Source organism: Hoplias malabaricus, chromosome 5, assembly GCF_029633855.1.
Source record: "Hoplias malabaricus isolate fHopMal1 chromosome 5, fHopMal1.hap1, whole genome shotgun sequence".
Lineage (NCBI taxonomy): Eukaryota > Metazoa > Chordata > Actinopteri > Characiformes > Erythrinidae > Hoplias > Hoplias malabaricus.
The window spans coordinates 13,185,744-13,307,639 of NC_089804.1; the positions used below are offsets into that span (position 1 = coordinate 13,185,744).

Consider the following 121,896-nt stretch of genomic DNA (forward strand, 5'->3'; position numbering starts at 1 on the left):
TCTGGTCATATTTTGATGGGGTCACATTTATCTTTAACTGATGTTCCATAGATACCTCTTATGTTGTCTCTTATGTTATCTTGTCAAAGCCAACTTGTTATATTGTTTCTTGTTATTATCTTTAACCATTTCTACACTGTTCCTATTAACTTTTTCATGGATAAATATTGAAGACCGTTTCTGCCATAAAAAACACTTTTTTTCATTAATATGTAAGTTGCTATCTCAGTATTTTGAGATACAACATTATTTTTATATACAAAGTTAATATATTGAAATATTTTAAGATACTGGATAAATACACTGCTCAAAAAAATAAACGGAACACTTAAACAACACAATGTAACTCTAAGTCAATCACACTTTGTGAAATCAACTTGCCCCGTTAGGAAGCAACACTGTGAATCATTTTCTTCTGCTATCGTGCAAATGGAACAGACAAGTACAGGACAAGAAGTACAAGAATAGGTAGAAATGAGAGGAAATTACCGAGACAACCCCTATAAAGGAGTGGTTCTTCAAGTGGTGACCACAGACCTCTTCTCTGTTCTCATCCTTTTTGGATGATGTTTTGGTCACTTTTGCATTTTGTCAGTGCTCCCACCCCTAGAGGTAGCATGAGGCGATGTCTACAACCCAACCCACAGAAGTTGCTCAGGTAGTGCAGCTCATCCTGTATGACACATCAATGCAAGCTGTGGCAAAAAGGTTTGCTATGTCTATCATCTCAGTGTCCAGAGCATGGAGGAGATACCAAGAGACAGACCAGTACACCAGGAGACTTTTGGTCAGAATCAGGCTCCATGAGGGTGGTATGAGGGCCTGACATCCACAAGTGGGTCTTGTGCTCACAGCCCAACATCGTGCAGGGCACCTGACATTTGCCAGATAACACGAAGATTGACAGATTTGCCATTGGTGCCCTGTGCTCTTCACAGATAAGAGCAGGTTCACACTGACCCCTATGTAGGTTCTCACCCCCCTACCTGAAGGGAGCATGACAGATGTTTCCGAGAAATAATCATGGCCTCAGATTTGGAGGTGCTGATTTGCATACTGACTGCTACACACTCAGTGCCAAACTGCTCGAGTGAACGTTAGAGACATCTGTGTGAAGAAGCCCGAAGAACAACATTATCCACAAATAGCCGAGATGCCACCTCCTGAGCCCCTTGAAGAAAGCCTTCAGTCCCAGGCTACGCCTCACCACCCTGTCCATGAAAATCAGGAACAGGATTGGAGACAAGGCACTGCCCTGACAGAATCTAATGCCCACATTGAACAAGCCTGACTTACTGCAGACGATCCGAACACAGCTCAAACTTTGAGAGTACATGGACCGTACAGCTTGCAGAAGCGGCCCTGGGACCCCATACTCCTGGAGCACCTCTGTTGTGAAAAATAATTTTATTACTTTGTATTAGTGGACAAATATCATTGAATGATGATTAGTTAAAATTAGAAAGTATAATTACATATTCATTGTATGAAACCTTGTATTCATATGAATGATTAACCAGTATTTTAACCATGCATTTAAACAGTTTAGAATCTGCACACTAACTGACATGCTGACTCAGTGTTTACACCTTTCTAATTTCTTAGATCTTTAACAGATCTGCACTTAGGCTTGTAGTATAAATTCCAAGTGTTAGTTAGGACAGTTGAACTTTAGGGCATCTCAGTGACCTTAAAGTCCATTAGTGACCCCTCTGGATCTTGGTGACAGAAAAGGAGTGTGGGTAATAAAACCTACAGAGTCAGAAGGGCAGGATGAGTGTTTTGGGGTCATAGGTGCATGGGAAACATGCACGCAGAAACCTGAGTACTAACATGTCTAATTATGCATATTAATATATGTTAATCAGCCAGAAACGCCTTGCCGGCAGGGTATTCGTCATTTGGGGTATAAAACTGTGGAGTCAGATGGGAAGGTCAGAACTTTGCGTGGAAGGGCACTAGGTTGCGTTTCTTATGTATTAGTTCTCCTGGTACCAGTATTAAAATAAATACTTTGGTTTGCTTTGAACTTCACTCGACTGGTCTTTGTAACGCTTCCGGAACGAGCACGCCTCCCTCAGGAGAGAGGGTGTATTTTGGATCTTTTGGAGATCTTCTAAATTTTAATTACTTTGGGAACGGTCCAAAAAGAACATTTAATTCTTCAATTGGTGACCCCGGACGTGCGGAAGTGTGAGAACAAGACCGACTTCGGACTCCTTTCCACTCGCGGCCGCAATTTATTGAGGTGGGTGAGCAGACCCTGTTTTATTCAAATTCTGCATATTGGAATTTCTAAATCAGAGTGGTGCGGAGGTCTGAAGGCGGTCTGGAGTGAGGTAATGAGCAAATCTATTTATTTTAAATATGTTTTTATAATTTGTTATTGGTTTATATATTTGGGGTTGCTTGGTTATGGAATTTAAAATGGTATAGATGGATGTTGGGTTCCCATCATGGAATTTAAAATGGTATAGATGGATGTTTTGCCCATCATGGAATTTTTAATGGTTTAGATGGAAGTTGTGCCCATCTGAGACAGAGTGGTGGCGTCCTCAGCTCGGAGCCTGACGAGGTTTCGTGTTAATTGCCTGGTCTAGGGGTAGGCCGTGAGAGTTCGTCTCCTCAGAAGTATATTCACAGCGGAAGTTGTTCCCGCGTATTTATTAATTTAAAAAGAGCGGAAGTTGTTCCCGCCACGGTTTGAAGTGTATTTTAATGCAACCTGATTGTGTATTAGTGTGTTCTATGTTCTAAGAGGCTGTGTTATTTTTTGGGGCTATTTGCATGACTGTTGTGTATGTCTCTGCTCGCTAGAGGGCGATAGAGGAGTGTCTTGCTGTGTATGTGTATGTGTGTGTGTGTGTGTCAGCTGAAAGAATTTTTTTTTGGGAGAGAATGGAGAAAGTGGGGGACTGATCAACCCCCTTTTCTTCTGCGGTTGTTTTTGACTGTGTGTGTGTGGAAAACCCTCCATGTGCTGTAAAGAGCCATAAATTTTATGTGAGTGTGTTTAGAGAAAAGGGGGGAAAGGACATCTCTGTTTTTAGAGTGTCAGTGAGAGAGTGTTTAAAAAGAACGGAAAGTGTCAGAAAGAGAGATTTAGAAATTAATAGGGAAAGAAATTTGTAATGGTATAAATTATGTGCTTCGTTCAAGGACAGTTATTTAAAGAATATGAACCTCAATAAAATGAGGGGTTTGTTTATCTATGACAATGAGCCTGAACGGAAGACGTTTTAAAGTAAAATATATAAAGTAAATTAAATGAGCTTTCTTGGAGACTATACATTAAGAAAATATAGACAATGAGCTCCAGAAAGACGTTTTTAGAGGTTGAGAATAGGTGAAAGGAGAGCAAGGTGTAAAGCTGAGTAATTAATATGATAAATTGGGGAAATTGTAAGGTTTAAACATGGGAATTAAAGGGAAAGTTGTTAATTGAACACTTGCTCTAATTTTGAATATGGTTTCTTTAATATTGTTAATTTAGGCTGGTGGTGGATAAAATATATTTTGTTTACTGCTTATTGTCCTAAGAATCTTATTTTTCCGGTTTAGTTAGTATTTTTTAACTATGGTAATTAGTCTAAAAAAAAAAAATAAAAATTTTTATTTTCTGCCACGGTTTGAATTTTTCGTTAATCATAACATATTTTGTAACCTGCTTGCTATTTCTCTAGTTCATTAAATTTTGCTTTCACTTGTTATAATATATCTTGTGATTTCACTGTGGCCTGTGGCCTGTTGAGTGTGGCTGGAACCTTGTTTTCGTTTTTAAAATATAGTCGTTGGTTTAATTTTGTGTTGTGTGATACTAGTCCTGCTTTTCTTGCTTTTTCTATTTACTATAAATTGTATTTCGTATATTGGCGTGGTATTTGCTTCTGCCTAACAAGCTTTTTCGGTCCGTGGGTCGGTTTCATAATTCATGTAAATTAGGCTTGACTTGCTTTTATATTCAATACTGTGTTTGAAGACAAACTTATGTTTTCTATCCACCTGTGAAATTATTCACAAGGTTGAGGTGGTTCTGCTTTTCTTGGCTGAGTTTGTAAACTTGACTGTAAAACTTTGGACTTTTTATTTTATATAAACTAAGGCGGACTGTGCTGAGAGCAGCGGCGGCTGCGTGGGCGCTCTGCGGGGGAGACCCTGGGAAAACTGTTTTAATTCACTCTGAATTGCAATGAAACCTTGCGGTGATAATTGATTTGCAATTAAAGGGTGAACTAGAACGAAGACCATTTCAGGTAAGGTCCAATTTTTTAATCAGCTTCTTACAGACACTATGGCTACTCCTAGAGACTTGCATAATGAATTAAACGCCATTTACGGCGTGGGGAATTGGGAATGGAAACCGTTTGTACAACAAATTGAAATTATTACTGAGGGATTAAAACTGGGAGAAATACATTTTTAAAAGCGGGTTAATGTGCACAAAAGTGTGCTACAGAGATTTGAAACATGGGCTAAATTACATACAGGGGAGAAAACTTGTTTAAATACCGGTATTAATCAGTTGAAAAGAGAGCTGGAGGAAAGATTATGTCAGGCTGAAGCAGAGGTTAGTAAGGCTAGCCTTTTCCAAAGATCTAAGGCAAATAAAAGTTTAAAAATAGCCAAAACGGACATTGCGGAGCTTCAAAATTTTAAAATGGCGTTCCTCAGTCTCATTCCGCAGCTCGTGCTATTGAAGACACCAGGTCAGTCACCTTCGGACGCTCTATCACTCACTGCCGAGATGCCGGAAGTGAATATCGCCTATACGAACCACAAGGGGGAGGAGCCTACAGCTCCTACAGCTCCGCCTCCCCCATATAACATAGGTCACGTCACACCAGTTGATAATGTCCCACCAGTTGATAATATCCTCCCTGTTTTCAGTGTTGATTCCGGCAAAGTGAGCGTACAGACAGACACAAGAGGTCGGGATTTTGCTTGTGAGCAGCCAGCTCAAAGTGACAAACAAACAAATTTACACACATACGACCCATTCCAATTGCGAAAGCCACATGAGTCAATTTTAAATACACATACGGATATTAATACCGACCGTTATGACATTATAGATGACACGGGAAAGCACGTAGAACAGGATAATCTGCGCCTTGTCGATAAACAAACACTAACAACATCATTTAAGAACTCGATGCCACGTAAAAATAAACAAAACATCAGGATTAAAGCAGATTTAGACGGCCATGTCACAACGGCTGACTATGATCAGGATGACGGACATATAGCAGATGATGAGGACAGTGCGAATGAACGTCGTGGTGGTAGACGGATTACTAATTTGAACAAAACATTGCGTGCCATGGAAAAACTTATACTAGCAGAACAGAGACAATTGGACTTAAAACAACAGTCTTTAGAATGCGACATGCACACTTCAGACAAAACGGACATTTTGAGACGTAGCACCGGACCTCGACACCCGCCTGACAGATATACGTCTGACACTAACGTTGACAATATGTTTCCATTAGTGGCCACTAGCACAGGAACATATAAATATGTACCATTATCATTAACTGATGCACAGACTTTGGTCGATCAGCTTCCGCCTTTATGTAGTGGAGCGGCTGCCTGGATTAGAAAGCTGGACAGTCTGACAGGTGGCATGACTGTAGCACTTGGGGATTTTAGAAATATTATTAAAAGATCAACTTCCATGGAAGCAGCTGAAATAGAGAGACAGGCTCACACATCTACTAAACCTAACTATGATCTTTTCTATATGAACAATTATAAGGAAAAATTTGATAATAAAGACAAGGAGATACTTAAGTTACAAAGAGACCTACTAACTGTTCAACTAGCAGAAGCCAGGAAATCTATAAATAATAATAAAAAGCAAACAAAGTCTGACACCATGATGCCTATGACTGCACTGCCACATATGCAATCACAAGAAATATTTATGAACAAAAATACATACATGCCTACTCAATCTGGGCCACCACAAAACCCACCGTATAATTATGGACCAAGTCCATATTTCTCATATCGGCCCTACTCAGGGGGCAGGGGGCGTGGTAATGGTGGGTGGAGGGGCAGGGCCCGCCGTCGGACAGGGGCGTGTCTAAGATGTGGAGCTTTGGACCACTGGGTAGCACAATGTGAGGCACCACACCCACAGGCGGCACCAAAACCGGAGCCATCACATCTTCCTGCTGGCCAATACAGCATGGAGCCGTGGGGTGGACATTGACGGGGCCAAGAGGAGCACCAGGACAGCAGGGCCAGGGCAGAACCATGCTGTCATTAACTGTGGGGGCCTCCGAAATTGTTTTTCTGGTGGACACGGGAGCCACATGGTCAGCCATCAACATTGTATTACCTGCACATCTGATGAGCGAACACACTGTGCAAGTAAGGGGCTTTTCGGGGAAATCTACATCACTGCCAAAAACAAGACATTTGCCAGTCAGTACTGGTACACAGACTGTGTCACATTCATTTTTAATTCCACCACAAGCACCCTTGGACATTTGTGGTAGAGACTTGTTGACTATTTTATGCCAACCAGATGGGATCACATTTACGTGGTTGGACGAACTCAAAACTGTGGCAGTGGTGGGGTACACTGACGGTATGTACCTGATGAGACCTCAACAGGATGAGTCGATAGACATTTCCTGGGCTTTAGTGACTGGACAGATGGACCGGTCACCACGACTCATTGCCTTGTTCCACCACTGGTCGACTTGGATTACAGCCATGGCACCCTACGTTCCTCCGCCCGACCCATTCCATGTCACCCTGTTTTATGATGTAGGGGGAGATTTAACTTATTATGAATATTTTCAAACAGAATTAGAGGGTACACAGTGGTCGGTTAATACCACAGGGATTTGTGTGGGTCTTGAAAGGGTGGCATGTCCTGTTTCACTAACACCACAACAACATTGTTGGTACAAACTGTCAGACACGGCGGCACCACACATTTCACTAACTGTCGATCAGAGACATGAGGCCAAGCAGTTGGGCCCTATGGTAAGAAGAGCAAATGAGGCCACAGATTGGGTCAGGACACAGCTGCTTGGTGTCATGTTTTCGCAGTCCACACAGACATATCACATCACTGATAACTCACCAATCTTATTCACATTGCACCATCAATTGCTGCCTAGACACCATGGTTGTGAGGACTCTGATTATCTACAGATGGAGGTATTATTAGCATCACTACCTGACACATTGTGGTCCACAGGACCAGATGGTGTATGATAGACTAATCAAACACTTGTCTATTTTTGTATGAATATTACACAACCAATTTGGATTGCACAATATAAACTAAAAACTAGAGACTGTGTAAGACATGTTAGCATTTTTAGAACTGACTGGTTACAGCAGACAATACATTACTGACTTTGTTGGACGAACATAACCTTTTAGACATGGTGAAATCTCTAGGGATGAGAAATTTGTCTGGTAAGCTTAATTGGACGGTGGAGTCTGAACAGGCGTTTATAGACGTTAAACAAGCCTTATCCGTTGCAGTTGACTTGGCCAGACCTGACTATTAATTACCTTTTTACATGGATGTTTCTGAAACAGACACTGTGATTAATGGTGTACTGTTTCAGAAAAAGGGGGATGGTAGAGCAGTACTAATGTATTCAAGTGTCCCATTGGACCTTATAGAGAGGAGACAATCACAGTGCACAAGACATGTAGCAGGACTGACTAAATTAGTTCAGAAAACAGCACATTTGGTAGCAGGATATCCATTGCGCATTCTAACCACACATGGAGTAGTAGCGTACATAAACTCACAGATGTTCACACTCACTCCATTGAGACAGAGACGCATTCACAAAGCATTGACTGCACCCAACATCACCTACACACGAAGGAGTTAATATGGCGGATGGGATGATGGAAGGTCCACCACATGAGTGCGAGGAACAGGTAGAAAGGCAAGGAAAAGTAAGACCAGACTTACAAGCCACACCCATTCCAGGGTCATGGAATTTATGGACGGATGGGTGTGGGTACAGGGCAGATACAGGTGAAGTCAGAGCAGGATACGCAGTAGTTTAGGAAGCGAAGGGGGAAACACATGAGTTTCAGACAGTTATTGCAGACGAAGTGAAACAAAACCCATCGGCGCAGAAGGTAGAACTGCACATATAGGAAAACAACAAAACACTGGAAAATTAAAAAACAATGGTGGCACCCATACATGTCAGCATTAGTGGTTGATTACATCACTAAATGTCAGATTTGTAACACGCAGAACGCAGCAAAAGCATTTAAATTAGCTCCAGGAAGGTTTCAATTCCCAGATTCTCATGGACATGAGATTAAAATAGATTACAAAGATATGATTGACCCCATTAGGAGATATAGATATCTCCTGGTCGTTGTAGATAGATTATCGGGGTGGGTAGAGGCAATCCCCACTCTCAGGGAAGATGTAAAATCAGTCTGTAAGTTTCTGATTAATTGTTGGAATACGAACCATGAGTTTCCTGGAAAATTTTTTATTTTTTTATATTTTTTCAGATAACGGGAGTCATTTCACGAGTAAAACACTGCAGTGGGTGGAGCAGTCGTTGGGGCTGCGCCATAGCTATGGTTGTGTGTATCATCCTGCCTCACAAGGTCAGGTGGAGAGGATGAATCAAAATTTGAAATCTAAATTAGCAAAGATCAAACTGGCCACGGGCATGAATTGGCTTGATGCCCTTCCAATTGCTTTAATTAGTGTCCGTAGTTCAGTGAACAGAAATACAGGGTTAAATCCTTTTGAATTAGGGAGGGGCATCCCTTTTTAAGGCCCCTCCACCGCGCTTGCGTCCCCCCAGAAACTACCTCAAGCAGAGTACCGACAGCTATATGAAGAACTAAAAGCTGTTTGTAAAGATTTCTCTATACAGGTGCAGGAAAGGAGAGAAAGAGAAGAAACGGAGGAGAAGGATCCAGAAGTGACAGTCTCACCCTGGGTCCTCCTGAAGGTTATCAAGCGGAAGTGGTACGAACCTCGCTGGACAGGACCCTACCAGGTGACAGAGAGAACCAGTTGTGCAGTCCGGCTGAAGGGTAAAGGCTTATAGTGGTACCACCTCACACAGTGCAGAGCCGCACCGACACCTAACATCAAACATTCACTGAAGGAAAACAACACCTCAGAAGAGGCTGATCAAGCAGCCTCAACCAACATAGGGGCAGAATAATCCCCTGAGGCAGGGGCACGACAAGGAAAGTCTATCCTTGCCCCCAGCGCAGATCCCTACCAACGGATGAAGAATACACTTTAACACATACACATATAGGGCTCATTGTAATCTCTTAGTCCAGAGAGTGAGTGGTAGGACAGAGGTGTCCACTCCTAACAGGAGTGGTGTAATTGCCCGCTACCACCACAATCTGCCATCACGCTCTACCTAAGTAACTCGCCAAACCGGGGGTGACCTAGGCAGACCAATTTAACATTAATTGCTTATCATTTATTTAAATGTATTGACCTGTCAGTTGGACAGGTCAAAAGGGGGAATTGTTGTGAAAAATAATTTTATTACTTTGTATTAGTGGACAAATATCATTGAATGATGATTAGTTAAAATTAGAAAGTATTATTACATATTCATTGTATGAAACCTTGTATTCATATGAATGATTAACCAGTATTTTAACCATGCATTTAAACAGTTTAGAATCTGCACACTAACTGACATGCTGACTCAGTGTTTACACCTTTCTAATTTCTTAGATCTTTAACAGATCTGCACTTAGGCTTGTAGTATAAATTCCAAGTGTTAGTTAGGACAGTTGAACTTTAGGGCATCTCAGTGACCTTAAAGTCCATTAGTGACCCCTCTGGATCTTGGTGACAGAAAAGGAGTGTGGGTAATAAAACCTACAGAGTCAGAAGGGCAGGATGAGTGTTTTGGGGTCATAGGTGCATGGGAAACATGCACGCAGAAACCTGAGTACTAACATGTCTAATTATGCATATTAATATATGTTAATCAGCCAGAAACGCCTTGCCGGCAGGGTATTCGTCATTTGGGGTATAAAACTGTGGAGTCAGATGGGAAGGTCAGAACTTTGCGTGGAAGGGCACTAGGTTGCGTTTCTTATGTATTAGTTCTCCTGGTACCAGTATTAAAATAAATACTTTGGTTTGCTTTGAACTTCACTCGACTGGTCTTTGTAACGCTTCCAGAACGAGCACGCCTCCCTCAGGAGAGAGGGTGTATTTTGGATCTTTTGGAGATCTTCTAAATTTTAATTACTTTGGGAACGGTCCAAAAAGAACATTTAATTCTTCACCTCCCATAGAATCTCTTGGGGAACACAGTCATACACCTTCTCCAAATCCACAAAGTATGTGTAGAGTGGAGTAGTAAACTCCTGTGCCCCCTCAAACACCTGTGAAAAAAGTAAAGAGTCCATAGTTTCGACTATCGGGCGGATTCTCCGTTCCAGCACTTCGGCATAGATATTCCCAGGGAGGCTGAGAAGTGTGATGCCCCAATAATTGGCACACATTCTCTGGCCCCCTTTTTTAAAAATGGGAACCACAACCCCGGTTTGCCAATCCAAATGTACTGTTCCCGAGGCAAAATTGTAGAGACATTTCTCCAAGACAGTCCCTGGGCGAATCTCATCCACTCCTGTGGCTTTGCCACTGCGTAGCTTTTTAACCACTTCTGGCCCGACCCCCTGTCCAGGAGACATGTCTCTAAGGTTAAGAAGTTCTTCAAAGTGCTCTTTCCCATGCCCAACAGTATGCTCAGTCGACTTCAGTGTTTCACCATCCTTACTGAGCACAACTTGGACAGTGTCCCCCCTCCCCATCCTGAGGTGAATGTTTTCCATAACCTCTTTGAGGCTGCCCAGAAGTCATTCTCCATGGCCTCCCCAAACTACTCCCTATATCTGGATTTTGCTTCAGCAACTGCCACAGCTGCAGTCTTTTTCACCTCCCGGTACCCATCTGCAGAATTGGAAGTTCTCTGAGCCAGCCAAGCCTGAAAAGCCTCCTTCTTCCGCTTGACAGCTTCCCTCACCCCCGGTGTCCACCAATGGGTTCTTGGGTTGCCACCATAACAGGCACAGACAAGCTTTTGAACACAGATATATGCAACCGCTTCTCCAATGGAAGTCCAGAACAGTGTCCGTTCAGACTCCATGTCCTTCCTCCTCTGGAACATGTGAGAAGTTCTCTCTGTGGAGAGAGTTGAAATCTTTCTGGACAAACCAACTGTGGACTAACCATGACTAGCACAGAAGTCCAATTACATCACACCCCTTGGGTTTAGATCAGGCAGGCTGTTCCTCCCAATCACTCCTCTTCAGGTTTCCCAGTCCCCCAGCAAAACAATACAGTCATTTCATGGAATCCTTTCAAGAACTCCACTCAATACCTCTAGTAAGGCCGAATACTCTGAGTTGTTGTTCAGTGCATTTGTACACGCAGCAGTCAACGTTTGCCTCTCTGTGAGCTGAAGCCCCATTTAGGCAACCCTCTCATTTACTGGGACAAACTCCAACTGTACTGTCACCAGTCAGGGACTTGTGAGTATCCCCATAACCGCTCGGCACCTCTCTCACTGAGTAGGTGAGAGACTAACCCCTATCGAGGAGTCTGGCTCCAGAGGCCACAATGTGTGTAGTAATTATATATATTATATTATTATATTATGTTATATTATATTATATTATATTATATATAATAAGTAATTATATATGTCATTATATCTAGGTGGTATCTCTCAACCTCACGCACCAGCTCTGGCTTATTCCCTTCCAGTGAGGTTAGGTTCCATGTACCAAGAACCAGTTTCTGCTGCCAAGCTCCATGATGCCAGGGGCCCCTTAGTCCCCGCTCTGAGCTTGATGGGCATTGCACTGCACCCCTACTCTTGATCTTGCAGGTGTTGAGCCCACATGATCCCCCCACACTGCCTTTTCCGGCTGAGCCCGGCCAGGTTACGTGGGCTGCCCGGCCACAAGGTACTCACCGTCGGACACTGTCCTCAGAACTCTCCTGTAACTACCCTCAGACATTAAATTCAGACCTCCCCCTCTCCAGTAACCTTCTCCTGGGCAGGGTACACTTTATTCCTTTTAGGCTGTTCATAGGGGTGCTTTTTGGATCGTGGATCCTCATTCCAGACCTGTTCACCATGGGAGACCCTACTGGCAGCTAACAGCTCCCAACAACATAGCCCTGGAAGTCATTAGACCACACAAGCCTTTCTGCCAAAACAGGCCCCAATCCAAGAAGGGAAATATTCCAGCTGAAATTTTTTATTCATTAAAATAGTGGAATGTGTTGAGAACAAAATCACAAAAATGTCAATCAAAATGATTATCCCATGGGGGTCTGGATTTGGAAACAAACTCAAAATAAAAGTGGAAATTGAATTTACAGGCTGATCCAACATTCCTTAAGACAAGTTAAAATGAGGCTCAGTAGTGTGTGGCCTCCGCTTGCCGTATGACCTCCCTACAACACCTGAGCATGCTCCTGATGGGGAGGTGGATGTTCTACTACCCTCAAAGAGTCTATTTCTGACAGTTTGCACAGAAACATGGATATTAGTGGCCTTCAGGAGGTAATTTTGCATGGCTCTGGCACTGCTCCTCCTGTTCCTTCTCCTGCTGCTGGGTTTATGCAGTTCTATGGCCCCCTCCAGGTCTCCTGGTGTACTGTCCTGTCCCCTGGTATCTCCTTCATGCTCTGGATACCATCCATCCATTATCTGTAACCCCTTATCCAATTTAGGGTCGCGGGGGGTCCACCTGGAATCATTGAGCGCAAGGCGGGAATACACCCTGGAGGGGACGCCAGTCCTTCACAGGGCAACACAGACACACACACATTCACTCACACACTCACACCTACGGACACTTTCGAGTCGCCAATCCACCTGCAACGTGCGTTTTTGGACTGTGGGAGGAAACCGGAGCACCCGGAGGAAACCCACGCGGACACGGGGAGAACACACCAACTCCTCACAGACAGTCATGCGGAGCGGGAATCGAACCCACAACCTCCAGGCCCCTGGAGCTGTGTGACTGCGACACTACCTGCTGCGCCACCGTGCCGCCCGCTCTGGATACTGTGCTGATAAATTCACATTGTAGCATAGTACCTATCTGCCCCAGTAAATAAATGTTAAAACACAGTGTCAGCCAGAGCTGTTTCAATTACATTTTAGACTACATAGACATTATAATATTATGACCACAATATTTCTGTCCATTCTCTCAGCTTCACTGACCATACAGCAGCACATTGTTCTACAATTACAAACTGCAGTCCATATGTTGCTCTGCTTCCTATTTTTGCTTTCATCCTGTTCTTCAATGGGCAGGTCCCTACTAGGTGTTGCTGCACAACAAAATAAATAATAATTGTGCAACATAATAAATAAATGACATAATAAATCAATAATCAGTACAGAGCCTGTAGTAGTAATGTAGCATCACAAAGATTTTAAAGGTGAAATTTTAAGGAAAATACCTAGTGTTGCTTTAATTTAATTCATGGTTTAAATATAATTAATGTTATTTATGGTATTTTTCTTGAAACTATATGATTAAAACAGTCAAACAGACAACCCGAGGGTCTACATAGGCCTCTGGATCATTCAAAAAAGGCAATGTTTCTGGATAATAATCTTTAAATTCCTGCTCAAGCCGTATCAATACTTCACACAGAACAAACATTTCAGAAACTACTTTTACAATGTTAAGCCTTTTACTGGAATTAATATAGCAGTAAATATATATATTTAAACTGTAAAATCCTTTTATTTTTTAAAATACCCCAATACTGCTCTGCACAGTTTCATTTCCCCACCTGAGCTAAAGGTATATTGTTAGTTAATAATCTCCTATTTTGTCATAAATTATGAACAGGGCAATTAAAACATGAGGATACATTGCAGAAAGTCAGCTGCATGGTACAAACAACAAAACAATATTGTTTTATTTGGACTTTAAAACAGAAATAAAATCATGGAAGAGCTGAATGAAAACCTTCAATCACATAAATGCCAATCATTCTGTAAAAATCATTGTAATGCAGTAATAGAAAGTGCAGGTGATACAGGGTGATACACATTGTTACGGAAAATTTTAATTAATCTATGTGTAACCAGGAAGGAAGACCGAAAGATCAATTGCTCAAAGAATTCTTTGGGGAGAACAGAGGAATAAGACACACAGTCAAAGATTTTCTCTTATCTCATGAGTTTATTGAACAAAATCAAGTCATACATATAGAGCCCCAGTCACGTACACCATCAACGTTTAACCCAAACATTCCCTTATTGGTTGAGAAATGGTGAGAATGTCCTTCAGTTCCTTCTAATCTGTTCAGGCCTGTATTTTTCCACAGGTCAATGTAACCACAAAATGCAATAAATTCCTTCAACTTCAAGCACAAAGGCCTACTATATGACTAAGACTTAACCAAGATTAATCAAACCCCATATCTTTTGTCCTTAGTTATTATGAATCATTACTCATTTGTGTTAATCTGCATTTTTCCATTACACACATAAACCATTCTGTGTTAATTATATAGATATAGAGCACCATCCCACACCTTTGAGATGAATAAGAGTGAAGTTATTTATCAATGCTCTTCTAATCATTCAAAATCTGAACCTGAACTCACTAATGCTCTTGTGGATGAATGCAGTCTCACAGCAATGCTCCAAGACTCCCAGCAGATGTTCCGAAGCCTCTGGATGTAATTATCTGTGTGTGTGAATTTTTATGGTCTGCAATATCAGTTTTACTGTGTATATATACCCACAAAAATATACACAATATTTTACAGCTACACAATAAACATATTCCTTATAATTATTACTTTATTTTGAAGTATTACAGATATATTTATTTTCACAAGTTTCAATTTTGACCATTTTCTGATAATCAATTATTCGTGCACAAAACCCAGCCAACATTTATCACAGTTTCATAACAAACAGAAGAAGGAAGAAGAAATGGAAGGAATGTAATAGACTTGGTGTAATTGTATGAACCTTTGCTTTCAACATTTTTCAAAACAATGTGTAAAAATAATATACTAATTATATATTTATTTAGGCACTCACTCTGTGAACATACTGTATCTTAACAGGGTCTGACAGTTATGTAATTACCTCCATAGTTGTTTCATGGTCAATAAAACAAGCCCTGAGAATCTTGGTGGGGTTCTTGAAGCTTTTCTTTATGAAAAAAAAAAATCTGTAGAAATGTCTTGACATGATTTCTGAAATTCTTCCCAGCAAAGGCATAAAACACTGGGTTAAGACAGCAGTGGGAGAAAGCGAGAAATTTGAAGACATAAAGTGAGTAATCAAGATTATCACTGACATTACAATCTGTAAAATTCTCTATCCCATAATAAGCTAATGACTGTAGAAATATGACAATGTTATAAGGAGCCCAGCCGAAAAAGAACACAGCCACAATGCAGAAGATGAGCTTTATAGTTCTGTGTTTCTTTTTTGTTTGGGACTTGAGGACAGTCTGAACTATTCGTATGTAGCAAAAAGCCATGACCAAAACTGCAATCACAAAAAAACAGTTTTGCTCAAATGTAACAGCAATGATGGTTGTTGTGCTGTTAAACAAACAGTAGAGACTGTTTGGGTCTTCTGGGTCAGACACGACAGAGCTTTGCACTGAGGCTGGTATTGCTGCTGCGGCACTCACCACCCAAGCCAAGATGAGAACAACTGCAACCTTTTGTTCTTTCTTTGTCAAATTTCTGTAGAACACGGGATGGACCACTGCCACATAGCGATGAATAGTCAACAACATCAGAAACAATATGCCACTGTAAAATCCAACAGAGAAGATAAAGTCAACACCTTTGCACATTGCGTCTCCAAATATCCAGCCCCAGATGAAGTAACAGGCCCAAAATGGAAGTCCAAGAGTGAACATCAAGTCAGACACAGCCAAGTTGAGGATGAAGATGTTAGTCAATGATTTCAGGGACTCATAGAGGGCAAGGATCACCAGAACCATTACATTACCAATGAGACTGAGAATGATCACGATGGTAAAGAATATGGGAATTGCAATAGATCCAACCCTTACTACAGTTTCCTTGCGACAAATAATGTCCGTTTCATCATCATAAGTATCATACAAAGGTAACCTTGGATTTCCTACATCTGCACTGTTTTCTGGAAAGCAAAAGACAAACACAGATCAGCCTCCTTCCAGTACAAATCTTAACTTGACAAGACATAAGGTAAGGAAGTTATGTTTCTGCAAAAGGTATAAGGTACAGTTATTTTAATCAATACTAGATTTAAATCCAAGAACAAACAACAGGTTTTACTCAGAGTCAAAAAGGCTGAACTTACCCATTTTTGGAGCCCAGTTATTGTTACTCTTTGTTTGTGGAACTGTTTACCTTTCTCCAACGTGAGAACCAGAAATTGCTGTTTAGACTTAAACAAAATTGCTGAACAAAACTGAACAATATTGCTGTTTAGACTTGAAAAGTAACTTCTATTCTGAAAAATATATAGAGTCAATATATTAGAACAATTCAGGAGAGGTTAGTTCTTAAAGAACAAAAGCGTCTCCCCCCTCCACTTTTCCTAACATCTTCATATATTGTTCACACAAAGGAACTGAAAGAGCTTTTTTGTATAATGTGCAGTATTTATATTGCTTGCAAAGCACCTTTAGTTCTTCTGCTACTTCTTTTTTTTTTATTATTATTTTCCAGGATCAATAACTCAAGAACTGCTTAACCTCAAAACTATTTCTTTGAAGATATTAAAAACAAGTATTATTCTGCCACATAAAATGTAACCTAGTCATGAAGACATTTGTGTCCATGTCAAGCTAAAGTTCTATAGAGACTAAGATTTACAGTTCAGTGTACCCATTATTCACTTTCTGTTTTGAAAAAAAATGAAAAATAAATTTTCAAAAATTAAAAACAGGAAAAAACTTTCTGTTTCTGAAGCTGTGGTCAGAGTGACTCGAGGTTCATTCAGTATGGTTTGAACCAGCTGTAAATAAATAAACCATGACACTTTCCAGGCTCTGTCATTTTTTTATGCTTCTGGTTCTGTCCTGGTTAAAACAAATATCAAACAGTGGCTCTGTGAAGTGATACAGCCTTTGTTCCCATCAAAACTGGTGCAAAATCAGGCCAGTTCTCTGGATGGCACCAAGGTTTATGAATACTCAAAGGAACCAGTTAAAGAACCAGAGTTCATGGTCAAAAAGGAAATATTTTATTTTGTGTTTATATGAAAATATTTTATTTTGTGGAATGTTGATAAACGAAAATCATATTTTCCTGTCCACTATCATAAAACCTAACAATAAACAATGATATTGAACCTGGTATGATCTCAATAAAACGTGAGGTTTGTCCTATAATGTGATATATTGGCACTGCAATTCTGATCTTTGTGTCTCTGCCAGTGGCCTTGTGTTTACAACAACAGTTCACCAGTGACATTATCTCACACTATAACAGGAACTGTGAGTGTTGTAATGGAAATTTTACATATGTTTCTTTTGAAAGATCTTGTCTGCTTGTTTCGTCTCCATATTCATTTCTAATCGTCAACAGATCCCACAAACTAAGTGTATATCAGTTCAGTCTGAGGTCAGTGCTGTATCAGAACAAATATTCTGTCCCTCATCTTGTATGTCAAACTGAGATATCTCTAAGGAAACTAAGCTTGTAGAAACATACAGTGATTATTTTATGGTTAAGACGTATAACTTATATAAACTCTCTGTGAAAACATCTTCTTTGTCCACATTCACATAGTACTCTGTGCTATTGTATGGTGACCATCTTAAGGTTAAATAAAGTACTTTCTGATTGCAAATGATCTGTTAGATTTCAATTCTTAATACTTTTATTTATTTTCTCCACCACAAGTATATTACTGCTTAAGTAAAAATTTCACCATAAACAAACAATGATCTTTTTATCTCATGGTTCACACAAGCAGCAGAGTTATTATTATTATTATTATTATTGTTGTGGTTGTTGTTTTAATTTTGAGCATTTCAATGCATTTGTGGATTTTAATTTTACATGTATCTAACACAGTAACAAATTTCATTTCATCTGTGAAGGGTCCAAACCTATTTGACAATTTTTTGACAAATTTCACCCATTAGCGCTATCTATCATAACCATCGACAGCTAATATAAAGAATGTGTTCAGAATGTATACAGTATCTTGTGGTGTGTGTTAATACACACAATGCACATTAAACATGGGTCATTTCTGCGCTAAACATGTAAAATGGCATATATTACTGAAAACATTTAAACTTCTATCTCATGCTCTGGGAGCAGGCATTCTAATTATGACCCCAATATTTGAACAGTCAGAAAACTGTATAACTGCTCCTATAGATGTCTCAGTATTATAACACTAAGCATTGAGTCTAAACTGTTGTAATTTGTTGCTGGTCGTGGTCTGTGTCACATTGCCTTTGGAAAATGTTCAGTGAAATCATCTTCAAATTGTTTCTGAATTTTACACCAACAAAAGCATAAAACACTGGGTTAAGACAGCAGTGGGAAAATGCGAGAAGTTTGAAGACATAAAGTGCATAATGAAGATGCTTAGTGACGTTACACTCTAAAAGAGCCTCAATCCCATGATGACTTAATTACTGCAGAAATATGACAATGTTATAAGGAGCCCAGCTAACAAAGAACACAACCACAATGCATAAGATCAGCTTTATAGTCCTGTGTCTCCTTTGGGCTCGAGTCCTGAAGACAACAAATATGCCAGATTCACTGATTTGTTTGCAGTAAAGAGTGTTGGAGTCCATTGGGTCAGATATGACAGAGCTTAGCACTGAGGCTGGTATTGCTGCTGCGGCACTCACCACCCAAGCCAGGATAGGAACAACTGCAAACTTCTGACATGTCTCCCAGTCTGACAGTGGTTACACCACCGCTACATAGCGCTGAATAGTCATCAACATCAAGAACAATATGTTACTGTAAAATCCAGTAAAGAAGGCAAAGTTGACACCTTTGCATATTGCATCTCCAAATATCCAGCCCCAGGTGTAGTCACAGGCCCAAAATGGAAGTCCAAGAGTGAACATCAGGTCAGACACAGCCAAGTTGAAGATGAAGATGTTGGTCAATGATTTCAGGGACTCGTAGAGGGCAAGGATCACCAGAACCATTACATTGCCAATGAGACTGAGAATGATCACGATGGTAAAGAATATGGGAATTGCAATAAATCCAACTCTTGCTACAGTTTCCTTGTGACATATTTCATCAGTTTCCTCATCATACATATCATACAATAACGAACTTGTATTTTCTGGAAAGCAAAGAAAAAACAAATCAGTCTCCTTCCAGTACAATGCTTCACTTGACAACACATAAGGTAAGGAACTTATGTTTCTGCAGGAAGGTCATACATACAACATCTGCCCCTGTCCTAACTCTAACGAGAACAGGGATGAGAATTGGCACCAGTGTGAAAGCTCACATGATGCGAATGAGTCAGAAGTATCTGGAATTAGCATAGAAATTCCAGTAACTGCTGAACAGGTGTTTTCACACCTGTGTAAAGAGGAGCGTCAGACAGCTGACCTCTTCTCAGACACCTCAGGTGAAACTGAGCATGTCCCAAGGACCCCACAATTCAGACTTGCACGCCTGACCAATTTAAATCAGGGGGGTGAAAATCAGACTCCTCTTAATGTCACGGTTGTTCAAGGTGATCCACCTGCATCACAGTTCCTGGGCAATTTAACAGAAAATGTGGGTGCTCGTAGATTAAACCTGACCACAGTCCTAGAAAGGAAGCTTAGACAAGAAGCTCTCTTGGACACTGCATCAGACATCACTCTGATGTCATCCACAATTTTTGATGAAGCGTGGACTACGGCAGACCACGCCCCATGGAGATTGCAGTTACAAAACTTTTCCCTCCAAATTGTGCCTTATTCATACACTGGTATATAAATAAAGTCTGTGACAAGAGTGCTCGTAACAATAGGACCCATAAGTCTGGTTCACCCGGTATATGTATCCCCTATTGAAAACATTCCTTTCCTTATTGGCAAGGACCTGCTCAACAGGCTTGAGCCACTGGTTGACATCAAGGGTTTGAAAATCTGGGCCCAGGTTCACAAACCCTTGCCCATCTCACACTCACATCACCTTGAAGCTCAGTCCTGTCACCTAAACACCAGGTCCACAGAGACTATTAACACCTTTCACACTCCAACAATGACAAAGGATGCCATGAGCCAGAGAATCTCAGCTCATGATGAACAAATGACTGTCCACACAATAACAGTCCCTTTTGCTAACAAACATTTGGATCCCAAATGGCCTCCAGAAAGAGATAAATTAAAAGACCTGACAAACCAGGGTAACCACAAAAATATCCCATGTGATTTTGATTCCATTCAAATCCCAAGCGCATGACAAAAAGGGATTAAAGTAAAACATCACATAGTCCAGCAAAATACATACAACACACAACAGGATAGGGACAGTTTGCAAAACTCCTCAGAGCCACATTTGCAGTCAACCAGCAGAAACTGGAAAAGAGCAAAAAGGGGATGCAAAAATGGTTACGACCAACATGTGTTCCGTGAAAGGCTGAAAAGGGGGGACAAGTTGCAAAAGTACAACTCAATTAAACTGGCCCAAAAGCATATTGAAAAGTGAGAAACACACATGAGTCAGTCCCACACAGGGTCCTAAATCTACCATTCCCCTACCATTCATCCTCTATTCAGGAATGTGAATAAAGATCAGCAAAGCACTGACTTGGGTTCTTAACAACCAGATAGAACCTCACCAAATCACCATGAGACTTGTAGGGAACAACAACACACTTGTTAAGTCATAAAAGAGCAGCAGCCACCCAGAATACCTTTAATGGTATTAATTGTCAGCTTCCACAACCGAATGTATATATAAAAAAAACTTTCATCTGTACTTACGTTGCATCCGCCTGATAAAGTAATCTGTGGTATATCTATCTAGAAATAAAAATTCTAATTTCTACTTCAAGCATTGTATTCCATTCTAACTCATGTATCGTCATCCGTCGCTATGCACAGCTAATTCATTAAGCCATGACAAACTATTCAAAAAGGGGTTGATGCAATCAGCACACAGTACTGTTTAAAAAAAAATAAATTCCTCTGGAAAGCTTATTTTTCTTTGTTTCTTCAGCAATCTAAGGTGACAACGCTCACATTCAATGCCATATTAAATGATCCCAAAAAGGCATCAACCCTGAGTGTATGAATGAATGATTCCACTGACCTTGCTGTTCACATTCATCTCTGCATTATCAGCTCAATGCTTCTAGAAAGAAATCATGATCTGAAAGGGGGAATTTGTAGTGTGATATGATGAATGTGTATTAATTTCTAATAAGAAATTGTGACTTTCTGAGATGTTCTCTTAGTTCAGAGACACCTCTAGAGAAGCCAGATGGGAATTTCAGATAACAGAGTGGAGGCTCGTAAACCCCTCTCCAAGGACCCTTTTATATGACTCAAGAACCCACAGGGTCAAGAAAAGAATATTTGGGGAGACACTCCTGAGGATCAGTTTATGCTCTGTATGAACTGCTTAATGAAGAACTTTTCAAACTATAATAAGTTTATATATAATAATAACTTTTTAAACCTTAATTCCCATTGGTTTAAAACAATTTGAAGGCACATATGTGCACAACTGTTTGAAATTATTTCCATTTGGACAATAAAAATGGGTGGGATTAATTTACACATGTTTAAAGTCATTTTTGTTTATAAGAATTCATGTAGAACCAAGGTAGACACATACTGTGTGTTATTTGGTTAAGAATTATGTAAAACATGGTTTGTCTGAATGATATTACTTTGTGTTAACATATAATTTTTATATTGCAAAAGTATGATTCAGAATTCTGGGATGGTCAGGAATTGTCTTCAAGTCTTTGGCTTGTCAAAGGTCATAAATTGTATGTGATGTCACAACCAAGGTACAGGAAGCAGCCAATCAGGAGCAAGAGAGGCTCCAATCTTATCCAATTGGTATTAAAGGCGGGTCTTCTAAACTCTGGTTAAAACCAGTGGTGCCAAACTCTCTGCTCTCTCTGCCTTCTCCCTTTCTCTGCCCCTTCTGCTTCTCAACTCTTCAATTCAAGGCTTCAGACACTTGAGGCGTTTTCTTTTTTAACCTTTTTCATGGCTAAAGAGGAAAATGACTCGGTTTTTGAAATGACTCTGCAGGCTATTCTGCAGGCGTCAGACTCATGGCTTACTTAAACAGTCTTGGGCCTTTTAAACGTGGTCCAAATAGACAGAAGTTCTATATTAATTTTGTCCCTAATAGAGAACTATAGTAAACAGGGCTGTAGTTATTCCAGCAAGAATTTGACGCCACACCCAGAGCATGAAGGAAACCTCTGACAAAGCTTCTGGACCAGCAATGATGAAGAAGACGGCCACACACACCCTCAGAATGACCTTCTGAGATGAGGAGAGACCTGCCCAGGAGAGACCGGCAGGGACTGTGTCTCACAAGGCAGCGCATCAGCGATGACGGAGAATCCCCACAGAGAACTTCAGAATGCCACCAGCTCCGACTGAAATGTCGCTGTGTCTGAAAGTCTCAGGAGAAAAGAAACCTCCGTGGCTGCAAACTGCACGGCCTGCATCTACAACTCTCCAGGAAGTCGCGCCGGCAAGCACCGCGCGTCAACAATATAATCCCAACTATCTCCAGCCCTCTCCACGGATACGTAAGGTCACATGGTCTCATTTTTTTCATTGCTCAGGAGGTTGGTGCTTGCTGGGATAAACATAGCCTTTTTTAGAATTTAGGGTAATTATCATAGAGAAGTTCCCTCATAAACTAATCTCCTTGTTCCCTCATTTATCACTGTAATCCATTTCAATATATGAATTTATAATCAATATTCATTATTTGATATTACTTTTAATAAACCAGTGTGTGATAAAACGAATCCTTGGTTATTTGTTTGTGTGTGCACCTTTCTTGTATAGAATTATGACTTCTAGTTCAGATTCAATTTCAGAGTCAAGAACCCACGGGTCAATGAGCATAATTCATTAATAATAGTTCATTCTAGTTAATTCTGCTGTATAAAATGTGAAAATGGCGTACTTGTCTAAGCTAAAATTAGACAGGTAAAGACACTACATATTATTTAATGGCTCCCAAACATGGAGCTTAGCAAAATGAATTAAATAATTAATTATCATTGACACCGCTATGTAGTGCTTATGCCACCGCAACGTGTGCATAACTATTTCCACTACAGCATGTACACATCACCACATGACCCATGCCTCTGGCATTTATTTTTTTTTTAATGGAATTGTCACTTGCAAAATGTAGTCATGTTGATTACCAACCAAACAGTGTATTACTCACAAGCAGTTGTAACTGAACTAGAGAAAGTGGTTACAGGCAATGAATAAATTAATTTACCATAACAATCAACCATAACATTATGACCACTTCCTTGTTTCTACACTCACAATCTTTTCTCTGAGTTCCACTGACCACACAGGAGTACTTAGTAGTTTTATAATTACAGACTAAAATCTGTTTAAAAATTTTGTTTTTAAACACTGTCCAATTATTGCCAACTCTGTTAGATGAACACCTACTCTCTTGGTCCATCTTATAGATGCAAGGTCAGTAGCTCATCTGTTGCTGCACAGTTTGTGTTGGACTTTCTCTAGCCCTTCATCAGTGGACTCAACGACACTCTCGGCTGGATATTTTTAGTTGGTGGACTATTCTCAGTCCAGCAGTGACACTGATGGGTTCAAAAACTCCAGCAGCACTGCTGTGTATGATCCACTTATACCAGTACAACACACACTAACACACCACCACCACATCAGTGTCACTGCAGCGCAGAGTATGATCCACCATCAAAATCATACCATTTCTGTGGTGGTTTTCTGGGGCTTCTGGTGAAAAGGGGCAAACAATGGACTCCAGTCTGTAACTGTAGAATTACAGAGCTGAAAGAATGGACAGTGAGGGTGGTAACAAGGAAGTGATCATAATGTTCTGAGTATATTTACTTAGTTTTTTCTAGACACTCTAAGGTATTAACATCCTTTGGAACATTAGGTCTCCCCAACCACCACCAATCTGCAGCATCTACTTGGATGATGTGATAGCAGTCAGCCTGCAACTGACCACATCAGGTGTGTGTTAGAGAGGTGATAGCACAAGACTAGGAAAACAAACTGGATATGGCACCAATGCATCTTTGGGCATCACACACATTCCACACAACAAACTTTATTTACAACGCATTAAAAACCCTTTCAAAACTTTATGTAGACTGCTGTTTGGTACCCAGCATGGATTGTGTGTAATCAGGGATGATGTAAATTTAATCATAAGGCCTCATAAGGCACAGTATTAAGGAATGTTCACTGTTTTTTATGTTCAGCCATATACTCTGTTTCTGTGTTCCACAGAGAGAAATGTTTAGGATAAGCTGTCAGTGAGGGTAGGAAACTATAAATTTTACCCCCTCCCTTAGTCCCTTAAGAACATGCAAATATTAACCAACCTCTATGTTTACCATATTTGGTAAGGTTAGAGAACCATATAGATCGGGGTCCTAGCCAGGAGGGGAGAGAGAGATTTTGAGCGCTGAATTGAACACTGACACCAAAACAGTGTCTCACGGGTTCTTAAGGATCCCGTGAGACACTGTTTTGGTAAATAAAGATGTATTTACACCTTTAACCGTGTCTGCGGAGATTCTTTTCCATCACCTGTCTTCACAACACAGCAAAGTTAACAACAAAGATGGCGACGAGGATGGGATGCTGAGTTGTGGCCTTCCTGCTTTAGACGGCTCCTGCATTTGAACTCCCGCTTAAAGCCGGCAAATAGAAGGTGAGATTTTCACAAATTTGAGCGCTGGTTGGGTGTTTGGGTTGTCTGATGCAGAAAGAGTTGCACTGAGATAGACTCATTAGTGTATCCAGTGTTGTGTTGATGATGGTGTTGGATAAAGTTTCTCCATTCTAACTTTTTAACTATAGTCACAGTGAAATAGAAATAGGAAATAAAAGGGACTAGAAGAAAACAGTAAAAAGGAATAGAAGAAAATGGAAAAAGAAAAGGAAAGGAAAAGTTGAAGCATAAGTGTAGAATAGCTTAATTAGTAACGATGAGGTGAGCTGATGATGACATGCAAGTTGGGTAAACAGGGCCCTATTTTTGCTTAAAACTGTAAGACATGAATCACAGTCATTGCGTGAAAGTAAGTTTTGTGTTATTGTGGAATTGGATTATACTGAAATAGTGAGAAGCCCTATAATAGTGAGTGGCATTTGGTTAAAATTTATTTAAGGTTAAAAGGAAAAGGAATATAAGGAATATAAGAGGAATAATATAAGAGGATAAAGGAAAAGAGGAAAAGAGACAATAATAGAGTTAAATAAAAAGAGGACGCCCTGATTCGGATATAAGCCCTCCCGTGGAGGCGGGAATAGCCCGGCCGCAAATCCTGAAAAATTCACTAGGTGATTTTTTGGGTCAGTTTGATGAGAAACTGGAGGTGTGATGCAGAGATTTAATTAGGGGTGCCCACTCGAAACACTGTTGACGAACACTGTATTGATGCTGCCTCTTTTTGAATTATTAAACCTCATAAGGTAGCATAAATTAAAAATAAGGAAATAAAGGAATAAAGGAATAAGGAAATAAGGAAATAAAGGAAAGGGCGGCACAAAGCATGCTGTTAATGTGTGAATGAGTCGACTATGAGAATTGTGTTGAAAATGATGGGTGTGTGTAAGCGCTGTTTGGGGGATGTTGGATGCTGTGTATGTGTGTGTGTGCTTAGTGAGTTAAGAAAAAAGGAGTGTCTTGCTGTGTATGTGTCAGTGTGAGTGTGTCTCTCACCCCTCCCTTTTCCCATCCTATAACTTTGTCCCTTAGTCTGTAACTATGTGTGTGTGTCAGCTGAAAGAATTTTTTTGGGAGAAAAAGTGGGGGAATGATCAACCCCCTCCCTTCTTTGGTCGCTCATGAGTGTGTGTGGAGAGAACTGGTCTCTCCCTTGCACTGTAAAGAGCCATACATTTTCTGTGGGTGTGTTTAGAGAAAGGGGGGAAAGGACACCTCTGCCCAGAGAGTGTCAGAGAGAGCGAGTGTTTACAGAAAGTGGGGAAATGTGATGAAGAATGAGAGATTTAGAAATTAATAGGGAAAGAAATTTGTAATGGTAAAAATTATGAGCTTCGTTCAAGGACAGTTATTTAAATGATTATGAACCTCAATAAAATGAGGGGTTTGTTTATTTATGACAATGAGCCTGAATGGAAGACGTTTTTAAATTAAAAAATAAAAAGTAAAAATAAATGAGCTTTCTGGGAGACAGTAGAAAATGAGCTCCAGAAAGACGATTTTATGAGCTTTCTTGGAGACTATACATTAAGAAAACTATAGACAATGAGCTCCAGAAAGACGTTTTTAGGTGCTGAGAATAGGAAAAGGAGAGTGAGGTGTTAAAGCTGAGTAATTAATATGGTACATTGGGGAAACTGTAAGGTTTAATCATGGGAATTAAAGGTAAAATTGTTATTGGGGAAAAGGAGAAAATTTGAAATCTCCATATGTTGGCTTTTATTGGGAGAAAAAGACATCATGGGTTTAAGCTCCTCTCAATTTCACTGAAGCTTTGAAATCTTACACTTTGATTGTTTCACTCTTGAAAAAGAGAGAGTTGGCAGGACTTTAATTCGTGACGTACTGATAAAAGCCACGTTGATTTGGTTTAAATAGAAGCTAATAGTTATTTGGGCAAATTAAAAAATATAAATGTATGAAAATATTGATGTATAGTGCTGTGCAGGGGTTTGGAGCTCCTGAGAATGGGTGTGTTTGAACTGAGTTTTTCTATGGGTGTGGTGCATGTGTTGTGCTTATGATCTAAAATATAAGGGAAATAGAGGATAAATTTAACATAGTGGGTGAGAGTGAATTGGTGGAGCAGTAATTTGTTTGGGTTCTCTTTGAATGCAATAGTTTGATGAAATTGAGACACATTGAATGGGGTAATTGTTTTAGGCCAGTGGAACTGAGGAATGGCCTTATATGTTTAGTTGGATGGTGAGCTTTAATGTTGCTCATTTGGGTATAATGAATTAACAATTGTTGCTCAGAAAAAGGGGTTGAATCTTATAGTCTCTGGTGTTTAGATCTCTGTGAAGTACTGTTACTTTATATAAAAATTAATTAGCTGCCAACTGATAAATGTGAAAATACTGTGTGAATATGTGTGAATATTGGAAAACTCTGAGTGTTTGACAGTGGTGCTTTCTGGGGTTTAAACATACCACTGCAATGTTTATATGTGAAAATTACAACATAGTACATTAATCTTATCTTAGTATATACATTTTAAGAACCAAGATGCAGGGTTGAAAATTTACTATCAGGAGGTCATAAAATAGTATGTGACATGTTTATGTTTAACTGGTTAAGCAAAACCTGATGTTAAAAGAAGCTGTATTGAGGATGGACTTAGTTTTGCCTTTCTAGGGGGGTTGAGAAAAAGGTCATTCAGGCTTTAAGCCAATGAAGAGATTTGTTGGAGGTGTTTACAATATTGAATGAAGGGTAAAAATGTTATGAATGAACTAAATGTTGGTAAATAAAATACAAATAAGCATATTGAATGTTTAACTACCAAAAAGTAAGCTGAATGTATTACATTTATCATTAAATACATGAACTTAACAAGAAACAGCTGAAACGGATAACAAGGGAAACGATGAGGAGGCGGAACAAAGGCGGGGCATGAACATAAAGAAAACAAAGCCATGTGCGGAGATAGGAAAACAACAAACAGACAGAGCCACATGGAAGAGGAAAACAAACCAGAAAGTGTCAAGATGTGACAGACACCCCCCCAAGATGCGCAACTCCCGGAGCGTGAAAAACTAGACTCTCCAGGAGCTGGCGCAGGAGGGGGCCAGAAGAACAAGACAAAAAACGAAACTAGAGACTCATGACAAGATAGGAAATGGAACTAGACTTAAACGGACACTTGACTGAACTAGAGAGAAGAGACGGAGAACGAGAGAAGACAGGAGAAAACACACGTGACATGACCTTTGGCTGAACACTGAACGGGGACTGAGACAAAACAGGAGCAGATACACGTGATGGGACTGGGAACTGGACATGGGTCTGGACAGATGGTTTAACAGGGTACTGGACTGGGCTTACAGGATACTGGACAGGACTAGGCAGGGGAACAGGAACTATGACCTTAACAGGGACTGACACGAATACAGTGACAGGAACTGGGATAGAAACAAAAACAGACACAGGTACAGGGACAAGAAGAGAGACAGGAACCAAGACAGGAACAGACACTGGAACAAAGACAACTGGTGTGTGCCCAGGATTGGCCAATGTCCGTGGAAATGTCTGAGGGACCAGCCTGGGCACAGTTCTGGGGATCGGCCCCGAAGTCCTTGGAGCCGTCCTACGGGTTAGACCGGGAGCGGCCGTAGCCACTGTCTCAGGAGCAGAAACGGCCGTAGCCACAGTCTCTGGTTCAAAGGTGGCCGAAGCCAAAGTCACAGGAGTAGAAACGGGCGAAGCCACCTTCACAGGCGCAGAAACGGCCGAAGCCACAGTCACGGGTTCAAAAGTGGCCGAAGCCAAAGTCACGGAGATAGGAGTGGCTGATGGAGCCGTACTCACGGAGACTGGAGGCCCTGCGGTGACGTCCACGGAGACAGGAGAACCTGCAGCGACGTCCACGGAGACAGGAGAACCTGCAGCGACGTCCACGGAGACAGGACAACCTGCAGCGACGTCCACGGAGACAGGAGAACCTGCAGCAACGTCCACGGAGACAGGAGAACCTGCAGCGACGTCCACGGAGACAGGAGAACCTGCAGCGACGTCCACGGAGACAGGGGAACCTGCAGCGATGTCCACGGAGGCAGGCGGAACTGCGACGACGTCCACGGAGGCAGGCGGAACTGCGACGATGTTCACGGAGGCAGAAGGATGTGCGACGACGTTCACGGAGGCAGAAGAAGCTGTGACGTCGTCCACGGAAACAGAAGAGGTGGGCGTCGCTCTTTTGAAGACAGGAGAGGCGGACGCCGCCTTCAAGGAGAGCTCCAGGCGTGCCATGAGGCCTGTAAGCTTCTCCTGGAAGTCAGGAGTGAGCGCAGAGCGGTGCTTAGGAACCTAGCGACGACGTCCATGGAAACAGAGAAATCTGCGACGTCGTCCATGGAGACAGGTGCGGCCGGATGCGCCACACTGAGGAAGACAGGCGCGGCCGTAGGCACCGCGCTCAGGGAGACAGGCGCGGCCGTAGGCGCTGCGCTCAAGGAGACAGGCGCGGCCGTAAGCGTTGCGCTCAGGGAGACAGGCGCGGCTGGAGGTGCCGCGCGCACGAAGACAGGTGCGGCTGTAGGTGCCGCGGGCACGAAGAGAGGCGCGGCCGGAGGTGCCGCTCTTCCAGGAACAGGAGCGGCCGGAGGTGCCGCTCTTACGGGAGCAGGAGTTGAAACGTCCAGCGAGGCAGGTTAATGTGTCTTTTTCACATGTGGACTCAGTTAAGACACCACCACCTTATGAGAAGGAAGTGAAAACTGAGAAAGTCTACCCTCAGCTTCCAATGATCAGTCAAAGCGGAAATTATCACATTGAAGACGAAGATGAATGCATCATTGAAACAAGACAAGCAGAGACAATGATAAAACTGTATCCGAGTTCCAAAAGCAAGAAGAAAACTCGAAGTCTGCAGACTAGAGGTGAACTGAGAATGAGATGAGGATCTGAGTGACCAGGAGGAGGCCATGGGTGGATATGACCCAGCCATCAGATGAATGCTGGCTAAAGCAGAAAAAAGAGGAGATGTGAGTAGAAGGAAAGAGGACTCAAGAGATGGAAGTTCTGATGAAACAGAGAATGAAGACAGCGATGATGGATGGAAGAGTAAGGGACCTCCCCAGGTCTGGTCAGATGATTCGGACAATTGGGTTTGAGGGAGTAAAACAGCTGATTCCTCTCACAGAACCAATTGAGCTCTGCTATAAACATCTGAAGACTACAATACCCATACTGGTATCAGAACATACACATATTGCACTTTTGGGAAGAGATGCTTTGTGCAGACTGAACTGTACAATAAAATGCACACCAGATGGCTGCCTGGTGGAAGTGCCGAGTGAAATGATTGATCAATTGATGATGAAAACAGAGACTGAAGCTTCTTCAGTATTTTGGATTGGAAATCTTAGTGAAGAATTCTTGGAACCAGCCAAGATGTGGGAGAAGTTTATTGTAGCAAACATGCCTGATGCAAAGACTCCAGAGTATCCATTTCATTGTACACTGAAATACTTTAAGGATGCTGAACAATCAGATGCAGAACAATGGCTAAGTCATCAACCAAAGCAAGTTGAATTACATTCATGTTGCATAATTTTGGGACCACAAGGAGCTGCTATGAAGATAGACAAAAATAATTACTTACATAAAGAGTTTGAGATGGGAAAAAGTGTACCACATGTGATTTTGCTAGTGTCTGAAGATTGTGAGCAGAAACAAATAAGTGAAATGATGGCAGAAGCAGGAGAAGTTGTCTTTAAACCACTAAAAGAGAATCTTTCCATCTGGAGGAGTGAAGATCAGCGATTTATTAAGATTATGATTACTGCTCAAGGACAAGGACAGCCACAAGTCGTCAGGATGACACATGAATCACTTTACAATGAGAAAATGGATTCAAACTCTTTGAAAGAGGAAATGCTGCGATATGTTCCAAAATGTTTATGGTCACAACATAGCACTGACATTGGATTTGTGAAGTCAGCTCAACCAGTGAAAGTTGAACTCCGACCAGGAACAAAACCTCCATGGAAGCCTCAGTATCCTTTGAATGAAGAAGCAATTAAAGGGATCGAACCACAAATTGAAGGTCTTGTGAAAGCAGATGTTCTGAAGATAACACAGAATCCGCAGAGTAATACACCTTTGTTGCCTGTGAAGAAGCCAGATAACTCTTATCGTTTAGTACATGATTTGAGAGCAGTAAATGAAGTAGTAGCAGACTTTCCAGCAGAAGTGCCAGATCCACATGTTTTGTTAGCCCAAATTCCTCCGGAAGTATTTCACAGTATTACATTTATGTGGAGCATTTTTTAGTGTTCCACTAAGTATAGAACGTCAGGGTTTATTTGGATTTACATACTAGGGACAATTCTATGAGTATAAGAGATTACCACAGGGATATAAACATAGTCCTCACATTTTCAATAAAGTATTGAAAGATGATTTAGTTGGGGTAGATCGGAAGTTAAAAAGTACTGTCATTCAATACATGGATGAAATTCTTCTTAGTGCACCAGAAGAGGAAACACGTCATAAACTAAGTGTAAAGATGCTCAAACTGTTGTCAAGTTTTTGTGTAGAGAAGTCATAAGCAGGTGGGGACTTCCAGATCAAATATCCTCAGATAATGGGAAAGAGTTTGTGGATAAAACGGTAAAATTAATGTTGCAAAAATTGGGAATTAAACAGCATCTGGGAGCTGTGTACCATCCGCAATGTCAAGGGATTTGTGAAAAAATGAATGGTGTCTTGAAAAATCGGATTGTTAAAATCTGTCAGCACACGGGGTTAAATTGGATAGCAGCACTTCCATTAGCATTAATGGTGTGTCCCTCAAGTGAGCTGCGTGATTTACACATGCCTCCTCATGAGTTGATGACAGGCAGACGAATGCCAATGCCATGTTTGCGTACAAGTGGGAAAGGTCCAAGTTTAGCCCTTTTAGAAGATGACATAAGAGCATATGTTTCATACTTAGCTAATTTACATAAAAGAATATCCACATACGTTTCAGAAAAGCAAAGAAAAAAGGAGGAGCAGGAGAGGCTGGATGAGCAAAGGAAGAATACAGTGCAGCCTGGAGACAAGGTGTTTGTAAAGGTATTTAGAAGAAAATGGTATAACGAACGCAGAGAAGGACCTTTTGAAGTTGTTCGCAGTACTGGAACGGCAGTTCAAGTTAAGGGGTCTCCAACGTGGTATCATTTATCTCACTGTGTTAAAGCACCAAGTGAAGAGAAGCCTTTCTCAAAGGGAGGAGAGGTTGCAGGTTCAGGAGAACCAAAAGAACATGAGGGAGAACAGGTTGAAAATAACATGCAGGAAACAAACCAGAGTAGATCTCCTGAAGAGGAGATTGTCCCTGGTTTGGAGGATGCTGATGACTCCGTGTATATTTCTGACGATGCCAGACATGACACAGCAGATTGTAAACAAGACAAAAAGTTTGGAGAAATTGAATTTCAATATGTCCCAGAAACAGCAGGTCCCATTCCAGAAAGCAGTAATTCCGTTTCAAAACAGTTCAGAGACTTGGATCAAGAAAAGAGTCCAAGGCCAGTTCGGAAAAAGGTTAGACCTAAACGGTATGAGAACTAAAGAGAATGAAACTTTAGAGAATTTTACTTTTCCAGTGTCGAAAGTTAGTGAGGGGGTAAATGGATCACATCTAACTACACTAATGCCTTTGATAATTTCAACAACGTCATCACTTTTCAAGACGGTGGTTAAAGTTAAATTAGGTAAATCAGTTCATCTTCCCTGTAAATGTGGAAGATTTAATACAGGGAGTAATAGTCCTCCTGAGTGGAAAAATAGTCGTGGTGAAAAAGTGGTGTTAACAGGACCTGAAGTTGATCATTTGCCTCGTGACCAGAGAAAGTATCTTTTGTTTAATGCCTTTAGGTGGTTCAGTTAGAGATGATTGTTCAATTCTTTTACGTAATGTTACATGGGAAGATCAAGGGGAATACACTTGTACTTATTTGGAGCCAGAGCTTAAGTTTGTGCCATTTCAAAATGTGTGGAGAGAAGGGTACATAACTCGTACAGTGATACTGATGATAAAGGACCCGAGTCCTATTGAAGTTTTTACATCTACTAAAAAAGTTCAGGACCAAACCACTATAGTAATGACTCTGAAGGTTACTAAAGAACAAATTAAGTCAATTACTTTAGCTCCAGAAATAAGTAAAGGAAATAATGTAACAAATCAGATTACTACTTTAGATACGCCATTAAAGGAGATGAATAGTACTACACTGCCAATGATAACTTCTGCTTCGGGTACATCTGAATCTATCGCAACTGTTGAAAATGGAAAAATAACAAGATCACATAATGTTGTAAAAGTAACCCAGACTCCAGAAGTAATGTCCTTTCAATTGCAGAAGGAAATAAACATAACACATGGTCCAGAGATAAATATGGAGCATGAAGTGAATATTAGTCTAGTGGCTTTTGAAGCTAGAAACCCAATGGAAGACATGGATTCGAATGGTTTAGTAACCACTCAGAAAATCACTTTAGAAGGGAAAGAGTTTTTTGATTTTGACTGCACCTCTGAAGAAATGACTGACCATTACCATGCATTACAGAAAAGAGAATGTCACGCCTTCGTCTTGTCACCTCTGTTTTTCCGGCCATGTGCTGAGAGAGAGCACATGGCTATGTTTGTTTATGCTCGTGTCTCCGCCTTTGTTCTGCCTCCTCGTCCGTGTCATGTGTTAACCCGTCCTCCTTGTTATCTGTCCAGGTGTGTCTCGTTTGTGTCAGTATTTAAGCCCTCTTGTTTCACGTCCTGTTTGTCGTTCATTTCACTTCATTATGTATTGTTCCCTAGTCATGTCTTGTCGTGTTGTTTATCTCCCGTTTTCTAGTCAGGTCATGTTTGTTTCATAGTTTTGTCGTTCTGTGTTTTTCGTGTCTTTAGTTTATATTCCTCGTCTTGTTGTTTTCTTTATAGTTTGTCTGTGTTTTGTTCTATCTTTTGTTATTAAAAACCCTCCGTGTTTTAGCAAGTGCGTCCGCTTCCGTCAGTCCGCCAAGTGATCCGTGACAGAATGAACGACCAAAAGGACGCATCTAACTCAGACCACTTTGTGAGGAGGGGTGCTATTCGCCGGACTCCATTTCAAACAAGCCCTAAAAACCTGTGGAGGAGGCTTTAAGAACAGCCTCAGAATGGAGTCCACGGCTCCAGCCCATGTCCGGCGTGGTTCCTTTCCCTCCAACGGAGGACTCGATTCGAGACTCAATGGATTATTCCATTATATTTAGCGAGAAGCTAAAAGAAGTCCAGGCGAATATAATCCAGTCTCTAATCGAGTCAAGGACTTCAATAGAGTCGACTCCGGAATCGAGTGATTGCGCCAGCGCGAGTAGAAGGAATCCCCCTGTTTCCATGGACGTCGTCGCAAGGGCCCCAGTTTCCAAGCACCTCTATGCACTCCCTCCTGACCTCCAAGAGAAGCTTGAAATTTTGGCAAGTCTGGAGGCCTCCACGAAAGCGGCGCAGTCAGCCGCTCCTGTCTTCGTGAGCGCGGCGTGCGCCTCTCCTGTCTTCGTGAGCGCGGCGCGCGCCTCTCCTGTCTTCGTGAGCGCGGCGCGCGCCTCTCCTGTCTTCGTGAGCGCGGCGCCCGCCTCTCCTGTCTCTGTGGATTACGTCGCAGATTCCTCTGCCTCCGTGGACGTCGTCGTTGTTTCTTCTGTCTCCGTGGACGACGTCGCAGATTCCTCTGCCTCCGTGGACGTCGACGCACTTTCTCCAGTCTCCATGGAAGACGTCGCAGATTCCTCTGCCTCCGTGGACGTCGTCGCTGTTTCTCCTGTCTCCGTGGACGACGTCGCAGATTCCTCTGCCTCCGTGGACGTCGTCGCTGTTTCTCCTGTCTCCGTGGACAACGTCGCTGTTTCTCCAGTCTCCGTGGACGACGTCGCAGATTCCTCTGCCTCCGTGGACGTCGTCGCAGTTTCTCCTGTCTCTGTGGACGACGTCGCAGATTCCTCTGCCTCCTTGGACGTCGTCGTTGTTTCTCCTGTCTCCGTGGATGACGTCGCAGATTCCTCTGCCTCCGTGGACGTCATCGTTGTTTCTCCAGTCTCCATGGACGACGTCACAGATTCCTCTGCCTCTGTGGACGTCGTCGCAGTTTCTCCTGTCTCCGTGGACGATGTCGCAGATTCCTCTGCCTCCGTGGACATCGTCGCTGTTTCTCCTGTCTCCGTGGACGACGTCGCAGATTCCTCTGCCTCCATGGACGTCGTCGCAGATTCCTCTGCCTCCGTGGACGACGTCGCAGGTTCCTCTGCCTCCGTGGACGACGTCGCAGGTTCCTCTGCCTCCGTGGACGACGTCGCAGGTTCCTCTGCCTCCGTGGATGACGTCGCAGGTTCCCCTGCCTCCGTGGACGACGTCGCAGGTTCCCCTGCCTCCGTGGACGACGTCGCAGATTCCCCTGCTTCCTTGGACGACATCGCAGGGCCTCCTGTCTTTGGAATGGCGGCTCCCTCAGCCGCTCCTGTCCCCGTGACTGTGGCTTCGGCCGCTCCTGTCCCCGTGACTGTGGCTTCGGCCGCTCCTGTCCCCGTGACTGTGGCTTCGGCCGCTCCTGTCCCCGTGACTGTGGCTTCGGCCGCTCCTGTTCCCGTGACTGTGGCTTCAGCCGCTCCTGTCCCCGTCACTGTGGCTACGGCCGCTCCTGTCCCCGTGACTGTGGCTACGGCCGCTCCTGTCCCCGTGGCTACGGCCGTTTCTGCCCCCGTGACTGTGGCTACGGCCGCTCCTGTCCCCGTGGCTACGGCCGTTTCTGCCCCCGTGACTGTGGCCTCGGCCGTTTCTGCCCCCGTGACTGTGGCCTCGGCCGTTTCTGCCCCCGTGACTGTGGCCTCGTCCGTTTCTGCCCCTGTGACTGTGGCTCCGGCCGCTCCTGGTCATGTCTGTAGGTCGGCCCGAAGGACTTCGGGGCCGAACCCTAGAGTTGTGCCCAGGCTGGCTTCTCAGACTGCCCCACAAACATTTGCCAGTCCTGGGCACCCCCAAGTTATATTGGTTCCCTTGTCTGTCCCTGTCCTGGTTCCCTTGTCTGTCCCTGTCCTGGTTCCTGTCTCTGTCCTTGTCCCTGTTCCCTTGTCTGCCTTTGTCTCTGTTCCAGTCCCTGTTACTGTGTTCGTGTCTGTCCCCCTGAACGTCCTGGTCCCTGTTCCCCTACCAAGTCCTGTCCAGTCCCCTGTTAATCCTGTCCAGTCCCCGTATCCGCTCAATGATCAGTCACCAGTTTTGTCTCCATTCCAGTCCCCTGTCCTGTCACCTGCCCATGTCCAGTCTTCTGTCCCCAAACATGTCCAGTCCCCTGTTAGTCCTGTCCAGGCCCCATTTCAACCCTATGTCTCGTCTCATGTTCAGTCCCTGTTTCAACCCTCTGTCCCGTCTCAGGTCCAGTCCCCTGTTAATCATGTCCAGTCTTCTGTCCCCAAACATGTTCAGTCCCCGTATTCATCCAGCGTTCAGTCACCTGTCTTGTCTCCAGTCCAGTCTCTGTTTCAACCCCCTGTCCATTCTCAAGTTCCGTCTCCGGTCAAGTCCCTGTTTCAACCCTCTATTCCGTCTCAAGTCCAGTCTCCTGTCCAGTCCCAGTACCCAGCCTCATTCCAATCCCAAGTCCTGTCTCCTTTTCCCTTTTTTCGGTCTCCTGTCATGTCCCCAGCTCCTATGTCTGTTCCCGTCCTGTCCTGAGTCCTGTCTCCCATGGTGTCTTGTCTTAGTCTGTCATGTTTTCCGTGCCCTCTCCTGTGCCAGCTCCTGGGGGGTTTAGGTGTACGCGCCCCGGGAGTTGCGCGTTCAGGGGGTCACGCCTTCGTCTTGTCACCTCTGTTTTTCCGGACATGTGCTGAGAGAGAGCACATGGCTATGTTTGTTTATGTTCGTGTCTCTGCCTTTGTTCCGCCTCCTCGTCCGTGTCATGTGTTAACCCGTCCTCCTTGTTATCTGTCCAGGTGTGTCTCGTTTGTGTCAGTATTTAAGCCCTCTTGTTTCACGTCCTGTTTGTCGTTCATTTCACTTCATTATGTATTGTTCCCTAGTCATGTCTTGTCGTGTTGTTTATCTCCCGTTTTCTAGTCAGGTCATGTTTGTTTCATAGTTTTGTCGTTCTGTGTTTTTCGTGTCTTTAGTTTATATTCCTCGTCTTGTTGTTTTCTTTATAGTTTGTCTGTGTTTTGTTCTATCTTTTGTTATTAAAAACCCTCCGTGTTTTAGCAAGTGCGTCCGCTTCCGTCAGTCCGCCAAGTGATCCGTGACAGAATGAACGACCAAAAGGACGCATCTAACTCAGACCACTTTGTGAGGAGGGGTGCTATTCGCCGGACTCCATTTCAAACAAGCCCTAAAAACCTGTGGAGGAGGCTTTAAGAACAGCCTCAGAATGGAGTCCACGGCTCCAGCCCATGTCCGGCGTGGTTCCTTTCCCTCCAACGGAGGACTCGATTCGAGACTCAATGGATTATTCCATTATATTTAGCGAGAAGCTAAAAGAAGTCCAGGCGAATATAATCCAGTCTCTAATCGAGTCAAGGACTTCAATAGAGTCGACTCCGGAATCGAGTGATTGCGCCAGCACGAGTAGAAGGAATCCCCCTGTTTCCATGGACGTCGTCGCAAGGGCCCCAGTTTCCAAGCACCTCTATGCACTCCCTCCTGACCTCCAAGAGAAGCTTGAAATTTTGGCAAGTCTGGAGGCCTCCACGAAAGCGGCGCAGTCAGCCTCTCCTGTCTTCGTGAGCGCGGCGTGCACCTCTCCTGTCTTCGTGAGCGCGGCGCGCGCCTATCCTGTCTTCGTGAGCGCGGCGCGCGCCTCTCCTGTCTTCGTGAGCGCGGCGCGCGCCTCTCCTGTCTTCGTGAGCGCGGCGCCCGCCTCTCCTGTCTCTGTGGATTACGTGGGGACTGTTTTTGTTCCAATGATACTCACAATGAACAGGGGATGTTTATGGGAATATCTGATTGTGCTCGTTATAAGATGAATTTTAAAGAGCCTAAACCTAAGGATGCTTTGTTTAAAGTGAATTTTCATACACCAGATAGCAAGCAGAGTAGAACATTAATGGTGCAGTATGACATATATGACATGTGACTATAGGAAATTTTAAAGATATTTGGTGGGTTTGTGGAGATAAAGCATACATATTTCTACCATATGGGTGGACAGGCTGTTGTTATATGGCAAAATTAAAGCTTCCTTATGAGGTTTATACTCTCCAAAAAATACTCTCAAAAAAGAAGCAACTGATGAAGGGAATTCTGAAGGTAATTCTGTGAGAAGAAAGAAAAGGGAAATGGCTCAGTTTCATAATTTGGAAGCCTATCATTGGAGAATCAGTAAAATGGGGTATAGGATTATTCCCATGATATGGTGTGACATTTTTAGCTAATGCTAATTGCTAATGAAACAATAAGAGGGTTTCAGTATTTGTCAAATACACAAAAAAGTCACAGATTAACATTGTTAAACCATGACATGGCTCTGGATTACATTTTAGCTAAGCAAGGGGGTTTATGTGTGGCTTTGAATCTAACAGGGGATGCCTGTTATACTTTGATTCCGGATAATTCTGATAATATGACTAGTGTTAGGCGGTACGGTGGCGCAGCAGGTAGTGTCGCAGTCACACAGCTCCAGGGAGGTTGTGGGTTCGATTCCTGCTCTGGGTGACTGTCTGTGAGGAGTTGGTGTGTTCTCCCTGTGGGTTTCCTCTGGGTGCTCCGGTTTCCTCCCACAGTCCAAAAGCACACGTTTGTAGGTGGATTGGTGACTCAAAGTGTGAATGTGTGTGTTTGTCTGTGTTGCCCTGTGAAGGACTGGCGCCCCCTCCAGGGTGTATTCCCGCCTTGTGCCCAATGATTCCAGGTAGGCTCTGGACCCACTGTGACCCTGAACTGGATAAGCGGTTACAGATAATGAATGAATGACTAGTGTTATTGAAGCATATAAGGGAGGTGTTTGGTCCATCAAAAGGAGCTGGATGGTCTGTGAATGCTTGGTTATTGGAGAAATTAGGACCACTAGGAGCAATGTTGGCTCAAGTTTTTGGAGCAGCTCTTTTAGCAGTGTGTATAATGTTTTATTTTTGTACACTCTTGTTAACTTGTGCAAAAGCTATGATGAAAGATCAAGTACAGATGCCATTATTAAGTAGAACCGACTCAGACAAATATGAAGAGGAAATTTTGGAAAACAACCTGGTGGAAAGATATCCATTTTGAATATCCACTATTATATATTTTTACTATTCAATTATGACATTATTCTTTTATTTTGTTAGGTTTATTATTTAGTAATCGATTATAAAGATTGTAGGATGAAGTATACTCTGTAGCTTATATAACGTATTAATCCATTAGTATTACTATTATTAAAGTTTATTTGATGTTTATTTGCATCTGTCATTTTTGCAAAGGATACTGGCTGTTGTTTCTTTCTTCCAGAAAGAAAAAGGGGGGAAGATCACTGTAAGGGTGGATGGTTGTTCGAGATTCCTGAAATGCTACAGGGATCCACAATCTCATAGAGGACAATAAAACAGAAGGACTTTGATACAGAATGGTGAAGACTTGCTGAAGCTCAATATGTCATCAACATCACATCAGAAGACAAAATTGCTGAAAAGACCATGTTATGTTATATGTCCCTATTGAATTGTTTATTATTAGTAATCTTTGAAAGTGATAAATCATTATATGAGTGATATTAAAAATTGTAACAACTGTGTATTATGAATACTTATAAACTGATGAAATGTAATCTGTGTAAGTGTATTGAATTGTGAAGTGTATTGTATCTCAGATGTTTTTTGTTTTTATCGATGTTAGGGCCAAGGGGTGTGTCAGGTAGGGACAGGTCCATTGTAAGGTCCCATGGGTCGACCAGCCTGAATTTGGACATTGGTTTGATTTTATTTTCTGAGATTTTCATACACATTTACTTAAGTCAACTCCCTACACATATAGAATAAATTTAATTGGACTGGAGTACAGTTTTGTGATCGCCTAGGCAGAGGGATCGTGGGGGAATTTTTCCTGTCTAAAATGTTTGAAGGATTTTCAAGAAAGATGGCTGCCTGGCAGGTTATTTTGCCCTCACACTCCATGATATTTTGTTACATCATAAGGCAAGTGATGTTAAAATTGTGTGTAGGAAGGTATCACTTATTTGTTATGACATTAACATGTATGGGTTGCTTAAAATTTACGAGACTTTAACAGTCTCGAAGGGAGGAAATTATGAGGTATATTTAATCATAAGGCCTCATAAGGCACAGTATTAAGGAATGTTCACTGTTTTTTATGTTCAGCCATATGCTCTGTGTCTGTGTTCCACAGAGAGAAATGTTTAGGATACGCTATCAGTGAGGGTAGGAAACTATAAATTTTACCCCCTCCCTTAGTCCCTTAAGAACATGCAAATATTAACCAACCTCTATGTTTACCATATTTGGTAAGGTTAGAGAACCATATAGATCGGGGTCCTAGCCTGGAGGGGAGAGAGAGATTTTGAGCGCTGAATTGAACACTCCTCTCACGGGATCCTTAAGAACCCGTAAGACACTGTTTTGGTAAATAAAGATGTATTTACACCTTTAACCATGTCTGCTGAGATTCTTTTCCATCACCTGTCTTCACAACACAGCAAAGTTAACAACAGGGAACTGGAGTGTTGCCCCAGATATAGGTTTGTCTGTTGTGGAGTAAGTGAGGAACATTAGGATGTACATTTGGGAATGTGGAACAGTAATCTCTTTGGGTGTCTCAGGGCATGCAGCCACAGAAAACACGGTGAAATCTATTAAACAGCTTTTGGAAATATGCAAAAAATATACAGATCTTATGCCAACATTAGTTTAAAGGCTGGTCAAACACACAGACAACCAAGTGATTTTAAATTACAAATGTAGACATTATCAAACCATCCCAAGCTCCTGCTGGAATGAAGAGCTGGTGTTGCCATTTAGGTCTGAGTTTAGAAACTTCCTATTACTCTAAAAGTCATCAGTACATGTTTATTTTTTTCCAGGGATATATCACTCCAAACAAAGCAAATAGATATCATTTAGAAACTGCTGATACATCTCTGCTCATTAATGTTCATAGTTTGCTCTGTGAGTCTCTTTCAGGATGAAAGAGGAAGCAGTGTTCACATTCGCATTGAGAGACACTGGCTAGGTTCATTCATGATTTCATTCAGCACAATTTATATGCAGTCACGGGCTGCATATATGACTCATATTGTAGCATGAGTCATATTATGTAAAATAAAAACTGAGGAGTAAAGAGAATTCAGCTCCATTGCTCACCACTAGATTTTCAAATGTAGTCCAAAGTTCAAGAGTGTGCAGAATAAACCCAGTGTTAGACAAAACTGAAGCCCAGTACATGAAACAACTGTTCTGTGATTTAAGAATGTTGCTCCTTTAATAGTCTCTAATATTAGTGTAGTTTTTATCTCATATTTATTTACCAGGGGTCTACAGGTAGTGTCACTGATGCACGGTTCCTGTGTCCTTGGGTTGTGGGTTCCATCCCTGCCCTGATTCACTGTCTGTGAGCAATTTGATGAGCTCTCCCTTTGTCTGCATGGGGGTTTCCTCTGGACACTTTGGTTTCCTCCCACAGTGCAAAATTGCAGGCTGGTAGGGAGATCGGTTGGTAAATGCCCATCGGTGAGAGTGTGTTCGTGACCATTTGAGTGTGTGATGACCCGGCAGGCTGAGATGGGAAAAAATATTTTGACACTTATTTGTCACTTATCTAATCTTCTTCTTGCATTCGTTCTCCATTCAAATATGCATTCATTCTCCATTCATCTGACAGCGCAGCTCCTACATTGCAGTAGATTAGATGGGTTCTACCATCTGAGGGAATTCTCCCCTCCCAAATGTTTAAGTTGGTTGAGCCCACAAGTTGTCTTTTCTGGAGCAGTGAAATTAAATATAGCAGCAGAATAGCACAAAGCATCAGTCTGTGGTGATGGAAGGAAGGTGGAGCCAATAAGTCAGAATGAAAAATGGAAATACGTTGGAAGAAGATGCTGCCAAATGTGCAAAATTAACAAATATGTTTTCCAGAGGACAGACCCCAGATGCAGCCGATAAAGAGAGATAAGGAAGGCACGGTAGTGCCTTAGATAGTGTCGCAGTCACACAGCTCCAGGGACCTCTCTTGACTGTCTGTGAGGAGTTTGGTGTGTTCTCTCTGTGTCTGCGTGGGTTTCCTCCGGGTTCTCCGGTTTCCTCCCACAGTCCAAAGACACACGTTGGTAGGTGAATTGGCACCTCAAAAGTGTCCGTAGGTGTGAGTGTGTGAGTGAATGAGTGTGTGTTGCCCTGTGAAGGACTGGCGACCCCTCCAGGGTGTATTTCTGCCTTGTGCTCAATTATTCCAGGTAGGCTCTGGACCCACAGCGACCCTGAACTGGAAAAGCTTGGTGGGTTTTGGACACATAGTGACCCTGAAGTGGCTACAGGAAATGAATTAAAGTTTTTAGCTATGTTAATGAGTTATGTAAAGAGGTTTATTTACATTGTGGATTGACAGATTTAAATCTAGTATTTTAGTGCAAAAAAATGGCACGGCATGAAAAAAATATAAAAAAAACTTTTAAAAAAATGACAATTTTGTTACTTTACATAGATAATACCATTACTTAGTAAAACAAATTTATTTTTTTCAGCTTAAATATTTATATTGTCAATAGTTTTTTAAAATATATACTTATTTAAATGCAATTTTTAAAGAATATGTGAGTAAATTATTTCAAGTTGCACAGTAAATCAATATGAACAGTGTAAAAAATGCTTCATTTTGTATCTTCAGTTGTTTTCATGATGAACTTGAAAACATGAATCTTTGGTTTAACTTAAACATGACATTTTGCCTGGTTATTTGGGTCATGTGTGTTTTTGTGCATGTTTCCACACTGTATGCTTTATTCCCACATCAAACAAAACACTGCACTGTTTTCCATGTACATTGTGTTTTTACAGTAACTGTATGACATATGAAACCTCTCAAAAACAGTTAATATTTTCCTTGTTATGGAAACATCCACTATATTTTATTGTTAGTTTTGTTGTAGGACAAAATGTTAGCCACAGTTTAACACACCAGAAGTGTACATAGATGTGATTTTTAGGGTGGTTTTCTTCTGAAAATAACAGATAATATAGAAAGTTTGATCATAAGTGAGCTGCATAATGGAGTTTCCACAAAAACAATTCCTTTTTTTTCCAGGAAACTGAAAGGTTAATTGCTATTGATAACAATTAAATAGAAATTAAGGGTGATTACATGGAAATATATATATATATCTTATTGAACATCCCTCAGAGAGCACCATCTTTGTAATAACTTTTTTAATACCACATAATAATTACAGCAATGTGCCAAGAGTTTCAAAAGCTGGTCCAAGGCCTTGGAATGTCTTTAATGCTCTGTGTGTTCTGATTGCTTATAGTCGGCATTGTCAGTCTTACTGAGTAAAGATACCTCCAGAGTTGTTTCATGGTCCATACATTGAGCCCTGAGAACCCAGAAGTTGTGGCCATTTCGTGTGGTCCTTGAAACTTTTTTTGCAAAAAAAAATCTGTAGAAATGTCTTCACATGATTTCTGAATTTTACACCAACAAAAACATAAAACACTGGGTTAAGACAGCAGTGGGAGAAAGCGAGAAGTTTGAAGACATACAGTGCATAATCTAGATGATCACTGACATTACAATCTGTAAAAGTCCCTATCCCATAATAAACTAATGACTGTAGAAATAAGACAATGTTATAAGGAGCCCAGCCAAAAAAGAACACAGCCACAATGCAGAAGATGAGCTTTATAGTCCTGTGTTTCTTCTTTGTTCGGGACTTGAGGACAGTCTGAACTATTCGTATGTAGCAAAAAGCCATGACCAAAACTGCAACCACAAAAAAACAGTTTTGTTCAAATGTAACAGCAATGACGGTCATTGTGCTGTTAAACTCACAGTGAAGATTGTTGGGGTGATCTGGGTCAGACATGACAGAGCTTTGCACTGAGGCTGGTATTGCTGCTGCAGCACTCACCACCCAAGCCAAGATGGGAACAACTGCAAACGTCTGACCTGTCTCCCAGTCTGACAGAGGGTAGACCACCGCTACATAGCGCTGAATAGTCAACAACATCAGGAAAACACTGCTACTGTAAAATCCGGTAAAGAAAAAAAAGTTGACAGCTTTGCACACTGCATCTCCAAATATCCAGCCCCAGATGTAGTCACAGGCCCAAAATGGAAGTCCAAGAGTGAACATCAGGTCAGACACAGCCAAGTTGAGGATGAAGAGGTTGGTCAATGATTTCAGGGACTCGTAGAGGGCAAGGATCACCAGAACCATTACGTTACCAATGAGACTGAGAATGATCATGATGGTAAAGAATATGGGAATTGCAATAAATCCAACCCTTGCTAAATATTCCTTGCAACATATTTCATCAGTTTCATTATCATAATAATAATCATACATCTGTAAAGTTGTATTTTCTACATCTGTACTGTTTTCTGAAAAGCAAAAGACAAAAACATATCAGTACTTAGTGAACATGAACAAAGGAATGTATTTTTTTGTGTGAGAAGGTCATAAATACAGTGAATTTACATAGTCAGTGAATTTAAAGTCCAGTCATTTGAATCATTACTGGCTTTCAACTCAGAGTTTGACTCAAGTTAGAAAAGTAGAACTTACCCATTTCTTTTGTGCCCAGTTATTTCTCCAAATTTACTTTCTCTGAAATGAAGACCTGAAAAAATACATGTGGTTTCCTTAGACTTGAAATGAAACTTTTATTATTTTAAAATTTAAATTAAAGGTATTTATGCAGTAATAGCTTTTATGTGAACTGAGATGTACAATTCAGGAGCGAGAAGTTCTTAAACGTATGTAAGTTACCCTCCTCCCCAAACTGTCTCTCTTCCTCATTCTAAAACAGTATTATTATTATTATTATTATTTTTTTTTTTTTTACACTTTTAGAAGTACATGACTTATTTATTTATTTTTATTTTTTTTGTCTCTCAGTGACTGCAAGCTGATGCATAGTTTGAACTCCTGCCCGTTTACCCTTGGTCAGCAAGTGTAATTGCTCTATTTAATATGCAGTATTTTATAAGCTCTGTTCCATTCAGACAGTACAGCTCATGGACATGCTTTATTTAATACCATTATCTAATGAGATTTCACCTCAGACATGTCTTGCATGTACACATCACCACACGGCCCATGCATTAAAGCTCTGCCATTTTTTTTTTTTTGTTGAAGTTAAAGTGTCTTTAAAGTGTCCCTTGCAAAATGTAGTAATGTTGATTACCGACCAAACAGTGTATTACACACAAGCAGTTGTAACTGAACAGGAGGAGTGGTTACAGGCAATAAAATCAACCATAACATTATGACCACTTCCTTATTTCTACACTCACAATCTATTCTCTGATTTCCACTGACTACACAGGAGCACTTAGTAGTTTGATATTTACAGACTAAAGTCTGTTTAAAAATTGTGTTTTTAAACACTGACCAATTGTTGTCAACTCTGTTAGACAAACACCTACTCTGTTGGTCCATCTTGTAGATGCAAAATCAGTAGCTCATCTGTTGTTTCACAGTTTGTGTTGGACTTTCTCTAGCCCTTCATCAGGGGACACAACGACACTGTCTGCTGGATATTTTTAGTTGGTGGACTATTCTTAGTCCAGCAGTGACACTGATGGGTTCAAAAACTCCAGCAGCACTGCTGTGTCTGATCCACTTATACCAGTACAACACACACTAACACACCGCCACAACATCAGTGTCAGTGCAGTGCCGAGTATGATCCACCACCAAAATCATACCATTTCTGTGGTGGTTTTCTGGGGGTTCTGGTGAAAAGGGGCAAACAATGGACTCCAGTCTGTAACTGTAGAATTACAGAGCTGAAAGAATGGACAGTGAGGGTGGTAACAAGGAGGTGATCATAATGTTCTGCTTATGTATACAAAGTTTTTTTCTAGACACTCTAAGGTATTAACATCCTTTGGAACATTAGAGGGTCTCCCCACCGACCACCAATCTGCAGCATCTACTTGGATGATGTGATAGCAGTCAGCCTGCAACTGACCACATCAGGTGTGTGTTAGAGAGGTGATAGCAAAAGACTAGGAAAACAAACTGGACATGGTACTAATGCATCTTTGGGCATCACACACATTACAAACAACAAACTTTATTTACAAAGCATTAAAAACCTTCTCAAAACTTTTTATGTAGACTGCCGTTTGGTACCCAGCATGGATAGTGTGTAATCAGGGAACTGTAGTGTTGCCCCAGATATAGGTTTGTCTGTTGTGGAGTAAGTGAGGAACTTTAGGATGTACTTTTGGGAATGTGGAACAGTAATCTCTTTGGGTGTCTGAGGGCAAGCAGCCACAGAAAACACGGTGAAATCTATTTAACAGCTTATGGAAATATGCAAAAAAATATACAGCTCTTATGCCAACATTAGTTTAAAGGCTGGTCAAACACACACAGACAACCAAGTGATACAGTTAGGTTTAATAACACTTCTAAGTCAAAATGCGGTCAGTGCTGGGTTTTATGGTGACTCATTGCTAAATTTTAAAGTGACAAATGTAGACATTATCAAACCATCCCAAGTCCCTGCTGGAATGAAGAGCTGGTGTTGCCGTTCAGAGTTTAGAAACTTCCTATTACTCTAAAAGCTTTTATAAGTCATCAGTACATGTTTATTTTTTTCCAGGGATATATTACTCCAAACAAAGCAAATAGATATCATTTAGAAACTGCTGATACATCTCTGCTCATTAATGTTCATAGTTTGTTCTGTGACTCTCTTTCAGGATGAAAGAGGAAGCAGTGTTCACACTTGCATTGAGAGACACTGGCTGGGTTCATTCAAGATTCCATTCAGCACAATTTATATGCAGTCACGTGTATATTGTAGCATGAGTCATAATATGTAAAATAAAAACTGAGGAGTAAAGAGAATTCAGCTCCATTGCTCACCACTAGATTTTCAAATGTAGTCCAAAGTTCAAACGTGTGCAGAGTAAACCCAGTGTTAGACAAAACTGAAGCCCAGTACATGAAACAACTGTTCTGTGATTTAAGAATGTTGATCCTTTAATAGTCTCTTAAATTAGTGTAGTTTTTATCTCGTATTTATTTACCAGGGGTCTACAGGTAGTGTCGCACGGTTCCTGTGTTCTGGGGTTGTGGGTTCCATCCCTGCCCTGATTCACTGTCTGTGAGGAATTTGATGAGCTCTCACCTTTTTCTGCATGGGTTTCCTCTGGACACTTTGGTTTCCTCCCACAGTGCAAAATTGCAGGCTGGTAGGGAGATCAGTTGGAAAATGCCCATCGGTGAGAGTGTGTTAGTGACTATGTGAGTGTGTGATGACCCGGCAGGATGAGATGGGAAAAATAATTTTGTCACTTATCTATTCTTATCTATTATTGAATTATTTGTCACTTATCTATTCTTCTTGCATTCGTTCTCCATTCAAATATGCATTCATTCTCCATTCATCTGACAGCGTAGCTCCTACATTGCAGTAGATTAGATGGGTTCTACCATCTGAGGGAATTCTCCCCTCCCAAATGTTTAAGTTGGTTGAGCCCACAAGTTGTCTTTTCTGGAGCAGTGAAATTAAATATAGCAGCAGAATAGCACAAAGCATCAGTCTGTGGTGATGGAGGGCAGGTGGAGCCGAAAAGCCAGGATAAAAAAAGGAAATACGTTGAAAGAAGATACTGCCAAATGTGCAAAATTAACAAATATGTTTTCCAGAGGACAGACCCCAGATGCAGCCGATAAAGAGAGATAAGGAAATAAATTATTATTATTATTATTATTATTATTATTATTATTATTATTATTAATAGGGACCTCTCTGGGTGACTGTCTGTGAGGAGTTTGGTGTGTTCTCCCCGTGTCCGGGTGGGTTTCCTCCCACAATCCAAAGACACACGTTGGTAGGTGAATTGGCGCCTTAAAAGTGTCCGTAGGTGTGAGTGCGTGAGTGAATGTGTGTGTGTTGCCCTGTGAAGGACTGGCGCCCCCTCCAGGGTGTATTCCTGCATTGCGCCCAATGATTCCAGGTAGGTTCCGGACCCACCCTGAACTGGATAAGCGGTTACAGATAATGAATGAATAAATCTCATATTCTCTCCCAAAAAACACCCACTCCCTAAATAGTGCATTATAAACATTTATACAACTATTATTACTACACTACCACATTTGTACCATGATTCAAGGTAGGCTCTGGACCCAGCGTGACTCTGAACTGGATAAACTTGGTGGGTTTCGGACCCACAGTGACCCTGAAGCGGCTACAGGAAATGAATTAATGTTTTTAGCTACGTTAATGAGTTATGTAAAGAGGTTTATTTACATTGTGGATTGACAGATTTAAATCTAGTATTTTAGTCCAAAAAAATATCACGGCATGAAAAAAATGTAAAACAAAACTCTTTAAAAAAATGACAATTTTGTTACTTTACAGAGATAATACAATTACTTAGTAAAACAAATTTATTATTTTCAGATTAAATATTTATATTGTCAATAGTTTTTTAAAATATATAATTATTTAAATGCAATTTTTGAAGAATATGTGACAAACAAGTGTAAAAGATGCTTCATTTTGTATCTTCAGTTGGTTTCATGATGAACTTGAAACCATGAATCTTTGGTTTTAACTTAAACATGACATTTTGCTGGGTTATTTGGGTCACGTGTGTTTTTGTGCATGTTTCCACACTGTATGGTTTATTCCCACATCAAACAAAACACTGCACTGTTTTCCGTCTACATTGTGTTTTTACAGTAACTGTATGACATATGAAACCTCTCATAAACAGTTAATATTTTCCTTGTTATGGAAACATCCACTATATTTTATTGTTAGTTTTGTTGTAAGACAAAATGTTAGCCACAGTTTAACACACCAGATGTCTACATAGATGTGATTTTTTTAAAGGGTGGTTTTCTTCTGAAAATAACAGATAGTATAGAAAATTTCATCATAAGTTTTAATAATTCCGTTTTTATTTTCAGTAAACTGAAAGATTATTTGCTATTGATAGCAAATATATATATATATATATATGTATATATATATATATATATATATATATATATATATATATATATATATATATATATATATCTTATTGAACATACATCAAAGAGCACTATCTTCCATCTTTGTAATACCTTTTTTAATAACACACAATAATTACAGCAATGTACCAACAGTTTCAACAGCTGGTCCAAAGCCTTGGAATTTCTTTAATGCTCTGTGTGTTCTGATTGCTTATAGTTGGCATTGTCAGTCTTACTGAGTAAAAATACCTCCATAGTTGTTTCATGGTCCCTATATTGAGCCCTGAGAACCCAGAATTTGTGGCCATTTGGTGGGGTCCTTGAAACTTTTTTTGCAAAAAAAAATCTGTAGAAATATCTTCACATGATTTCTGAATTTTACACCAACAAAAACATAAAACACTGGGTTAAGACAGTAGTGGGAGAAAGCGAGAAGTTTGAAGACATAAAGTGCATAATCAAGATGATCACTGACTTTCAATCTGTAAAAGTCTCTATCCCATAATAAACTAATGACTGTAGAAATAAGACAATGTTATAAGGAGCCCAGCCAACAAAGAACACAGCCACAATGCAGAAGATGAGCTTTATAGTCCTGTGTTTCTTCTTTGTTCGGGATTTGAGGACAGTCTGAACTATTCGTATGTAGCAAAAAGCCATGACCAAAACTGCAACCACAAAAAAACAGTTTTGTTCTAATGTAACAGCAATGACGGTCGTAGTGCTGTTAAACTCACAGTGAAGACTGTTGGGGTCGTCTGGTTCAGACATGACAGAGCTTTGCACTGAGGCTGGTATTGCTGCTGCAGCACTCACCACCCAAGCCAAGATGGGAACAACTGCAAACTTCTGACCTGTCTCCCAGAGACAGAGGGTAGACCACTGCTACATAGCGCTGAATAGTCAACAACATCAGGAAAACACTGCTACTGTAAAATCCAGTAAAGAAGATAAAGTTGACAACTTTGCACACTGCGTCTCCAAATATCCAGCCCCAGATGTAGTAACAGGCCCAAAATGGAAGTCCAAGAGTGAACATCAGGTCAGACACAGCCAAGTTGAGGATGAAGAGGTTTTTCAATGATTTCAGGGACTCGTAGAGGGCAAGGATCACCAGAACCATTACGTTACCAATGAGACTGAGAATGATCACAGTGGTAAAGAATATGGGAATTGCAATAGACCCAACTCTTTCTACATATTCCTTGTGACATATTTCATCAGTTTCATCCTCATCATAAGTATCATACATTGGTACACGTTTATTTTCTGCATCTGTACTGTGTTCTGGAAAGCAAAGAAAAAACAGATTAGTACTGTATCTCATCTCAGTACAGTTCTTCAATTAACAACACATGAAGTAAGGAAGTTATTTCTCTGTGAGAAGGTCTTCATTACAGCAATTCAGTGAATTTATAAAGTCCAGTCATTTGAATCATTACTGGCTTTAAATCTAAGATAAATCAAAACCTATGATTCAGAGTTAAAAAGGCAGAACTTACCCATATCTTTTGTGCCCAAATAATTCTATAAAATGATTTTCTCCAAAGTGAAAACCTGAAAAAATTTAAGTGGTTTCTTTAGGTTTAAACCAAACTTTTATCTTTTTAAAATGTCAAGATATTAGAACAGTTTGAGCTCTCGTTTGAACTGAGAGGAACAATTCAGGAGAGGGTGCTTTTAACATAGTTAAACTCACACCCCACCACCATCTCCGTTCCTCATTCAGTGAGAACCAGCTTTTTAAAATTTTGTTCAGTGTTCAGAAGTTGTTATATATTTTTAGAATTACATGAACTCATTAATTTTGTTCAGGACTGGATGCATGGTTTGAGCACCTGCCCCTTTACCTTATTTACCCTCCGTGTATTTAGGTGTTGTCTTGGTTAGTGAGTGTAATTGCTGTATTTTATGTGACAGTTCTATCCTGGCAGTACAGGTGGATAGGTTTTATTCAATATCACTGTCACAAACCAAACATTAAAGCTCTGACATTCTCTTTAAGGAAGTGTGACCTGCATAAAGTGGACATGTTGATTGCAGCCAAACGATGTAGTACTCACAGACAGTTTTAATAGAACAGGAGAAAGTGATTACTGGCAACGAATGAATGAATTTACACTGAGCAAACGTAACATTATGACCACTTCCTTGTTTGTACACTCACTGACCAATCTCTGAATTCCACTGACCTCACAGGATGCCGTTATATTTTTATAATTAAAGACTACAGTCCATTGGATGCTATGTATTTTATTTCCTCCATTTCACCCTATTCTTCCATGGTCAGGACAGAACCACTGCAGAGAAGGTATGATTAATTGGTGGATTATTCTCAGTGCTGTAGATAATAATGTGGTGGTGTGTTAATGTTTGTTGTGCTGGTACAAGTGGATCAGACACAGCAATGCTGCTTACATTACCATGTACTCTCACTGTCCACTCTGTTACAAACATCTGTTGCCATACAGTTTGTGTTGGTCTTTCTCTAGCCCTTTTTGAATTGACACAGAATGCTGTTGGCTGGATTTTTTTGGTAAATGTCTATAGCCTGGTGGGCACAGTTCAGTGAGTTGCGAGTTCTATCCTGGTTGAAACTATATAAATAAAGTCCAAGCCACTTGAAGAAATAAAACTTGTTCTGTATTATGTCTTGTTTGAGAGCAATTGAGCATTAATCAGAGTCAGTTTCACCACATGGCAATAGTCCTTCTCCAGCAGAGATACACAGGTTGGTAAAGTTAGATTGATAGCGGATATTCGGGTTTTGCCCCTCTTCTTTCTCCATTATTTCCATTTCACTGAGTACATGATGTATATTATACAAATGATATAATATAATGTCCACTCATGTATAAGTTCCATCCATCCATCCATCCATTATATGTAACCGCTTATCCAATTTAGGGTCACGGGGGTCCAGAGCCTACCTGGAATCATCGGGTGCAAGGCGGGAATACACCCTGGAGGGGACGCCAGTCCTTCACAGGGCAACATAGACACATTCACACCTACGGACACTTTTTTTTGAGTCGCCAATCCACCTGCAACGTGTGTTTTTGGACTGTGGGAGGAAACCGGAGCACCCGGAGGAAACCCACGCGGACACGGGGAGAACACACCAACTCCTCACAGACAGTCACCCGGAGCGGGAATTGAACCCACAACCTCCAGGCCCCTGGAGCTGTGTGATTGCGACACTACCTGCTGCGCCACCGTGCCGCCCCATGTATAAGTTATTAAGTATAATTTATTGTACATAGAGATTTGCCACATGTGAAAATGTGTCTAAAATACCGCATGATTTCTTTAATGGATTGTAATAATTAGATCAGTGGTCCTTAGTCTAAAGGTCCAGGACTCACTAGAGATAGGTCTCTCAGTCCAAGACAAATAAGTTTAAGTGAATAAAATGCTTACCTTAGAAAATATAGTTACCTTAGTTTCACAAAAACAACCAACCTATATAAACAGAGGAGCTTTGGACTGAAGTGAGAAGATATTGGCTAACTTCTCAGCAAACTGTCCATTGGGGCTTGTTAAGATGCTGTTCTTTTCATTGTAATAAACCTAATTATTTTGCAACGAAAGGATGGTGTCAGCGTAGCGGTCTTTTTCAGTGTCTTCTTCACAATACTGAAATTAACTACAAGAATTTGGCGACGAGGATGGGATTAGAGTTGTGGCCTTCATCATCTGGCAGCTCCTTCATACAGACTACCGCTTAAATCCGGCAAATAAAGGTGAGCTTTTCACAAATTTGAGCGCTGGTTGTATGCTTGATCTTTTTGATAGTTGGGCTGCACCATATTATCAAATCAAATCAAATCAAATTTATTTGTATAGCGCCTTTTACAACTGACGTTGTCACAAAGCAGCTTCACAGTTTCAAAACAGAACATTTAAATCAAAGCCCAATGCAAGCAAGCCGAAGGCGACAGTGGCAAGGAAAAACTCCCTCGAGGCTGGAGGAAGAAACCTTGGGAGGAACCAAGACTCACAAAGGGGACCCATCCTCCTCTGATCAAACTATAGATTGAATGTTAAATGATCATCAATGAAGTGTCATTATGCTACATAATAATAATAATAATAATAATAATAATAATAATAATAAAAATAATAATAATAAGGTGAGCAGCTGGTCTGGTCTGGTCTGCAGGAGAATCCAGCAAACAATCTTCCATCAGTGGGCCACCATTCTCTCAGAAAACAGTAAAACAGTAAAAGGGAAGCAGTTAGTTTAGTTGAGTGCAGCAGAGAATAAGAGCATGTGAATATTTTCTTTAGTGTAGTGACGGATCAGACTGTAACAGACTGGGAGTAGGGAAACCAGAAGGAGCTTAGGCAAAGACATCCTTTCGTTCCAAGCAAGAGAAATTGTGAGCACATCATCCACGTTTACCCTGATTCTCCATGTCCATGAGTTCCTGAAATGACAACCTTAAACTACACAGAGGTTAGTTGCCAAAGGCTAAACTGAACAAGTGTGTTTTGAGCCTAGACTTAAACATAGTGACTGTGTCTGCGTCCCGAACACTAGCTGGAAGATTGTTCCAGAGCTGAGGGGCTTTGTAGGAGAAGGATTTCCCCCCCGCTGAAGTCTTATGAATTCTGGGTACTAGTAAGAGGCCGGCGCCCTGAGAGCTAAGTAATCTTGGTGGTTCATAGTGTGTGATGAGGTCTTGCAAGTATTCAGGGGCGAGACCATGTAAGGATTTATACGTGAGTAAAAGAATTTTGTAATCAATACGGAATTTAACTGGAAGCCAGTGAAGGGCCGATAAGACTGGGCTGATATGATCAAATTTTCTAGTTTTAGTGAGGACCCTGGCTGCAGCATTTTGAATTAACTGGAGTTTACTCAAGTTTCTGCTGGAGCATCCTGATAAAAGTGCATTGCAATAATCTAATCTTGATGTAATAAAAGCATGAACTAATTTTTTCGCATCTGGGAGGGATAAGGAATTTCTTAACTTAGCGAGGTTCCGAAGATGTAGGAAAGCTGTTCTTGTAATGTTACCTATATGCTGATCAAATGATAGATCTGAATCAATTATAACACCCAGATTTTTAGCTGATGAGCTCGGGAGAACAGGGAAGTCAAAATTATGTATTAAGTCTGATACTTTATTTATAGCAGGTTTTGGACTTAGAAGGAGAACCTCGGTTTTGTCGCTGTTTAGCAGAAGGAAATTGTATGACATCCAATGCTTCACTTCTTTAACACAGTCCTCCATTTTCTTTAGTGTAGGTTTGTCATCTGGTTTGGCTGATATGTATAACTGTGTGTCATCTGCATAACTGTGGAAGGTAATGCCATGCCTGCTAATAACTTTGCCCAGTGGCAGCATGTATAATATGAATAGTAAAGGTCCTAAAATGGAGCCTTGGGGAACTCCAAATCTCATTTTTGTATGAGTAGAAGAAACATTATTTACGTTTACAAACTGATAGCGATCCGTGAGGTAAGACTTAAACCATGATAGGGCTGTTCCTGTTATTCCAACCATGTTTTTTAATCTTTCTAGCAGAATAGTATGATCAATTGTATCGAAAGCTGCACTGAGGTCTAGTAGAACTAGCATGGATACGCAGCCTCGATCAGAGGCGAGAAGAAGGTCGTTTGTTATCTTAACTAAAGCTGTTTCGGTGCTATGGTGTGGCCTAAAACCAGATTGAAATTTTTCATATATGTTATTCTTATGCAAGTATGACCTAAGTTGTTGGGCCACAACTTTTTCTAATATCTTAGATATGAAAGGAAGGTTAGAGATGGGTCTGTAATTGGATAGTACACTAGGATCAAGATTCGGTTTTTTGATCAGGGGTTTAATAACTGCTAGTTTAAATGCTTTGGGTATGTGACCTAGTCTAAGGGACGAATTTATGATTGTTAAGATGGGATTGATTATGACTGGTAATACTTCTTTAAATAGTTTTGTTGGTATTCAAGTGTGCAGGTCGTACAATTTGACGAGTAGATGATTTTCTCCAGTTCTAGCTGTGGTAGTGGGTCAAAGTCCTCTAGTCTTTCTTCTATGTTTTGTTCTATATCATCCACACCAGATGACAGACAGGCTGGATTTAGTAATATGGTATTTATTGTTTGTCTAATATTTTCAATCTTATTGTTAAAAAAGTCCATAAAAGCATTGCTGGTGTGAATGGCTGGGATCTGTGGATCAGTAGCTGCCCGATTGTTTGTAAGTTTAGAGATTACATTAAAGAGTGCTCTAGGATTGTCTTTATTATTTTCAATCAGTGAGGACAGATGTGCTGAACGTGCATTGACGAGTGCCCTTCTATATTGGATAAGGCTGTCTTTCCAGGCACAGTGAAATACTTCCAGTTTAGTCGACTGCCATTTCCGCTCTAATTTCCTTACGGTTTGACTCATTAGACTTTTTGACGGTTTGACTATTAGACTCATTAGTGTATGAAGTATTGTGTTGATGGTGCTGGGAGAGTTTTCTTTGTTTTAAATTAAAATAATGTAAAGATAGAATAAAGGTAATAGTAAAAGAATTTTTAGTCACAACGTGAAAGTAAGCTTTGAGTTATTGTGGAATTGGAATATATTAAAAATAGTTAGAATCCCTGGGGCCCAGTGGCATTTGGTTAAAATTTATGTAAGGTTAAAGTTAAGGAATATAAGGCAAATAGAAGAGAAATGAGAAAATTAAAAGTGAAGAAATAGAAGAATAAAGGAAAAAAGAAAATAATGATTTAAAAGGAAAAAGAATAAAGGAAAATGGAAAATAGTGTAGGTAGCCGCTGTTGGATGAAGCCCTCTTTTATAGAGGCGGGATTATCCAGGCCTAAATCCTGAAAAATCATTAGATGATTTTTGAGGTCATTTCACAGGAACTGGAGGAGTAAACTAAGGTTTAATTTGGGGTGCCCACTCAAAATACTGTTGATAAACACTGTTTGATGCTGCCTCTCTTTGAATTATTACCCCTCATCAGATAGAATAAATTACAATAGGAAATAAGGAGCGGCAGTGAAATGAAAAGCATGCTATAGTGGTGTTATTAAGTCGACTTTGGGTCAACTGTTGTGTGTATGTTGTTTTGTTGTATTGTTAGATATTCAAGCTTGGTTTGTGATTTGGAATGTTAGGAGGTTCTGTGAGCATCCTTGTGTGTGTGTGAGAGTGTGTAAGTGGAGCTGGTCTCACTTGCCCCTCTCTGGTGTTTGTTTGTTTTTGTCCATAAGAAGTGAGAGCTGAAATGTGAGGGGAATGGCCACCCTCCTCCTTCTGTTTGACCTGTTCAGATTGAGAGTGTGTGGGACAAAGTCTCAATAAAAAAGAATGAATGCAGGAGGTTATTATGAATAAGAGATTAGAAATTAATAGGGATAGATATTGATGAAGATAACCATTATAAGCCCTTTTCAAGACTTGGTACAAACTGGATTCCAAAAAACTTGGGACACTAAACAAATTGTGAATAAAAACTGAATGCAATGATGTGGAGATGGCAAATGTCAATATTTTATACGTAATAGAACATAGATGACAGATCAAAAGTTAAATCTGAGTAAATGTAATATTTTAAAGGAAAAAATATGTTGATTCAAAATTTCACAGTATCAACAAATCCCAAAAAAGTTGGGACAAGTAGCAATAAGTGGCTGGAAAAAGGAAATTGAGCATATAACGAACAGCTGGAAGACCAATTAACACTAATTAGGTTAATTGACAACATGATTGGGTATAAAAAGAGCTTCTCAGAGTGTCAGTGTCTCTCTGAAGTCAAGATGGTAAGAGGATCACCAATTCCACCATTGTTGCGCAGAAAGATAGTGCAGCAAAACCAGAATGGTGTTACCCAGCGTAAAATAGCAAAGACTCATAAGTTATCATCATCAACCGTGCATAACATCATCAAAAGATTCAGAGAATCTGGAACAATTGCTGTGCGTATGGATCAAGGCCATAAAACTCTACTGGATGCTCGTGATCTCCGGGCCTTTAAACGTCACTGCACCTCAAACAGGAATGCCACTGTCAAGGAAATAACAGAATAGGCTCAGGAATACTTCCAGAAAGCATTGTCAGTGAACACAATCCACCGTGCCATCCGCCGTTGCCAGCTGAAACTCTACAGTGCAAAGAAAAAGCCATTTCTAAGCAAGCTCCACAAGCTCAGACGTTTGCACTGGGCCAGGGGTCTTTTAAAATGGGGTGTGGCAAAATGGAAGACTGTTCTGTGGTCAGATGAGTCACGATTTGAAGTTCTTTATGGAACACTGGGACGCCATGTCATCCGGACCAGAGAGGACAAGGATAACCCAAGTTGTTATCAACACTCCGTTTAGAAGCCTGCACCACTGCTGGTATTGGGTTGCATGAGTGCTTGTGGCATGGGCAGCTTGCATGTCTGGAAAAGGCACCATTAATGCAGAGAACTATGTTCAGGTTCTAGAACAACATATGCTCCCCTCTAGATGTCATCTCTTTCAGGGAAGACCCTGCATTTTTCAACAAGATAATGCCAGACCACATTCTGCAGCAATCACAACATCATGGCTACGTAGGAGAAGGATCCGGGTACTGAAATGGCCAGCCTGCAGTCCAGATCTTTCACCTATAGAGAACATTTGGCGCATCATAAAGAGGAAGGTGCGACAAAGAAGGCCCAAGACGATTGAACAGTTAGAGGCCTGTATTAGACACGAATGGGAGAGCATTCCTATTTCTAAACTTGAGAAACTGGTCTCCTCTGTCCCCAGACATCTGTTGAGTGACGTAAGAAGAAGGGGGGATGCCACACAGTGGTAAAAAATTTTTCATTTTATTAAGGGTTATAAATGTGAGTTGTATTCAACTATGAGTCTAAGCTGGTCTGAGGTTTATTGTTGAGATTCTTTGCTACTTTGAGGTGTGTTCAATTGGAAAATAAATAGGTGATTGTTGTGTTGCAATCAAATGCAATGACAGTTCAGAAAGCACAGGACCAAGATACCCTCAGAAAACTGAATCAAGTACGACTGGTGGACGAGAAAAGAAAGAAAAGAAAAGAAAAAAGAAAAGAAACAGACTGTAGTTATACAAAGTCAGCCTTCAACTCAGCCGGTACCACAATCTCAGCTGAATCAGACACAACCTCAAGTAAACCAGTCCACATCAGAGGTGCCAGTTACATTCTGGCCACAGCCAGTTTTTGGTCAGATGCAGACTTGTAGAGCAAGAGGTCGAGGAAATTTAGGTAGAGGAAGACCTGGAAGATTTAACCTGAACTTTCAGCAGTCCCCTGAAGTGTGCTATAATTGTGGACAGTTTGGTCACTTTGCACATGAGTGCTTCAGACCTGTTGGGTCCTTTGAATCTGGATGACCAAGGATTAGTTCACATAGCAAGGGGGATATTAAGAAAATTACAAAGAACTTCAAGGATTTAAGCATCATATTCACATTAAAAAATTGAGTATGTCATTAGCAAGTGCACAATTTGCCTAGAAATTAATATTCAGAGGGGACCTATGCATGAAGAATTTTTGGAATTTGATGAAATAATAAAAACAGGTAGAAGGTAAATACTAGATTTTGTGGAAAATATTTTATTATTCAAGCCTGAGTTTATCTAACTAAGTAGGAGCTCAATCTGTTGCCAAGTTTTTGTGTAGAGCAGTCATAAGCAAGTGGGGATTTCCAGATCAAATATCTTCAGATAATGGGAAAGAGTTTGTGGATAAAACAGTGAAATTAATTTTGCAAAATTAGGAATTAAACAGCATCTGGGTACAGTATACCATCCACAAAGCCAAGGGATTTGTGAAAAAATGAATGGTGTTTTAAAAAATCAGATTGTTAAAATCTGCCAGCACACAGGTATAAATTGGATAGCAGCACTTCCATTAGTATTAATGGTGTATCGCTCAAGTGAGCTACGTGATTTGCACATTACTCCTCATGAGTTGGTGACAGGCAGACAAATGCCAACTCCATGTTTGTTCGTGAAGGTGTTTAGAAGAAAATGGTATAACGAACGCCGGGAACATCCTTTTGAAGTTGTTCGCAGTACTGGAACTGCGGTCCAGGTTAGAGGGTCTCCAACGTGGTATCATTTATCTCATTGTATTAAAGTGCCAAGAGATGAAACGCCTCTCTCAGAAGGAGGAGATGCTTGCTGCAGGTTCAGAAGAGCCAAGAGAAAGTGTGGAAGAACATACAGAAAATAACAGGCATGAGACAAACAAGAGTCAAACTCCTGTAGAGGAGATTGTCCCTGGTTTGGATGATGTTGATGACATTTCTGACAATGCCAAAAATGAGGCAGCTAGTAAACAAGACAAAAGATTTGGAGACATTGACAGTCTATGTCCCAGAAACAGCACAACCATCAAAAATTACAGAGAGCAGAAATCACACTTCATTACAATTCAGAGACTTGGCTCAACAACAGAGTCCAAGACCAGTTCGGAAAAAGTTTAGACCTAAACGCTCTAGAGTAGAAGAAATTTTGAGGAATTCCACTTTTCCAGTCCTGAATATTACTGAAAGAGTAAACATATCACAATTAACTACATTGGCACAACGGATAATTACAACAATATCATCACCATTGAAAACTGAAATTAATGTCGAACTAGGTGTTACGTCTAGTGACTTATGTGTTGTGTTTCTCTACTCTGAGTAAATGCCACAGGTGCTGCTGCTGATTTGCTGCTGGAACCGTGCACTGGTTGGCTGACAGATTTAAGGCGGAACAGATATAAAGCCCTGCTGGATGATGGAATGAAGCTCCTCCTCTTCCTCCTTGCCATTGCTTCTTCCTGCCAGATGAAGGCTAGTGTATGTTCATCTGTGAACATGCTATTGTTTGTGATTCAGCTCATGCTATTGTGTGTGAGTCAGCTGTCTAATGTGGTGTTAACCTAATAGTTATCCTACTCAGTTGGAAGCTGTAGGGGGTGTAGCCTTATATCTTTTCATTAAAGGAGTTGAATTGCATTCTGTTTATGTTAGGGAGTTAGGTCATGTTTTTGTATTTTCTTTCTTTATTGTTTTGGGTAGGTAAGTTATATATATGTTGGGTGGAATGGGATTTGTTTATTTTAGGCTTAGACCACTCCTGAAGTTTTGCTTCCATTATCATCTTGGAGTAAATAAAACATTTGGAGACTGAAGTCTGGTGAACCTGTGTCATTTCCTTGGTCTGGTGGGATTGAAGTGTGAGGAGTTGGGGGAGACAGATATACTTTTTTTTTTCCTTTTTACTTTATGTTGCGGCTTACCTAGACAGGCTGTAACATAAATTGGGGGCTCGTCCTCTTTGGGTTTTTTTTGGTGGGGGGGCTTTCTGCTTTTCTTGTTGTGGTCTGTCGGACTATGTCTGTCTGGCTGTTTTGTTTTTTTTTTGGTGGGGGTGAGCTTCTATGGTTTAAGGCTTCAGTATGGATGTGGCTGATTTTGTTAGGTCTCCTTCTCGTGGGAAATTGGATACTTACCGTAGAAAGGATCTAGTCTCGATTGCTGAGGCTTATCAGGTGTCTGTTCCTCGTCATGGTAAGAGGAAGGAGATTAAAACTGCTTTACTTGAGAAATTGGTTGCTTTAAAGGTGTTGCCAGATGGAGAGGTGGCAGTCAGTGCGCAAGTTGCAGGTGAGGGTGCAGGTGCTTTCTCACTGGTTGTGGAGGAGTCCACTATCAGTGCGGTATCGCCTAGTACGGGATCAAAACCATCTGATCCTCTGATAGCAGTGTGCCTTAAGGAGTTGGAGTTGGAGACACGACGGCAGGAGCGTGAGATACAATTACTGAAGGTGAGGGCTCTGGAGATTGAAGCTGAGAAGGCTTTGAGGTTATACGACCCTTTATATGACCCTTTGCTACTACCGCTGGGTGCTTCTTCAGAGACTACCGACAGGAGAGCTTCTGGCCCTGTTTCCATTCTTCCTGGTCCTACTTCTACTCCTTCTGGCCCTGCTTCCACACCTTCTACCCTGTTTATTCCTTTACCGGCTGCTGCTCATTCTTCTGTGTCATCCCCGGAACCGGCATTTGATGTAGGTAAGCATATTAAGTTGGTACCTCATTTTAGAGAATCAGATGTGGATTCTTATTTCCCTGCTTTTGAACGAATTGCCTCTGTTTTGCATTGGCCTAAGGAAGTCTGACCTCTGTTGTTGCAATGCAAGCTGGAGGGAAAAGCTCAAGAGGTATGCACAGCGTTATCTTTAAGTCAGAGTTTGGATTATGAGGTAGTGAAAAGCAGTATTTTACATGCATATGAGCTTGTGCCTGAAGCTTACCGCCAAAACTTTAGAATGAAGGTGAAAACCGCCAGCCAGACATATGTGGAGTTTGCACGTGAGAAACGGACTTTATTTGAAAATGGTGTAGTGCCTCTAATGTTACCAGTTTTGAACAGTTACAGGAACTCATTTTATTGGAGGATTTTAAAAATGGTGTTCATGAAAATATTGTGGTTCATCTAAATGAGAAGAAAGTTCTTTCTCTGGCAGATGCAGCGGTGTATGCAGATGAGTTTGTGTTGACTCATAAAACTGTTTTTACATCGCCAGTACGGTCTGACCGTGTGGTAAGAGAGGATTGCACATTACCACATGCTGCGTTTGTTGCTCCAGTAAAATGTGAGGTACCACCTAAAGTGTTTCAAAAGGGTCATAATGATGGTGAGACACGTGTTTGTTTCTTTTCTTTTGCCAGGCTTTACACTCAGCGATCAAATGTCCGGGTTTACAACAAAAGAAACATTTGATCGCTGAGTGTAAAGCCTGGCAAGAGAAAAGAAACAAACAGCATCTCAAAAGTGTGGGTCTGGCACAATCCGATGCCTTGTCGTCTTTGCAAAGTTCCAAACCTTGCCTGGATGACGGGTATAAGCCTTTTTTATTGAATGGGTGGGTTTCAATTGTAGAGCAGGATCATGAGCAGGATGATTACATCACGTTAAAATATTACGAGATACAGGGGCTGCTCAGTCGTTTATTTTAGAAAGTGTGTTGCCCTTCTCCGAAAAGACGTTTTGTGGGTCCTCTGTTTTGGTACGGGGTATTGAGATGGGTCATCTGCAAGTTCCCTTGCACACGATTTATTTGAAATCTGGGTTAGTTAAAGGTCTTGTAAAGGTTGCTGTGCGAGATAGGTTGCAGGTGTCTCCCTCATTCTTGGGAACGATTTGGCTGGAGGAAAAGTGTTTCCTTTGCCAGAAGTGAGTGTGATGCCTGAAACTAGTGACATCGATCCAAAAATTATCTTTGTTCCCTGGTTGTGTGGTAACAAGGGCTCAAGCTCGTAAAATTCCAGAGGTACCCCTTTTAGGGACATTTATGGCACCTCAAGGTCCACCAGTTGTGAAGGAGACAAAAGCAAGTGGTGACAAAAAAATTTTTGGGGAAGTGATTATGACAGGGTTAAAAATTGGGAGAAAGCAGCTGATTGAAGCTCAGCAAGGTGATGCATCTTTAGCCTTGTGTTTTGCTAAAACTGTTCCGGAGGGGGATATAAATAAATCAGCGGTTGCTTATTATGTGAGTGAGGGAATTTTGAAACGAAAGTGGACACCTACAGGAACCTCTGATTTGGGTTGGAACACTATCCATCAGATTGTCATTCCAGAGGCTTATAGAGGTCCTGTTTTGAGCCTAGCACATGAGAATGCATTTTCTGGTCATTTAGGAGTTACTAAGACTTATGACCGTATTTTGAGACATTTCTTTTGGCCGGGACTCGAGTGATGTTTCAAATTTCTGTCGTTCTTGTCATGTATGCCAACTAGTAGGTAAACCTAATCAGTCAATTCTGTCAGCTCCCCTTCATCCAATACCAGTGATGGGGGAGCCTTTCGAGAAAATCATTTTGGATTGTGTGGGTCCATTGCCAAGGACAAAGGCAGGACATGAATATTTGTTAACAATAATGTGTTCTGCTACTCGTTTTCCTGAGGCCATTCCCTTACGCACCATCAGCTCTAAGGCAGTGGTCAAGGCTTTGGTGAAATTCTGCTCTACATTTGGGTTGCCCAAGGTTATTCAAACAGATCAGGGTTCCAATTTCATCTCTAAGATTTTTTCTCAAGTGAATGAGATGTCAATTAAACATCAAGTAGCTAGTGCCTATCACCCAGAATCACAAGGGGCATTGGAGCGATTTCACCAAACATTAAAATCTATGCTGCGCAAATACTGCTTTGAATCAGGACGTGATTGGGATGAGGGAGTCCCTTTTCTTTTGTTTGCTTTACGGGAGGTAGTTCAGGAATCTCTTGGATTTAGTCCTGCACAGTTGGTGTTCGCACATACAGTTCGGGGACCACTTAGAATGCTCCATGAGCAATTGAGTGCTGAGCAGTTGTCAGAAAAACACAATGTGTTGGAGTATGTGAGTGCGTTTCGTGAACGTCTGCATAACGCTTGTAAAATAGCTATGGCTTCATTAACTGCTGCTCAAGTTAAAATGAAACGTCGTTTTGACAAAAGAGCAAGGTGTTGTGAATTTCTTCCTGGAGATAAAGTTTTAGTATTTCTCCCTATCTCTGGTTCAGCCTTACAGGCTAAATTTTCTGGTCCTTACGTAATTGAATCCAAACTTAGTGAAACAGATTATGTGGTTAAAACCCCTGACCGGAAAAGGAAAAGTCGCGTCTGCCATATCAATATGTTAAAGGCCTATGTGTGTCGTGGTCCTGTGGGAAGTTGTGAAGTGTTACCCACTACTGTTGCTGCTATTCCGTTTGTATATAACCCTGAAGAAGATGGGTTAACGTTGCGTAGTGTACCTTTTGTGCCAGCACGTTTATCCAATTCAGAGATTTTAGCTAATTTATCATCACATTTAATGCATTTGTCTAAAAGTGAGCGTGAAGAGGTGATAAGTTTTATTCAGGGTCACTTATCTTTGTTTTCTGATATTCCATCTCAGACGTCCATTGTGTATCATGACATAGATGTTAATAATCACAGACCCATTAAACAAAATGCGTATCGGGTTAATCCAGCTAAAAGGAATTTGATGCAAAAGGAAGTAGGATATTTGATGGACACAGGGTTTGCTGTTCCCAGCACAAGTTCTTGGAGTTCTCCATGTATAGTGGTGCCGAAACCTGACGGGTCAGTGAGTTTTTGTACAGATTACCGGAGAGTTAATTCTATTACTACACCCGATTCGTTTCCACTTCCTAGAATGGAGGACTGTATTGATAGAGTTGGATCTGCAAAATTTGTTACAAAACTAGATTTACTGAAAGGTTACTGGCAAGTGCCATTAACCCAGCGTGCTTCTGACATTTCTGCTTTTGTAACTCCTGATAGTTTTCTACAATATACAGTTCTTCCTTTTGGACTTAGAAATGCTCCTGCTACTTTTCAACATTTGATGAATCACGTATTAGTTGGTATAACTAATTGTGATGCGTATTTGGATGATATTGTCATTTATTCATCTAAATGGGTTGACCATTTGCAAACTCTTTCAGAAGTATTCAGTCGGTTGCAGAATGCTTCCCTTACATTAAATTTAGCAAAATGTGAATTTGCTAAAGCTGTAGTGACTTACTTGGGTCGTGAGGTTGGCCAAGGTCAAGTCCGGCCTGTACATGCCAAAATTTCTGCCATTTTGGACTTTCCTGCCCCCACTAACCGGCGTGAGTTAAGGAGATTTTTAGGAATGGCTGGGTTTTATCGTGCGTTTTGTAGAAACTTTTCTAGTCTAGTGTCTCCTCTTACTGCCCTACTTCAAAAGGGACAGCTACTCATGTGGTCTCCCGAGTGTAAGTTAGCTTTTGACGCCGTCAAAGCTGTTTTGTGTAACTCTCCAGTCCTTACTGCACCAAATTGAGATGCCTTTTAAGCTTGAAGTAGATGCAAGTGGGATAGGTGCAGGGGCTGTATTGCTACAGGAAGATCACCAAGGCATTGACCATCCTGTTTGTTATTTTTCAAAGAAATTCAACAAACATCAGTTACACTATAGTACTATCGAAAAGGAAACGTTAGCTCTTTTGTTGGCTTTGCAACATTTCGAAGTTTATGTTGGATCAAGTTCAGTGCTGATAGTGGTTTACACTGACCACAACCCACTGGTCTTTCTTAACCGAATGAGCAATCATACTCAACGTCTTTTGAGATGGTCATTGTTGGTACAATCTTTCCCTCTAGAGATACATCATAAAAAGGGAAGTGAAAATATAGTTCCTGATGCTTTGTCACGTGTTTAATTTTATACAGTTTCAAACATGTTGTTTGATTCTGTAGGGTGGGGGTGTTGCGTCTAGTGACTTGTGTTGTGTTTCTCTACTCTGAGTAAATGCCACAGGTGCTGCTGCTGATTTGCTGCTGGAACCGTGCTCTGGTTGGCTGACAGATTTAAGGCGGAACAGATATATAAAGCCCTGCTGGATGACGGAATGAAGCTCCTCCTCTTCCTCCTTGCCATTGCTTCTTCCTGCCAGATGAAGGCTAGTGTATGTTCATCTGTGAACATGCTATTGTTTGTGATTCAGCTCATGCTATTGTGTGTGAGTCAGCTGTCTAATGTAGTGTTAACCTAATAGTTATCCTACTCAGTTGGAAGCTGTAGGGGGTGTAGCCTTATTTGTTTTCATTAGAGGTTGAATTGCATTCTATTTGTTAGGGAGTTAGGTCATGTTTTTGTATTTTCTTTCTTTATTTTGGGTTGGTAAGTTATATATATGTTGGGTGGAATGGGATTTGTTTATTTTAGGCTTAGACCACTTCTGAAGTTTTGCTTCCATTATCATCTTGGAGTAAATAAAACATTTGGAGATTTTTTTTTTTTTACTTTATGTTGCGGCTTACCTAGACAGGCTGTAACACTAGGTAAAACAGTTCACCTTCCCTGTAAATGTGGAAGACTTAATAGGGCGAATAATTGGAAAAATAGTCTTGACCAGAGAATCTTTTGTTTAATGCCTTTAGATGGTTCAAAATTAGAGATGATTGTTCAATTCTTTTGCATACTGTTACATGGGAGGACCAAGGGGAATACACTTGTACTTATTTAGAGCCAGAGCTTAAATTTATACCAATTCAAAATATGTGGAGAGAAGGTTACATAACTCATACAGTGACAATTATGATAAAGAACTCAAGTCCTATTAAATAAAGTTTACACAGTTACTAAAGGAGTTCTGGATCAAAGTACTGTAACAACCACTCTGGAAATTAATAAAACACATAAAAACCTAATCACTTTAGCTTCAGAAATAATTAAGGGAAATAATACAATGAATCAAATTACTGCTTTAGCTATGTCATCAAAGGAGTTGAATGCTTGGTTAATACAAAGATTTGGTCCAATGGGAACAATGTTAGCTCAAGTTTTTGGAGCAGCTCTTTTGTTGTTGTTTTGTCTCACTGTTGTTAACCTGTGCTAAGGCTATGATACTAAAATGGGTTGGAGTTGTGATGCCTGGAGGTCAAGTGCAGATGCCGTTATTAAGTGGAACTGACTCAGACGAACATGACAATGAAATATTGGAAAGTAACCTGGTGGAGAAATATCCGTTTTGAAATTCTTTTATTATTCTTTTACTATTTAACTACCGGTATATCATTATTTTATTAATGTATTACATTTTTCATTAATAATTTATTATAATGATGTTATGGGCATGGATGTTTCTCTTGTATCTCTGTCCTGTCCTGTCCATATGTTCTAGGATCCAGTCCTGGGTTCCTGACTGACTGGATGCCGGAATCTGTGTCCATGGTTTGGCTTCAACCATCAGCTATAAATGAGAGTTACGTCATACCCGGCAGGAATGGTTCCTCACTTAATTGTTTACCTTTTGCGCTGTTGTACTCGGTTCGTGTTTTGAATTGTTAATTGTTGAATGTTTTTGAGAGTGTTGCCTGTCTGTTGTACCTGTTTGTAAACGTGTACCAGTTGTAGGGAGTGGCTGCCGTTTTGTTTTGGGAACTGGGGTTTGTCTCTGTTTATACACAGCAAGGGAGTAAGGTTAGCACATTGTCTTTGTTTTTGTCGTCTTTCACAGGTTAGTTAGTGTACCTAAAGGTAGTTAGTGTGGGGTTTGTTTGTTGTTTTGGCCTGGGTCACTCCTGAAGTCATTTTTCTGGTCACTAACTGTATCGATCACATCAATACATTTCACAAAAACTGTCCTAAGTTGTAGTTTTTTTTTCACTCCTCACACTCCGTTATTTCATTTTTGTGTTGCGGTCTGACCTAGACCAGGTCGTAACAATGAATTGAAGAGTAAAATAATAATAATAATAATAATAATAATTTGTATTAATTTGTGTTGTTGTTACTATTTGCATCTGTTATTTTTGCAAAAGATACTGGTTGTTGTTTCTTTCTTCCAGGTGGATGGTTGTTTGAGGTTCCGATGTTCTACAGGGATCCTGAATTTGGACATTAGTTTGATTTTATTTTCTGAGGTTTCTATATACATTTACCTAAGTCCCTACATATATAGTAATAATTTAAATTGGACAGGAGTACTTTTAATTGATCGCTTGTCAGCAGGATTTTGAGAGAATTTTTTTAGAATGTTTGAAGGATAGTTCAAGAAAGATGGCTGCCTGGCAGGGTTTTCGCTCTCACACTCCACAAAAATGTATAATATTGTGTATGGTTTAACATTAAATTGCTACAACTATGTACATTATTCTTGACAACATATGTTATACTTAAATTTCCGAGAAAGTGTATGTGTGTATATATATATATATATATATATATATATATATATATATATATAGTCTCGAAGGGGGGAATGATGTATATTTTACAAATAATATAATTTAATGTCCGCTCATGTATAAGTTTAAGTATATTTAAGTATTATGTATAATTAAGTATATTGTACAAAGAGATTTGCCACATGTGAAAATGTGTCTAAAATACCGCATGATTTCTTTAATTGATTGTTATAATTATATCAGGGGTCCCTAGTCTAAAGGTCCAGGACTCACTAAAGATAGGTCTCTCAGTCCAAGACAGATAAGATTAAGTGAATAAAATGCTTACCTTAGAAAATATATTTACCTTAGTTTCACAAAAACAACCAACCTATATAAACAGATGAGCTTTGGACTAAAGTGAGAAGATATTGGCTAACTTCTCAGCAAGCTGTCCATTGGGGCTTGTTAAAGACGAATTTCAGAAGACTGAGAAAATGTCCTTAGACCCCAAAGGGTTAAGCTGGAAAATATTAAGTGGGAATGAACGCAGCTCCGTGTACAAATCCAGTCAGAAGAGAAGATTTTATTCATTTCTTGTAGCTCACAAAAATAAGTAAATGAATAAATAAATAAATGACAAAAACATTTTTAAAGTCTCTGTTGTCGTTTGGAGATGCTCCCAGTGGCTGGTTTGTGCTAGAGTTCTGCATTTTGCCATGTTGACAAACCTCTCTGGCTCTCTCAGCCCTCTGCAATGTTCACATGTCACGTTTGGAGCTTGCAGATATACAGAAGGTTGAGGGCCTGAATCAATCCCACCCACAGCATACATGCTTTGGTTTGCTTTCCACACACATTCAGCAGTTGCTTGACCTCTGTCACAATGGACACGTCTACTGCACTGTAAAAAATGTGACCCATTAGTTAAAAAAATTATGGCAACAAAGTGACACGTAATATTAATGAGTAGATTCTAATTTTCCAACTTTTAAGTAACATTCATTGAATAAATTAACTAAATTTAAGCAAGAAGATTATGTAAATGTCAATAAAATGCACAGTTAAAATGTGTTGGATTTAGTAATAACATGCCTAAATATGAATTAATATAGCTCAAAAATATTGAGTAAATACAACTGAATTTTACAAGGACTATTTATCTGAGAAAACTTAATTAATATTTACTAAATATCTTGCAAGTATTGATTGACATTTACTAAATATCTGGCAAAAATTGAGTAGCATGTACTAGGTTTCTGGAGAAAGCTTGTTTCTATTTACTAATTATAGTAACTTTACATCTATTCAATAATATCACGTGTCACTTTGTTGCCATAATTTTTTATGTTAAATCTACTTAATATGTCCTTTTTGTGCCATGTTCGAGTCAACAGGTCAATGTGCATAAAAATAATACCAGGTAAACATTTATTCATACAAAAATTGAAAATTGATACAACTACATCAAGGATCACAGGCAGAATATATTTTGGGGATGTGATGCAAGGTCAAAACTTGTTGGTGCACTTAAATCTCAACAATGTTTTGAGACTGCACTCATCTTATACCAGATCAATTTAATTAGGATTCAGCATTCACCTGCAAATAGATGAATATTAGCTTTAACTTCATAAGCAAGTGTAATGTTTTAGTGTTGGTCTTTTCTATTCATCTATTTGCAGGTGCGTCCTGAGTCCTAATTAGATTAACTGGGTATAATTGTTAACAAAATATGATCTCTTGTATTTGAAATACATTATGTACATAAAATATAAACAGACATAACCTTGCTGTACAGTCAAATAATTTAAACCAGACTGTAGACAGTGAGCAAACACAGGTCATAAAATTGTATAGAAACGATTGGAATTGGAATTTGTCTTGCTTTTAATAAGTACTAATTATATTGTTTATAGTAGTGCCCTCAAGTCACGCTCGAATTTAGTTTTACGATTCAGATTCACAGAAAAAAACAGCAAAAAACTACGAGCCATATCAGCTACAGCCTGTTTTCGAACGCTACTAAATGTCCGAAACACAAATTAGTGCAAATAAACAGTGAATATAACACATTTCTGACACAGAAATAACACAGCAGTAAAAGTGTCAGAGTGATCTGAATGGTCTACTTTAACAGAAACCATCGGGTATATGGCGCGAAAAGAGAAAATGCGATTGGGAAATAGATTAAAAAAAAAACTTAGCAGAAAAACAAAGAGATTAAAAATAAAAACAAATAGGTGTTCCTACACAATATTATGAAAACATGCATTCTCATATATTGAGTATGGAATGCTAACATAATACGTAAAATGTTAAATGTTTAGTAAACAGACGAATCATTGGCACTAATTTCGTGGTGTGCAGTGTTCCTCTAATTTGCTGAACTCTATTCAAACGCAGCTCTGTGTATGAAGTGAGAGTGCGCTAGTGCTGCAATGACCGTTTGAAAGTGTACTCTCACAGAGACTGAGCGTCGTGTCATGGCTTCATTATACCGTCAACAGACACATGAAACAACATGCAAACTACAGAAAGCACAACATCAGCTTCTTAAAACCGTAATTCAGGATTGTAATCACAAAAACACTTTTTTTAATCAAACGTTGTTCCTCACCATCAGCTAACTCTCCAGTCTGTGCTCGAAACCGGTCTTTACGGAGCACCAGTGTTTGTAAATAAACCGCCTCAGTTCCCTGCTAGGCCTCTCTCTCCCTGCTCATAGCAGAGGCATCTGGTGTTGTTTTAGACAGAGAAAAGAACTCCAAACTTTGAAAACAACGAACAGAAGTGAGGATTACTCTATTCCTGCTCCATGGTTTTGCGGTTTCGGATCTCTTAAGGTGGAAATGCCTCCAAACTCCGGAGATGGCTAACTGCATTAGCGACAGTGCTACAAACTAAACACCTCGAGTTACAAATGAGTGTCTCTGGTAAATCAATCAGTGAATTAAAAACTTACACACAAGTTAAACTTCATCCACATACAAACAACTGTCGTCCCCCCCCCCCCAAACACACCGGTCCACCTTAAAAATGCGGAGCTTAGAACTGCGTGTCGCCACATTTAAGAGCGCCTCAAACAAAATACACAAATGTAGATAAAAATTGTTCTTTTGCTGTTAATAATTTAAAAGCTGTTCACTTTGGGAAGTCCTGGGACGTTCAGAACCAAACAATGCTGGTGTCCACGAGTTTCAAAATGCGTTGGGCGGAAGTGTATGATGAATTGCAAAATCCTGTAACTTAATGATGTGATATATGTTCAAAACAACTTCAAATATTATCACTGGCAACATTTAGAATTATGCTGACAGCAAATTTGTTTGGCCTGCATGAGCATAAATTTATATTTTTGATTAAAAATGGGCCCTTACTCCTCCCTCTCTGCAGTTGCTCTGCCATGCTTGTTTTCTCCGATGTCTGTTACTCTCTCGGGGTGTGGTCAAAGTCATGACATGATTGTGATTGGTTAATCAGGATCCAATCAGTAATCTGCATTACTGACATCACTCAATTACAGGGTATTTATTGGTTTAGAAGCAGAAATATGTCATGTCCATTGCAATCGACGTTGGGTCCGAAGGGGTTAATTCATAGGGCTTTTTTTTTGTAAACTTCTCAACAATATGAAAGTCAGGTTTAAAATGTAAAGCAATAGAATATCAACATCCTAAAGAAGAAAAAAATGTCAATGTGTGTAATGTATGTTTGTTTATTTATTTATTTACATTTTTTTATTGTCCCTATAGTGGTCATTTGACTGCTGTGACTAGTCTGTGCACTCACCTATTTTTGGTAAGGGAAGATTCGTATGTCTCCCCAACTAAAACAACACTGATGACACCTGCCTAATGCTCAGAATCAATCGTTTATTCGTTTCTTTCTGTGTTTTATTGTTCTACTAATATATTTAAAGTAGTTTTTCGTCTTTCTGGTCACTCTAGCTGTCCATGCTATTGCCATCCATCTCGTCTTATTGACCAAAGTAACGGACAGTGTGTAGTTCTCCATGCAGGTTCAGAGACGGTGGTTCAGAGACAGGCACAGTGGGCTAAAGCGCTGCTTCTGAGATCAGTGGACGGTACACTCAAGGGTTCGAGACCGGACTGCCTCGTCCTTAGCTTAGGACGCTGACCAGCGGGCTATCCACGCTCTCAGGACAAACGCCGTTGCTGAAGGAGCAGCCGGGTTTTTTTGTGTGTGTGTGTTTTGTTTTGTTTATTTCCACCCCTTTTCTTCTCTATCGCCGAATATATTATATATATATATATATATATATATATATATATATATATATATATATATATATATATCACAGCAGAATTTATTTTAGTTTACGTGTTGGACATCACCACATAGTGTAGTTTAGCTTGATTAGAGTCAAATGTCAAACCACGTATTTATCATTGAACAGGCTACCTCTTTAACCCTTTGAGGTTTATGAGAATTCATTACTTGATAGCGTCAAACGTTTTTAATCATACATTAAACAAAACAGACTCCTGTTTTTCACAAGTAATCCAACTATCTGCACACGGATTTCCAGCCGTCCACACTCGACCGCTTTCGGGAAAAAAAACAAACCGAGCACACCGTTTACTCTAACTTACATCGGGAACAGCTCGGCCTTTAAGAATCCACCTTTTAAACAATTATAAACATGCGAGATCGCTTCGGAATTTGTTTTTAAAACACTTACAGTCGCAGGAGAGGTGCTGCAGCGGTGTAAAGCTCCTAGAACCCGTTTAATGCTAACGAAATATCCCGGAGATCCTAGCGCTCAGGCAACGGAACGTTTTTTACGTATTGACGCCCAGACAATGGAAGTTTTTTTGCGTTATGGCTTTGTGAATACAAAGGTTAGGGTGTTTTTTCCCCTAGGTTCCAGTGTTAATTTTAGACCAATGAGTGCCGCTGTCCTCGAAGCACTCTCCGCACGGATTCGCTTACAGCTCTTAGCAGGCGGGTCAGAGGTGATTGAACCTCTGTAGACCAATAGTAGGGACTCAGGCATAGACAAAGATAGACTATGTGCAGAGATCACTCACTCGCTGGGTTTGGATAAGAGAGGAAGCGCTCGGGAGCCCCTACGGCTGAATGAGCGCTTTAGAGATGTACAGAAATAACAATCCCGTGTTCACCAAACCCCAGATATACATTAGTGAACTGCAGAATAGTAGGCGTTTCTTGTTGTATTGGCTTTGTTCTCTATTTGAGTTTCTCAAATGGAAATTAAATGGTGGAAACTAAAGCCTGGGTGTGAATAAATATCTTGCCCCAACGGTCATCTTTAATTTAAACCCCAAATTATCATTGTGTTTTATTTAGAACCTAAGAAATCTAGGGTTAGTGATTGCTCGGGGATAGTCAATTCCCCCAAGTAGACGGCTGCATCCGAAATCGCATACCTCCATACTACACGGTACTCTGAGGTACTGGTGCTGTTGTCCCACCGCTCATGAACGATCACTCGGGTTTGTTGATGCTGAAGCAGGGAGATGCCAATGTTTCAGAGTTACCTGCTGGTTCTCTCCTTTTAGGCTGACTGTTGTAGTTAAACCTGCCGGAGTCGCTCGCCACACTCTGACAATATTCATATAGTCTATTATCCATGAACAGAAACTGAACTAATGCCACCCCTCTACTCCTTCTGAGTTAACGACTGCCCTCCTGTCCGGCAGGACAGCTGAGGGAAGATTGGCTGCTGACGGCTCTTGCTCACCTGCCTTAAGACCACATATCTGCTACTATCTCGAAATTTGACAGTATGCTAAGGCAGCGCCAGAGCGGATAGTGAGTCCAAATACACAATTTGCATCACCGAGTTGGCAAAAGTCTCTGCATGACTGCATCGAAAAAGATTTTAAAGTCAGGGTCCAAGGAACCACATGAATTTCTTTGGATACAGCAGTGTGCTCCAGTCACATACTCCAAATTCTCTCCAGACGGAGATGTGTTAATGTTTGGGGATATGATTAAATGTTCATAAATAGCTGTAGATTTCTGTAAGTAGCTTTACTTTAGAATTTTTTATATTTCTGAATAAATTAAGTCAAATTTCATCATTCATTAGAGAACACAGAAGCAAGGTTTAATGTAGGCGATGATGTAAATTTTCAAATTTGTTCTGAAGTTAACAAAAAAATAAATAAATAAATCAAACAATTCTGTGTCACAATATGCACTTTGCCCCTGCACTGCATCTGCTCTACTGGACTCTGCTCTACCTCTGTGGTTCCTGGTTGACTTTCACCCAATAAAGCCCCCGAGCCCCAAAATGTAGCCGATTATGTCGCAAAACACCATGTTAACCAAGAAGCACAGGCTTGGAAACTAAAGCAAAGGTGGCAGTAACTGGGGTTGAAGAACGCACCGGCGCGTCAACGACCATTTGCGATGTTTCTCTTAATACCTTAGAAATAGCACAGCGCAGAAATACAGTTCAAACACTCTGTGAATGTGCAGAAACTTCTCTTTCCTACGCGACATCCTGAATTACTGTACATCCTGAGTTATGAGCCTATGTATAAGCTTGAGACATGCCTCCTCTGCCTCTTGCCGTGTCTAACTGGTGGATTTGGTTGTTTTTAAGACTCTGATAAAACTATATGAATCACCAAAACTATTCATCCACATGTTTTCATAAGAAATATAAAGATTTTCTAAAATCAGATTTAAGTTTTTCAGGGCACTATAATTATATGACAAGTACTTTAAAGACGAATTTTAGAAAATGTCCTTAGACCCCAAAGGGTTAAGATGCTGTTCTTTTCATTGTAATAAATCTAATTATTTTGCAACGAAATAATGGTGTCGGCGTAGAGGTCTTTTTTAGTGTCTTCTTCACAATATTGAAATTAACTACATACATTTACTGGAATTAGCTGGAATGGCTAATTCACTTTTTTAAAGTAACAAATTGCTACCGTGAAAGATCCATATGATATGAAGATCTAACATTACTTGTAGTGCATAGAGACACATCTTACCAACATACTACAACCTTTAGCTTAGAAAAATGTGCCTTGGTTAAATTTTTATAATTTCTTTAGTAATAACAAATCGCTATTATGAGAAGTCCGTATGATATTCGTATCTAAAGTCTTTGGACCGTGGGAGGAAACCAGGGCACCCGGAGGAAACCCACTGGGAGAACACAACAAATACCTCACAGACAGTCACACGGAGCAGCACTCAAACCCACAACCTCCAGGACCCTGGAGTACGGTGTAAATTTTAGGACATCCTTAAGCCTCGGGCATTCAACAGAAAGGCATTATTCCTTGTACAGAATGACTTCAAGTCTCGGGAAAACCATTGTCAAATCAGATCTTGTGTAATTAAACATCAGGCTTCAGAGCAAATGGCCCCTGACTCAGAAAAAAGACTTAAGAGCAAAATGTGGTAGTTGATAGCTGAAATGGGAGTTGTTACTAGTAAAAACTATATCAGAGAGATCTTGAATTAGAGTTCTTACTATTAAAGTGGAGTTGGGACTTATCACTGGTGTCATTTTAGGCTAAAACAGCTTGCCATAGACTCTGGAATATGAAGCAACATTTTACGATCATAGGCTGTATGTACAAAAGAATGACACCAATAATAATAACAAACATAGGAGAGGTAGCCGTCGTACAAATGTGATACAAGTTTACTGCATGCCCGAGTCTTTATAAACTTTGCTCCCACGTTTTTATGAACTTTTTTCAGGGTTCCCCAAAATCTGGTCATATTTTGATTGGGTCACATTTATCTTTAACTGATGTTCCATAGATACCTCTTATGTTGGCTTGTCAAAGCCAACCTGTTATATCGTTTCTTGTTATTGTCTTTAACCATTTCTACACTGTTCCTTTTAACCTTTTCATGGATAAATATTGAAGCCAGTTTCTGCCATAAAAAAAACACCTTTTTCATTAATATGTAAGTTGCTATCTCAATAATTTGAGATACAACATTTTTTATATACAAAGTTAATATATTGAAAAATTGTGAGATACTGGATAAATACACTGCTCAAATAAATAAATAAATAAACACTTAAACAACACAATGTAACTGCAAGACAATCACACTTCTGTGAAATCAACATGTCCAGTTAGGAAGCAACACTGTGAATCAATTTCATCTGCCCTTGTGCAAATGGAACAAGCAAGTACAGGACAAAAAGTACAAGAACGGGTAGAAATGAGAGGAAATTACCAAGGCAACCCCTATAAAGTAATGGTTCTGCAGGTGGTGACCACAGACCACTTCTCTGTCCTCATCCTTTTTGGATGATGTTTTGGTCACTTTTGCATTTTGTCAGTGCTCTCACCCCTAAAGGTAGCATGAGGCAGTGTCTACAACCCACAGATGTTGCTCAGGTAGTGCAGCTCATCCAGAATGGGTCCCGAAGGTTTGCTATGTCTGTCATTTCAGTGTCCAGAGCATGGAGGAGATACCAAGAGACAGACCAGTACACCAGGAGACTTTTGGTCAGAATGAGGCTCCATGAGGGTAGTATAAGGGCCCGACATCCACAAGTGGGGCTTGTGCTTACAACCCAACACCGTGCAGGGTGATTGACATTTGCTACATAACACCAAGACTGGCAGATTTGCCATTGGTGCTGAGCCCCTCGATGAAAGCCATTCTGTCCCAGGCCACGCCTCACCACCCTGTCCATGAAAATCAGGAACAGGAGTGGAGACAAGGCACTGCCCTGACCAAATCCAATGCCCAAATTGAACAAGCCTGACTTACTGTAGATGATCCGAACACAGCTCAAACTCTGAGAGTACATGGACCGTACGGCTCGCAGAATTGACCCTGGCACCCCATACTCCTGGAACACCTCCCATAGAATCTCTCGGGGAACACAGTCATACGGCTTCTCTAAATCCACAAAGTATATGTAGAGTGGAGTAGTAATCTCCTGTGCCCCCTCAATCACCTGTGAAAAAGGTAAGATTTGGTCCATAGTTCCATGGCCAGGATGAAATCTGCATTGTTCCTCCTAATCCTAGGTTCGACTATCAGACAGATTCTCCTTTCCAGCACTATAACTGTCTGTGAGGAGTTGGTGTGTTCTCCCCGTGGGTTTCATCCGGGTGCTCCGGTTTCCTCCCACAGTCCAAAAACACACGGTGGATTGGTGACTCAAAAAGTGCCCGTAGGTGTGAGTGTGTGAGTGAATGTGTCTGTGTTGCCCTGTGAAGGATTGGTGCCCCCTCCAGGGTGTATTCCCACCTTGCGCCCAATGATTCCAGGTAGGCTCTGGATCCCCGTGACCCTGAATTGGATAAGTGGTTTCAGATAATGAATGAATGATATTATATTATATTAAATGTGTGTGTGTCTGCGTTGCCCTATGAAGGACTGGTGCCCCCTCCAGGGTGTATTCCCGCCTTGCGCCCAATGATTCCAGGTAGGCTCTGGACCCACCGCGACCCTGAATTGGATAAGCGGTTACAGATAATGAATGAATGAATGAATTATATTATATTATATTATATATAATAATTAATTATATATGTAATTATATCTAGCTGGTATCTCTCAACCTCACACACCAGCTCTGGCATATTTCCACCCATTGACAGTTATGTTCCATTTACCAAGAACTGCCAAGCTCCATGATGCCAGGTACAACAAAATACAACAAAATAAATATTAATTATACATTCATTATCTGTAAGTGCTTATCCAGTTCAGGGTCGCGGTGGGTCCAGAGCCTACTTGGAGTCATTGGGTGCAAGGTGGGAATACACCCTGGAGGGGGCCCCAGTCCTTCACAGGGAAACACACAAACACACCTTTGAGTCGCCAATCCACCTACCAACGTGTGTTTTTGGACTGTGGGAGGAAACCAGAGCACCCAGAGGAAACCCACACGGACACACCAACTCTTCACAGACAGTCACCCGGAGCGGGAATCGAACCCACAACCTCCAGGTTCCTGGAGCTGTGTGACTGCAACACTACCTGCTGCACCACCATGCCGCCCCTTAATTATACAACATAATAAATAAATTACATAATAAATCATTAATTAGTACAGAGCCTGTAGTAGTAATGTAGCATCACAATGATTTTAAAGGTGAAATTTTAAGGAAAATACCTAGTGTTGCTTTAATTTAATTAATGGTTTAAATATAATTCATGTTATTTATGGTATTTTTCTTGAAACTATATGATTAATACAGTCAAACAGACAACCCGAGGGTCTACACAGGCCTCTGGATCATTCAAAAGAGGCAATTTTGTCTCAAATTATGAACAGGGCAATTAAAACATGAGGATACATTGCAGAAAGTCAGCTCCATGGTACAAACAAAAAAACAATATTGTTTTATTTGGACTTTAAAACAGAAATAAAATCATGGAAGAGCTGAATAAAAACCTTCAATCACATAAATGTCAATCATTATGCAGTAATAAAAAGTGCAGCTGATACAGGGTGACAAACATAAACCATTCTATGTTAATTATATAGATATAGAGCACCATCCCACACATTTGATTAATAAAAGTGAAGTTATTTATCAGTGCTCTTCTAATCTTTCAAAATCTGAACCTGAACTCACTAATGCTCTTGTGGATGAATTCAGTCTCACAGCAATGCTCCAAGACTCCCAGCAGATGTTCTGAAGCCTCTGGATGTAATTATCTGTGTGTTCTAAATTTTTATGGTCTGCAATATCAGTTTTACTGTGTATATAAACCCACAAAAATATACACAATATTTTACAGCTACACAATAAACATTTTATTTACACTCATAATTATTACTTTATTTTAAAGTATTACAGATCTAGTTATTTTCACAAGTTTCAATTTTGACCGTTTTCTGATAATAAATTATTCATGCACAAAACCCAGCCAACATTTATCATAGTTTCATAACAAACAGTTAGTCAAAATTGTAGAAGAGCAATGCTGAACTAGAAGGAATGTGGTAACTTGGTGTAATTGTCTAAACCTTTGCTTTCAACAGTTTTCAAAACCTATTTATCTACAAGGTATAAAAATAATATACTAATTATATATTTATTTAGGCATTCACTCTGTGACCATACTGTATCTTAACAGGGTCTGATAGTTATGTAATTACCTCCATAGTTGTTTCATGGTCCATAAAACGAGCCCTGAGAATCTTAGTGAGGTTCTTGAAGCTTTTTTTACGAAAAAAAATAAATCTGTAGAAATATCTTCACATAATTTCTGAATTTTTTCCCAACAAAAACATAAAATCACTGGGTTAAGACAGCAGTGGGAGAAAGTGAGAAGTTTGAAGATATAAAGTGAGTAATCAAGATGATCACTGACTTTACAATCTGTAAAAGAGCTTTGCACTGAGGCTGGTATTGCTGCTGCAGCACTCACCACCCAAGCCAAGATATGAATAAATGCAACCTTTGGTCCTTTCTCTCTCAAACCTCTGTAGAACAGGGGGTGGACCACTGCTACATAGCGCTGAATAGTCAACAACATCAGGAACAACATGCTACTGTAAAATCCAACAAAGAAGACAAAGTTGACACCTTTGCACACTGCGTCTCCAAATATCCAGCCCCAGATGTAGTAACAGGCCCAAAATAGAAGTCCAAGAGTGAACATCAGGTCAGACACAGCCAAGTTGAGGATGAAAAGGTTGGTCAAGGATTTCAGGGACTCGTAGAGGACAAGGATCAACAGAACCATTACGTTACCAATGAGACTGAGAAGGATTACGATGGTGAAGAATATGGGAATTGCAATAGATCCAACTCTTACTACAGTTTCCTTGTCACATATTTCATCAGTTTCATTATCATAATAATAATCATACATCTGTAAACGTGTATTTTCCTCATCATACATATAATACAGCGATGAACTTGTATTTTCTGGAAAGCAAAGACAAAAACAAATCAGCCTCCTTCCAGTACAATGCTTCACTTGACAACACATAAGGTAAGGAACTTATGTTTCTGCAGAAAAGTCATACATACATCATCTGTGAATTTATATGGTACAGTTATTTTAATCAATACTAGCTTTAAATCCAAGAACAAACAACAGGTTTTACTCAGAGTTAAAAAGGCTGAACTTACCCATTTTTTGTGCCCAATTATTGTAATTCTTTCTTTGTGGAACTGTTTACCTTTCTCCAACGTGAGAACCAGAAAAAAAAATGTTTTTTTAGACTTTTAACATAACTTCTATTCTGAAAAATATATAGAGTCAATTTATTAGAAAAATTCAGGAGAGGTTAGTTCTTAAAGAACAAAAGCGTCTCCCCCCTCCACTTTTCTTAACATGTTCATATATTGTTCACACAAAGGAACTGAAAGAGCTTTTTTGTATAATGTGCAGTATTTATATTGCTTGCAAAGCACCTTTAGTTCTTCTGTTACTTCTTTTTTTATTATTATTATATTCCAAGATCAATAACTCAAGAACTGCTTTACCTCAAAACAATTTTTTGAAGATATTAAAAAACAAGTATTATTCTGCCACATAAAATGTAACCTAGCCATGAAGACATTTGTGTCCATGTCAAGCTAAAGCTATACAGAGACTAAGATTTACAGTTCAGTGGACCCATTATTCACTTTCTGTTATGAAAAAAAAAATAAATAGAAATTTCAAAGAATTAAAAACAGGAAAATGCTCTTTCTGTTTCTGAAGCTGTGGTCAGCGTGACTCGAGGTTCATTCAGTATGGGTTGAACCAGCTGTAAATAAATAGATGACTGAATAAATAAACCATGACTCTTTCCAGGCTCTGTCATTTTATTTATGCTTCTGGTTCTGTCCTGGTTAAAACAGACAGTGGCTCTGTGAAGTGATACAGCCTTTGTTCCCATCAAAACTGGTGCAAAATCAGGCAAGTTCTCTGGATGGCACCAAGGTTTATGAATCCTCAAAGGAACCAGTTAAAGAACCAGAGTTCATGGTCAAAAAGGACAATGACAGAGTGAAAATATTTTATATTGTGGAATGTTGATAAACAAAAATCAATTTTTCCTGTCCACTATCTTAATACCTAACAATAAACAATGATATTGAATCTCGTATGATCTCAATAATACACGTGAGGTTTGTCCTATAATGTGATATATTGGCACTGCAGTTCTGATCTTTGTGTCTCTTCCAGTGGCCTTGTGCTTACAACCACAGTCCACCAGTGACAAGATCTCACACTATAACAGGAACTGTGAGTGTTGCAATGGAAATTTTACATATGTTTCTGTTGAAAGACCTTGTCTGCTTGTTTCATCTGCATATGTCAAACTGAGATGTCTCTAAGGAAACTAAGCTTAGACTAACATAGAGTGATTATTTTATGGTTAAGACGTATAACTTATATATTAACCCTCTGTAAAAACATCTTCTATGTCCACATTCACATAGTACTCTGTGCTATTGTATGTTGACCATCTTAAGGTTAAATAAAGTACTTTCTGATTGCAAATGCTCTGTTAGATGTCAATTTTTAATACTTGTATTTATTTTCTCTACCACAAGTGTATTACTGCTTAAGTAAAAATTTCACCATAAACATACAATGATCTTTTTATTTCATGGTTCACAGAAGCAGCAGAGTTATTATTATTATTATTATTATTGTTGTTGTTTTAATTTTGAGCATTTCAATGTATTTGTGGATTTTAATTTTACATGTATCTAACAGATTTAACAGATATCATTTAATCTGTGAAGGGTCCAAACTTTTTTGACCTTTTTTTGACACATTTCACCCATTAGCGTTATCTATCATAACAACCGACAGTTTATATAAAGATAACAAATACATTCAGCCTCAAAGTTTTATTTTGATTGTTCAGAATGTACACAGTAACTTGTGGTGTGTGTTAATACACACAATACACATTAAACACGGGTCAATTCTGCGCTAAAAATGTAAAATGGCATATATTACTGAAAACATTTAAACTTCTATCTCATGCTTTGGGAGCAGGCATTCTAATTATGACCCCCAATATTTGAACATTCAGAGAATTGTATAAATGCTCGTATAGATGTCTCAGTATTCTAGCATTGAGCAGTGAGTCTGAACTGCTGTAATTTGTTGCTGGTCGTGGTCTGTGTCACGTTGCCTTTGGAAAACCTTCTGTGAAATCATCTTCAAATGGTTTCTGAATTTTACATCAACAAAAGAATAAAACACTGGGTTAAGACAGCAGTGGGAAAATGCGAGGAGTTTGAAGACATAAAATGCATAACCAAGTGCATTACTGATATTACACTCCAAAAAAGCCTCGATCCCATGACGACTTAATGACAACAGAAATATGACAATGTTATAAGGAGCCCAGCTAAAAAAGAACACAAACACAATGCAGAAGATCAGCTTTATAGTCTTGTGTCTCCTTTGGGCTCGGGTACTGAAGACAGTCTGAAGAATTCGTATGTAGCAAAAACCGATGACAATAAAAGCACTTACAAAGAAAAGGTTCTGTAAATATGTCACAACAAATACGCCAGATTCACTGATTTGTACACAGTAAAGAGTGTTGGGGTCTTCTAGGTCAGACACAACAGAGCTTTGCACTGAAGCTGTTATTGCTGCTGCAGCACTCACCACCCAAACCAAGATAGGAACAAATACAAACTTCTGACCTGTCTCCCAGTCCGACAGAGGGTAGACCACCACTACATAGCGCTGAATAGTCATCAGCATCAGGAACAATAGGCTACTGTAAAATCCAGCAAAGAAAACAAAGTTGACACCTTTGCAAATTGCATCTCCAAATATCCAGCCCAATAACCAGTAGTAACTGGCCCAAAATGGAAGTCCAAGAGTGAACATCAGGTCAGACACAGCCAAATTGAGGATGAAGATGTTGGTCAATGATTGCAGGGACTCATAGAGGACAAGGATCACCAGAACCATTATGTTACCAATGAGACTGAGAATGATCACAATGGTAAAGACTATGGGAATTACAATAGATCCAAATCTTTCTACATATTCCCGGGAGCAAAAAGGTATTTGATCATTGAAATAATCAGTATTATAATCATTTGTAGGTGTAGTGATCTGTTCTGTAAAACAAAGAAAATAACTTTTAAACATATTAAGAACAGAGGATTAATCTTAAGCATTTCTTAGCTTTACTCAGACATATTTTTTAAATGTCCCAAAGATATATTTTAGGAGTTAAATTATATATTCTGGTGCTCTGAATGAAAAATATGAAGCTGAGAAGGAGCACGATGGTAAAAATGGAATGGCAAAGATGGAAAAAAAAATGGAAAAGCATTGGATCCAACTATTGTTACAGTTTCCATTAGACATATTTAATCTGCAAAAAGCCATAAATACATCAAGTGAGGGAAGTTACAAAGTACAGTGATTTTAATCATTACTACCTTTAAATAAAAGAAAAAGAGTTTGAAAAGTTGTACATACCCATTTCTTCTTTGCACAATGGTTTACTTTGTAAGTGTTAACTGTGGAAATGAAAAGTGAAAAAAGGTGGTTTTGTTTTAAAAGAAAAGCTCTATTCTGGGGAACAAAAACAAATCAGGATATGAAAGCAGTTCAGTGCAATTCAGGAGAGGTTGGTTCTTAATAACCCTTTCGGCTCTAGTATTTTTCTGAATTACCGAAAAATAGCTAATTGCCAAGTTTGAATGATTATTACTTTCTAAATACTTGGAATAAATTAAAAGTTTCCTTTTTGTGTGTTTTTTGACCCTAATATAGTTTACACATGCTTCGAATTAACTCCTAAATGCCAAAAAATGTAGACACTCAGTTTTTTTTTTCACCATAAATGACTCTATAGACACCAACAGTGGTCCCCAGATGTTGATTTATTTATAGAACTTTACCAGAAAAGTGTTCCAAATATATTTATTTTGATATTTATTCAAGTCTAAATAGAGTATTTCAGTAGTATTTTTTTTGGGAATCGAAATTTGTTTCAGAATTTTTTGTTTTGTTTTGTTTTATGAATTACTTCAAATATACATTGCATGGTTTATGTTTGGGCTATGAAAAGCCATTTTGGGCATTATTAGGTTCTAACAAGCAAAAATGGACTAACTAGGAATGTATATATTAGTCCTTTTGGAATAATTGTGGTAATAAATATCCAAATTGTCAAAAATGATGTCAAACAGTGCTCAGTCACCTTGAATAAGGCGTTAAATTAATGGTCTCTGGCTGTTAAATGGTATTGCATGATAAATGTGCATTTCCTTGTATAAAACATAAAACTTCATACTATGTTTAAAAAAAAAATTAAAAATAAGGATTGCACATAGTTTGCTTGAGGCAGATTTCTCATTATCTGTCTTTATATATATCTGTCTTTATACACCACTTCAATTGAAAGAGCACAGTTCCAGCTTTCATATAATACTTTAATTATACAAGTATCTTAAAAAATAAAAAAGTTATGCAGAGAATGTGACAGTTACTAGTCTGAAACCATTGGTGGTTTCATGGAGCTAATCAAATTGTCCTTTTTCCCCAATGTCTTTACGTTGTTCACCGCAAGGAAATGAAAGAGATTTTTTGTTTAGTGTGAAGTTAATTATAGTGCTTGCAAAGCACCTTTATTTCTTCTGCTACTTCTTATTATTTTTCAAGAACAATAACTGCCTAACCTAGAAAATGTTACATTTTTTGGTGTGTATGTCTTTTAAAACGTGTGTTGGATTTGACTTTGTATTTTTACACATCAAACTTTATAAGGTATTAAAAACCTCTACCCTGATCAAAGCTCTTCAAGTATTATTCCACCACATAAAACAAAACCTAGCCATAAACATGTCCGTGTGCATTTCAAACTAAAGCTCCACAGAGACTAAAGATTTATGGTAAATCAGACCTGTTATTCACTTTCTTATTAAAAAAAATAAATGAATAAATAAAAAATTAAAGGCATGTTGCAAGGACATAAAAATAAGAAAATGCTCCTTTGTTTTCTTGAGCTGTGGTCATTGTGACTCAAGATTCATTCACTGCTGTAAAAAAAAGTAGATAAACAATAACAGTTTCCTGCCACTATCGATTTATTTATGGCTTTGGTCCTGTCCTGGTTCAAACAGACAGCAGCTCTATGAATTGACACAGCTTTGATTCCCAACAAAACTCATGCAAACTCAGGCCTCTGGATGGCACCAAGGTTCATGGATCCTAAAAGGAACCAGTTCAAGCTCACCCTCAGCCCCTCACAGCCCAGTGACAGCCAAAATTGTCTACATCACATCTTAATTCAAGTAAAACTCTAGATATTTTTAAAGCTTTCACAAATGTCTGTTACCCAGCATGAATTGTGTGCAGTTGTGGAACTGTTGTGTTGCTTCAGGTGTAGGTTTCTCTGTAGTCGTGATGTCAGCAAGAGGGGAACATTCAGTTGAACTTTGGCAGTGTGGAGCAGGATACGTTTTGGGTTCTGAGAGCAGGCAGCCACAGGCAGGATATGGTCAAATCTATTAAACAGCTTTTCAAAATATGCCAAAATATTATGATCTAATGCCAACACAGAAATATAAACATGCAGTCATTTCAGCTGTTGCTCAAACACAGACAACCAAAATAATACAGTTGGATTAATTTAACAGTTGTAAATTAAATAATGTACAGTTATAAAAACTGGGTTTGATAGAGGAACATTGCAAAACATTATTGTGACAAAAGCATACATTGATAAAACATCCAGATTGTTATACCTTTTTTACTAAGAACAACTTGGCGGTTTTTGTAAACTTCATTAACATGCCATGTTTCTTAATGGAATAAAGAGCATCAAAAAGCAAAAATACTAGATGTGTTTCTAAGAAGAATTACATCTGAAGTACTTCACTATATCTTCAAATGAAAATCAACTATGTTGCCTCTTTCATCTCTGACAAAATTGCTCTGTGCATGGGAGAAGTGAGGGAAAATATTACACAGCTTCTCTGGTCAGCTGGATTTATAGCTATAGTTTAATTTCACCCATTAGCGTTGTCTATCATAACCACAGACCGCTAATATAATGATAACTAATATTAGGCTCAGCCTCAGTGTTTTATTATGATTATCCAAAATGTACACAATATCTTGTGGTGTGTGTTAATTCACACCAAACACTACATTCAACACAAGTCATTTCTGCGCTGAACTTATAAATTACAGAAAACATTTAAACTTCTATCTTATGCTCTGAGAGGGAGCAGGCATTCTAATTATGAGGGGTCAGGCAACAAGAAGGTTTTGTTCAGTAATGATTATATTAATAACATTGATATATGTAATTGTGGTAGTATTTCATATACCAGTAAAACCAGTATTTTAACACCTGTAGTATGATATGATGAATGTGTATTAATTCCTAATATGAAATTTGACTTTCTAAGAGTTTTATTTTAAATACCCAAACTTTAGCTCGTTTCGCATGACTTGCGTTACTGCATTTAAAGTTTCTCTGGTGCACTCTTGTGGATGACTTGTGTAAGTGCAAGTTAATTAAAAGCAGTTGTCTTTCATGGAGTATAGCAAATTCACGTGTAAATTGTAAGTTATATTTGTTGTACTGCTTCTATCCTTTACTCATTCTTCCATAAGTGGAAGTAACCAATTACTGATTATAAAATCTATATTGGTTCAGGTGAAATAAATTAAAACTGCATATCTAATTAAACATTAATTAGTATTAAATCTGACACACAACTCAGTCACCAAGCATCAGTGGTAAGACCCTGACTGAGGTGTATTTGTAATTAGCATGCTCAACAGGAGCCACAGTGTCAGAATATACAGCCATGATCCACAGCGCTGAGCCCTCTCACATGGCAAATATGATGTCACAACTAATGGCCCTCCATTTAATGTAGAAACCTAAAGGCGAGGCCTTAATAAAGGTAGCCAGCCAAATGGCTACACTAGCAATAGAAAAACTTAAACACACTTTCCAGGATATAGAATTAGAAGCAGTGAAAACACAAATGATGAGCCCAAAAATGCAGAGAGTCTGATCAGTTAATGGCAATGCATGCAAAAACAACAGCAGAACTTGCTGCAGTCAAAGATGAACTCAAATTGTCTGAGCATCTGCAGTCAGAGAGAGAAAGCAATCTAAACATTGTTAAAGCAGAGCTAGAGAAGGCACGCTCACCGCTATTTAGAAACCTACAGAGAACCACTCACATTCATAGGGAGCTGCAGAATCCAAAGTCCAAGGTATCCCTGAGTCACCTTTCCCAAGAAATCATGATCTGAAAGGGGGGATTTGTAGTGTGATATGATGAATGTGTATTAATTTCTAATAAGAAATTGTGACTTTCTGAGAGTTTTATTTTAAATACCCAAACTTCAGCTCTTAGTTCAGAGACACCTCCAGAGAAGCCAGATGGGAATTTCAGATAACAGACAGCAGGCTCGTAAACCGCTCTCCAAGGACCCTTTTATATGACTCAAGGACCCATAGGGTCAAGAAAAGAATCTTTTGGGAGACACTCCTGAGGATCAGTTTATGCTCTGTATTAACTGCTTAATGAAGGACTTTTCAAACTATAGAATTAAACCTTAATTCCCATTGGTATAAAACAATGTAAAGGCACATGTGTGCACAACTGTTTGAAATTAATTTCATTTGGACAATCAAAATGGGTGGGATTAATTTACATGTGTTTAAAGTCATTTTTGTTTATAAGAATTTATGTAGAACCAAGGCAGACACATACTGTGCGTTATTTGGTTAAGAATTATGTAAAGTTAAAGTTATTTGGTTAAGAATTATGCATTGTGTAAAAAGGTTTGCCTGAATGATATTACTTTGTGTTAACATAAATTTTTATATTGCAAAAGTATGATTCAGAAATCTGGGATGGTCAGGAATTGTCTTCAAGTCTTTGTCTTGTCAAGGGTCATAAATTGTATGTGATGTCACAACCAAGGTACAGGAAGCAGCCAATCAGGAGCAAGAGAGGCTCCAATCTTATCCAATCAGTATTAAAGGCGGGTCTTCTAAACTCTGGTTTAAACCAATGGCGCCAAATTCTCTGCTCTCTCTGCCTTCTCCCTCCTCTGCCCCTTCTGCTTCTCGACTCTTCAATTCAAGGCTTCAGACACTTGGGGCATTTTATTTTTTTAGCCTTTTTCAAAGCTAAAGAGGAAAACGACTCGGATTTTGAAATGACTCTGCAGGCTCCTCTGCATGGCTTTCTTAAACAGTCTTGGGCCCCTTAAACATGGTCCAAATAGACAGAAAGTCTATATTAATTTTGTCCCTAATAGAGAACTATAGTAAACTGTAACCGTAAGCTGTAAACTTCTGAGATGAGGAGGGACCTGCCCAGGAGAGAACGGCAGGGACTGTGTCTCACTAGGCAGCGGATCAGCGATGACGGAGAATCTCCACAAAGAACTTCAGAATGCCACCAGCTCTGACTGAATAGTCGCTGTATCTGAAAGTCTCGAGAAAAGAAACGCCCGCAGCTGCAAACTGCATGGCCCGCGTCTGCAACTCTCCAGGAAGTAGCGCCGGCAAGCACCACGCATCACCGGTATAATCCCAGCTATCTCCAGCCCTCTCCACGGATATGTAAGGTCACATGGTCTCATTTCTTTCATTGCTTAGGAGGTTGGTGCTGAGTGCTTGCTGGGATAAAAATATCCTTTATTAGAATTTACGGTAATTGTCATAGAGAAGTTCCCTCATATACTAATCTCCCTGTTCTCTCCTCTATCACTCTAATCCATTTCATTATATGAATGTATGATCAATATTCATTATTTGATATTACTTTTAATAAATCAGTGTGTGATAAAACCAATCCTTGGTTATTTGTTTGTGTGTGCACCTTTCTTGTATAGAATTATGACTTCTAGTTCAGATTCAATTTCAAGAACCCAAGACGAGTCAATGAGCATAATTCATCAATTAACCGCAACGTGTGCATAACTACTTCCACTACAGCATGTACACATTGTCACGCGGACGTAAGGGCGGACTAACGGAGGCGGACACACTCCCTACAACACAGATAATTTATTAACAAAACAAACGGACTTGAGGATAAAGACAAAACAACACGACTAGTAACAGAGCAAGCCAAAACAGTACAAAACTACATGAATGGGGCATGAAACGAGCAAGAGACCGAACGAGAAACGAGCTAGAGAAACAAAACAAACAACAACAACAACAACAATAACAAATGACCGATGACAGGAAGTGACAACAACGGAACTTAAATACATCAACAAACGAGACACACCTGACACAGATAACGATGGAAAATGACAAGGAGGCGGAGACATTGACAATAACAGACAGACAGAGCCACATGGCGGGGGGAAAACAAACAAGATAGGGCCAGGATGTGACACACATCACCACACGACCCATGCATTAAATCTCTGGCATCCTTTTTTTTTTTAATGGAAGTGTCACTTGCAAAATGTGGTCATGTTGATTACCGACCAAACAGTGTATTACTCACAAGTGGTTGTAACTGAACAGGAGAAAGTGGTTACAGGCAATGAATAAATGAATTTACACCAATCAACCATAATATTATGACCACTTCCTTATTTCTACACTCACAATCTATTCTCTGAGTTCCACTGACCACACAGGAGCACTTAGTAGCTTTATAATTACAGACTAAAGTCTGTTTAAACACTGACCAATTATTTTCAGCTCTGTTAGACTCCTCCCACAATCCAAAGACACACGTTGGTAGGTGAATTGGCACCTTAAAAGTGTCTGTAGGTGTGATTCCAGGTAGGTTCAGGACCCACCGCAACCCTGAACTGGATAAAGGTTACAGATAATGAATGAATGAATCTCATATTTTCTCCCAAAAAACACCCCAATCCCTAATTAGTGCATTATAAACATTTATACAACTATTATTACTACACTACTACATTTGTACCATGATTCCAGGTAGGCTCTGGACACAGCGTGACTCTGAACTGGATAAGCTTGGTGGGTTTCGGACCCACAGTGACCCTGAAGCGGCTACAGGAAATGAATTAATGTTTTTAGCTACGTTAATGAGTTATGTAAAGATGTTTATTTACATTGTGGATTGACAGATTTAAATGTAGTATTTTAGTCCAAAATAGCACGGCATGAAAAAAATGTAAAACAAAACTCTTTAAAAAATGACAATTTTGTTACTTTACAGAGATAATACAATTAACAATACAATTATACAATAATACTTAGTAAAACAAATTTATTTTTTTCAGTTTAAATATTTATATTGTCAATAGTTTTTAAAACTATATACTTATTAAAATGCAATTTTTGAAGAATATGTGACAAACGTATTTGATGTTGCACTGTAAATCAATATAAGCAGTGTAAAAAATGCTTAATTTTGTATTTTCGGTTGTTTTCATGATGAACTTGAAAACATGAATTGCCTGTTTATTTGGGTCATGTGTGCTTTTGTGCATGTTTCCACACTGTATGGTTTATTCCCACATCAAACAAAACACTGCACTGTTTTCCGTCTACATTGTGTTTTTACTGTAACTGTATGACATATGAAACCTCTCAAAAACAGTTCATATTTTCCTTGTTATGGAAACATCCACTATATTTTATTGTTAGTTGTGTTGTAAGAGAAAATGTTAGCCACAGTTTTACACACCATATGTGTACATAGATGTGATTTATTAAAGGGTGGTTTTCTTCTGAAGATAACAGATAATATAGAAAATTTTATCATAAGTTTTCATTTTTCATCATAAGTTTTAATAATTCCGTTTTTTTTTTTCAGGAAACTGGAAGATTATTTGCTATTGATAACAATTGCACACACACACACACACACACATATATATATCTTTATAATAATTTTTTTTAATACCACATAATAATTACAGCAATGTAGCAACAGCTGGTCCAAAGCCTTGGAATTTCTGTAATGCTCTGTGTGTTCTGATTGCTTATAGTCGGCATTGTCAGTCTTACTGAGTAAAGATACCTCCAGAGTTGTTTCATGGTCCATACATTTGTGGCCATTTGGTGGGGTCCTTGAAACTTTTTTCTCAAAAAAAATCTGTAGAAATGTCTTCACGTGATTTCTGAATTTTACACCAACAAAAACATAAAACACTGGCTTAAGACAGCAGTGGGAGAAAGCAAGAAGTTTGAAGACATAAAGTGCATAATCAAGATGATCACTGACGTTACAATCTGTAAAAGTCTGTATCCCATAATAAACTAATGACTGCAGAAATATGACAATGTTATAAGGAGCCCAGCCAACAAAGAACACAGCCACAATGCAGAAGATGAGCTTTATAGTCCTGTGTTTCTTCTTTGTTTGGGACTTGAGGACAGTCTGAACTATTCGTATGTAGCAAAAAGCCATGACCAAAACTGCAACCACAAAAAAACAGTTTTGTTCTAATGTAACAGCAATGATGGTCGTAGTGCTGTTAAACTCACAGTGAAGACTTTTGGGGTCGTCTGGGTCAGACATGACAGAGCTTTGCACTGAGGCTGGTATTGCTGCTGCAGCACTCACCACCCAAGCCAAGATGGGAACAACTGCAAACTTCTGTCCTGTCTCCCAGTCCGATAGAGTGTAGACCACCGCTACATAGCGCTGAATAGTCAACAACATCAGGAAAACACTGCTACTGTAAAATCCAGTAAAGAAGACAAAGTTGACAACTTTGCACACTGCGTCTCCAAATATCCAGCCCCAGATGAAGTAACAGGCCCAAAATGGAAGTCCAAGAGTGAACATCAGGTCAGACACAGCCAAGTTGAGGATGAAGAGGTTGGTCAATGACTTCAGGGACTCGTAGAGGGCAAGGATCACAAGAACCATTACGTTACCAATGAGACTGAGAATGATCACGATGGTAAAGAATATGGGAATTGCAATAGATCCGACTCTTGCTATAGTTTCCTTGTGACATATTTCATCAGTTTCATCCTCATCATAAGTATTATACATCGGTACGCGTTTATTTTCAGCATCTGTACTGTGTTCTGGAAAGCAAAGAAAAAACAGATTAGTACTGAATCTCATCTCAATACAATTCTTCACTTAAAAACACATGAAGTAAGGAAGTTGTTTCTGTGTGAGAAGGTCTTCATTACAGCAATTCAGTGAATTTATAAAGTCCAGTCATTTGAATCATTACTGGCTTGAAATCTAAGATAAATCAAAAGCTATGATTCAAAGTTAAAAAGGCAGAACTTACTCATATCTTTTGTGCCCAAATAATTCTATAAAATGATTTTCTCCAAAGTGAAAACCTGAAAAATAAATGTGGTTTCTTTAGGTTTAAACCAAACGTTTATCTTTTTAAAATGTCAAGATATTAGAACAGTTTGAGCTCTCGTTTGAACTGAGAGGAACAATTCAGGAGTGGGTGGCTTACAGTCAAACTACTCCCCATTCTCTCTATTCCTCATTAAGAGAAACTGAACCAGCTTTTTTATTTTTGTTTAGTGAGCAGTAGTTGTTATAAATTTTCAGAATTACATGAATGATTTGTCTCTCAGTGACTGCAGGCTGCTCAGGACTGGATGCTTGGTTTGAGCACCTGCCCCTTTACCCTATTTACCCTCAGTGTATTTAGGTGTTGTCTTGGTTAGTGAGTGTAATTGCTGTATTTTATGTGACAGTTCCTCAACTCTATTCTATCCTGGCAGTACAGAGGGATAGGCTTTATTCAATATCACTGTCACAACTCAAACATTAAAGCTCTGACATTCTTTTTAACAAAATATCACTTGCATAATGTGGTTATGTTGATTACAGCCAAACAATGTAGTACTCACAGACAGTTTTAATGGAAAAGGAGAAAGTGATTACTGGCAATGAATGAATGAATTTACACTGAGCAACCGTAACATTATGACCACTGCCTTGTTTCTACACTCACTGACCAATCTCTGAATTCCACTGACCTCACAGGAGGCCTTGATATTTTTATAATAAAAGACTACAGTCCATTGGTTGCTATGTATTTTATTTCCTCAATTTCACCCTATTCTTCCATGGTCAGGACAGAACCACTGCAGAGAAGGTATGATTTAGTTGGTGGATTATTCTCAGTGCTGTAGATAATTTTGTTTTACTAAGACTAAGTTTGTTGTGCTGGTACATGTGGATCAGACACAGCAATGCTGCTTACATTACCATGTACTCTCACTGTCCACTCTGTTACAAACACCTACCGTGATAGTCAACCTTGTAAAGTCAGAGATAGTAGTTCATCTGTTGCCATACAGTTTGTGTTGGTCTTTTTCTAGCCCTTTTTCAGTGGACAGAGGATGCTGTTGGCTGGATTTTTTTGGTAAATGTCTATAGTCTGATGGGCACAGTTCAGTGAGTTGCGACTTCTATCCTGGTTGAAACTATATAAATTAAGTCCAAGCCACTTGAAGAAATAAAACTTGTTCTGTAATATGTCTTGACTGAGAGCAATTGAGCATTAATTAGAGTCAGTTTCACCACATTGCAATAGTCCTTTTCCAGCAGAGATACACAGGTTGGTAAAGTTAGATTGATAGAGGATATTCGGGTTTCGCCCCTCTTCTTGCTCCATTATTTCCATTTCACTGAGTACATGATGTATATTGTACAAATGATATAATATAATGGCCACTCATGTATAAGTTATTAAGTATAATTGATTGTACATAGAGATTTGCCACATGTGAAAATGTGTCTAAAATACCGCATGATTTCTTTAATGGTCTAAAGGTCCAGGACTCACTAGAGATAGGTCTCTCAGTCCAAGACAAATAAGATTAAGTGAATAAAATGCTTACCTTAGAAAATATATTTACCTTAGTTTCACAAAAACAACCAACCTATATAAACAGAGGAGCTTTGGACTGAAGTGAGAAGATATTGGCTAACTTCTCAGCCAGCTGTCCATTGGGGCTTGTTAAAGACGAATTTTATAAAACTGAGAAAATGTCCTTAGACCCCAAAGGATTAAGTGGGAAAATATTAAGTGGGAATGAATGCAGCTCCGCGTACAAATCCAGTCAGAACAGAAGATTTTATTTGTTTCTTGTAGCTCACAAAAATAAATAAATAAGTAAATGAATGAATGAATAAATAAATAAAATGACAAAATTATTTTTAAAGTCTCTGTTGTCGTTTGGAGATGCTCCCAGTGGCTGGTTGGTGCTAGAGTTCTGCATTTCGCCATGTTGACAAACCTCTCTGGCTCTCTCGGTCCTCTGCAATGTTCACGTCATGTTTGGAGCTTGCAGATATACAGAAGGTTGAGGGCCTGAATCAATCCCACCCACAGCATACATGCCTTGGTTTGCTTTCCACACACATTCAGCAGTTGCTTGACCTCTGTCACAATGGACACGTCTACTGGATCTTGTTGCACCGTGGGATTATGGATCGCATCCATCTTCATGGTTCAGTCCTCCCGTGCGTCTGCCATGTTTAACAGGAAGAGAAAACAAATGCAGTTTTATTTTAGAGTTAACCTATTAACAACAATTTTCCAATTCAATTTATTTTCCTGATTGAGACATTTATTTCAACAAAACCTGGCTGCACCCCCACCCCCCACTTGTGTTTGTGTGTGACCATAGAGGTCATACAGTGACTGATAATGTCAGTTTTAGCTTAATTCATAGGGCATTTTCTAAACTTCTCAACAATATGAAAGTCAGGTTTCAAATATAAAGTAATAGAATATCAAAATCCTAAAGAAGAAAAATTGTCAATGTGTGTAATGTATGTTTGTTTGTTTATTTATTTACATTTGTTTTAATTGTCCCTATAGTGGTCATTTGACTGCTGTGACTAGTCTGTGCACTCTGATATTTTTGGTAAGGGAAGATTCGTATGTCTCCCCAACTAAAACAACACTGATGACACCTGCCTAATGCTCAGAATCAATCGTTTATTCGTTTCTTTCTGTGTTTTATTGTTCTACTAATATATTCATCAAAGTAGTTTTTCGTCTTTCTGGTCACTCTAGCTGTCCATGCTATTGCCATCCATCTCGTCTTATTGACCAAAGTAACGGACAGTGTGTAGTTCTCCATGCAGGTTCAGAGACGGGGCGAGCCGCAGTGGCTCGGTGTATGCACGTCATAAGGCTTGCTCCGTGGCACATTGGGCTAAGGTGCTGCTTCTGAGATCAGTGGATGGTACACTTAAGGGTTCGAGACCGGACTATCCACGCTCTCAGAGCAAACGCCGTTGCTGAAGGAGCAGCCGGGTTTTTTTTCGTGTGTGTTTTGTTTTGTTTATTTCCACCCATTTTCTTCTCTATCGCCGAATATATATATATATGTATATATAGTGTCCTCTCAATGGCCAGCAGAGCTAGGCTGCTTAAACGGCCTTGGCCCATGTGAAGTGTGTCCGCCTCTGAATGCTTTGTGACGGTGGAGGGACTCGATAGAAACTGCGATAGAAGTCAGAAAGAGTGATAGAAGTCAGTCTCCAAACACAAACAGCTACAAGAAACCCACCAGAAATAGAAGCTCGATTTGTCGCTAGTCGTTTTTAACAAAGAAAATGCCGCTAAGAGGTTTAAGAAACTCTGGTTCAACGCAGAACAGAATGAAAATGTAATGCTCCCTCGGAGCTTTACACCAAAGGATCGCTGATTCGCTCATTTCGCTGTCAATCAAAAAGGGATTCAGCCTCAGACAGATCATCCAATCATCATGCAGAAGCTGAGCGTCCGGGCCAGCCGAGGCCAGCCCACTGCCATAGACCCCCAGAGACGCTGAGCGTCCGATGGGCGGGACAAAGCCCAGCATTTATCCAATGGCTCATCTCGTTTCGCCGCCCTTCGTTGCTTCGCTATTGAACTCTGTGGACGCTCAGCGTCCGCACTGTTTAAATCACTGTGAAGCTGCGGGAATGATTGAGAGGAAAGCCGAGTCTTTACCAGTGATAAGAAGCTGATTCTGAACAACAGTTGAGCGCGTTGTAGTGCATATTTATTCAATGACATGTACACACAACAGTATATATTTGATCACTTATTTTTTGACATTTTAGGGGAAGCTGAGCTTCCCTTGCAGTCTTAGAGCAATCGCTACTGATATATATATATATATATATATATATATATATATATATATATATATATATATATATATATATATATCACAGCATGATTTAGTTTATGTGTTGGACATCACCACACAGTGTAGTTGATTAGCTTGATTAGAGTCAAATGTCAAACCACGCATTTATCATTGAACAGGCTACCTCTCCGCTTTGAGGTTTATGAGAATTCATTACTTGATAGCGTCAAACGTTTTTAATCATACATTAAATAAAACGTACTCCTGTTTTTCACAAGTAATCCAACTATCTGCACACGGATTTCCAGCCGTCCACACTCGACCGCTTTCGGGAAAAAAAACAAACCGAGCACACTGTTTACTCTGGCTTACATCGGGAACAGCTCGGCCTTTAAGAATCCACCTTTTAAACAATTATAAACATGCGAGATCGCTTCGGAATTTGTTTTTAAAACACTTACAGTCGCAGGAGAGGTGCTGCAGCGGTGTAAAGCTCCTAGAACCCGTTTAATGCTAACGAAATATCCCGGAGATCCTAGCGCTCAGGCAACGGAACCTTTTGGTACGTAATGACGCCCATACAATGGAATTTTTTTTTTTTGCTTTATGGCTTACAAAGGTTAGGGTGTTTTTTCCCCTAGATTCCAGTGTTAATTTTGGATCAATGAGTGCCGCTGTCCTTAAAGCACTCTTCGCAGCCAGGTCAGAGGTGATTGAACCACTGTAGACCAATAGCAGGGACTCAGGCATAGACAAAGATAGACTATGTGCAGAGATCACTCACTCGCTGGGTTTGGGTAAGGGAGGAAGCGCCCGGGAGCCCCTACGGCTGAATGAGCGCTTTAGAGATGTACAGAAATGGCAAACCCGTGTTTAGCGAACTGCAGAATAGTAGGCGTTTCTTGTTGTATTGGCTTTGTTCTCTATTTGAGTTTCTCAAATGGAAATTAAATGGTGGAAACTAAAGCCTGGGTGTGAATAAATATCTTGCCCCAACGGTCATGTTTAATTTAAACCCCAAATTATCATAGTGTTTTATTTAGAACCTAAAGAAATCTGGTGTTAGTGATTGCTCGGGGATAGTCAATTCCCCCAAGTAGACGGCTGCATCCGAAATCGCATACCTCCATACTACACGGTACTCTGAGGTACTGGTGCTGTTGTCCCACCGCTCATGAACGATCACTTGAGTTTGTTGATGCTGGAGCAGGGAGATGCCAATGTTTCAGAGTTACCTGCTGGTTCTCTCCTTTTAGGCTGACTGTTGTAGTTAAACCTGCCGGAGTCGCTCGCCACACTCTGACAATATTCATATAGTCTATTATCCATGAACAGAAACTGAACTAATGCCACCCCTCTACTCCTTCTGAGTTAACGACTGCCCTCCTGTCCGGCAGGACAGCTGAGGGAAGATTGGCTGCTGACGGCTCTTGCTCACCTGCCTTAAGACCACATATCTGCCCTCCATTCCCAGCATCTGCCACACACCTTACCTTCACACCGCATCTGTGACACCTGTCGTCACCCATGCATCAGCTCCTGGATATTTGATGGGACTGATCCAGCACAGAGCATTACTAAACACCGCCATTACCTATAGAGAGTCCAAGGTTGCTTCTAGCTGTAGTTTTAAATTAACATTTTTATATCTTTATATACGACTTGTGGGTGGCATGGTGGCGCAGCAGGTAGTGTTGCAGTCACACAGCTCCAGGGGGCCTGGAGGTTGTGGGTTCGATTCCCACTCCGGGTGACTGTCTGTGAGGAGTTAGTGTGTTCTCCCCGTGTCCGTGTGGGTTTCCTCCGGTTTCCTCCCACAGTCCAAAAACACATGTTGGTAGGTGGATTGGCGACTCAAAATTGTCCGTAGGTGTGAATGTGTGTGTCTGTGCTGCCCTGTGAAGGACTGGCGCCGCCTCCAGGGTGTATTCCTGCCTTGCGCCCAATGATTCCAGGTAGGGTCTGGACCCACCGCGACCCTGAACTGGATAAGCGGTTACAGATAATGAATGAATATATGATTTGTTGAACCCGAGGAGGTCCGTCTTGGTTTCGTCTTCCAGCTTCGGTGGAGTTTTTATTTGCCACTGTCTCCTTTGCCTTGCTCACCTGCGGTTATTAATTTAAATGTTTGTTTTAATTCTCAATTTCTGGAAAGCTGCTTTGTGACACCATCAGGTTTGAAAAAAATGCACTATACAAATAAATTCGAAATTTGACAGTATGCTAGAGCAGCGCCAGAGCGGATAGTGTGTCCCAATACACAATTCGCATCACTGAGTTGGCAAAAGTCTCTGGATGACCGCATCGAAAAAGATTTTAAGTTCAGGGTCCAAGGAACCACATGGAATTCTGGGATACAGCAGTGTGCTCCAGTCACATACTCCAAATTCTCTCCAGACGGAGATGTGTTAATGTTTGGGGATATGATTAAATGTTCATAAATAGCTGGAGGTTTCTGTAAGTAGCTTTACTTTAGAATTTTTTATATTTCTGAATAAATTTGAAGTCAAATTTCATCATTCATTAGAGAACACAGAAGCAAGGTTTAATGTAGGCGATGATGTAAATTTTCAAATTTTTTCTGAAGTTAACAAAAAAATAAATGAATTAATCAAACAATTCTGTGTCACAATATGCACTTTGCCCCTGCACTGCATCTGCTCTACTGGACTCTGCTCTACCTCTGTGGTTCCTGGTTGGCTTTCACCCAATAAAGCTCCCCAGCCCCAAAATGTAGCCAATTATGTTGCAAAACACCATCTTAACCAAGAAGCACAGGCTTGGAAACTAAAGCAAAGGTGGTGGTAACTGGGGTCAAAGAACGCACCTGCGCGTCAATGACCATTTGCGATGTTTCTATTAATACCTTAGCAATAGCACAGCGCAGAAATACAGTTCAAACACTCTGTGAATGTGCAGAAACTGCTCTTTCTTTCTGAATTACTGATGAATGAATTCAGGATGAATTCTGATGAATTCATCCTGAATTACTGTACATCCTGAGTTATGAGCCTATGTATAAGCTTGAGACTGTTGTCTTTTACAATTTGTTCTTTTGTTCCTGCTTTCGTCGCTGGAAGTTGTTTTTCTGCTGGCAAGTTGTTTCTTGAAAATAGGAGAGGAGACTCGAAAAGTAGAGACGAAAATGAAGTTTATTGGGTGCGCATGGGTCTCTTCCTAAACAAGTCTGAAACTCTCTCTGTACAATACCCTTTTAAGGATAACACAGTGATCCTCCCACCCTTAACCACACCTAATCAATTACCATAGCAATCAGGTTAACAGAAATGGAGAGCCCCTGCTGTGTTAGGGACACCCAGTCTGTCTTCAGCTTGGCCCAATTGGTTGGAACAAAAGGCACCCCATGGTAATTACATTATACAAAGTCACCAAGGTGGTTGCATCCTGAATTATCTTAGAGTTCATGTGAGGAAGAGAGTGTAAGAAAAATTATTTTCAACATGACACACCTCCTCTACCTCTTGCCGTGTCTAACTGGTGAATTCGCTTGTTTTTAAGACTCTGATAAAACTATTTCAATCACCAAAACTATTCATCCACATGTTTTCATAAGAAATATAAAGATTTTCTAAAATCAGATTTAAGTTTTTCAGGGTTAGAGACATTATCTTGCCATAAAATGCTCTAGGTCACATGGGCCTCTCTTAACGAGAGAGCTGAGATTGTTCTGAACATTTTGATATAAAACATGTGGGCAATATAATTATAAGACAAGTACTTTAAAGACGATTTTCAGAAAATTGAGAAAATGTCCTTAGACCCCAAAGGGTTAAGATGCTGTTCTTTTCATTGTAATAAATCTAATTATTTTGCAATGAAATAATGGTGTCGGCGTAGAGGTCTTTTTTAGTGTCTTTTTCACAATACTGAAATTAACTACATACATTTACTGGAATTAGCTGGAATGGCTGATTGACTTTTTTAAAGTAACAAATTGCTACTGTGAAAGATCCATATGATATGAAGATCTAACATTACTTGTAGTGCATAGAGACACATCTTACCAACATACTACAACCTTTAGCTTAGAAAAATGTGCCTTGGTTAAATTTTTATAATTTTTTTAATAATAACAAATCGCTATTATGAGAAGTCCGTATGATATTCGTATCTAAAGTCTTTGGACCGTGGGAGGAAACCAGAGCACCCGGAGGAAACCCACTGGGAGAACACAACAAATACCTCACAGACAGTCACACGGAGCAGCTCTCAAACCCACAACCTCCAGGACCCTGGAGTACGGTGTACATTTTAGGACATCCTTAAGCCTGAGGCATTCAACAGAAAGGCATTATTCCTTGTACAGAATGACTTCAAGTCTCGGGAAAACCATTGTCAAATCAGATCTCATGTAATTAAACATCAGGCTTCAGAGCAAATGGCCCCTGACTAACTCCCTCAGAAAAAAAGACTTAAGAGCAAAATGTGGTAGTTGATAGCTGAAATGGGAGTTGTTACTAGTAAAAACTATATCAGAGAGATCTTGAATTAGAGTTCTTACTATTAAAGTGGAGTTAGGACTTATCACTGGTGTCATTTTAGGCTAAAACAGCTTGCCATAGACTCTGGAATATGAAGCAATATTTTACTATCATAGGCTGTATGTACAAAAGAATGACACAAATAATAATAACAAACACATGAGAGGTAGTCATCGTACAAATGTGATACAAGTTTACTGCATGCTCGAGTCTTTATAAACTTTGCACCCACGTTTTTATGAACTTTTTTCAGGGTTCCCCAAAATCTGGTCATATTTTGATTGGGTCACATTTATCTTTAACTGATGTTCCATAGATACCTCTTATGTTGGCTTGTCAAAGCCAAACTGTTATATCGTTTCTTGTTATTGTCTTTAACCATTTCTATACTGTTCTTTTTAACCTTTTCATGGATAAATATTGAAGCCCGTTTCTGCCATAAAAAAACACTTTTTTTTCATTAATATGTAAGTTGCTATCTCAATAATTTGAGATACAACATTTTTTATATACAGTTAATATATTGAAAAATTGTGAGATACTGGATAAATACACTGCTCAAAAAAAATAAATAAATAAACACTTAAACAACACAATGTAACTGCAAGACAATCACACTTCTGTGAAATCAACATGTCCAGTTAGGAAACAACACTGTGAATCAATTTCATCTGCCTTTGTGCAAATGAAACAGGCAAGTACAGGACAAAAAGTACAAGAACAGGTAGAAATAAGAGGAAATTACCAAGGCAACCCCTATAAAGGAATGGTTCTGCAGGTGGAGACCACAGACAACTTCTCTGTTCTCATCCTTTTTGGATGATGTTTTGGTCACTTTTGCATTTTGTCAGTGCTCTCACCCCTAAAGGTACCATGAGGCAGTGTCTACAACCCACAGATGTTGCTCAAGTAGTGCAGCTCATCCAGAATGGGTCCCGAAGGTTTGCTATGTCTGTCATTTCAGTGTCCAGAGCATGGAGGAGATACCAAGAGACAGACCAGTACACTAGGAGACTTTTGGTCAGAATCAGGCTACATGAGGGTGGTATAAGGGCCCGACATCCACAAATGGGGCTTGTGCTTACAACCCAACACCGTGCAGGGTGATTGACATTTGCTAGATAACACCAAGATTGTCAGACTTGCCATTGGTGCTGAGACCCTTGATGAAAGCCTTTCTGTCCCAGGCCACGCCTCACCACCCTGTCCATGAAAATCAGGAACAGGAGTGGAGACAAGGCACTGCCCTGACCGAATCCAATGCCCAAATTGAACAAGCCTGACTTACTGCAGATGATCCGAACACAGCTCAAACTCTGAGAGTACATGGACCGTATGGCTCGCAGAATTGACCCTGGCACCCCATACTCCTGGAACACCTCCCATAGAATCTCTCGGGGAACACAGTCATACGGCTTCTCTAAATCCACAAAGCATATGTAGAGTGGAGTAGTAATCTTCTGTGCCCCCTCAATCACCTGTGAAAAAGGTAAGATTTGGTCCATAGTTCCATGGCCAGGATGAAATCTGCATTGTTCCTCCTAATCCTAGGATCGACTATCAGACGGATTCTCCTTTCCAGCACTCTGGCATAGATATTCCATTTTTTTTTTAATGGGAGCCACACATCCGGTTTGCCAATCCAAAGGCACTGTTCCCGAGGTCCATGCAAAATTGTAGACATTTCAGCCAAGACAGTCCCACCGTTTTAAGGGCCTTCAGTAACTCTGGGTGAATCTCATCTACTCCTGTGGCTTTGCCACTGCGTAGCTTTTTAACCACCTTAGTGACTTCAGCCAAGGAAATAGAATCTGACACCCCAGACACTTCTGGCCCTACCCCCTGTCCAGGAGGCATGTCTCTCAGGTTAAGGAGTTCCTTAGGGAGTTGGTGTGTTCTCCCCGTGTCCGCGTGGGTTTCCTCTGGGTGCTCCGGTTTCCTCCCACAGTCCAAAAACACACATTGGTAGGTAGATGGGTGATTCAAAAAGTGTCCGTAGGTGTGAGTGAATGTGTCTGTGTGTCTGCGTTGCCCTATGAAGGACTGGCGCCCCCTCCAGGGTGTATTCCCGCCTTGCGCCCAATGATTCCAGGTAGGCTCTGGACCCACCGCGACCCTGAATTGGATAAGCGGTTACAGATAATGAATGAATTATATTATATTATATATAATAATTAATTATATATGTAATTATATCTAGCTGGTATCTCTCAACCTCACACACCAGCTCTGGCATATTTCCACCCATTGACGGTTATGTTCCATTTACCAAGAACTGCCAAGCTCCATGATGCCAGGTACAACAAAATAAATATTAATTATACATTCATTATCTGTAAGCGCTTATCCAGTTCAGGATCACGGTGGGTCCAGAGCCTACTTGGAGTCATTGGGTGCAAGGCGGGAATACACACTGGAGGGGGTGCCAGTCCTTCACAGGGAAACACACACACACTTTTGAGTCACCAATCCACGTGTGTTTTTGGACTGTGGGAGGAAACCAGAGCACCCAGAGGAAACCCACACGGACACGGGGAGAACACACCAACTCTTCACAGACAGTCACCCGGAGCAGGAATCAAACCCACAACCTCCAGGACCCTGGAGCTGTGTGACTGCAACACTACCTGCTGTGCCACCCCTTAACTATACAACATAATAAATAAATTACATAATAAATCAATAATTAGTACAAAGCCTGTAGTAGTAATGTAGCATCACAATGATTTTAAAGGTGAAATTTTAAGGAAAATACCTAGTGTTGCTTTAATTTAATTAATGGTTTAAATATAAGTCATGTTATTTATGGTATTTTTCTTGAAACTATATGATTAATACAGTCAAACAGACAACCCGAGGGTCTACACAGGCCACTGGATCATTCAAAAAAGGCAATTTTGTCTCAAATTATGAACAGGGCAATTAAAACATGAGGATACATTGCAGATAGTCAGCTCCATGGTACAAACAAAAAAACAATATTGTTTTATTTGGACTTTAAAACAGAAATAAAATCATGGAAGTGCTGAATGAAAACCCTCAATCTCATAAATGTCAATCATTATGCAGTAATAAAAAGTGCAGCTGATACAGGGTGACAAACATAAACCATTCTGTGTTAATTATATAGATATAGAGCACCATCCCACACATTTGATTAATAAAAGTGAAGTTATTTATCAGTGCTTTTCTAATCATTCAAAATCTGAACCTGAACTCACTAATGCTCTTGTGGATGAATGCAGTCTCACAGCAATGCTCCAAGACTCCCAGCAGATGTTCTGAAGCCTCTGGATGTGTGTTCTAAATTTTTATGGTCTGCAATATCAGTTTTACTGTGTATATAAACCCACAAAAATATACACAATATTTTACAGCTACACAATAAACATTTTATTTACACTCATAATTATTACTTTATTTTAAAGTATTACAGATCTAGTTATTTTCACAAGTTTCAATTTTGACCATTTACTGATAATCAATTATTCATGCACAAAACCCAGCCAACATTTATCATAGTTTCATAACAAACAGTTAGTCAAAATTGTAGAAGAGCAATGCTGAACTAGAAGGAATGTGGTAACTTGGTGTAATTGTCTAAACCTTTGCTTTCAACAGTTTTCAAAACCTATTTATCTATACAAGGTATAAAAATAATATACTAATTATATATTTATTTAGGCATTCACTCTGTGACCATACTGTATCTTAACAGGGTCTGATAGTTATGTAATTACCTCCATAGTTGTTTCATGGTTCATAAAACGAGCCCGGAGAATCTTGGTGAGGTCCTTGAAGCTTTTTTACGAAAAAAAATAAATCTGTAGAAATGTCTTCACATGATTTCTGAATTTTTTCCCAACAAAAACATAAAACATTGGGTTAAGACAGCAGTGGGAGAAAGTGAGAAGTTTGAAGACGTAAAGTGAGTAATCAAGATGATCACTGACAATACAATCTGTAAAAGTCTGTATCCCATAATAAACTAATGACTGTAGAAATATGACAATGTTATATGGAGCCCAACCAACAAAGAACACAGCCACAATGCAGAAGATGAGCTTTATAGTCCTGTGTTTCTTTTTTGTTCGGCACTTGTGGACAGTCTGAACTATTCGTATGTAGCAAAAAGCCATGACCAAAACTGCAACCACAAAAAGACAGTTTTGTCCAATTGTAACAGCAATGATGGTCGTTGTGCTGTTAAACTCACAGTGAAGAGTGCTGGAGTCATTTGGGTCAGACATGACAGAGATTTGCACTGAGGCTGGTATTGCTGCTGCAGCACTCACCACCCAAGCCAAGACAGGAACAATAGCAACCTTTGGTCCTTTCTCTCTCAAACCTCTGTAGAACAGGGGGTGGACCACTGCTACATAGCGCTGAATAGTCAACAACATCAGGAACAACATGCTACTGTAAAATCCAACAAAGAAGACAAAGTTGACACCTTTGCACACTGCGTCTCCAAATATCCAGCCCCAGATGTAGTAACAGGCCCAAAATGGAAGTCCAAGAGTGAACATCAGGTCAGACACAGCCAAGTTGAGGATGACGAGGTTGGTCAATGATTTCAGGGACTCGTAGAGGATAAGGATCAACAGAACCATTACGTTACCAATGAGACTGAGAATTATCACGATGGTAAAGAATATGGGAATTGCAATAGATCCAACTCTTACTACAGTTTCCTTGTCACATATTTCATCAGTTTCATTATCATAATAATAATCATACATCTGTAAACGTGTATTTTCCTCATCATACATATAATACAGCGATGAACTTGTATTTTCTGGAAAGCAAAGACAAAAACAAATCAGTCTCCTTCCAGTACAATGCTTCACTTGACCACACATAAGGTAAGGAACTTATGTTTCTGCAGAAAGGTCATACATACATCATCTGTGAATTTATAAGGTACAGTTATTTTAATCAATACTAGATTTAAATCCAAGAACAAACAACAGGTTTTACTCAGAGTTAAAAAGGCTGAACTTACCCATTTTTTGTGCCCAATTATTGTAATTCTTTGTTTGTGGAACTGTTTACCTTTCTCCAACGTGAGAACCAGAAAAAAGATGTTTTTTTAGACTTTTAACGTAACTTCTATTCTGAAAAATATATAGAGTCAATTTATTAGAAAAATTCAGAAGAGGTTCGTTCTTAAAGAACAAAAGCGTGTGTCCCCTCTACTTTTCCTAACATGTTCATATATTGTTCACACAAAGGAACTGAAAGAGCTTTTTTGTATAATGTGCAGTATTTATATTGCTTGCAAAGCACCTTTAGTTCTTCTGTTACTTCTTTTTTTTATTATTATTATTTTCCAAGATCAATAACTCAAGAACTGCTTTACCTCAAAACTATTTTTTTGAAGATATTAAAAACAAGTATTATTCTGCCACATAAAATGTAACTTAGCCATGAAGACATTTGTGTCCATGTCAAGCTAAAGCTCTACAGAGACTAAGATTTACAGTTCAGTGGACCCATTATTCACTTTCTGTTTTGAAAAAAAATTAAAAATAAATTTTCAAAGAATTAAAAACAGGAAAATGCTCTTTCTGTTTCTGAAGCTGTGGTCAGCATGACTCGAGGTTCATACAGTATGGTTTGAACCAGCTGTAAATAAATAGATGACTAAATAAATAAACCATGACACTTTCCAGGCTCTGTCATTTTATTAATGCTTCTGGTTCTGTCCTGGTTAAAACAGACAGTGGCTCTGTGAAGTGATACAGCCTTGGTTCCCATCAAAACTGGTGCAAAATCAGGTCAGTTCTCTGGATGGCACCAAGGTTTATGAATCCTCAAAGGAACCAGTTAAAGAACCAGAGTTCATGGTCAAAAAGGACAATGACAGAGTGAAAAAATTATTTTATCTTGTGGAATGTTGATAAACAAAAATCTATTTTTCCTGTCCACTATCTTAAAACCTAACAATGAACAATAATATTGAACCTGGTATGATCTCAATAAAACACGTGAGGTTTGTCCTATAATGTGATATATTGGCACTGCAGTTCTGATCTTTGTGTCTCTGCCAGTGGCCTTGTGTTTACAACCACAGTTCACCAGTGACATTATCTCACACTATAACAGGAACTGTGAGTGTTGCAATGGAAATTTTACATATGTTTCTTTTGAAAGACCTTGTCTGCTTGTTTCGTCTGCATATTAATTTCTAATCGTCAACAGAACCCACAAACTTAGTGTATATCTGGTTAGTTTGAGTTCAGTGCTTTATCAGAACAAACATTCTGTCCCTCATCTTCTATGTCAAACTGAGATATCTCTAAGAAAACTAAGCTTGCAGAAACATAGAGTGATTATTTTATGGTTAAGACGTATAACTCATATAAACTCTCTGTAAAAACATCTTCTTTGTCCACATTCACATAGTACTCTGTGGTATTGTATGTTGACCATCTTAAGGTAATATAAAGTACTTTCTGATTGCAAATGCTCTGTTAGATTTCAGTTCTTAATACTTATGTTTATTTTCTCTACCACAACTGTATTTTACTGTATATTACTGTATTGTATGTAACTGTATATTACTGCTTAAGTAAAAATTTCACCATAAACATACAATTATCTTTTTATCTCACAGTTCACACATAACAGAGTTATTATTGTTGTTTTAATTTTGAGCATTTCAATGTATTTGTGGATTTTAATTTTACATGTATCTAACACAGTAACAAATGTCATTTCATCTGTGAAGGGTCCAAACCTTTTTGACCCTTTTTAGACAAATTTCACCCATTAGCGTTATCTATCATAACCATCAACAGCTAATATAAAGATAATCAATACATTCAGCCTCAGAGTTTTATTTTGATTGTTCAGAATGTACACAGTATCTTGTGGTGTGTGTTAATACAAACAATACACATTAAACACAGGTCATTTCTGCGCTTAACATGTAAAATGGCATATATTACTGGAAACATTTAAACTTCTATCTCATGCTCTGGGAGCAGTCATTCTAATTATGACCCCCAATATTTGAACAGTCAGAGAATTGTATAACTGCTCGTATAGATGTCTCAGTATTATAACACTGAGCACTGAGTCTGAACTGTTGTAATTTCTTGCTGGTCGTGGTCTGTGTCACGTTGCCTTTGGAAAACCTTCTGTGAAATCATCTTCAAATGGTTTCTGAATTTTACATCAACAAAAGCATAAAACACTGGATTAAGACAGCAGTGGGAAAATGCGAGAAATTTGAAGACATAAAGTGCATAATCAAGATGATCACTAACATTACAATCTAAAAGAGCCTCAATCCCATGACGACTTAATGACTGCAGAAATATGACAATGTTATAAGGAGCCCAGCTAACAAAGAACACAACCACAATGCAGAAGATCAGCTTTATGTTCCTGTGTCTCCTTTGGGCTTCTGTCCTGAAGACAGTCTGAAGAATTTGTATCTAGCAAAAACTCATGACAACAAAAGCACTTACAAAGAAAAAGTTTGGTAAATATGTCACAACAAATATGCCAGATTCACTGTTTTGTTCACAGTGAAGAGTGTTGGTGTCTTCTAGGTCAGATTTGACAGAGTTTTGCACTAATGCTTGTATTGCTGCTGCAGCACTCACCACCCAAGCCAAGATGGGAACAACTGCAAACTTCTGACATGTCTCCCAGTCCGACAGAGGGTAGACCACCGCTACATAGCGCTGAATAGTCATCAGCATCAAGAACAATATGCTACTGTAAAATCCAATAAAGAAGACAAAGTTGACACCTTTGCACATTGCGTATCCAAATATCCAGCCCCAGATGTAGTAACAGGCCCAAAATGATAGTCCAAGAGTGAACATCAGGTCAGACACAGCCAAGTTGAGGATGAAGATGTTGATCAATGATTTCAGGGACTCGTAGAAGGCAAGGATCACCAGAACCATTACGTTACCAATGAGACTGAGAATGACCACTATGTTAAAGAATATGGGAATTGCAATAGATCCAACTCTTGCTACATATTCCCGGGAGCAAAAATCTGATTAACCATTAACATAATCAGTATTACATTCATTTGTAGGTGTATTGATCTGTTCTGTAAAACAAAGAAAATAACTTTTAAACATATTAAGAACAGAGGACTAATCTTAAGTATTTCTTAGCATTACTCAGACATATTTTTTAAATGTCCCAAAGATATATTTTAGGAGAAAAATAATATATTCTGGTGCTCTGAATGAAAAATATGAAGACAGAGATGGAGCACGATGGTAAATAATATGGAAAAGCATTGGATCCAATTATTGCTACAGTTTCCATTAGACATATTTAATCTGCAAAAAGTCATAAATACATCAAGTGAGGAAAGTTACAAAGTACAGTGATTTTAATCATTACTACCTTTAAATAAAAGAAAAAGAGTTTGAAAAGTTGTACATACCCATTTCTTCTTTGCGCAATGATTTACTTTGAAAGTGTTAACTGTGGAAATGAAAAGTGAAAAAAGGTGGTTTTGTTTTAAAAGAAAAGCTCTATTCTGGGGAACAAAAACAAATCAGGATATGAGAGCAATTCAGTGCAATTCAGGAGAGGTTGGTTCTTAATAAACCTTTTGGCTCTAGAATTACTGAAAAATAGCTAATTGTCAAATTTGAATGATTATTACTTTTTTAAATGATTTGAATAAATTAAAATAGTTTCCTTTTTGTGTAAAAGGACATTTTAAAATAGAAACGTGTGTTTTTGACCCTAATATGGTTTACACATGCTTCCAATTAACTCCTAAATGCCATAAAATATAGATGCGGTGTTTTATTTATTTATTTTTTGTTTGTTTGTTTTTTTTGTCACCATAAATGACTCTAGAGACATCAACAGTGATCCACAGATGTTGATTTATTTATAGAACTTTACCAGAAAATGTTCAGAGTGTTCCAAATGTATTTGTTTTGATATTTATTCAAGTCTAAATAGAGAATTTCAGTGTGGTATTGCATAGTATTTTTTTGTGAATCGAAATTTGTTTCATAATGTTTTGTTTTGTTTTGTTTTATGATTTACTTCCAATATATATTACATGGTTTATGTTTGGGCTATGAAAAGCCATTTTGGGCATTATTAGGTTCTGACAAGCAAAAATGGACTAACTAGGAATGTATATATTAGTCCTTTTGGCATAATTGTGGTAATAAATATCCAAAGTGTCAAAAATGATGTCAAACAGTGCTCAATCACCTTGAATAAGGCGTTAAATTAATGGTTAGGGTGCCCTCTCTGGCCGGTAAATGGTATTGCATGATAAATGTGTATTTCCTTGTATAAAACATAAGATGAAAACTTCATACAATATTTTTTTTTACAAATAAGGATTGCACATAGTTTGCTTAAGGCAGATTTCTCATTATCTGTCTTTATACTCCACTTCAACTGAAAGATCACAGTTCCAGCTTTCATATAACACTTTAATTATACAAATATATAAAATAATAAATAAAAAAGCTATGAAGCAGAGAATGTGACAGTTACTAGTCTGAAACCACTGGTGGTTTCATGGAGCTAATCAAAGTGTCCCTTTTCCCCAACTTCTTTACGTTGTTCACCCCAAGGAAATGAAAGAGATTTTTTGTTTAGTGTGCAGTAATTATAGTGCTTGCAAAGCATCTTTATTTCTTCTGCTACTTCTTATTATTTTCCAAGATCAATAACTCAACATCTGCCTAACCTAGAAAATGTTAATTTTTTGGTGTGTAGGTCTTTTAAAACATGTGTTGGATTTGACTTTGTATTTTTACACATCAGACTTTTTAAGGTATTAAATACCTCTACCCTGATCAAAGCTCTTCAAGTATTATTCCACCACATAAAACCAAACCTAGCCATAAACACGTCTGTGTGCATTTCAAACTAAAGCTCCACAGAGACTAAAAATTTATGGTGAAGCAGACCTGTTATTCACTTTCTTATTTAAAAAAATAAATGAATAAATAAAAAATAAAAGGAATTTTGCAAGGAAATAAAAATAAGAAAATGCTCCTTTGTTTTCTTGAGCTGTGGTCATTGTGACTCAAGGCTCATTCACTGCTGTAAAAAAAGAAAAGTAGATAAACAATAACAGTTTCCTGCCACTATCGATTTATTTATGGCTCTGGTTCTGTCCTGGTTTAAACAGACAGCGGCTCTATGAATTGACACAGCTTTGATTCCCATCAAAACTCATGCAAACTCAGGCCTCTGGATGGTACCAAGTTTCATGGATCCTGAAAGGAACCAGTTAAAGAACCAGAGTTCATGGTCGAAAAAGGCCAACAATAGAGTGGATCTATTTTGCCTTGCAGAATGTCTTCGTGATGTTGCTCGTCGTTGTCACATTTTAATTCAAATAAAATTCCAGATATTTTTAAAGCTTTCACAAATGTCTCAGCTGTAGATCTCAGTCTGTTACCCAGCATGAATTGTGTGCAGTTGTGGAACTGTTGTGATGCTTCAGGTGTAGGTTTCTCTGTAGTCGTGATGTCAGCAAGAGGGGAACATTCAGTTGAACTTTGGCAGTGTGGAGCAGGATACTTTTTGGGTTCTGAGAGCAGGCAGCCACAGGCAGGATATGGTCAAATCTATTAAACAGCTTTTCAAAATATGCCAAAATATTATGATCTAATGCCAACACAGAAATATAAACATGCAGTCATTTCAGTAGTTTCTCAAACACAGACAACCAAAATAATAAGTTGGGTTTATTTTATATTTGTAAATTAAATCATGTACAGTTATAAAAACTGGGTTTGATAGAGGAACATTGCAAAACATTATTGTGACAAAAGCATACATTGATAAAACATCCAGATTGTTATACCTTTTTTACTAAGAACAACTTGGCGGTTTTTGTAAACTCCATTAACATGCCAAGTTTCTTAATGGAATAAAGAGCATCAAAAAGCAAAAATACTAGATGTGTTTCTAAGGAGAATTACATCTCAAGTACTTCACTATATCTTCAAATGAAAATCAACTATGTTGCCACTATCACCTCTGGCAAAATTGCTCTGTGCATGGGAGAAGTGAGGGAAAATATTACACAGCTTCTCTAGTCAGCTTGATTTATAGCTATAGTTTAATTTCACTCATTAGCGTTGTCTATCATAACCACAGACCGCTAATATAATGATAACTAATATTAGGCTCAGCCTCAGTGTTTTATTTTGATTGTCCAAAATGTACACAGTATCGTGTGGTGTGTGTTAATTCACACTAAACACTACATTCAACACAAGTCATTTCTGCGCTAAACATGTAAAATGGCATATATTACAGAAAACATTTAAACTTCTATCTTATGCTCTGGGAGGGAGCAGGCATTCTAATTATGAGGGGCCAGGCAACAAGAAGGATTTGTTCAATAATTATTATATTAATCATATCGATACATGTAATTTTCTTTTCTTATACCAGTAAAACCAGTATTTTAACACCTAAACTTATTGGAGAGGGTTGTACTTACAGAGAATATGAGATACAGAATCATTGGACGGGTTTAATTATATGTTTATAAGGAAAGACACATAAAAAAGACACCACCATTAAGGATCTACAGTGTATATTACACACCAACCTGTAAACCATAAAAATTGTTTTTTCTTTTAGTTTTACAATAACAGAGTTCATCTGTTGCTCTGCATACTTTGTTCTTCAATAGTCAGGGCCACTACGGAGCAGATATGTTTGGGTTGTGGATTATCCTCAGTGCTGCATTGACACTGACGTGGTGGTGTTGTTTTCATATGTATTGTACTGGTCCAAGTGGATCAGACACACACACTAGAATTTTTAAATTTGTTACTGTTTCTGCTGGACTAAGAATAGTCCTATAACCAAAAATATCCAGCCAACAGTGTCCTGTGTCCACGGACATCTGACCAATGTAATAGGTGTGTATAACAGAATGAACAGTGAGTGGGCACAGTGTTTACAACTCAAGCAGCACTGCTAGAACTGCTCGTATAGATGTCTCAGTATTATAACACTGAGCACTGAGTCTGAACTGTTGCAATTCGTTGCTGGTCGTGGTTTGTGTCCCATTGCCTTTGGAAAACCTTCTGTAAAATCATCTTCAAATGGTTTCGAAATTTTACACCAACAAAAGCATAAAACACTGGGTTAAGACAGCAGTGGGAAAATGCGAGAAATTTGAAGACAAAGTGCATAATCAAGATGATCACTAACATTACACTCTGAAAAAGCCTCGATCCCATGACGACTTAATGACTGCAGAAATATGACAATGTTATAAGGAGCCCAGCTAACAAAGAACACAAACACAATGCAGAAGATCAGCTTTATTGTCCTATGTCTCCTTTGGGCTCGGGTCCTGAAGACAGTCTGAAGAATTCGTATGTAGCAAAAACTCATGACAACAAAAGCACTTACAAAGAAAACGTTCTGTAAATATGTCACAACAAATACACCAGATTCACTGTTTAGTTCACAGCGAAGAAGAGTGGGGTCGTCTAGGTCAGATATGACAGTGCTTAGCACTGAGGCTGGTATTGCTGCTGCAACACACACCACCCAAGCCAAGATAGGAACAAATACAAACTTCTGACCTGTCTCCCAGTCCGACAGAGGGTAGACCACCGCTACATAGCGCTGAATAGTCATCAGCATCAAGAACAATATGCTACTGTAAAATCCAATAAAGAAAACAAAGTTGACAACTTTGCACACTGCGTCTCCAAATATCCAGCCCCAGATGAAGTAACAGGCCCAAAATGGAAGTCCAAGAGTGAACATCAGGTCAGACACAGCCAAGCTGAGGATGAAGATGTTGGTCAGTGATTGCAGGGATTCGTAGAGTACAAGGATCACCAGAACCATTACGTTACCAATGAGACTGAGAATGATCACAATGGTAAAGAATATGGGAATTGCAATAGATCCAACTCTTGCTACATATTCCTTGGAGCAATAATCTGATTGATATAATATATAATCAGTATTATATTCATTTGTTGTTGCAGTGATGTCTTCTGTAAAACAAAGACAAGGACATTTAAACACTAAGAACAGATGATTAATTTTAAGCGCATCTTAAGCCATATTCATTTTTTAATATCCCAAAGATATATTTCAGGAGTAAAATTACATACTCTGGTGCTATGAATAAAAACAAGCTTAATAATCAAAAGAACTAGTGGCCATGTAATTAAATTTATAATAACTTTACTAACCCATTTTAGTCTTCTGTTGCTGGCTGCTCTTTATTCCACAGATAAATATTTAGTCAGAAGTTCTATCAGTAGCTCATCCCAAATATAGTAGGAAAGAATGATATCCAATGGTATCTTCTCTCACAGATCGAGTAGAACAACACTGAAGTGTAGTTTTATGATCAATTCACTAAAGATAAAGGTTTCCCCTCCCCTAAAATCAGACACATTTCCTATTTCTTATGAATACACAATGGAAAGGTTGATGTATTAAATACCTCTTTTTTTAACACAGTGCAGGCATTATATAATGTGTTACAGCAGCACCAATCCTAAATGGAGAACTTCCATCCATTGGTTCCACCCCCTCCTAACTGAGCCTGTGTTGACTAAACTCAACAAGCATAGTCCTCTGAAAACAAATATGTAAATATATAATGATATATAACAACATTATTTGATCTTGGCCACCTAAACTTTGCATTTGAATGTACGACAACACTTGGTGTAAGAAGCATTTTTCATATTTAATAGATGGAAGAAATTTGCTTAAAAATCTTCATTTGAAAATTTGTGTTTGATCTTGACAGAAATGTTCTCTGAACTGTCTACAGTCTAATTTATATAATCTTGAAATAAATAACAGGCAAAATAGAAAACTGACAAATAAACACAGTGTACTCTGTACTGATAGTAATGTTCATGTTATTCTTAGGTGTGTTCTAGCTATGTCACATTAGCAAGTAGGCCATTGCTTATAAGAATGGTTCTTTGGAAGTTTGCATTCTCAGTGGTTTACTAGTGTCTGTGTAATGTCTTAAAGTCTTTGAAAAGTCATGAATGTATATTTTTCTGTTTTATATTAACTTAATTTTTAAATTAATATAAAACTTGGTTTAATATAACTTAATATTAAATTAATTATGCCATTATTTCTGTTTGACTTCCCAAGATCTGTAGAAAGTTGTTCAATTATCTGATATAACATTTATATTGTGATACTAACCTAAATAAAACCACAAGAAAAATATTACTGCCACATTATCATATGAAAGTGGTATACATTGAAAAGGGAAAAAAAATAAAAACAATAAGTAGCACAGTTGCAATAAAGGCGGTGTTCCTGTCAGTAATCCTTGGAAACATGTATGTTGTGATATTATGCCTTAATAGATCAAAGCCACAAGAAAAATATTCATTCATTATCTGTAACCGCTTAACCAGTTCAGGGTCACGGTGGGTCCAGAGACTACCTGGAATCATTGGGCGCAAGGAAAGAATACACCCTGTAGGGGGTGCCAGTCCTTCACAGGGCAACACAGACACACACCCACACACACACACCCACACACACACACCCACACACACACACGGACACTTTTGAGTCGCCAATCCACCTACCAAGGTGTGTTTTTGGGAGGAAACCCACGCAGACATGAGGAGAACACACCAAACTCCTCATAGACCCAGCCCACAGACAGTCACTCGGAGCAGGACTGCGACACTACCCGCTGGCCCAACGTGCCGCCCTAAGAAAAATATTACCGACTTATTTTCGAATAAAAGCTGTAAAAACCATAAATGGGGATAAATGCCATGGGTTGTAGGTTTGAACCCCACCTTGTGTGACTGTAAAAAATGTGACCCATTAGTTACTTAAAAAAATTATGGCAACAAAGTGACACTTAATATTAATGAGTAGGTTCTAATTTTCCAACTTTTAAGTAACATTCATTGAATAAATTAACTAAATTTAAGCAAGAAGATTATGTAAATGTCAATAAAATGCAGTTAAAATGTGTTGGATTTAGTAATAACATGCCTAAATATGAATTAATATAGCTCAAAAATATTGAGTAAGTTCAACTTAATTTCACAAGGAAAGGACTATTTATCTGAGAAAACTTAATTAATATTTACTAAATATCTTGCAAGTATTGATTTACATTTACCAAATATCTGGCAAAAATTGAGTAGCATGTACTAGGATTCTGGAGAAAGCTTGTTTCTATTTACTGATTATAATAACTTTACATCTATTCAATAATATCACGTGTCACTTTGTTGCCATAATTTTTTTATTTTAAATCTACTTAATATGTCCTTTTTGTGCCATGTTTGAGTCAACAGGTCAATATGCATGAAAATAATACCAGGTAAACATTTATTCAACTCTTGCAAAATTTATTCATACAAAATTTAAAAATTGATACAACTACATCAAAGATCACAGGCAGAATATATTTTGGGGATGTGATGCATGGGCAAACTTGTTGGTGCACTTAAATCTCAACAATGTTTTGAGACTGCACTCATCTTATACCAGATCAATTTAATTAGGATTCAGCATGCACCTGCAAATAGATGAATATTAGTTTTAACTTCATAAGCAAGTGTAATGTTTTAGTGTTGGTCTTTTCTATTCATCTATCTGCAGGTGCATCCTGAGTCCTAATTAGATTGACTGGGTATAATTGTTAACAAAATATGATCTCTTGTATTTGAAATACATTATGTACATAAAATATACACAGACATAACCTTGCTGTACAGTCAAATAATTTAAACCGGGCTGTAGACAGTGAGCAAACACAGGTCATAACATTTTATAGAAATGATTGGAATTTTTCTTGCTTTTAAAAAGTACTAATTATAACTCCGGTAAAGTTGGTTTCATATTCGCATATTCAGATTTCTTTCTTCAATAGCTCTCAAACGGTGCATGCAAATGACTTAAAACTTGCAAAGTATTGTTTTTGGGATCCAAGACAAGCAGCTACAACTCAGTTTATGTCAGAAATGTTTGCCATTTAAAAAACACGAAATATATTGTTTTCTATGGGCTGCCGCAATCTCCGCGAGAGCTAAGGGACCGTTTACAAACTACACTACACAGTAAAAACGAAAGTGACGAACCTCACACATGATGTATACTACATCTGTTATTTTGGTAAATTTAACCCTTACTGGCCCGTGGTGATACATTTTTCATTATAAATTTCAATAGCTTTTGAACCTTTGATGATATTGTTTCAAAACAAGTTGTATTTGATCAAGTGCCACCCACATGACATACTACACCACTTATTTTCGGAAATTTAACCCTTACTGGCCTGTGGTGATACATTTTTCATTATTAATTTCAATAGCTTTTGAATGTTTTATGATATTGTTTCAAAACAAGTTGTATTTGATCAAGTGCCACCCACATGACATACTACACCTGTTATTTTGGCAAATTTAACCCTTACTGGCCCGTGGTGATACATTTTTCATTATTAATTTCAATATCTTTTGAAGGTTTTATGATATTGTTTCTAAACAAGTTGTATTTGATCAAGTGCTACCCACATGACGTACTACACCTCTTATTTTGGCAAATTTAACCATTGCTGGCCCGTGGTGATACATTTTTCATTATTAATTTCAATAGCTTTTGAATGTTTTATGATATTGTTTCAAAACAAGTTGTATTTGATCAAGTGCCACCCACATGACATACTACACCTCTTATTTTGGCAAATTTAACCCTTACTGGCCCGTGGTGATACATGTTTCATTATTAATTTCAATAGCTTTTGAATGTTTTATGATATTGTTTCAAAACAAATTGTATTTGATCCAGTGCCACCCACATGACATACTACACCTCTTATTTTGGCAAATTTAACCCTTACTGGCCCGTGGTGATAAATATTTCATTATAAATGTCAATAGCTTTTGAACCTTTGATGATATGATTTCTAAACTAATTGTATTTGATCAAGTGCCACCCACATGACATACTACACCTCTTATTTTGGTCAATTTAACCCTTACTGGCCCATGGTGATGGGTTTTTGAAAATAAAATTCAATAGCTTTTTAACCTTTTATGATATTGTTTCTAAACCAGTTGTATTTGAACAAGTGCCACCCACATGACATACTACACCTCTAATTTTGGTCAATTTAACAATTAATGGCCCATGATGATGCATTTTTGAGAATACATTTCAATAGCTTTTGAATGTTTAATGAATTTGCTCAAAAAGAACATGTAGCTGTTTGAATGAAGTAATGGTGGGGTAGGCAATAATTTGAGCAGCTTTTTTAACAGGTTTTAAAATATTTTTATCGACCAACTGTCAATATTTTGCAGAATGTAAGTATATACACACAAAACAACAGCAATAGTTATAATCCAAAAAAATTACTTTCAATGTAAAAATTAAGTTGTCTGACTCATGAGAGACATAACTTTTGCCAGAGGTGTACATACAGTAGGTGTATGCAAAACGTTGGTGTATCCACAGGATACATTTAAAGAAAGCTGGAGCAGACATTCCCAGAAACAGAGACTACCTTCTGTAATGCATAAGATGAGATGTGTTGCTACTTGTCTTAGACAATGTCCTAGATCCACAATGGCCCTTTACAGACAAACAGTCTCTGTTTCTGGGAATGTCTGCTCCAGCTTTCTTCAAATGTATCCTATGGCCCCACCACGGGCCAGCAATGATTAAATTTGCCAAAATAACAGGTGTAGTATGTCATGTGGGTGGCACTTGATCAAATACAACTTGTTTAGAAACAATATCAAAAAAGGTTCAAAAGCTATTGAACTTTTTATTCAAAAATCTATCACCATAAGCCAGAAATGGTTAAATTTGCCAAAATAACAGGTGTAGTATGTCATGTGGCTTGCACTTTATCAAATACAACTTGTTTAGAAACAATATCATCAAAGGTTCAAAAGCTACTGAAATTTATTTTCAAAAACCCATCACCACGGGCCAGTAATGGTTAAATTGGACAAAATAAGAGGTGTAGTATGTCATGTGGGTGGCACTTGATCAAATGATATTGTTTCAAAACAAGTTGCATAAAACCTTCAAAAGCTACTGAAATTTGTAATGAAAAATGTATCACCACGGGCCAGTAATGGTTAAATTTGCGAAAATAAGTGGTGTAGTATGTCATGTGGGTGGCACTTGATCAAATACAACTTGTTTAGAAACAATATCATCAAAAGTTCAAAAGCTATTGAAATTTGTAATGAAAAATGTATCACCACGGGACAGTAAGGGTTAAGTTTACCAAAATAAGAGTTGTAGTACGTCATGTAGGTGGCACTTGATCAAATACAATTTGTTTAGAAACCATATCATCAAAGGTTCAAAAGCTATTGAAATTTATAATAAAAAATGTATCACCACGGGCCAGTAAGGGTTAAATTTACCAAAATAACAGGTGTAGTATGTCATGTGGGTTGCACTTGATCAAATACAATTTGTTTAGAAACAATATCATAAAACCTTCAAAAGCTATTGAAATTTGTAATGAAAAATTTATCACCACGGGCCAGTAATGGTTAAATGCATCAAGGTAAGAGATGTAATATACATCATGTGTGAGGTAAGGGTTAAATTTACCAAAATAACAGATGTAGTATACATCATGTGTGAGGTTCGTCACCTTCGTTTTTACTGTGTAGTGTAGTTTGTAAACGGTCCCTTAGCTCTCGCGGAGATGGCGGCAGCCCATAGTAAACAATATATTTCGTGTTTTTTAAATGGCAAACATTTCTGACATAAACTGAGTTGTAGCTGCTTGTCTTGGATCCCAAAAACAATACTTTGCAAGTTTTAAGTCATTTGCATGCACCGTTTGAGAGCTGTTGAAGAAAGAAATCTGAATATGCGAATATGAAACCAACTTTACCGGAGTTACTTTAACAGAAACCATCGGGTATATGGCGCGAAAAGAGAAAATGCGATTGGGAAATAGATTTAAAAAAAAACTTAGCAGAAAAACAAAGAGATTAAAAATAAAAACAAATAGGTGTTCCTACACAATATTATGAAAACATGCATTCTGATATATTGAGTATGGAATGCTAACATAATACGTAAAATGTTAAATGTTTAGTAAACAGACGAATCATTGGCACTAATTTCGTGGTGTGCAGTGTTCCTCTAATTTGCTGAACTCTATTCAAACGCAGCTCTGTGTATGAAGTGAGAGTGCGCTAGTGCTGCAATGACCGTTTGAAAGTGTACTCTCACAGAGACTGAGCGTCGTGTCATGGCTTCATTATACCGTCAACAGACACATGAAACAACATGCAAACTACAGAAAGCACAACATCAGCTTCTTAAAACCGTAATTCAGGATTGTAATCACAAAAACACTTTTTTTAATCAAACGTTGTTCCTCACCATCAGCTAACTCTCCAGTCTGTGCTCGAAACCGGTCTTTACGAAGCACCAGTGTTTGTAAATAAACCGCCTCAGTTCCCTGCTAGGCCTCTCTCTCCCTGCTCATAGCAGAGGCATCTGGTGTTGTTTTAGACAGAGAAAAGAACTCCAAACTTTGAAAACAACGAACAGAAATGAGGATTACTCTATTCCTGCTCCATGGTTTTGCGGTTTCGGATCTCTTAAGGTGGAAATGCCTCCAAACTCCGGAGATGGCTAACTGCATTAGCGACAGTGCTACAAACTAAACACCTCGAGTTACAAATGAGTGTCTCTGGTAAATCAATCAGTGAATTAAAAACTTACACACAAGTTAAACTTCATCCACATACAAACAACTGTCGTCCCCCCCCCCCAAACACACCGGTCCACCTTAAAAATGCGGAGCTTAGAACTGCGTGTCGCCACATTTAAGAGCGCCTCAAACAAAATACACAGATTTAGATAAAAAAATTGTTATATTACTGTTAATAATTTAAAAGCTGTTCACTTTGGGAAGTCCTGGGACGTTCAGAACCAAACAATGCTGGTGTCCACGAGTTTCAAAATGCGTTGGGCGGAAGTGTACGATGATTAAAATTAAAGACCTCCCAATGAGTAAAATCTATTGCATTTTCTGGATCTTTGGTGTTACTCATAAAATATGAATAAATTCTATTCAACATATCCCAGCTAATTTTATTTAGCCAAAACTGTGTAAATTGCAATTAATACTTTGTTCAAATTTGTTGAATTTAGCTCAATTTTATTTCAAACTACATGAAGTCTTTTTATTAAGTGCAAGTTACTATTAGTTTTTAACTAAATATTAATTTACCCAGTCCCACTTTTTACAGTGTGGATTTTGTTGCACCGTGGGATTATGGATCGCACCCATCTTCATGGTTCAGTCCTTCCGTGCGTCTGCCATGTTTAACAGGAAGAGAAAACAAATGCAGTTTTATTTTAGAGTTAACCTATTAACAACAATTTTCCAATTCAATTTATTTTCCTGATCGAGACATTTATTTCAACAAAACCTGGCTGCACCCCCACCCCCCACTTGTGTTTGTGTGTGACCATAGAGGTCATACAGTGACTGATAATGTCAGTTTTAGCTTAACCCCTTCAGACCCGCATTTTTTCTGCTGGGCCAAAAAAATTTTTTCAAACTGATTCTAACTCCTCTCTAACATAAAAACAAAGTGGAAAAAACATATTTTTGCTAACTCATGTTTATAACAGTATTTTTTCATGTCCATTCCAATGGACACCACAACACAATGGGCGTAAAATGTCATAAAAACGTAAGAAAGGTATAGCTGAGTTTTTCCACATGGTAGTCAATCAGGTATGACCTAAACATCTGGAACTGGATGTTTGCAAGTGTTTGAGTCTGTGTACAGTTCTGAACATGCACATGAACTTGATAGGCATATCACAGCATGGATAGGGAACAGCAGTGAGGGCATCACCTCTGGACGGAACACCATCACAAACTGGGCCTTCTTTTTGTCCCACCGCTGCACTTCATCCATTCTGCCAACACCAACGAAGTTGGAGGCCATGAGAACTGGTCTGTTGTCATACCATTTGACCAATGCCACCTTACCATCACAGCTTACAACTTCATCACAGCTTCCTCGAGGCTTTTTGGCCATCTCTTTGTCAGACTGTAGAGGAGGCCTGGCAAAGCGAGAGACCCTTGCTGTCCCAGCGGCATGAATTTTCCTCTCAGCCAGCAGCTCCATAAGATTGTACGTTGTGAAGTAGTTGTCAAAATACAATTTGTGGTTGGCCTCTTTGATTCGCTGGCTAAGATGGTACACCACTCCAGCTCCAAGTCCCAGCTACTTTCTGTGCTGTTGTGATAGCTCCATTGTAGTGCCTTGGTGCAGCAGGAAGTCATAGGCCATGCCACTTTTCCCACACAGGAAGTATATTTTCACCCCCCATGGGTGTGGCTTACCTTTGATGAATTGCTTGAAAAAACAGAGTTCCGTGAAATGGTACCATTTGTTCATCAATGCAAAGGTTCTCCTCTAGTGGAAGCTCCAAGCATCTACGGCGTATGGCATCATAGAGAGGACGTATTTTGAAAAACACATCATTGTTCTCAGCTGGCTTCTCCAAATTGTTGACCAAATGCAAGTGTGACCAGAGCTGGAAGAATCTGTCACGGGGCATGGTGTTTTGAAAAATACCAATGTCCATCCCAGCTTCCCAGTACATGGAAACTCTTGGCATATCCTCCTGTCCTCCTCTG

At 39.3% G+C, this 121,896-nt stretch overlaps 7 protein-coding genes and 1 pseudogene across 7 annotated transcripts; all 8 read right to left on the reverse strand.

Annotated features, from left to right (window-relative positions):
- Window positions 1–14,252: 14,252 nt before the first annotated feature.
- LOC136697535 (chemokine XC receptor 1-like) lies at window positions 14,253–16,560 on the reverse strand. Its single transcript, XM_066672713.1, has 2 exons — window positions 16,365–16,560; window positions 14,253–16,181 (listed from the first exon to the last, which is right to left on the reverse strand). Exons 1-2 carry the CDS (start codon window positions 16,366–16,368, stop codon window positions 15,166–15,168), a joined length of 1,020 nt encoding a protein of 339 aa, XP_066528810.1. The 5' UTR covers window positions 16,369–16,560; the 3' UTR covers window positions 14,253–15,165.
- A 26,895-nt stretch (window positions 16,561–43,455) lies between these two features.
- On the reverse strand, window positions 43,456–44,671 carry LOC136697254 (chemokine XC receptor 1-like). Its single transcript, XM_066672292.1, has 2 exons — window positions 44,668–44,671; window positions 43,456–44,483 (listed from the first exon to the last, which is right to left on the reverse strand). The coding sequence occupies exons 1-2, from the start codon at window positions 44,669–44,671 to the stop codon at window positions 43,456–43,458; spliced, it is 1,032 nt and encodes a 343-aa protein (XP_066528389.1).
- A 4,828-nt stretch (window positions 44,672–49,499) lies between these two features.
- LOC136697214 (chemokine XC receptor 1-like) lies at window positions 49,500–79,985 on the reverse strand. Its single transcript, XM_066672245.1, has 4 exons — window positions 79,811–79,985; window positions 79,165–79,603; window positions 70,359–70,371; window positions 49,500–49,947 (listed from the first exon to the last, which is right to left on the reverse strand). Exons 1-4 carry the CDS (start codon window positions 79,812–79,814, stop codon window positions 49,567–49,569), a joined length of 837 nt encoding a protein of 278 aa, XP_066528342.1. The 5' UTR covers window positions 79,815–79,985; the 3' UTR covers window positions 49,500–49,566.
- Window positions 79,986–81,847: 1,862 nt separating this feature from the next.
- Window positions 81,848–83,139, reverse strand: LOC136697255 (chemokine XC receptor 1-like). The gene is made up of 3 exons (XM_066672293.1): window positions 83,136–83,139; window positions 81,947–82,768; window positions 81,848–81,858 (listed from the first exon to the last, which is right to left on the reverse strand). Exons 1-3 carry the CDS (start codon window positions 83,137–83,139, stop codon window positions 81,848–81,850), a joined length of 837 nt encoding a protein of 278 aa, XP_066528390.1.
- A 4,917-nt stretch (window positions 83,140–88,056) lies between these two features.
- On the reverse strand, window positions 88,057–102,089 carry LOC136697256 (chemokine XC receptor 1-like). The gene is made up of 4 exons (XM_066672295.1): window positions 101,937–102,089; window positions 101,521–101,710; window positions 90,665–91,683; window positions 88,057–88,251 (listed from the first exon to the last, which is right to left on the reverse strand). Exons 1-4 carry the CDS (start codon window positions 102,087–102,089, stop codon window positions 88,057–88,059), a joined length of 1,557 nt encoding a protein of 518 aa, XP_066528392.1.
- Window positions 102,090–103,274: 1,185 nt separating this feature from the next.
- Window positions 103,275–105,393, reverse strand: LOC136697502 (chemokine XC receptor 1-like). The gene is made up of 2 exons (XM_066672651.1): window positions 105,238–105,393; window positions 103,275–105,030 (listed from the first exon to the last, which is right to left on the reverse strand). Exons 1-2 carry the CDS (start codon window positions 105,239–105,241, stop codon window positions 104,039–104,041), a joined length of 996 nt encoding a protein of 331 aa, XP_066528748.1. The 5' UTR covers window positions 105,242–105,393; the 3' UTR covers window positions 103,275–104,038.
- Window positions 105,394–107,247: 1,854 nt separating this feature from the next.
- LOC136697257 (chemokine XC receptor 1-like) lies at window positions 107,248–108,658 on the reverse strand (annotated as a pseudogene).
- A 3,564-nt stretch (window positions 108,659–112,222) lies between these two features.
- Window positions 112,223–113,438, reverse strand: LOC136697258 (chemokine XC receptor 1-like). The gene is given in 3 exon segments (XM_066672296.1): window positions 112,223–112,409; window positions 112,411–113,176; window positions 113,435–113,438. Coding segments are annotated over 3 exon segments (957 nt in total).
- Between the last annotated feature and the right edge of the window lie 8,458 nt (window positions 113,439–121,896).

Bases quoted from the DNA above. Each gene is read 5' to 3' on its own strand.
- LOC136697256 (XM_066672295.1), bottom strand. From the start codon at position 102,089: ATGCCTCCTGGACAGGGGGTAGGGCCAGAAGTGTCTGGGGTGTCAGAT. The intron at 101,711-101,936 runs GTGGGACTGTCT...CCTTTTTCACAG, and splicing joins TACTGAAGGCCCTTAAAACG to GTGATTGAGGGGGCACAGAA. The intron at 88,252-90,664 runs GTATCTTTACTC...ATATCCGTGGAG, and splicing joins ACCATGAAACAACTCTGGAG to AGGGCTGGAGATAGCTGGGA.